The following is a 144,179-nucleotide window of genomic DNA, read 5'->3' on the forward strand; positions in this document are numbered from 1 at the left end:
ACTAAACAGATGCAAGGTCATTTCCTGTACCACGAATTAGCACCTTTTGCTGGCGTGATTTCCTCTCTCTCTCTCTCTTGCAGTTTACTTTGTTTTTGTTAGGGTTGTGTTTTTATTGGAATGTAATATTTATTATTTGGTGATGGGAAAGATGCTGGGCGAGGTTTTCCGTGCAGCCTGCTGCATGTTTTGTAGTGGGTGGTCTGCCAGTGGCCGGCTGCGGGATCTTCTGGTCCCGCCCGCTGTCAACAGGGTGTCCCCTGCACCCCTTGCCGCAGGTAAACCCGAGAAAGTTCCGGCCAGCGTACTCATGCGCAGGAGAGCTGCAACCGCCTTGGAGAGTCAGCAGATGGTGGAGCAGAGTTCAGATCTTGCTGCGAAAGTTGAGACTCAGCAGTGTGTGGGGCAGTGGTTGGTTGGTGGACAGGACTGGCCTGGGGAATTGCTTCAGACTAGGCGAACTGCACTCACCCGAGGGACTTCAGTGGGGAAGAACGCCACTATAACTTCATTCAGTTGGAGAGGTCCCGCTTTGAAATTGATGGAGTGGAACTGAGTAGATTATGTTAGCTCAGGGCAACAGGAATGGCGTCTCTCACGAAAAGGGGAACCAGACAGCCGAAAGCTGGTAGCCTTACTGCTGAGCTTTAAAAGGTATTCCTCTGGCAGTGAAGGAGCAGACAGGGCAAGGTTCATGCCTGAAGCGTTCCCATCACCTTGACATCACTTCGACGTAAGCACCGGAGTCATTGAAGCTCCCCTTTGTCAATGAGTTGGGTTGGCCCTGACACTCATTCTCAGACTGGGGTTTTCGTCCATTCCTGGACTGCTGTGACTTTGGCTGTGGCACATAGCCTGCTGCAAAGTTAGCATGGAGACGTTTTTAGCCTCCGATCGTGCTGCTTCAGAGCCTGAGATTCTGCATCAATTCAGAAATTTCACTGCAGTTAATGTTGGTGCCTGACCAATCAAGTATTTTCCAGACTTTTCGAAGGTAGGAATGATGTCTGGCGTGAACTGATGGAAGCTAGAAATGTCTTGGACAGAAGAGTGGCATTTGGTGTCAAATGGTAGGTGACCACTGTTCGAGAAAACTGCCAACATGTCATTTCTAAACTACTCTGATCAAGCCAAGGTCAGCGATGTGAAATTCCTTAAGATGTTTGAGCGCCGTAAATGGACATCTGCAATCTTCAGGATTCTCAAAATGCCTCTGGCCAGTTGCCAAAAGTGGAGCCAATCCCTGCTTGAAGAGTGAGACAGGGAATTTGTGTAAGCCTGCTAATGTGCTGATTTCAGAAAGTTCAGCAGCGGCACAACAGATTTGCAGTTTCTGCTTTCTCTTGTGTGCAAACTGGGCCAGCGCTCCTGGTTCATTCCACGCCATTAGTGACCAGCGTGAAGCAGTTCTTGTTAAAACCTCACGTGATGCAGTTGCCGTCCCTCGATTCCCTTCATGTGCCTCACTGTAGTTCCTCGTCACCCCATGAGGACGGTCTGCTGGACGGAGATTTGCATTATCCACAAATATATTCAGCAGCGTTCTGTCTTTGTACACTGTAAAATTTTTTTGATAGATTTCCTTTTCTGGACTTTTCTTTTGGAGGATTTGCTGTTACAAATCCATGGGCAATACTTTGACAGAAGTTTGGCGTTTAGTGTGAGAAGTGATGGGCCAGCATCAATCTGGCTGCACATTTCTCAACCCTGTTAGAATTTGAACAATTGTTTGAAAAAAGAGACAATCTTGGAAAAATGTTGTTGGAAAAATGGCAATGATGTAAAATCAGTTCCTGAAATAGGTTGTTTTTTTTTGGGAGCTTAAATAAATGACAGAGTTGTTATCGTGTTCAGATTTGGCCCATTGTAAAAGCACTGATGCACATCACAGCTTCCAGAGAAAACTCCCCTTACATGTGAACCTGATTTGATTGAAACAAATGTCATTTCTGGCACTGAAATTGAAGGAGTATCTCCTGTTGGTTGTCTGGTTTATATCTTACCAACTGTTCCAAATATGAACAGCTGCTGTCAAACTGCGCACTGCACATTTAAGCCTTCCGACCCAGTCACATCCTGAAAGCCAGCCTGCGTAGCACTCTTTCGTCCACCCGCCACCAACAAACAAGTGCCCAAGCTGCCTCTTCACACCTGGGCTGTCCTTGTGGGAAGAGTGCTTTCAAGATGATGCCAAAATCCCTCGGGCTGACGGCAACGCAATACTCAAATTTTTTTGTCATAAAAAAATTCTCTGCAGGTTCACACTGTAACTTGGTTGTTGGGAGGAATGCTTGTTCCCCAGTGGCGTAGGGGTATACTCCAATCGCACGCTGGTTCGCAATAATTAAGAGAGGTGATGTGTGCGTCACACCATGGCCACCCGAAACACCTCAGGATCCTCTTCTAGCTGCCTGCGGTACTTGCGGACGAGGCCTTATGCCTTGCAGGAATGTGAGTCTCCCCCCGCCCCACTCACCCCAACCTCCTCGCTCATTCCTGGTGCACTGCTCCTACCCCCAACACATACACTGTGAGAAATGCCTGTGAGAATCGGAGCAGCAATAATGGATGGCTTTCAGAGCTTTTTGAATTCAGTGGGTATTCCTTCAAAATCAAATTCTCTTCGAGGGTGTGGGTACGAGGGATCTTTCAGGGATTGTGTTCATTCAAAGTTTTTGGAATGCAGTGTTCTGTTTTGTGGAAACTCTGTGAGGCGTTTCCAATTCCTAAAGCAAAGTCCATGCACTATTGTCCGACATACATGACATGAAGACTGCAGTAAATGCTGTGCCTGTCTGACCTCGGGGACATTCAACACTGCTCTATTTGCCCCTTCTGATTGAGAATGCTCACTATAATATAATGTAGAACCGCTTAAAATAAATGCATGACACTGGAACGATCACAAATCAAACAGAATAGTAAAAAGCCCCTCTGCTGAAATTGGATTAGTTGTTATCTCTCAGTGATAGGATGTGCAGACAGCAAGCATGGGAAACAATCCTTCACCTGCAGCGCAATATGAAATGCCTTTCCAAGTCTGGGCTTAAGATGCATTTTTGAGAGATATCTTGCTTTGCAACTGAACCATGCCGGCGATGTTGACTCACAATCTTGCATGTAGTTCAAAGTTATTTGTAAGCAAACGGGAATACTTTGGAAGTGGGTTCTGATTATTTTAAGAGTAAGAAGGTTGGTGTGGCTTTTATCTGGTTTCCTTGGATCTATCCGTGACAGCTGGCCACCAGAAGGTCACAAGTACTCTTGTGCTTTGCTCCCTCCTGCGAGGAGAGGCACTACATCCTCTGCTCGAGTGTCTTTTTTGCTGAGCATGATTCCAATTATCAACACAGAGCAGAATTCCACGGTTGTAAACATTTGCAGACAGCAATCCTGGTGCAACTGGTTGCGGTTAGCACTGCCGCCTCACAGCGCCAGGGACCTGGGTTCAATTCCGGCCTCGGATGTGCAGTCTGCACGTCCATCTCCCCCCCGCCCCCGTGTCTTCATGAGTTTCCTCCGGATGCTCCGGTTTCCTCCCACAGTCTAAAGAGGTTAAGGTTAGGTGGATAGGCCACGATAAATCGCCCCTTCGTATCCTAAGATGTGTAGTTGAGAGGGATTAGCCAAGGTAAATGCATGGGGTTATGGGGATGGGGTGGACTTGAGTAAGATGCTCTTTCGGAGAGTCAGTGCAGTCTCGAGGGGCTACATGACTTCTTGCATCGTAGAGATTCTATAAATTCAATGGAACTTGGGCAGAACTGACAAAAGTATGGCATCAAATTGTCTAAATTGCATTTTACTTTGCCAGATTATTCTTTTCGAATTGCCAGTGTGACCAAAAAAAGTCAATTATATTTGTAACAAAATAAACTTAGTGCTGGGGTGCCACAACAGAGTGAATTATGCCTGTTTGAGTATAATGAGTCGTTAAAAACTGTGTCCAGACAGCCGTCTGTCACACTGAGTTAAATGTAGAGACAGGTCAAAGTGCGGGCTTGGGCAAAGTAGAATGTGCCAAGATACCACCCAGGGTACAAAATAAACAGGGCAGAGCAGGGGAATGCACTCCCAATATTGATACCGGAGATCACTCCTTGACTTGCAAAAAAGGTGAGCCAGATTGTGAGTCTGGTTTCTGAGTTCCAGACCAAAAGAAGACACGTACAGAAATTCTGAAGTCCCGCACAGTGAGAACATGTTTAAAATGAAGGAATCTGCAATAATGTTGAAATGTCTCATTGATCAGGGGCACAGCATTACCTTAGAACTAGTCAGGTTACAGAATGGACTCGTACATTCGCTGAAGTAGTTAAGTAAATTGTTTATTTTATTCATGCTTCTTCACGTGTGTCTGTGTGAAGTATGAACTATTCAGTTTCAGTGATACCTGCTGCCTTGTGTTACCGTGTATGTGCTTGTTGAACATGTCAACCTTTGTGTATGTGTGTGCGCGTGCGTATGTGTGTGTGTATATCATATATATATTTGATGGTGTTAAGAGTACACAATATTTATATATGTTGCAAATTAAAGGAATCCTATTAAATGACAAAGCAGCCTTCTATTTCTTCATGAAACTGTAATCCTGCCTTCGAAACACAACAGGTTCACTGTCAAACCTGTCCTCTCCACGCAGCCGGCACAGCAGTGTGGTCGCCTCTTTCAGTGGTCAGTACTGCTGCCTCACAGCGCCAGGGGCCTGGGTTTGATTCCTGGCTGGGCTCACTGCCTGTCCGGAGTCTGCACATTCTCCCTGTGTCTTGTTCCCACATTTAAAAAGACATGCTGGTTAGCTGTATTGGCCGTGCTGTACACTCCCTCCGTGCATCTGAACAGGCGCCAGAGTGTGGCCATTCAGGGATTTTCACAATAGCTTCATTGCAGTGTTAATATGAGCCTACTTGTGACACTGATAAATAAACCGAACTGAACTAAAAACACCACCAACTGCGATGGTCTGATAAGGCCCAATCTCATCTTGGGTTTGCGATCAGACGCCAGACATGCACACTGAGATTTGTTGATTGGAAGTTGGGAGGATGATGTAAAATGGATATTGGGAGAGGATATGAAAAGAGGCTGCAGCAACCAAATGAATTTAATATCAGATTAAAAGAATGTGAAAGAGAAAGTCATGCATTCGGGATCTGGCAGGTCCATACTGCAACTCATTAACTTGTCCATTCACTTTTTCATTTATTTATTCGTTCACAGGATGTGAGTGTCACTGGCCCAGCCAGCATTTACTGTCCATCCTTAACTGCCCATGAGAATAATAAGACCAGAAGATACATGAGCAGAATTAGGCCTTTTGGCCCATTGAGTCGCTGCGCCATTCAATCATGGCTAATAGGTTTCTCCACCCCATCCTCCCGCTTTTTCCCCATTATCTTTAATCCCTTCAATCAAGAACCTCTCTGTCTGAAATACATTCAATGACCTGGCCCCCACAGCCTTCTGTGGCAATGAATTCCACAGATTCACCACCCTCTGGCTGAAGAAATTCCTCCTCATCTCAGTTATAAAGGGTTGTCCCTTTACTCTGAGGCTGTGCCTTTGGATCCGAGTTTCTCCTACTAACACGCCCCATCTACATCAACAGGGACAAAGTAGAAAGGGTCAAGAGTTTCAAGTTTTTAGGCGTCTGGATCACTAACGACCTGTCCTGGTTCCCCCATGCTGACACTATAGTTAAGAAAGCCCACAAGAGCCTCGACTCTCAGAAGACTAAAGAAATTTGGCATATCGACTCCAATTCTCACCAACTTTTACAGATGCATCATCGAAAGCATTCTTTTTGGTTGCACGACAACCAACTTGATATGACTCCTACTCTGCCCAAAATCACAAAACCACAAAAGGTCGTGAATGTCGCACAATACATCACACAAACCAGCCTCCCATCCACTGACTCTGGTGACACTTCCCGCTGCCTCGGCAAAGCAGCCAGCATAACTAAGGACCCCAGACATTCTCTCTTCCAACTTCTTCCATCAGGAAAAAGATACAGAAGACTGAGGTCACGTCCCAACCGACTCAAGAACAGTTTCTTCACTGCTACCATCAAACTTCTGAATGGACCTACCTCACATGAAGTTGATCTTTCTCTATACCCTAGCTATGACTATAACACAACATTCTGCACTTTCTTTTTTCCTTCTCTATGAACAGTATGCTCTGTATTATGGCACTCGAGAAATAATACTTCTCACTTCACGCTAATACACATGACAATAATAAATTCAAATTAAATTAATGGAAACATCTCCACGACCACTTTATCCAGGCTTTTCAGTATTCCGCAAGTTTCAGTGAGATCACCTCTCATCCTTCTGAGTGCAGGCCCAGAGTCCTCAAATGCTCCTCATACATCAAGCTCTTCACTCTGTTGTAAGGTGGCTTCTGGAATCACTACAGTTCCTGAGGTGCAGGTACAACCACGGTGCATTTAGGGAGGGAATTCCAGGATTTTGACCCAGCCACAGTGAAGGAGTTACAAGTCGGGATGGTGAGTGAGTTGGAGAGGAACTTCCAATAAGTTATGGAGAGTATTAAGTTGAAAGAAAAAGCACATAAGGAGGTTAAAAAGTCAGTGACAGCCCTGAAGACTGGGATACATTCAGAATCCAGCAAAGGAGGACAAAAAAAATGAAGAGAGAGAAAAGAAACCACGAGGGCAAACTAATAATAATGACAATAAGTTCTTCTTTAAATATATGAAAAGGAAGAGAGCGGTTAAAGGCAGCATAAACCCCTTAGAAAATGAGTCGGGGAGATAGTTCGGGGAAACAAGAAAATGGCAGAGTAGTTACAGATATTTTCCACCAGTCTTTACAGTGGAAGATACTTTGAATGTTACATTAACTCAAAAGAATACAAGAGAGGAATTAAACACCATCTCTGGAGAAGTAGTATCGGACAAACTCATGGGGCTAATGGCACATAAGTTCACTGGCTCTGATGGCTTATATCCTCGGATCCTAAAAGAAATTGCTATGGAGATAGTGGAGGCATTGATCGGTTCGTAGGATAATCGAACCCCTACAGTGCAGGAGGAGGCCATTTGGCCCATTGAATCAACACCAACCACCTTCCCACCCAGGCCCCATCCCCACAACTCCATGCATCCACCCTAGCTACGCCTCCTGATACTAAGGGACACTTTAGCTTGGCCAATCATCTCACCCGCTCATCTTTGGACTGTGGGAGGAAACTGGAGCACCCGGCGGAAACCCGCGCAAACATGGGGAGAACCTGCCAACTCCACACAGTCGCCCGAGTCCGGGAATTGAATCCAGGTCCCTGGCGCTGTGAGGCAGCAAAGCGAACTACTGTGTCACCTTGCCACCCAGTTGGGTGTTGACTTTAGTGCTGCTCTCTATACTCTCCTCCACGTTCTGGGGGTGACAGCCAGTTCTGCATTTCCCATGTGCAGCAACACACACTCTACTCCTGCCTTCTGTTGCACGTCGACACTAACTCAGAGACTCTCAAGAAATTCGCCACCTTCAGGTCCGAGTTTCGCAAACGTTTCTCTCAGTCAACTGCGATGCACTCAAATGCATCGCCATGGAAGTTCCACCAGATGGTGCTAAACGTTAACTCCGGCGTCGGATATTTAACAACGCAAGTCTGAAGAAAACAGGGGAAGGATGTTCAAAGTGTGTGGGCATTTTCTTCAAACTGATTCTTTCCCAGCGTGATTCTTTCCTTGCTGGTGAGATCAGCATTTGTTAGCCTAATTCCCCTTGAACTGCATGATTTGCTGTGGACCTGGAGTCACGTGTGAGGCCACACCAGGTAAGGACAGCAGATTTTCTGCCCTCAAGAACATCAGTGAAGCAGATGGGTTTCAACAACAATCACCATTCGCTTCACGGTAACTATAATCAGGATTATATTCCAAAGTCTACCAACTGCCTTGATGGGATTTGAACACAGAGCATGAGACTGGGCTCTCTGGATGATTAGTCCCCTGACATGCCCGCCATGCCACCAGACCACCATCTCCCCATTGCCCTGAGAACAAGTTTCCCATTGTTACTGTTCCTGCCGGTGATGTGTTGTTTCCGTTTTTCTGTGGGGTTGTTACGGATGAAGGAACATCACATCATGAACAATGAAGTTGACACCAATCACGGAATGACCACTGCGGTGCTGCCTCCCAACTAGGCTGGGATAGAATTTTTAATCGGCGCAAATCAGAGACAAAACAGATGTAAAACATTTCTCTCCTTTCCCTGAATCACCCCGACATCGTCACTTTGATACCACAGTTGAGCTTCTCAATGTAATTCTTTCGCACCTTCGTATTTACTACCTCAAACTATCAAAGTCAACTGTAGAAATCTATAGGAAATCAATTAACTTCAAACTGCAACACTCAGAATCGACAACTCAAAGACAAGCAAAGGACTGAATCCTATATTCTGTTTACTTATATTGGATTCCAACCTCCTTGCTTCTAGTATCCGTGTGTGTGTCTATGTGTGTGTGTGTGTGTGTGTGTGTGTGTGTGTGTGTGTTATGGTATTTTTAATATTGTTACGAACCCTGAGAAAAAAAGTGTATTATTTCACTTACTCAAGAAAAACTGTGTCGATTGGCCTGTTATCAGCAAGGGGCAACATCGTGGCACAGTGGTTAGCACTGCTGGCTCCCAGCACCAGGGACCTGAGTTCGATTCCCAGCTTGGGTCACTGTGCAGAGTCTGCACGTTCTCCCCATGCCCGTTGAAGTGGTGGAGGCTACCTCGCTAAATATATTTAAGACGCGGGTAGATAGGTTTTTGACAGACATGGGGATCGAGGGTTATGGGGAGAAGGCAGGAAAGTGGAACTGAGCCACTTCAGATCAGCCATGATCTTACTGAATGGCGGGGCAGGCTCGAAGGGCGAGATGGCCTACTCCTGCTCCTATTTCTTATGTTCTTATGTCTGTGTGGGTTTCCTCTGGGTGCCCCAGTTTCTTCCCACAGTCCCAAAAACGTGCTGGTTCGGTGGACTGGCCATGCGCAATTCTCCCTCGGTGTACTCGAACAGGCACCGGAGTGTGGCGACTAGGGGATTTTCACAGTTACGTCATTGCAGTGTTAATGTCAGCCGACTTGTGACAGTAATAAATTTATATATGCATAGATATATATATTTAGATTGGCATTTAAAAATACATTTTTTAAAACCTTTGTCATGACCAACCAAAGGGGCTGAATCAGATGTGAAACAAGTCACTCCTACTCACGTAAATCACACTTAACAGTGGCCACTTGGGTAGAAATCTGCAGGTTAAACAGTACCAGTGTTATTCTATCTACTGCAATCTAATCAAGGGGTTCAGATGGTTTATATATGGAAGAACAGTGATTTGTATACTGGACATTTTTACTCCTGGCACAAGTGGCCATTCACAAAGATTTGGGAGGGAGTGGAGAGAAGTGTGGGAAACAGGGAGAGTACTTCCTAATGCTTTCCATTTCCATAATGGGATATTCACCTCTGGAGAGTCACCTGTACCATGAACAGGCTGCAGACTGACCAGAGCCAGTGCTGACACACAAACGTCTGCACCTGTACCATGAACAGGCTACAGACTGACCAGAGCCAGCGCTGACACACAGGCTTCTGCACCTGTACCATGAACAGGCTACAGACTGACCAGAGCCAGTGCTGACATACAGGCTTCTACACCTGTACCATGAACAGGCAACAGAGTGACCAGAGCCAGCGCTGACACACAGGCTTCTGCACTTGCACCATGAACAGGCTACAGACTGACCAGAGCCAGTGCTGACACACAGGCGTCTGCACCTGTACCATGAACAGGCTACAGACTGACCAGAGCCAGTGCTGACACACAGGCGTCTGCACCTGTACCATGAACAGGCGACAGACTGACCAGAGCCAGTGCTGACATACAGGCTTCTACACCTGTACCATGAACAGGCTACAGACTGACCAGAGCCAGTGCTGACACACAGGCGTCTGCACCTGTACCATGAACAGGCGACAGACTGACCAGAGCCAGCGCTGACACACAGGCTTCTGCACCTATATCATGAACAGACTGACCAGAGCCAGCGCTGACGCACAGGCGTCTGCACCTGTACCATGAACAGGCTACAGACTGACCAGAGCCAGCGCTGACGCACAGGCTTCTGATCTCAGAGGCAAAATCCACACATTCCACTGCTTAAACTTCCAGACCATTTATGGCAAAGCTCCCATTCGGGAGAAGGAAAATCTCTGTTACAGCCTCAAGAACTGATCCATCCACGAGGAACCGCTTAATAAGAAATATCGAGGAAAGCGTTAGAGAGTGCAATTTAATCGAGGGGTTCAGATGGTTTATATATAGATTAACAGATACGCGGGCGTGAGTTATAGACTGGAATCTAATCGAGGGTGTAGGATGGTTTATATATAGAATAACAGATACCCGGGAGTGAGTTACAGACTGGAATCTAATCGAGGGGTTCGGGGTGGTTTATATATAGAATAACAGATACCCGGGAGTGAGTTACAGACTGGAATCTAATCGAGGGGTTCGGGATGGTTTATATATAGAACAACAGATACCCGGAAGTGAGTTACAGACCGGGATCTAATTGAGGAGTTTGGGGTGGTTTATATATAGAATAACAGATACCCGGGAGTGAGTTACAGACTGGAATCTAATCGAGGGGTTCGGGGTGGTTTATATATAGAATAACAGATACCCGGGGGTGAGTTACAGACTGGAATCTAATCGAGGGGTTCGGGATGGTTTATATATAGAATAACAGATACCCGGGAGTGAGTTACAGACTGGAATCTAATCGAGGGGTTCGGGATGGTTTATATATAGAATAACAGATACCTGGGAATGAGTTACAGACCGGGATCTAATTGAGGAGTTTGGGGTGGTTTATATATAGAATAACAGATACCCGGGGGTGAGTTACAGACTGGAATCTAATCGAGGGGTTCAGGATGGTTTATATATAGAATAACAGATACCCGGGGGTGAGTTACAGACTGGAATCTAATCGAGGGGTTCGGGATGGTTTATATATAGAATAACAGATACCCGGGAGTGAGTTACAGACTGGAATCTAATCGAGGGGTTCGGGATAGTTTATATATAGAATAACAGATACCTGGGAGTGAGTTACAGACTGGAATCTAATCGAGGGGTTCGGGGTGGTTTATATATAGAATAACAGATACCCGGGAGTGAGTTACAGACTGGAATCTAATCGAGGGGTTCGGGGTGGTTTATATATAGAATAACAGATACCCGGGAGTGAGTTACAGACTGGAATCTAATCCAGGGGTTCAGAATGGTTTATATACAGAATAACAGATACCCAGGAGTGAGTTACAGACTGGAATCTAATCGAGGGGTTCAGAATGGTTTATATACAGAATAACAGATACCCAGGAGTGCATTACTGACCGGCATCTAACCGAGGGATTCAGGGGGTCTCGCACTTTAAACCTATGACCCATAGTAATTGACTCTTCCACTCTGGGAAAAAAGCTTCTGACTATCTACTCTGTCCATGCCTTTCATAATCTTGTAGACTTCTATCAGGTCGCCCCTCAACCTCTGTCATCCTAGTGAGAAACAAAACAAGTTTCTCCAACCTCTCCTCATAGCTAATGCCCTCCATACCAGGCAACATCATTCTAAATCTTTTCTGTACTCGCTCCAAAGCCTCCACGTCCTTCTGGTAGTGTGGCGACCTGAATTGAACACTATATTCCAAGTGCGGCCAAACTAAGGTTCTATAAAGCTGCAACATGACTTGCCAAGTTTTAAACTCAATGCACCGGCCGATGAAGGCAAGCATGCCATACGCCTTCTTGACTACCTTCTCCACCTGCATTACCACTTTCAGTGACCTGTGTACCTGTGCACCCAGATCCGTTTGCCGAGGTATACTCTTAAGGGTTCTGCCATTTACTGTATATTTCCTATCTGTATTAGACCTTCCAAAATGCATTACCTCACATTGTCTGGATTAAACTCCATCTGCCATCTCTCTGCCCAAGTCTCCAACCGACCTGTATCCTGCTGTATCCTCTGATGGTCCTCATCACTATCCACAAATCCACCAACCTTTGTGTCGTCCACAAACTTACTAATCAAACCTGTTACATTTTCCTCCAAATCATTTATATATATTACCAGAGAGTGAGTTACAGACTGGAATCTAATCAAGGGGTTCAGATGGTTTATGTAGAACCAATCAGTAGTTATTCAAATAAAATCAAAAATAAGAAACTTGTGAAGTGACATGAGGAGGCACAGGAGGTATCAATGTTTAGGGAGTGAATTCCAGAGCTTAGTACCGAGGCAGCTGATGACACGGACAACAGTGATCAAGCAGAGATGTTGCAGAATGGACAACCGTCCAGAACTGGAGGAATTCAGAGTTACTGTTATCTTGGAGAAGTGCAGGGATGTACACAGATAGTGAGGAGTTTGAAAAGGAGGGTATGAATTTGAGAATCGTGTCATTGGTGCACGAGGAGCCAATGTGGATTGGCAAGGCCCAAGGCTGATCGAATGAGTAGCGTTCAATATGAATACAGACATGGCCAATTTTGGGTTGGCTTTAAGGACACAGAGGTGAAGGGAGGGAAACAGGCCAGCCAGGCAGTGGGATTGTGGAGACTGGTGACGATAAAAGAATGGATGAGACTCTCATTAACAGCGGGACAGAGACAAGAAGGAAATAGCTAAGATAGAAACAGGAAGGTTGTTTCCACTGCCGGGTGAAACTAGAACTCGGGGGCATGGCCTCAAAATCAGGGGGAGCAGATTTAGGACTGAGTTGAGGAGGAACTTCTTCACCCAAAGGGTTGTGAATCTGTGGAATTCCCTGCCCAGTGAAGCAGTTGAGGCTACCTCATTGAATGTTTTTAAGGCAAGGATAGATAAATTTTTGAACAGTAAAGGAATTGAGGGTGATGGTGAGTGGGTGGCGAAGTGGAGCTGAGTCTATGAAAAAAATCAGCCATGATCTTATTGAATGGTGGAGCAGGCTCGAAGGGTCAGATGGCCGACTCCTGCTCCGAGTTCTTATTCTCCAATGAGAGGAGCATTAAGCGACATTTGTGATGCCAGGGATAAGAGGATCAGAAGCGTAGTCCAGTTTCAAATAGGAGGGCTTACTGAAGCAGATTTCAGTTTAGTTTTTTCAGTGTCACAAGTCGGTTTACTTTAACACTGCAATGAAGTTACTATGAAAATCCCCGAGTCGCCACATTCTGACATCCGTTCAGGTACACGCTGAGGGAGAATTTAGCATGGCCAAAGCACCTAACCAGCGCATCTTTCAGACGGTGGGAGGAAAGCGGAGCACCTGGAGGAAACCCACGCAGGCACGGGGAGAATGTGCAGATTCCGCCCAGACGATGACTCAGCCGGGGAATCGAACCCGGGTCCCTGGTCCTGTGAGATACCCTGCTGCCCCAGTGATTTTTAAAGAGTACCATCCACCTCCTCTCTCCCTCATTATCATTGAGATTTGATTAAATGTTTGCAATAGCATTCTGAAACTCAAGTAGTCAGACTGAGAGTCAGCACAGAGACCTGAGAGTATGAAGGAAGTGTATGTATAGCACACTCTGCCTCAGACTCGGAGCAGCTCAGATATGATCATGTCGTCTTCCCAGAACAACGTGAAACAAACACCCACTTAGCTGCATTTGCAAAGAAACTTGATCTGCTTTGCAACTTCCTGAAGGCATTGCAACAGGTCCATCTGTCCCTGTGGAACCCATAGCTCCATGGTCGGGGAAGAGAAATCTGGGCCACAGCACCCTTCGACCATCTATTTCCTCAGATAAAGAACCATGAAGTGAAACACAAGGCGGGCCAGACACCTTCCTTTGGCTGTGCACATGTTGGCCCTGTGTTTGGTTACAGGCAGCTTACACAGGAACAAGGATGTGGGCTGGCAGACGTCTGCAAAGACTGCACCGGGGAGTTGCCTTCACAGAGGGGAGCTGCTTACAACCTGAAGACAAGGCAGCGCCCGTTCAGAAGAGAGAGACCATGTCACTGAAACTACCTCGCAACGTCTGGGATTTCAACCTGAGGGTGGACACAGGGCGTATAGGTACTGTACTGCTGGGCTGATCCTTCAATCCGTTGCTCCCCTGTCCCTGCCTTCTTGTCTATCTCCAACCCTCAGCTTGCTTTCCAGCCTGCCTGGCTCCGTGTGGGTTAGAAAACGAGTTGAAAAGACAAGTCAGCATGTTGCCAAGGCTGGGGTTCCCCTCCCTCTCTCCCCACTAAATTTCTGTGCAAATTGGTACAGACTTGACAGTCAGAGGGAAAAGGGGGAGGAATATGTAATTCGCGAGCTTAATGAATTCCAGGGCTGCTAACACTGTGGGTCAGAGGTGTTACATTTTTTATCTGTATTTTGTTCACCGGATGTGCGTGTCGCTGACTGGGTTGGCATTTATTGCCCATTCCTAGTTGCCCTTCCTTGAACGGGCAGTTAAGAGGACTTGCCGCGGGTCTGGAGTCACATGTCGACCAGACCGGGTAAGGACAGCAGATTTCCTTCCCTCAAGGACATTAGTGGACTGGATAGCTTTTGATGACAATGGTTTCATGGTCGTCGATGGACTTTTTAAAAAAATTGAATTTGAACGTCACCATCGGCCGTGGTGGGATCCGAACTTGGGTCCCCAGAACGTTACGCTGGGTCTCCGCATTATTGGTCGAGGGGCAATTATCTGGAATGTGTGTGTTAACAGGATTGGGGATTGGGTAGCTGTGCTGCTGTTTTGCCCCCTCCCCCTTATCCCCCCCATCGCCTCTGGCACGGAACCTAGAGTAGAGACGTGTGCGAATGATTTGGAACGATTGAGTGGAAAGGGACTTTTGGCATTCCATTTGTAAGGTGTACTGTCCACCTGCCGGTGCATGGTGAGAGAAGCGAGGGAATAAGAAATGGAATGGAAGAGAGACTGAACACTGAGCCCACAGCTGCTGCATCATTTGTTGTTTCAGTTTCTCAACCATTCAGATGTTGCTGTGTTTGGCGTTTTGCGTACACAGCCCTTGTGGGTGAATACAGGAACGGTATACTTGTATATACTGCTGTTACGTGCATCTGAACTGTACATCCGATGGTTCACTTCCAACCCCAGCGTTCAGTAGCACAGAGAACATGTTGCATTTCTTTGAGCTCTTGTGGAGATCCACACCTTCACATCCTTTGGTCCGATCTTGGTGACTGCCACTTAATTCAGGCAACCCTTCCATGCACTCTCCCCATTTTGAAACAGCCTTGAAGCTCACTTCTTTGACTAATGTGCTGGTTAGGGTGCATTGACCCGAACAGCGGCCAGAGTGTGGCGACGACAGGAATTTCACAGTCACTTCATTGTCGTGTTAATGTAAGCCTTTCTTGAGATCTATAAATAAACTTTAACTTTTACCTCAGCTGAACTTACCCTTTCCTTCTTCTGGCGGCATGGTCTGGCACAGTAGTTAGCACTGCTGCCTCACAGCTCTGGGGACCTGGGTTCAATTCCCGGCTTGGGTCATTATCTGTGTGGAGTTTGCACATTCTCCTCGTGTCTGCGTGGGTTTCCTCTGGGTGCCCCGATTTCCTCCCACAGTCCAAAGATGTGCGGGTTAGGTGGATTGGCCATGTTAAATTGCCCCTTCATGTCCCAAGATGCATAGGTTAAAGGAATGAGCGGGGTAAATATGTGGGGCAATGGGGTTGGGCCTGGGTGGGATTGTTGTCAGTGCAGACTTGATGGGGCAAATGGCCTCATTCTGCACTGCAGAGATTCTATGATGATCTCTAGTTCATGGCACAGTGACCTTCTGTGCTCTTTCGACATGTATAAGCCCATGATGCCAACATCAATGCAGTTGATTATTACAAAGTATTCACAATGCAGGAACTGTCTGCTCTGCCTTGGTGTCAATGCCCTGCTTTGAGGCTCCTCCCTGCCCCCCTCGTCATGCCAACCCAACACCCTAGCCTTCTATTCCTCTCTCCCTCATATGTCTCTCCAGCTTCCCCTGAAATCCATCTCGATATTCACCATAACCACTAGCTGTGGTCATAAGTTCCACATTCTCAGTACTGGGTGAAGAAGTTTCCCCTGAATTAATTCTAAAACCTTCTTCTCTGCTCATTCTGTTAAGTTCCCTCTTCTAATTTTGACAGACTGACTCATAGAGTCATCGAGGTTTACAGCATGGAAACAGGCTCTTCAGCCCAACTTGTCCACACCGCCCTTTATCTGAAAACCTTCAGCTCGTCCCAATTGCCATCATTTGGCCCATATCCCTCTCTACCCATCTTACCCATGTTACTGTCTAAAACGCTTTTTAAAAGACAGAATTGTGACTTTTAAGAGGTGTCTTGACAAATACATGAAGAGGATGGGAATGGAGGGTTATGATCCCGGAAGGATCGGGGGTTTTAGTTTAAATTGGGCAGTATGGTTGGTGCAGGCTTGGAGGGCTGAAGGGCCTGTTACTGTGTTATAATTTTCTTTGTTCTTTGTTCCTCATCACCATGAGTAAGACGGACAGAATGGCCTGAAATCAGAACCCAGCACCACCTCTGAAACTCCTGTTTGTCAGCCTTTCACATCTTGGGTCCACAGACTTCTCTGGAGCTCACCCTTTCAACCTTCCACTTGATCATTTTTCACTTCCATCAACCTGAACGCATCCACAACTTTGCTTGCTGCCTGTATGTTAACTCACTCCAAACCCTGTTCCCTATCGTCCTCCTGCTCACCACCTCACTCTGTCTCTTAATCTAAGCAACGCTTTGATTTTGAAATTCTCATGCTTGTTTTCAAATTCCTACATGGCCTCAGCCCTCCCGATCTCTGCAAGCTCTCAGTGTTACACCTTGCTTTTGTTTTATTCATTTGCAGGACATGTGTGTCGCTGGCTGGGCCAGCATTTATTGCCCATCGCTAGTTGCTCTTGGAGGGCAGTTGAGAATCAATCCCATTGCTGTGGCTCTGGAGTCACATGTAGGCCAGACCGGGTAAGGACGGCAGATTTCCTTCCCGAAAGGACATGAGTGAAACAGATGGGTTTTTCCAACAATGGTTTCATGGTCATCAGTGGATTTTTAATTCCAGATTTTTTTTGTATTGAATTCAAATTCCACCATCTGCCATGGCGGGATTCGAACCCAGGTCCCCAGAACATTAGCTGTGTTTCTGGATTAATAGTCCAGTGATAATACCACTCGGCCATCAACTCGCGCGTGCTCCAGTTTGTATCACTTCACATTGACAGACACACTCTCATCCGTGTGGATCCTAAACTCTGGAATTCCCTGTCTTAATCACCCCCCCAACCTCTCTCCCTCTAAGCCTGACCTTTAGACCAAGTCATGATCATCCGCTGTTATATACTCTGACGTGACTCAACAGCCGGTCTTGTTGGATAAGGCTGTGGTGAACCTTGGCACATTTCACAGTGACCGGGGGCACAACAGTAATTTTGTTGCTTTGACGAAATGCAATTCGGAGAATTAAAATCATTGTTTTTACAAGTTATCATGACCCAGCATGTTCCTTGTCTGTGGATCACTCTCTTTTTCCAGTAAGAAGTCTCACAACACCAGGTTAAAGTCCAGTGGGTTTATTTGGAATCACAAGCTTTTGGAGCACTGCTCCTTCATCAGGTGAGTGGAGGTTCGAGCTAAATCGATGAAGGAGTGGCGCTCTGAAAGCTTGTGATTCTAAATAAACCTGTTGGACTTCAACCTGGTGCTGTGAGAACTATGACTGTGCCCTGCCCAGTCCAAAGCCAGCTTTCTCCACATCATCTTTTTTCCAGTGATTTAATGCGTTTTGCCCAGATGAATGGGCTTGGTGCCTGTCATAACTCCATGGAGGGGTAAGTCCCATCACCAAGTTACTTCATTTACACCATACATCTGGACACAGCCAGCTCTCCAGTTGCTCCCTGCTGAATGCAGGCTGAGAGTCTGACACACCTGCTTTAAATAGGGAGCATGAGACTCCCTGATTTAACCATCAATTAGGACCATTCAGGTACTTCATACTCTCGCAAGCCAACCTCATTAGCCTGGCTGAAGTCATCACAGTGCCCTTCTGTGAAGGATCTGAGAAGAAGAACTTTCTTATTCAGAGCTGCTTGTGTGATTTTTAAACTTGTGTGACCCATATAGCGCAGAGCACAACAAGGAAGTGTTTCCAATGGCCAGAGGCTCAGGAATCTCTCAGGACACAAACTGAGAATTCCTGAAAGAAGAATTGGAGAGCGCCCTGAAATGAGTTAGTTATAGAGCGGGGAACGCCATCAATTTGATTACAGCCGCAATGGGCAAATGGTCTCCCTCTGCACTGTTTCGTACTTTGCTTCTCTTCAGTGTGGGCAGGAAGGTGTAAGTAGGCAACCTCCAGCTCTGCGTACAGGGAGAAAGTTGAGTCAGAGAGAGACAGAGGCAAGTTGAGGCAGACTTACAGACTTGTCTTGAAACTGAAATTCTGAAGAAGGTCTGATGCAATTTCTCTTCAGATGTTGGTACATCTGCATTGGAACCAGAGCGTCCATGTCAACATTGCAGACACAATGGTTATGTAATGAAAAGAAACAGTGTGTGATGTAAATGAAAATAAGAGTTGCTCATTTAAGAGTTGAGAAAGTTTTTCTTATCAGAGAGTTCCGAGCCTTTGGAACGCTCTTCCTCAAACACACACATGAGGATGGCCTCAACCAGGATCTTGGGTTCATAACACACTCTGTGTAACACCCAACCATTTGGCCTGGGCTTGTAAAAACTGTCCTGGCTTGAGACAATGCACATCTCTTTAACCTGTGATTATCCCTCTCTCCACTCGCACCATCTGTACCTGGAAAGACTTGATTACCTGTTCAGACTCGCAATCCAACCATTATCTTGCAATTGAGTCTTTGTCTATGTTTGCCCTGTTTGTGAACCCACCTCTCCACTCACCTGATGCAGAAGCAGTGCTCCAAAAGCTCGTGCCACCAGTTAAACCTACTGGACTTTAACCTGGTGTTGTGAGACTTCTTACTGTGCCCACCCCAGTCCAACGCCAGCATCACCATATCTTACTCAAAAGACAGTGGAAGCAGAATCTTTGATTATTTTCTAAAGCAGAGCTAGATAGATTCTTGTTAACAAGAGTTTGAACGTGGGTTGGCAGGAATGTTAGAGGTGAACTCACAACCAGATCAGATGTAATGATTTCAGAAGCCCGGCTGGAAAGGAAAATGGTTCATTTGCCAAACACAATGTAAAGCCACTATCGTGGTGTATGCACACTAGTCCCTGCCTGGGACTGGAGTTCAGCAGGCCCAGTCCTGGGCCTGCCCTATAAATGGCTCAGGAAGGTAGTTCCGGTTGGGCAGGCCACTGTCTGTTACAAGGGGAACTCATACACAATGAGACCCACAGGGAGATCAACGAGAGATTGCCCCTGGATCTCATGGGGGCTATTAGGCATGGTCTTACTGAATGGCTGTGGAGCAGGCTCGAGGGGCCGAATGGCCTATTTGTGCTCCAAATTCAACGTGTGTTAAATATTTCAGACAGAATAGTTTGTGATTTGTGAATGTTCTGGACTGAATAGTGTGCAATAAGTACAATTTTTTTTGAATGCGAGATGAGCACCATTGCCTAGGCCAACACTTTTAGCCATCCCTCCCCATCATAACCCCATCCATTTACCCCACTGATCCCACTAACCAGCGCATCTTTGGACTGTGGGAGGAAACCGGAGCACCAGAGGAAAGCCACGCAGACGTGGGGAGAATTTGCAAAGGACCCAAGGACCCGAATGCTGTGAGGCAGCAGTGCTAAACACTGTGCCACTGTGTCACCTACATCCTTTGCGGTATCCAATGAATTTAACCATTTCTTGACATTACATGGAGTGAATCGAATTGGCTGAAGACTGGCACTGGAGATGCTGGGATCCACTGGAGAGGCTGAGATGTATCGGCATTTCTGGCTGAAGATTGTTGCGATTATTTCAGCCTGATCTTTTGCATTGATGTGCTGGACCCCCCATCATTGAGGATGGAGATATCTGTGGAGCCTCCTCCTCCTCCTCCTCCAGTGAGTTGGTTAACTGTCCACCACCATTCTCGGCTGGATGTGGCAGGACTGCGGAGCTTAGATTTGACCCGTTGGTTGTGGGATTCCGGAGTTCTGTCCATTATTTGCCGCTTACGCTGTTTGGCACGCAAGTAGTCCTGTGTCATAGCCTCACCAGCTTGACACCTCATTCTCAGGTACGCCTGGTATTGCTCCTTAGCATGCCCCCCTGTACTCTCCACTGCACCAGGGTTGAGCCCCTGACTTGGTGGGGCGGCACGATGGCACAGTGGTCAGCACTGCTGCCTCACAATGCTGGGGACCCGGTTCGATTCCCAGCTTGTCTCTCTGGGTGGAGGGTGCATGTTCTCCCCGTGTCTGTGTGGGTTTCCTCCCGCACTCCAAGGGTGTGTGGGTTAGTTGGATTGGCCATGCTTAATTGCCTCTGACTGTCAGGGGGACTAGCTAGGGTAAATACATGGGTTATGGGGATAGGGCCCTGGGTGGAATTGTGGCTGGTGCAGACTCGATGGGCCGAATGGCCTCCTTCTGCACTGTAGGATTGTATGTTTCTACGAAGATCCCTGTGTTTGAGCTGAAACTCTTCTGCAGCCCATCTCAGAAATCACTTCATCCAACGCAGCTCTTTCAGTTTGATAAGGTTGATCATACTGCACAGAAATGCAACGCTCAGTGTCATTTCGATGGCACTTGAGGGTTGGAGCCGCAACACTCCTCCTACGCTCGATCACCACCTGACTGAGAAAACCGAGGTGGTTGGACGGGTGAGTAAAGTGGTCAAGAGGGCGCCTGCACTTTTAATAGCTGAGAAATTGAATACAAGAGCAGGGAGGTATGCAGGGTCTGTCAGGAACGCACACTAGCCAGGTCACAGCTGGAGTACTGCCTGCAGTTCCGATCACCCCACTTACGAAATGATGCGACTGTCCAGAAGAGGGTAGAGAGGTGATTTACTGGGATGTTGTCCTTTAGTTATCGGGGAAGAGTGGATGGATTGGGAGAGTGTGTGTCCCAAAACCTTCCAGAGAAGTGGTCAGCTTTACAGTATCAGCCATCAGGTGACTTGTGGCATCCATTTTCTCATCTGTGTCTTTTCATAGAATCGTCGACTCCCTGCAATGCAGAAGGAGTTCGTTTGGCCCATTGAGTCTGCACCGACCACAATCTCACCCAGGCCCTAATCCCACAGCCCCTCATATTTACCCTGCTAATCCCCCGGACACGAGGGTTAATTTAGCACGGCCAATCAACCGAACCGACATATCTTTGGAGTGTGGGAGGAAATCGGAGCAGCTGGAGGAAACCCACGCAGACACAGGGAGAATGTGCAGATGACACGCAGTGACCTGAGGCCGGAATTAAAACCAGGTCCCTGGCACTGTGAGGCAGGAATGCTGACCACTGTGCCATTCCTATCTTGTACATATTCTTAAAACAGGTTTTCTCTGAACAATATGTCTGCGACCAGCTGATCAAATTGGAGGTAGCTCTGACTCAATCCCAGTTTTTTATCACCATGGCAGCAGATGAGATAAGTAGGGCATATTTCCTTTTATTTGAGACATGCCCAGCTGCGGGGGCGGGGGAGGGGGGTAGGGGGGTTAAGATTTGGGGGAGAGCTGAGAGGTTGAGAGAGTATTCAATGGGATGGTTTGCTCGGTGGGGATCAGGAACTCACTGCTTGAAAAGATAGTTGAAGCAGAAATCCCAATAACATTTCCAGAGCACTTGCATATAACTGGAAGAAGTGCGGTAACCTCCCTCCAAAATGTCTGTGTGGAGTTTGCACATTCTCCCCGTGTCTGCGTGGGTTTCCTCCGGGTGCTCCGGTTTCCTCCCACAGTCCAAAGATGTGCGGGTTAGGTTGAAGGGCCATTGTCCCTTAATGTCCTGAGATGCGTTGGTTAGACGGAGGAGTGGGTAAAATATGCAGGTATATGGGGGTAGGGCCTGGGTGGGATTGTGGTCGGTGCAGACTCGATGGGCTGAATGGCCTCTTTCTGTGCTGTAGGGTTGCTATGGTTTCTATGATTCTACATACCAAGAGCTGGGAAGTGAGGTGAGGTTGGACAGTTACTTGTTAACCAGTGCAGACATGCTGCTGTGCTGTGAATGTCTGTTACTTATACTTCAGTCAACATTCTTTGATTTGATTTTGTTATTGTCACATGTATTAATGTACAGTGAAAAGTATTATTTCTTGCATGCTGTACAGACAAAGCATACCGTTAATAGAGAAGGAAACAAGAGAGTGCAGAATGTAGTGTTACAGTCACAGCTAGGGTATAGTGCAAAAATCAACTTAATGCGAGGTAAGTCCATTCAAAAGTCTGACAGCAGCAGGGAAGAAGCTATTCTTGAGTCAGTTGGTACATGACCTCGGACTTTTGTATCTTTTTCCCGTCGGGAGAAGGCGGAAGAGAGAGTGTCCGGGGTGCGTTGGGTCCTGAATTATGCTGGCTGCTTTGCTGAGGCAGCAGGAAGTGTAGACAGAGTCAATGGATGGGAGGCTATTTTACAGCTTCTTTCAGCAAGAGGTTAGAACTGAAATATAGAAGCAGGAGGAGGCCATTTGGCCCTTCAAGCCTGCTCTACCATTCATTATGATCATGGTTGATTATCAAATCCAGTGTCCTGATCTCCTGCCTTCTCCCTCATGTCCCTTGATCCTTTTGGCCTGAAGAGCGATATCTAATTCCTTCTCGAAATCAATAGAAGCATAAAAAAAACAGAATCTTTCTTGCTCTGTTGGGTGAAGTTCCACAGGGACACCTCAGAGAGAAACTGAACTGGCACAGAAGCATGGAGGGATTGAATCCAATGATACTTCATCCAATCTTGGGCCTTGGAGGCGTTTCTGCATCGCACGCAGGATGATGAGGTTTAATGTTGCTTTGCATGGATAACATAGCCCACCGAGAGAGCCAGGGACAGAGTATACACCCAGGAGTAACACAGCCAGGTGCAGGGTGAAACTGGGTGTTCCCAACCTCTTCCTCACAAAGAGGGAGATTTAGCCTGTTGGCCAGGGGTCGCTGATTTTTCTCTATGCCCGAACAGCATGGTGGCGTAGTGGTTAGGCTCACAGTGCCAGGGACCCAATTTCGACTTTGGACTTGGGTGACTGTATGGAGTTTGCATGTTCTCTCCACGTCTGCTTGGGTTTCCTCCATGTGCTCCTGTTTCTTCCCACAGTCCAAAAGATGTGCTGATTAGGTGCGTTGGCCATTGCTAAATTCTCCCTCACAGTACCTGAACAGGCACCAGAGTGTGGCAAGTAGGGAATTTTCACACCAACATTACATTAACATTGCAGTGTTAATGTAAGCGTACTGGTGACACTAATAAAGAAACTTAAACTTTTCATTTTGACTGTAATGTTACATTGTGCACACTGGCTTTGTGTAACATGGCGGTCACATTGCAACTGACTGTGCCAAGGGGATTTTCACAGTAACTTCATTGTAGCGTTAATGTAAACCTACTTGTGGCTAATAAATAAATGCAACAGCCAGAGTTAGCTGCAGAAACACAGTGCCCAGAGATAACTGCAGAAACGCAGCAACCAGATAGAGCTGCAGAAACGCAGCACCTAGAGTTAGCTGCAGTACATTTTCAGTGAGGAATGTTCATCCATGTGAGTTTAGTAGAATTGTCCATGTATTACTTAAATGTGTGAAAGTTCACTGCCCTGTTCGCGACATTCCAACAATGTCTCCATGCTGTAAAAATGCATAAGGACTAGGAGCAGGAGTCGGCCATCTGGCCCCTCGAGCCTGCTCTGCCATTCAATAAGATCATGGCTGATCTTTTCATGGACTCAGCTCCACTTACCCGCCCGCTCACCATAACCCTTAATTCCTTTCGTATTCAAAAATCTATCTATCCTTGCCTTAAAAACATTCAATGAGGGAGCCTCAACTGCTTCACTGGGCAGGGAATTCCACAGATTCACAACCCTTTGGGTGAAGAAGTTCCTCTTCAACTCAGTCCTAAATCTGCTTCCCCTAATTTTGAGGCTGTGCCCCGTAGTTCTAGTTTCTTCTGCCAATGGAAATAACTTCCCTGCTTCTATCTTAACTCTTCACTTCATAATCTTATATGTTTCTATCAGATCTCCCCTCATTTTTCTGAATTCCAGTGAGTATAGTCCCAGTCTACTCAGTCTCTCCTCATAAGCCAACCCTCTCAACTCCGGAATCAACCTAGTGAATCTCCTCTGCACCCCCTCCAGTGCCAGGATATCCTTTCTCAAGCACTCCCCTGGTGTTGGGATGTGCGGACCTCCTGATAGGTGCAGTATAGCTCTTTCAATCGGTGTGGGGAATCAAGTGCTCTCCACAGTGTATTACAGCATTGAGATCCTGTCCTAATCCGAAAGGACATGGGTGGGAACTTTACTGCCCACCTGCCACGGAATCAGAGTGGGCGGGGGGACGGACAGTGGGAAGGTCTGTTGACCCTGGGCGGTTTCGGGATAGCTTTGACCCTGAGCACCTGGTCCAATATTAAATGGAGCTGCTCTGGCCCTGCTTGGATAAAGTATCACACTCAGTATCAATAATGAAACACTGCTATTACTGTCGAGCTCCCCCTGAACCACACACCTGTGTCATCCAGAATCGTTGAATCCCGACAGTGCAGAAGGAGGCAATTTGGCCCATCGAGTCTGCACCCACCACAATCCCACCCAGTCCCGATCCCCGTAACCCCATGTATTTACTCTGCGAGCTCCCCTGACACGAAGGGCCAATTTGATACGGCCAATGCACCTCACCCACACATCATTCAATCTCATTCGGACCGTGGGAGGAAACCGGAGCACCCGGAGGAAACCCACGCAGACACGGGGAGAGCGTGCGGACTCCACACAGACGGTGACCCAAGCTGACAATCGAACCTGGATCCCTGGCACTGTGAGGCAGCAGTGCGAACCCACTGTGCCGGCATGCTGCCCAACGCGTGCATGCACTCGCGAACATACAGTGAATGTGTTCATCTGCTCTGTGCTGCATTGTGTAACAAACATGCAGAATGCAACACTGAGAGGGATCCCGCGAATGAGTCTCACATTGTTGTGTGAGAAAGAATTGTGGATTGTCTCGATGTCTCAAAGTGCTTCATATTGCTGTGAATACGGGTCGGAATTTTTCCGTCCCGCCCGCCACTGGAATTCCAGCGGGGGGGGAGCGGGGGAAACCATGTGATGGTCCATTGAAGTCAGGTGGGGATCTCCGGTTGTCAGGTGAACACAGCCGGGGAATCTCGCCTGGAATGTATCTCCTGTAAATAAAGCAGTGTGATCTTCCCTTTCTGCTCAGTGAGCTGTCTCTGCTGACCTCCATTCCATTGAATGTCTTCAAGAGGCAGCTGGATATCGCACTTGGGGCGAAAGGGATCAAAGGTTTGGGGGTGAAAGCAGGATGAGGCTATTGAGTTGGACGATCGGCCATGATCGCGATGAATGGCAGAGCAGGCTTGAAGGGCCGAATGGCCTCTTCCTGCTCCTATCTCCTGTGTTTCCTGAACCAATAAAGGTGGTGTGAGGAAGAGGGTTAAAAATCAGGTGCTTTTTAGTGTCATGATTTTTACCCTGGGGCTGAGACAGTAAGAAGTCTCACAACACCAGGTTAAAGTCCAACAGGTCTTATTTGGTAGCAAACGCCACGTTTGCGACCAAACCAGGCGCTTGCGACCAAATAAACCTGTTGGACTTTAACCTGGTGTTGTGAGACTTCTTCCTGTATTTACCCCAGTCCAACGCCGGCATCTCCACATCTGGGGCCGAGACGCAGTTGGAAACAATTGATCAGGCATCTTTTATTTGCAGAGGCTGCTTTGAGCGTTTCGACCTCTGAATCAAGAATTGCAGCCGTTTTTGTAACAGGATGTGGCTTTGTGATAATACTGTGATGTAGAGAAGCAACTGCAAAGCTTCAGTGAGGAGCCGTGTCCAGGCAGTGTCTCATGTTCAGGCAGCAAGCGGGTCAATGCCCCTTCATGTGATCCCCCTCGGGCACTTTCTAAAACAACTGGCAAATCAATCCCTTATCCGCAGTTAAGGTGCAGCCCCGAGCCAAGCTTAATTGCGTGTTCCTGTTGGTGTCTAAGTCTAGATTGCGAGCAGTCTGCTTGAAAGTTAATGGGTTCATCACAGTCCAATCCACACAGCAAGGAGAGCAGACAAGTCCCATTGTAAGAAATTCTGCCCGTTCAACTCAGTGCAGACAAGACACTGAATTTCACATCCCCCAGGGAAGCAATGGCCCAAATGGTATTATCACTAGACTATTAATGCAGAAACGTTCTGGGGGACCCAGGTTCGAATCCTGTCACGGCCGATGGTGGAGTTTGAATTCAATAAAAGAAAAAAAAATCTGGATTCCAGAATTGACTGATGACCATGTTGGGGTGGCACGGTGGCACGGTGATTAGCACTGCTGCCCCACAGCACCAGGGACCCGGGTTCAATTCCAGCCTCAGGTCACTGTCTGTGTGGAGTTTGCACATTCTCCCCATGTCTGCGTGGGTTTCCTCCGGGTGCTCCAGTCTCCTCCCACAGTCCAAAGATGTGTGGGATTCGGTTGCCCCTGAGTGTCAGGGGCACTGACAGGGGTTACGGGGATAGGGCTTGGGTGGTAGTATTGTTTGTGCAGACTCATTGGGCCAAATGGTCTCCTTCTGCACAGTCAGGTCACTATGATTGTTGGAAAAACCCATCACTAATGTCCTTTGGGGAAGGAAATCTGCCTTCCTTACCTTGTCTCGTCTACATGTGACTCCAGGGCCACAGCAATGAGGTTGACTCTCAACTGCCCTCTGAAATGGCCAAGACACTCAGTTCAAGGGGAACTAGGGATGGGCAATAAATGCTGGCCCAGCCAGCAACGCCCAACTCCCACGAATGATTTAAACATAGAAGTTTGCACAGCTGAATGCTCTGCTGTGCTGCATTCACACGTTCTGCAACTCCTTTCAACAGATGCCCTCAGAGTTTTGGGGTGTTTGAGAATGGGAGCTTTGCAAACGTAGAGATGTCTTGGTAAGTTTATCAGCTTAAGCCAACATTGCAGAGAAAGAGAGTGGGAAGAATCAGCTCAGTGTTTAGTGTCCCAAGGGCCACGTTAAATTTACCTCTAGGTTGACTGGAAACTCCATCTGACTCATGAGTATCAAACAGAAATTCTCCAAGTTGCTTGCTGATGGAGAACACAAAGAGATGGGGAAGTAGGGATCCTCAGGGGAGTGGAACTCACAAAACAAGAGCAAGGATATGGGCACGCATGTTGTATCTGTCATTCAGTGCCTCTCATTCCACCCTGATTCAATACAAAACAGACAGATCATGTCACAGAGCAATCAAGTTAAATTACTCTCCTAACTGTGTGAGCACATGTGTGCACGTACACACAAACACGTACACACATGCATACATACACACACACACTCACCAAACACAAAGTCACACACACAAACAAGAGAATGTGCAAACTCCACACAGACAGTCACCCAAGTCCAGAATTGAACCTGGGACCTTGACAACTGTGCTAACCATTGTGCCTCCATGCCACCCTTCCTGCACCGAAGTCCACCAATTGCCTCAGTTGCCACAATTGCCACAAAACCTACTGCTGACCAACACAGCTTCTCCCTGTTTCCCCGTAATGTAACAGGAAGGAGGGTGGCCCAATGCTGATTATAATTTCCTACCAAGTCTGATTGGGTGGCGCGGTGGCGCAGTGCTTAGCACCGCTGTCTCACAGCGTCAGGGACCTTGGTTCAATTCTGTGTCACTATCTGTGTGGAGTTTGCATGGTCTCCGGACGTGACCTTTTCTAATTCCACCTTCCTTCCCCAGGGTCCATAGCCATGTAATTTACCATGCTTAAGGTGCAGATCCAGATGCTTTTTGAAAGAGTTTCATGTCTCTGCCTCCACCACCAACTTGGGCAGTTAATTCTAAACACCCACCACCCTCTCGGTGCTCCATTTCCCTCCCACACTCCAAAGGGTATGGGTTAGGTGGATTGACCATGCTAAATTGCCATTTAGTATGCAGATTAGGGGAATATTTTTCTAAAAATTCATTGGTGGGACATGGGAGTCACTGGCTGGCCAGCATTTATTGCCCATCCCGAGTTGCCCGAGGGCAGTTGAGAGTCAACCACATTGCTCTGGCTCTGGAGTCAGCTAAGGACAGCAGATTTCCTTCCCTAAAGGACATGAGTGAACCAGATGGGTTTTTACGACAATCGACAATGGTTTCGTGGTCATCAGTAGATTCTTAATTCCAGATTTTTTTTCATTGAACTCAAATTCCACCATCTGCCGTGGCGGGATTCGAACCCGGGTCCCCCAGAACACTAACTGAGTTTCTGGATTTATGGTCCGGTGATAGTACCATGAGGCCATTGCAGGGTAAGTCTGTGGGGTTACAGGGTCTACTCTGTCAGAGAGTCAGTGCAGACTTGTTCTGCGATGTAATGGGTTGTATGATTCTGTGGTGCCCCGTTTCTTTAGCAAGTCTTTGGTGGGGTTTATGTGTGGGTTGGGTTGAAGGTAACATGACGAATATGATTGTGGGAGGGTGGAACACACAAGCGTACACTCCCAGTTGAGGAGCACATACTGGCAGCTCTTGTGTCGGACGTAGGGGAGACAGCAGCTGCGTGACACCTGCAGAAAAAGCCCCAGCCTACAATTGGTGATTCAACAGAATACGTCAGCGTGGGCTGGGGCTGGGGAGGGGGGGATTGAAGACAGCAGTGGCGGAGGAAGGTGGGGGGGAGAAACACAGCAAACATGATGTTATCTTAGCAGCAAAAATGAGAAGGAAATGCATTTTCAGCCTCTTCTCACAACTTTGCGATGTCCTAAAACACTTTTCATGTATTAATAGCTTTTCAGGAGTAGTCACAATGAAGGAAATGGAACCACCGTTAAACATGCAGCTCTCTCCCACAAACACATGACCAGATGTTCTATTTTAGTCCTGATGAAAAGTTCATGACGTGAAACCATAGAAAAGTGTTTTCGAGCTTTTCACATGCAACACACAAGTTTCTCTGCTGTAACAGAGAAAAGTTACCGCACAAAATGAGGCCATTCGGTCCATCTTGTCCAATGCCAGCCCAATGACACCCAGGTGCCCTTTCTAACCTCCAACTTCCTGCACCCAGCCCATAGCCCTGTACCTTACAGTACTTCAGGTACAGATACAGACATTTGTTCAAACAGTTCAGGGTCTCAATTCGGCCACACTTGGAAGATAGACCTCAGTTAGGCTGCTTTTAGAATGTCGAGTTCACTTCTGGTCACCACACCACCAGAAAGATGTGGAAGCTTTAGGGAGGGTTCAGAAAAGATTTGCCTGGTCTGGAGGGCATTGGCTATGAGGAGAGATTGGAGAAACTTGGTTTGTTCTCACTGGAACGATGAAGGTTGCGGGGCCGGGGGATGGTGGTGGGGGGGGGGGGGGGGGGGGAGCAGCGACCTGATAGAAGTCTACAAGATTATGAGAGGCATGGACAGAGTGTGGAAGCGGACACAGTTGTGACTTTTAAGGGGCGTCTGGACAAATACGTGAATAGGATGGAAATAGAGGTCATTAGGTCCAAGAAGGGGAGGGGGTTTTAGTTCAGTCGGGCAGCATGGTCTGCGCATGTTCCCGTGCTGTAATTTTCTTTGTCTCTGCCTCCATCAGGCAGTGAATTCCATTCACCCACCGCCCTCTGCGTGGAAAAGTTCTTCCCCATGTCCCCTCTGCACCGACTGCCACTTATCCCAATCTGCGTTCCCTGGTTCTAGAATTCTCTGCCACTCTGCCTCCTCCCCTGTACACCTCCATCAAGTCAACCCTCAGCCTTCTGTGTTCCAAGGAAAATGACCCCAACCTCTTCTCGTAGCTACACTTTTCTCGGCCTGGCAACATTCTTGTCTCCCTCCACTGCCCTCTCTCCAGAGTAATTACATCCTTCCTGCAACACGGTGGCCAGTTGTCGCCTCACCAACGTTTAATACAATTCCAGCGTGAAACCCTGACTTTAACATTCTAGAACATTTGCTCTGTTTTTCTCTCTCTTTTCCTGGACATTGTTTGACCTGCCGAGCTTCTGCAATATTCTGCTTTTGTGAGGGGAATATTGGGGAAGTTCTATTTCAGTTATACAGGGGATTGGTGAGAACACATCCGGAGCACCGAGCGCAGTGTTGGTTTTCTTGTTTAAGGAAGGATGCAAAATGTGTTGGAAGGAGTTCAGAGAAGGTTTGCTCGACTAATACCAGGAACGGTGTCTCATGAGGAAAGGTTAGACAGGCTAGACTTGTATCCACTGGAGTTTAGAGAGTAAGAGGCAACACAATAGATCCTGAAGGGTCTGGCCAGGATGGGTGTGGAGAAGATGTTTCCCCTTGTGGGAGAATCTAGAACTTGGGGTCACTGTTTGAAATAAGGAGACACCCATTCATAGAATCATAGAATCCCTACAGTGTAGAAAGAGGCCATTAGGTCCATCAAGTCTGCACCGATCGCAATCCCACCCAGGCCCTACTCCATAACTCCATGCATTTACCTTAGCTAGTCCCTCTTATGCTCAGGGGCAATTTAGCATGGCCAATCCACCTAACCAGCATGTCTTTCGGACTGTGGGAAGAAACTCACGCAGACACGGGGAGAACGTGCAAACTCCACACAGGCAGTGACCCAAGGCCGGGAATCAAACTCGGATCCCTGGCGCTGTGAGGCAAGTGCTAACCACGTTGCCACCCACCAAGCCACCTATTTAGGAACAGAGATGAGGAGAACTGTTTTCTCTGAGGGTCGTGAGTAAATCTTTGGAATTTCCTTCCTCAGAGTCTATGACTGTCCTCATGCCAGATCCAATGGCTTCTTGATTAACAGGGGATGGGCGGGGGGTGGGGGGAGGTGAAAGGTTATGGGTGGGTGGGGGAGGGGCAAGAATGTGGTTACAATCAGGTCAGCCGTGATCTTATTGAATGATGGAGCAGGATTGAGGGGCCCAGTGGCCTACTCCTGGTCCTTGCTTGTAAGTTGGTATGTTTTAGCTGTTGGTTGAGGGGTGAGGATAAGATGTGTAGGTGGACCATGTCAGTGCTCTCTTTCAGGTTATTTTCCATTGGTGTGAGATAGCGGACAGGACCCTGCATTCTGACAGTGCAGCACTCCCACAGTACTGCACTGCGAGAGTGTCAGCCAAGATTGTACTCTCCGGTCTCTGCAGTGGAACATGAACCCAGAACCTCACAATTCAAGAGGCTCCTCCCAGTTGTGTCTCAAAACTCTCATGTGTGCAGCGTTTTGTGTATTAGATTGCTTTCATACTACCCAGATCGTGTTTTGTGAGGCTAGTGCAGGTTCACTTCCTCTGTAAAGGTGACCACAGATCAGAGAAGCTGAGTCGTTCTTTGCAAAGCCCTGGCCTTCTCTCAGGTCAGCTGAGACTTCATGCCACACACACTCATCGCTGCATTAGCCCTAATCTCAGTCAAACCCTGGCAATCCCATTCACTAGTCTCGAAGTGAGAAGCCCTATTTGCCAGCTTTTGTACCCTGGTGCCCATTCAGAATCCACTTGGACTGAGCGCAGAGGTACCTCTGGGTTCATGGATTTTCAAAGGAATGTTGACTTTGAATGCAATTCTTCCAAAAGACTGGTCTTTATTTTCTCAAGCCCCATTCTGTTTCAGAGTGGGCTCATAGCACAGAAACGGAATGAGACCATTCATTCCACACAAGTTGGTTCAACCATTCAACAGGAAGACGACTGATCCATCTGTCTATTCTATTTCTCTGTATGTAGCATTGTTCCACAGCCTTCATATATAATTCCACTTCAGGTGACCATGAGGGACAAAGGGAAAGAAGGATACATTGTTGGTGAGCAACTGAGCTCATACAATCATGGAATAGAATCCCTACAGTGCAGAAGCAGGCCATTCGACCCATCAGGTCTGCACAGACCACAAACCCAGGCCCTATTCCCCTAACCCCACATATTTATCCCGCTGATCCCTCTGACACTCGGGTCAATTTAGCATACCTCACCGATAAATTCTTGGAGTGTGGGAGGAAATCAGATCACCCAAACAAAACTCATGCAGACACAGGGAGACTGTGCACAGACAGTCACCCGAGGCTCAAATTGAACCCAGATCCCTGGCACTGTGTGGTAGCAGTGCAAACCACTGTGCCACCCAATCTGGAAGATAAAACAGCAGTGCAGAACTGTTGGGCTGAATGGCCTGTCTCTGTACTGTAAATTGTGATGGTCTTGGATTTTGTGATTTAATTTATTATTGTCACATGTATTGCTATACAGTGAGAAGTATTGTTTCTTGCATGCTATACAGCCAAAGCATACCGTTCACAGGGAAGGAAACAAGAGAGTTTAGAATGTAGTGTTACAGTCATAGGTAAAGAGTAGAGAAAGATCAACTCAGTGCAAGGTGGGCTCATTCAAAAGTCCGACAGCAGCAGGGAAGAAGCTGCTCTTGAGTTGGTTGGTGTATGACCTCAGATTTTTGTGCCTTTCTCCCGATGGAAGAAGGTGGAACAGAGAATGTCCGGGGTGTGTGGGATCATTGATTTTGCTGGCTGTTTTGATGAGTCAGCGGGAAGTGTAGACAGAGTCAATGGATGGGAGGCTGGTTTGCGTGATGGATTGGGCTATATTGACAACCTTTTATAGTTCCTTGGACAGAGCAGGAGCCATACCAAGCTGTGATTCAACTAGAAAGAATGCTTTCTATGGTGCACCTGTAAAGTTGGTAACAGTCATAGCTGACATGCCAAATTTCCTTAGTCTTCTGAGAAAGTAGAGGCATTGATGGGCTTATTTAACTATAGCGTTGGCATGGGGGGACCAAGACAGATTGTTGGTGATCTGGACACCTAAAACCTTGAAGCTCTCGACCATTTCTACTTTGTCCCCATTGATGTAGACAGGGGCACGTTCTCCTTTACGCCCTGGAAGTCAATGACAATCTCCTTCGTTCTGTTGACATTGAAGGGAGATTATCGTCATTGCACGAGTTCACTAGATTATCTATCTCTTTCCTGTACTCTGCCTTGTCATTGTTTGAGATCCGACCCACTACGGTGATGTCATCAGCAAACTTGAGAATTGAATTGGAGAGGAATTTGTACCTTTACCTACCAGAATTCCAATCATCCCCAAGTTGAAATCTCTGTAGCAATCTGGAAGAGAGAGAGAGAGAGAGAGTATACCAGATTAAAACAAATATCTGGTTCCTGACAGTACCCCCTGTGCAGCCCAGCTAAAATTTAAAAGGACAAGGGTCAAACAAGATAAGACACACACACACATGACGGCCAAGAAGGAAACATAAAAGAGGAAGGAAAGAACGGAAGGCTTTTTTTGTGTTCTTTGTTTGTGTTTTATTTTCAGAATTTTGAGTTTTCGATAGAATTGTTACTTCGCTTTGATGTCCTGGAGACTGCAGTTTACAATAACTCCCTGGGTTGAGTTTGCTATGACACCATTAAAAGACTTGGTATCAAAAACAATGGACCAGATCTTGAAACATATTGGATGTAGTCCTTATATAGAAACATAGAAAATAGGAAAAGGAGTAGACCATTCGGCCCTTCGAGCCTGCTCTGTCATTCAATGTGATCATGGCTAATCCTGCATCTCAGCACCACAATTCATCATTCTCCCCTCACCCCTTGATGTCTTTACTGTCTGGACACCTAACGCCTTCAGAGACTAGTAATCTATCCATTTCCTTCTTAAATACGTTCAATGACTTGGTCTCCACCGCTTTCTATGATTCACCACTCTCCGGGTGAAGAAAGTTCTCCTCATCTCAGTCCCAGATGGCTTGTCCCCTATCCTGAGACTGTGACCCTTCCTGTCCAGTCTGTCCAGCCCTGTCAGAATTTTGCACATTTCAGTGAGATGCCCTCTCATTCTTCTCAGCTCCAGCGAAATCAGACCCAGTCGCTCCTCAGATAACAATCCTGCCACCCCAGGAGTCACTCTGGTGCACTCCCTCGATGATATTTCCTTTCTTAGGTAAGGGGACCAAAGCTGCACCCAATGCTCCAGGTGTGGTCTCACCAAGCTGACCACAGCTGCAGTCAGACATCCTTGTTCCTGCACTCAAGTTCTCTTGCGATGAAGGTCAACATTCCATTTATAGTATCATAGAATCCCTCCAGTGCAGAAGGAGGCCCTTTGGCCCATCAAGCCTGCACCGACAACAATTCCACCCAAGTATCATCCTCGTAACCTCACATATTTACACTTCTAATCCCCCTGACACTAAGGGGCAATTTATCATGGCCAATCCACGGAACCCGCACATCTTTGGACTGTGGGAGGAAACAAGAGCACCCGGAAGAAACCCAAGCAGACATGGGGAGAATGTGCAAACTCCACACAGACAGTCACCTGAGGCCAGAATTGAACCCGGGTCCCTGGCACTGTGAGGCAGCAGTGCTAACCAGTGTGCCACCATGCTGCCCCATTTACCTTCCCATCTGCTTGCTCCACCTGCATGCTTGCTCTCTTGTTGGGGTGTACTCAGACACCCAGGCTCCTGTGCATCAACATTTCCTGATCTATCATCTATCCTGTTTTAACAATACTCTGGCATTTCCGACCAAAGTGAATAACTTCACACGTATCACACATCGTACTGCACCTGCCATGTCGTTGCCCACTCACTCAACTTGTCAAAATTACGTAAAACCTCTTTACCTCCTCCTCACCACTCACAGTTCCACCGAGTTTTGTGTCATCAGCAAATTTGGAACAGTTACATTTGAGTCCCTTATTCAAATCATCGATGTGTATTGTGAATAGCTGGGGTGCAAGTGCTGATCCCTGTGATACCCCACTGCTCACTGCCTGCCATTTCGGAAAAGACCCATTTATTCCCACTCTCTGCTTCCTGTCGTTGCGTTCTGTCAACTCCCTGGAACAAAGCTGATAGCCAAGGGAATGAAGGATGGCTCGCTAAACATTGACTCTTGTTCATACCTCGGGAGGTTATGGAGTTACGTAGCATCTGGAAAAGAATAGATAATGTCATGCTGCAATAATACTTCCCGAAACTCCAGGGAACGACAATCAGTAAATCAGGAGAGAATCCATCGAATTGAAAGGAGTTGGGTGGCAGGATTGGGGGGGGTGCAGAAAGAGAGGGAACTCAGAGCTTGGGGCAGTTGAAGGCATGTCCACCAACAGTGTAACAGTGGAAATCAGGGGTGCTAAATATCGTGTTAGGATTCACTCCACGATGCTGCCAGACCTGCTGAGTTTATCCAGCATTTTCTGCTTTAATGCCAAAATTGTGAAGTCTGACATGGTGCAAGAGTTCCAAATTTAGAAACAGAAGACGGAGTGACAGTTTGTTTGGAATGTAAAGGAAAGGGGTGAGAAAGTTTCTGTGCCATTCTCATTTTGAAACACATTTGCTTCCTGTCACTGCAGTGATAGTGTAGGCATCTGGAAAGCTAGTTTCTATTTTAAGCAGCAATTTCCTGAGTTTCGACCAGCTGTGTTTTTCTCTCTCTCTCACACACGCACACACACACAGCCCACTTACACATTCAAAAACAGAACACATCTTTCTCTTTCTGAAGGGTGATTCAGTCGTGTGGCATTTGCAAATTAAAAGCTCATGATTAGTGGAGAGGTCGGGTGAAACTGTAATTGGTTTCCTGTCAAGGAGGGACAATCTCTGTGCACAGAAGCCGAACTCACGCAGTGCTCGAGGCATCCAGTAAACACGACTTCATTCATTCAGAGATATACGTTTGCTCGGATTCTCTCCTTCTTGATTTGTGGGACATGGGTGTTGCTGGCTGGGCCAGCAATTATTGCCCATCCCTAGTTATCCTTGGAGGGCAGTTGAGAGCTGTGGCTCTGGAGTCACACGTAGGCCAGACCAGGGTGAAGACGGCAGATTTCCTTCCCTAAAGAGACATTAGTGAACCAGATGGGTTTTTCCGACAATCATTTTATGGTCATCAGTAGATTCTTAACTCCAGATATTTTTAATTGAATTCAAATTTCACCATCTGCCGTGGTGGGATTCGAACCCAGGTCCCCAGAACATCAGCTGAGTCTCTGGATTCCTAGCCCAGTGACAATAGCACTAGGCCATCACCTCCCCTGCAGTACGTCATCCACTCTTATCTTGGTACAGTAGTTTTCACTTTGAAAGGGAGGATGTGGGAGAAATCTGTGTCCAGACTCATTTTAGACTGCGGTTTATTCAGATGATGTGTGTTCCAGAAGCAAAATGTGCTGAATCCCACTGGTTGACTTGCCTTGGAGGTTTCCTTTCCATTGCTTCCTCCTCCATCCAGTATCTCGCCCAACAGTGTGAATTGGAGATGTCTAACTGCACCAATTTATATTTTTATAGCCTCACTCAGTAAAATGACCCCAGCTGTGATTCATTATTTCATTATTTTGATGAAATAATGACAGTGAGGCATTGGAGGAGGTACAGTGAGGTTTATTGGAGTGGTCCCTCAGTCAGCGGGCTGAGTAAGTGGGGATCAGTGTTCTTTGGAAGAGTGAGAGTTGATATTATTGAAGCATTCGACACTGAGAAAGGGTTTTGTCAGGACAGGTACGGAGAGATTGTTTCGCCTTGCTGGGAAATCCAAAACAGAATGGAGAGGGCACATTGATCACTGAGGAATCGCTACATTCAGACGGCTGTGAATCTTTGGAGTTCTCTACTGCCCAGAGCCCTGGGTGCTCAGTTATTGAAATGGACAGATTTCTGCTCTCGCAGGGAAGCCAGGTGGGAAAATTGGGTTGAAACCCAAGATCAGTGAAGTTTGGTGAGTGGCCAGACGAGGCTCAAGAACGCTGTATTCCTGCTCCTGGAATCCTGCATTGGAGAAGGAGGCCATTCGGCTCAGCAAATCTGCACCGAACACAATCCCACCCAGACCCTACCCCCATAACCCCGTGAATTTACCCTAGCTAGTCCCCCTAGCACGGCCAATCCACCTAACCAGCATGTCTTTTGAACCGCAACACCCAGAAGAAACCCACACAGAGAATGTGCAGACTCTGCACAGACAGTGAGCCAAGCTGGGATTCGAATTTGGGTCCCTGCCGCTGTGAAGCAGCACTGTGCCACCGGCTCTTATTTTTGAATCTTTCCATGTTCATCATAGAGAGAACTAACTAGGTGAGATATAACATCACAAAGTGCATGAATGAAGACCTGTGTTTACACAGCATCTTTAGACGAGAGACGAATAAAATTCTAACAGGACGAGACAGGCTAGATGCAGGGAGGCTCCTCCTGATCGTGGGGGTTCCAGAACGAGGGGTCATAGTCTCAGGATTCGGGTTAGATCATTTGGGACAATGTCAAGGGGATTTTCTTCACCCAAAGAGTGGTGAGCCTGTGGAATTCATTACCACAGGAAATAGTTGATGCCAAAACTTTGAAGGTATTCAAGAGGCGGCTGGATATAGCACTTGGGGAAAATAGATCAAAGGTTATGGGGACAAAGCAGGATTAGGCTATTGAGTTGGATGATCAGCCATGATGATAATGAATGGCGGAGCAGGCTCGAAGGGGCGAATGGCCTCTTCCTGCTCCTATCTTCGATGTTTCTATGTTACCATGTTACCTTTCACAATTTTGGCATGTCCTAAGGTACTGTTGAATCTTTATCAAGGGTGGCACTGTGGTAATGTAGGAAACATGTGTCCAGCCTGTGCACAATAAGCTCCCACAAGGGCAAGGTAACGACCAGATAAAAAGCAAAATACTGCAGATTCTGCAATCTGAAACACAAACAGAAAATGCTGGAAAATCTCAGCAGGTCTGACAGCATCTGTGGAGAGAGAATAGAGCCAACGTTTCGAGTCTGGATAACCCTTTGTCAGACTTGGACTAACTAGATATTAGTGACACTCATTGAGGAATCAATATTCCATCAATCTCATAACTCAAAATAAAGTTTATTAGTGACAGGTAAGGCTTACATTAACACTGCAATGAAGTTCCTGTGAATTTCCCCTAGTCGCCACACTCTGGCACTTGATTGGATCAATGCACCCTTACCAGCACGTCTTTCAGGTTGTGGGAGGAAACCCACACAGATACGGGGAAAGCGTGCAGACTCCACACAGACAGTGACCCAAGCCGGGAATCGAACCCAGGTCCCTGGCATTGTGAGGCAGTAGTGCTAACCACTGAGCCACCGCGCTGCCCCCAGGCGTTCAGTACTGACTATCAAACATACAGAGGTCTTGCTGGGCAGCGGTCCTGATGGAAACTGCGAGCAAGTTAGAGTTCGTAAAGACTTATACTTGGCGTCATCAATCTCAGACTCATTTTGATCCTTCAACTTTCCCATGATTTGATTTGATTAATTATTGTCACATGTATTAGCACAGAGTGAAAAGTATTGTTTCTTGCGCGCTATACAGACAAAACATACCGTTCATAGAGAAGGAAAGGAGAGAGTGCAGAATGCAGTGCTACAGTCGTAGCTACAGTCCAGAGAAAGATCAACTTAGCGTGAGATAGGTCCATTCAAAAGTCTGATGACAGCAGGGAAGAAGCTGTTCTTGAGTCGGTTGGTACGTGACCTCACATTTTGTATCTTTTTCCCGACGGAAGAAGGTGGAAGAGAAAATGTCCAGGATGCATGGGGTCCTTACTTACACTGGCTGCTTCTCCGAGGCACGGGAAGTATAGACAGCGTCAGTGGTTGGAAGGCTGGTTTGCATGATGGATTTTCATGATGGGTTTCATTCACGACCCTTTGTAGTTTCTTGAGGTCTTGGACAGAGCAGGAGCCCATACCAAGCTCTGATACAACCAGAAGGAATGCTTTCTATGGTGTATCTGTAAAAGTCGCTGACATTCCAACTTTTCTTAGTCTTCTGTGAGTCAATTAGAAGCCTGTAGCCTTTGAAAGGGAGGGGAGGGTGGGGGGAGATGACAGAAAGGACCTGTAGTTACCCAGTGAAGAATACATTCACTCGAAAGCCTGTCCATCTCCGAGCCTCAGCTTTCGGACAATTATGTTGAGATAGTTCGAAAGACGTGCTGGTTCAGTGCATCGGCCATGCTAAATTCTCCCCCGGTGTACCCGAACAGGCGGCAGAGTGTGGCGACTCGGGGATTTTTACGGTAACTGCATCGCAAGCCTACTTCTGACACAAATAAATAAATAAAACACACAAATACAAGACTGTAAAAGCGCACACAAGATCTGCACGGGGCAGAACTTCCCTTGGTGAAGAATGTAAAAAGGGGCGCGCTGCTCAAGTTTGAACTGAATGTCTTTGTTGACTATTTCTAGGTCGTTCGAAGAGCGTGATGCCAGGTGACCACAGCACAACATCCAATCGAGCTTCATCTCCCAACACACTGGAACGTCCTGTGAAGTCAGGCTGGTTAAAGAGGAAGAGATCTCTGGTCAAACAGTGGCAGTCCCGTTGGTTCGTGCTCCGAGGGGATACCCTATATTATCACAAGGAGGAAGATGATGGGAGGCCACAGGTAGTGAGCGGATCAGATACATTTCTTTTCAATTCACTCCTCGGACATGGCTTGGCCAGCATTTATTGCCCATCCCTAAGTTGCCCTTGAGAAGGTGGCGGTGAGCTGCCTTCTCGAGCAACTGATCGTCAACCCCATTGCTGTGGCTCTGAGGTCACAAGTCGGCCAGACCAGATAAGAACAGCAGATTTCCTTCCCCAAAGGAGATTAGTGAACCAGATGGGTTTTTCTGACAACCGACAACAGTTTCATGGTTGTCAGTAGATTCTTAATTCGATTTTTTTTAATTGAATTCAAATTCCACCGTCTGCCATGGTGGGATTCGAACCCGGGTCCCCAGGACGCTGGCTGACTTTCTGGATAAAACCACTCGGCCTTTGCCTCCCCATTGCTGACCATGAGGCCTAAGGTAGAACAAAGAAAATGGATTTGTCTCTGATCACCCCACTGCAGTTAGGAGCTGGTTAACCTGTGGAATTTGCGACCCCAAAGTGTGGTGGATGCTGAGGCAGTGAGTGAATTTAAGGAGGAGTTAGACAGATTTTTAATTGGCAATGGGTTGAAGGATAATGGGGAGAAGGCAGGAAAATGGGGATGAGGAGCATATCAGCAATGATATGATGATGTATGTCAAGTGTCTGCTCACTGCGGAGCAGATGGGGGAACTCATTTGATGGACCAAATGGCCTAACTCTGCTCCTATATCTTATGAACTTATGAACAGCGGTGATAGTATCCAAAGAGAGAGATGGTAAATATTTGCTGGTTGTATTTCAAAAGTTTTGATCTTTTATGACCATCATCTTGTGTGTCCTCAGTCTTGTTTACGATGAGGTGCCAAACAGGATGAGGCAGGAGATTTTGATGAAATCAAGATGGTTTGATGGTCCACAACATGTGAAAGCCATAGCAGGGCTCGATGGACCAACCCACCATTGAGTATTCGATCATTATGAGGTATCTCCAAACCCACACTTGGCTGAGACCTGCAAGTTGAAAGAAGCTCTTGGGGCAGCAGGGCAGCACAGTGGATAGCACTGCTGCCTCACAGAGCCAGGAACATGGGTTTGATTCCAGCCTTGGATCACTGTCGGTGCAGACTCTGCACATTCTCCCCATGTCTGCATGGGTTGCCTCCGGGTGCTCCGGTTTCCTCCCACAGTCCAATGATGTGCTCGTTCGGTGGATTGGCCATGCTAAAAGTGCCCCTGAGTGTTCGGGGGACTAGCTAGGGTATATGCAGGGATGGGGCCTGGGTGGAATTGTGGTCAGTGCAGATTCGATGGGCTGAATGGCCTTTTTCTGGACTGTAGGGATTCTATGATCCTTGCTTGTGGTCAGGGCTCAGAACAAACTTGAGTCTGATTCTTGTGTTTAAAGCCTCGAAGATGTGCAGAGATCTCCCATGCGTGCAAAAGTTGTTTGTCTTTGGTGCTCATAAATATTGGCCCTCAGGTTTACAGCTGCGTTCTCTGGCTTAGTGTCCTCTTTGTCATGTCACTGCAGCCAGTGGGTGCTCGCAGTGTGCAGATACTTGACACATATAATCAAAACACTAGACAGTAAAGGTTACCATTCTGAAATGGAAATGCAGCATTTTAACTTGCTTCCACTGGCACCTGGGGCCCGATGGACAAATTCCTCCCAGATTGAATGCGAAATCAACTTGATCCTTCATGATGTCAATCCCACTCACTCCCACCGGCCATCAGTATCGGAGTTGGATGGCTGGTGTTAACTCCAACAAAATTGTATATTGAGGAGGAATGAGGCTGGCGCTACTCTGTCTCTTCAAACAGATCAAGTCACAGCCTGGAGTTTTACCACCTTGCCCCTTACAGTAATCGGAGTGGGCGAGGGACAGAGCACGGGAAGGTCCATTAACCTCAGGCGGGATTTTCCGATTTCGGGACGAGCGGGGCCCTAAATTCCCGCCCGCAAACTCTCCCAGTTCCTCTCAGAGTGAACTGGTTTATCCACTCTTGCAATGATTCCCTCATCCTTTCCGGAATTGGGGAGAAATGGGTTTACTTCCCAACTGTAATCCCATGCAGCACAATTTCCAGATTAACCCTTGGGAGGGGAACAGTCATGTTCAGGGGGAAAAAGAAACACGTGCCTTGGTCATCCATCACAGCTGCACAACCCCGTGATTCTTGGAGAACAACCACGGAAACATGGGCATTTTCCACGAGACATTTTGGAAAGATGCCTCTCAATGTGAGAAAGTAGTAATGTTCTTGGGATGAAAGCAAATTTCTGCGGATGGTGGAAACCAGAAGAGAAAATGTTGGAAAATCTCAGCAGATCTGGCAGCATCTGTAAGGGGAGAAAAGAGCTGACGTTTCGAGTCCAGATGACCCTTTGTCAAAATGTACTTGGGAACGTCTTCACATTTTAATTATGTGGAAATCGGAAGTTGTTCAGTCGATGAATGTGATGCAATGTGTTGGTCACTGACCAGCGTAGTTTACCCTCCCCCCCCATCTGCGAACATGATTGATGAGTTAGTGACACACTCACCACCCTCCTGAGACATTTTTCTGTTGGAGGAACTTCAGTCATGCCAGCTGCTGTTATTTTTAACCATATACATTGTGTAACCCCTTCCTCTGTGATGCATTGGTTACTTCTGTCTCTTCTCCAGGGCTGCATTCTCCTCAAGGATTGCAAGGTCAATGAGGTACCATCAAACCCTGAGGATCCAGGAAAGTTCCTCTTTGAAATCACCCCAGGTAACACCCTCTCTGTTCTGTTCAAACCTCAAAGTGTTTCAGGGCTTTGTCCAGCGACTGAGTCTGGAGGTGAATGACCAAGTTTCCCCACTCAACGGCCATACTCTCAGAGTTCAACACCTTTCCCATCTGTCCTGGATGGTGTTGGTGAAGACACTTAGTGAGGGCTATGATGGTTTCCCAGTGAGCAATGTGGTTAAGTGTGCATGTGTTGTTGTTGAATGAGAACATCATGAGCTTTGTTTATAGTCACAGAGTGAAAGAGTTTTCCAGCATGGAAACAGGGCCATCGGTCCAATTTATCCATGCCGCCTTTTCATTTTAATCACTAAGCTAATCCCAGTTTCCTGCATTTGGCCCCATATCCTTCTTTACCTCACGGAACTATCAAAATGCTTTTTGAAAGATAAAATTCTACCCGCCTCTACTACGACCACTGGCAGCTCGTTCCAGACATTCACCATCCTCTGTGAAAAAATTGCCTCTCTGGACCCTTTTGTGTCTCTCCCCTCTCGCCTTAAACTTCTGCGCTCCAGTTTTAGACTCCCCTACTTTTGGGAGAAGACATTGACTATCCAGCTGATCTGTGCCCCTCATTATTTTATAGACCTCTGTAAGATCACCCCTCAGCCTCCTACGCTCCATGGAAAAAAGTACCAGTCTGTCCAGCCTCTCCTTGGAACTCAAAACATCAAGTCCTGGGAGCATCCTAGTAAATCTTTTCTACACTCTTTCTTGTTTATTAATATCCTTTCTATGATAGGGTGACCAGAATTGCACACAGTATTCTAAGTGCAGCCTTACCAATGTCTTGTACAACTTCAACAAGACGTCCCACCTCCTGTATGCAATCTTTTGACCAATGTTCTGTTATGTTAAGTGTCCTTATTGTTTTCCAATCTCACTGAGGTCCTGCCCCCTCCCTCTCTCGATAACCTCCTTTATTTTTAATCACTCCACAGATAACAACAAAATACTGCGGATGCTGGAATCTGAAACAAAAACAGAAAAATGCTGGTAAGTCTCAACAGGTCTGACAGCATCCATGGGGAGTGAACAGAGCCAACACTGAGTCTGGATAACCCTTCATCAGATCTTCGTCCCAACTCTAATGAAGGGTCATCTAGACTCGAAACGTTGGCTCTATTCTCTCTCGCAGATGCTGTCCGACCTGCTGAGGTTTTCCAGCATTTTCTGTTCATCACTCCACTATTGGCGTCTCTGTCCTCAGTTGCCCAAGCTCAGGAATCATCTCCTGAAATTTCTCCACCTCTCTGTCTTCCTTTCCTCCCAGTGGAAACAAAGAACAAAGAACACTATAGCACAGGAAACAGGCCCTTCGGCCCTCCAAGCTTGCACCACTCATGGTTCCAACGAGACTATTCGTTTGTATCCCTCCATTCCCGGTATGTCCATGAAACCAGACAGACACCCAGAAAATCAGTGGGACTTGGATTCTGGGCTTCCAGGGCAGTATCTGGATCCTCTGAAGCAAAGCAGGGTTGGGGAAAGCCACGGGGTTGTAGTGGAATTAGCCAGGACACTGAGCGAGTGAAGTTGTGGCATATGTGGGCTCCAACAATGGATTCCAAGAGAGTCAAGTGCCATTAACCCATCCATTAGCATCCGAGAAAAACTGAAACTCCTGTTTGAGTAGTATCAGAGCATCACTTAAACCAGTCTGACATTGGATCGATTTTAGGCTTCCTTCCACTGCAGGGGCAGTACGGCGGCACAGTGGTTAGTACAGCTGCAAGGGACCCAGGTTCGATTCTGGCCTTGGGTGATTGTCTCTGTGGAGTCTGCACCTTCTCCCCGTGTCTGCATGGGTTTCCCCTGGGTGCTCCAGTTTCCTCCCACTGTCTGAAAGATGTGCTGGTTCGGGTGCATTGGTCATGCTAAATTCTCCCTCAGTGTAACCGGAACAGACACTGGACAGAGGCGACTGGGGGAATTTCACAGTCACTTCATTGCAGTGTTAATGTCAGCCGACTTGTGACTAATAAATAAACTTCTCTCTGGGTCTTCGTGGGTTTCCTCCCACAGCCCAAAGATGTGGAAGTCAGGTGGATTGGTCATGTTAAATTGACCCTTAAATGTCAGGAAGATTAGCAGGGTAACATGTGGGATTACAGGGGATAGAACCTGAATGGGATTGTTATCAATGCAGTCTCGATGGGTCACATTACCTCCTTCTGCACTGTATGGATTCATAGAATCCTCGAATCCCGATGGTGCAGCAGGAGGCCATTCGGCCCATTTTTCAGCCCATGATTTTATGACGGAACAACCCAACATGGGCCACTTCTGCACAAAAAAAAATTGGGTGAAGTGGATTCTAATTTCTCCTGCACACTGAATTAAATTGCTGCTTTATCTCCCAACATCCTGAGGAAGGATACTTGTTCTGTTTTTTTTTGATAAGCGAGCTACTTTCTTGTACATTCATCTGGGTTAAAAAAAATCACTCGTGTTGAACTGCACGGGTTTAACTGTGAAGAAGATACTGAGAGTCCATTCGGATGGGAGTTTTTCACCACTTTGCCTGGGTGGGTAGCTCATCGGATCAGGCGCCCTGCGCGACCCCTCCGCTGCGTGAAGGAGTCCCAGAAAACCATGCGCAGGCTGGTAGGGCAAGCTGAAAGCTGGCTTGTCAAGCAGCAGAGGATGTGGTGTCTGTGAGGAAAGTTCATTCGAACTGGCAGGTTCTGTTCAATGCAAAGTGGCGGAAAAACCACCCCCCCTGAACTCCACCTCTTGTGTCTTTGATGCTGCAACTGTGAGCTGAAGAGGAAGGGCGTTGTCATATATTTGTGTGCAGCCGGCGTCTGGCATTATGAATACAGGCTTCAGACCTCATTCGGGTGGCACAGTGGTTCGCACTGCTGCTTCACAGCGCCAGGGACCCAGGTTCATTTCTGGCCTTGGGTCACAGTCTGTGCAGAGTTTACACATTCTCCCCGTGTCTGGGTGGGTTTCTTCTGGGCGCTTTGGTTTCCTCCCTCAGTCCAAATGGGAAGCTAGTTAGGTGCTAAATTCTCCCTCAATGTACCCGAACAGGTGCCAGAGTGTGACTACTAGCGGATTTTCACAATAACTTCATTGCAGTGTTAATGTAAGCATACTTGTGCAAATAAACAAACAAACAAACAAACTTTTGGAAGGCAGGGACTGAATAGAGAAACTTAGATGCAGGAGGTTTAAGCAGCATGAAGGCTACCCTGGGGCACAGCCCCAGTTCTCATGTTTACGACATGCTTCTGTAAGATTCTGCTGAGAGAGGACTCCACCCTTTGGTGTGAACACCTACACTCTGTTTCCACTGATCTCTCGGATCAGATGAACCTTGATTGCTGCACTGCCTTAAAGAGACAGACATCTTTTCCCAAAGGTAGGGGAGTCTAAAACTTGAGGGCATCGATTTAAGGTGAGAGGGGAGAGATACAAAAGGGTCCAGAGGGGCAATTATTTTCACAGAGGGTGGTGAGTGTGTGGAACAAGCTGCAACGTGGCTATGACTGTGACATTGCATTCTGCAGTCTCTCCTTTCCTCCTCCATGATCGGCATGCTTTGTCTGTCGAGTGTAAGAAACAATACTTTTCACTGTATACTAATACATGTGACAATAATAAATCAAATCTAAGAGGTAGTTGTAGAGCCGGGTACAATTTTGTCTTTTAAAAAGCATTTAGACAGTTCCATGGGCAAGATGGATACAGAGGATCTGGGTCAAATGCGGGCAATTGGGACTGGCTCCGTGGTTGAAATAAAAGGGCAGCATGGACAAGCTGGGCCGAAGAGTCTGTTTCCATGCTGTAAACCTCTATGGTTCTATGAAACATACACAACAGCTGTGTTCTCACTCAAAGCAAAGATACAGTTCCAAAGTCAGCGTGATTTTAATGTGAATTTGTTCGCTTTGTTCTTTGAGACTCACAAGCTGAAACTGAGCTAATCCTGAAGACATGTCCCCTGCCCAAAGGCAAGCATTTTACTGGGGAGTAAGTGGTCAGGGCAAAGGTTTTCCAGTCCCTCCCACTGGCAGGATTTTCCAGGCTCCCGAAGTCAATGGTCCTTCTGAACACCTCTGCGTTTTGCAATCCCATTCCCACCATGACAAGGCTGTGAAATCCCAGCCCAGGAAATGGCCTTCCTGGCTCAATTGAACAGGAGCTCTCCAATAGCCGAGCTGCAGGTAAAGCCTGAACTTGCTTGTCTGAAATTCCCCTAGGATAAAAGGAGCAGTGCTTTCATGAACCAAAGCTTCTTGGTGGATTCTGACGAGACGTTTGAGTTCCTTTGGCCATCAGGACAAATGAGCAAGTCATTATGCCGATGTATTTCATGATTGCAAATAACTGCAAACATCTCTTGGCAATCCCACTCTGCTATTGCCTCTGTATTCCAACCATGCAGGAATTGAAAATTTCCTCATCTGCGGCTAATCTCTACACAGCCCTTATCACCCCGAACTACGCTCATTCAGTGTTGCCTCGGTACTAAGTCCCTTCGCTAAAATCCTTTTATTTACAAACTCTAACAGCAGTAAACCGAGTGCCATCTGTCAGCAGCCTATCTTGGGGAGTTCCAGAGGAACTGACATTCCCAGTTAAATACAAGGAAAAGACTCCCTAATTGGCCCATCAATTGACTCCTTCATCAGGGAGTTCATATTCCAATCGGCCAACCTCAACGGCCTGATTGAAGTCATTTCAGCCTCCAACTCTACATTCATATCATCTTCTTTGTTCTGGCCATCATCTCCCTGAATCCGAACCATCAGCTCACCTCAGCCCTGCCTGCACTCCTTCCCTCAACACTCTCCAACATGTAACTTTTCCACCCTCCCATCCGCTGTCATGGTTTCCTCCTCCTTTAGGAAAGACAGATCAAGGCACCCACTGCCCGGATAATGGTGCTGAACAACGCTGAGGTTCATTCAGTCAGGATTTAAGAAGTCGATAGCAGTGTTACACAGCCGCTGAACCTTTGCAAGTGTCACAGCTGGTAGCTTCCTCAGAAATAACTGAGTCAAAATCACATGATGCTTTACATCATTTCCTCTCTGGTGACAGATGTAGAAAACATCCCACAGTCACTTTCAAAGGCCATCTCGCTTGGTCACCTCCTTTCATTCTTATTGTTCCTGATCTTGCCGGAAAAGATTGAGGTCATTTGTTGTTCAAATCTACATTCATCTGAGAATCATAGAGTCCTTACAGTCCCATTCCGCCCATCAAGCCGACGCCAACTCCTACACAGGTTTACCCCATAACTCCTCGTACTTACCCTGCAAATCTTTCCCTATCCCCGTAACCCCATACATTTAGCATGGCTCATTTCCCCTAACCTACACTAAGGGGCAACTTGTCATGGCCAATCCACCTAACCTGCATGTCTTTCGGACTGCAGGAGGAAACTCAGGCAGACATGGGGAGAACGTGCAGACTCTGCACAGTCACCCCAGGCTGGAACTGAACCCGGGTCCCTGGTGCTATGAGGTAGCGGTGCTAACCGCTGTGCCACTGCGCCATCCACCTGAGAGAGCAATCCAAATAGTTGTGGAAGCATGACACCCGAGGAGATGTATTCTGACTGTACGCAGAACTCTAGGTTGGCTGAGGGTTCAGTGCGTGTGGATTTGAACGTGTGAACTTGCTGAATCATTTGCTGTTCTGCTGTTTTACAGTGGGCTACAATGATCAAGACTGGATAGGAAGTGTTTATGAGACACACCTGCTGATGGCCAACTCCCAGAATGAAATGAAAGACTGGGTCAAGGCAATCCGTCGGACAATGGGAACGTCCAGTGGAGGTACCAGATTACATTCAGACACTCCTCTCAAATTCACTAACAAAATAAAATCTCTGGGTGCTGGCAAGCCTACCCGATTTTTTAAAAAATTAATTCGAGGGACGTGGGCATCACTGGCTGGGCCAGCTTTTATTGCCCATCCCTAGTTGCCTTGCTCAGAGGGCAACTGAGAGTCAACCATCTTGCTGTGGCTCTGGAGTCATATGCAGGCCAGACGGGGTAAAGACGGCAGATTTCCTTCCCCAAAGGACATGAGTGAAGCAGATGGGTTTTTCCAACCATTGGCAATGGTTTCATGGTCATCAGTAGATTCTTAATTCCTGATTTTTTTTTTATTGAATTCAGATTTCACCAGCTACTGAGGCAGGATTCGAACCCAGATCATTAGCTGAGTTTCTGGATTAATAGTCCAGCGATAATACCACGAGGCCATCACCACCGGCAATGTGGCACCAAGCCAGGGTTGCTCAAGTTGCTGGGACACATCTTGACCCCAGGTAACCCTGTGACCCCATGACGTGAATGCTGTCACTTCACCATGGCAGATGTCTTTATCACAGAGTCCCTGCAGTGCAGAAGGAGGCCATTCGGCCCATTGAGTCTGCACTGACCCCAATGCCTCCCAGGCCTGATCCCCACATACCCTGCTCATCCCCTGACACTAGGGGCAATTTATCATGGCCGATCAACTTAACCAAACGTCTTGGGATTTTTGAAGGAAACCGGAGCACTTGGAAGAAACCCATGCAGAAATGGGGAGAATGTGCAAACTCCACACAGGGAGTGACCTGAAGCCAGAATCGAACCCAGGTCCCTGGCGCCGTGAGACAGCAGTGCTAACCACTGTGCCACCGTGCCACCCCTGTACTGCCCTTCCAACAGACAAATGGCAGTGTGTACATTCTGTTCATATGAGGGGTTGAGTTTCCTTGGAGTTGCTGTTTAGTGTAAAAGGTGCTTGCATTACACTTCTGCTGAAGTGATGACCATGGAGTGGGAGGGCCAATTCCTCAGGAGAACATTCCTCGGATGTACGTCACTCAACTATCCGTTTTAACAGTGCTCAACCATGATGCAGGCAGCCAAGGAAATACAAGAAATAGATGTACCACAAGATGTGAGAATAGAGGTAGGCCACTCGGCCCATGGACAATTCGAAGAAACCATTGTATATAACTCAGATTTTATCTTGAAGAGGATAATGCTCGTGAGGTGAAGATTGACTGATTGGAGCCTTCATGTTCTCCATGCGAGCAGTGGGCTCAAAGCAGTGTCAAATCTTCACCTATGGTGATTACACAAAGGTCACCCAAGGTCAACAGACCTCTGCGTGGTCCATGTCCTGCCCACTACAATTCCCATGGCGGATGGCATGTTAAAATTTCACCCAAGCCCCGGGGAACTTAGATTCAAATCAGGGGTGAAGATGCAGATGGAGATGAGACAAATCTATCTTCATAGAATCATAGAAACCCCACGGTAGAAGGAGGCCACTTGGACCACTAAGCCTGCAGTGACAACAATCCTACCCAGGCCCTATTCCCATAACCCCACATGTTTACCCTGCTAATCCCCCTGACACCAGGGTCAATTGAGCACAGCCAATCCACCTAACCCGCACATCTTTGGATTGTGGGATCAAACCGGAGCAAACCCACGCAGACATGGGAAGAATGTGCAGATTCCACACAGTGACTCAAGCCGGGAATCGAACCTGGGTCCCCGGAGCTGTGAGGCAGCAGTGCTAACCACTGTGCCATCGTGCTGCCCTTCAACTCTTCCTCAGAGTTATCAGGATTTGCAATATTATATCTGAAAAGTTGGTGTAAAATGATTCCATTCATAGTTTAAGGGAATTGAAGGTCAGGAATTTACAGGGCTATGGACAAAAGAATCGCAGGTGTAGGACTAAGACTGAGTGCTCTTTCAAAGAGCTAGTACAGCTATTACGGGCTGAAAGGCCTCTTGCCATGCTCCCAAGTTTCCATCATTGGATGGAAGTGAACAGCCCAAACAGGCCAATGTGTTTTGTGACACATTCTGTTCCTCAAGCTCCAAGAGACATGACGCGTTGCTGACCAGCCTGAACTCTTTCTCTCTGTCTCTCCAGCTGTCTTCGGTCAACCTTTAGCAGACACCATGGTTTACGAGCAGAAGTTCGGGAAACACTTAGTGCCAATGATCGTGGAGCAGTGTGCAGACTTCATTCGAGAGCATGGTCTGAATGAGGAAGGAGTCTTTCGCTTGCCAGGGCAAGACAACCAAGTCAAAGAACTGAGAGATGCCTTTGATTCTGGAGAGAGACCATCTTTCGACAGGTACGCAGATCGCAACTTTGAAATAATTGACCATAACCAAACCCTGAATTCCTGGGGCACTACACTGCTCAAGCTATGACTGAATTTTTTTTGTTCCTTCATGGGATGTGGGCATCATTGGCTGGACCAGCATTTATTACAGAGTCAATCACAGCGCTGTGGCTCTGGAGTCACATGTCGGTCAGACCAGGTTAGGATGGCAGATTTCCATCCCTAAAGGACATGAATGAACCAAATGGGCTTTTCCAACAATTGACAATGATGGTCAACATGAGAGAGACTTTTAATTCCAAATTTTTTGTTGAATTCAAATTTCACCATCTGATGGGGCAGGAATTTAATCCTGAAAAGTATGAGGTGATGCACTTTGGAAGGAGTAATTTGATAGGGAAGTGTACTGTGAAAGATCTGACATTGGGAAGTTCCAAAGAACAAAGGGACCTTGGCGTGTTTGTCCATAGATCTCTGAAGGTGGAAAGGCAGGTTCATAGGGTGGTGGAAAAGGCATGTGGCACAATTGCTTTAATCAAATCAGAATAGACATTACAGAAGCAGACAAGTCATGATGGAGTTGTATAGAACTTTGGTGAGGCCACAGCTGGAGTACTGTGTGCAGTTCCGGTCACCATATAATAGGAAGGACATGAATGCACTGGAGGGGGTGCAGAGGAGATTCACCAGGATGTTGCCTGGGATGGGATATTTAAGTTACGAAGAAAGGTTGGATAGGCTTGGGTTGTTTTCTCTGGAGCAGAAAAGACCTGATCGAGGTGTACAAGATTATGAGGGACATGGATAGGGTGGATAGGGAGCAGCTGTTCCCCTTAGTTGAAGGATCAGTTATGAGGGAACACAAGTTAAAAGTGAGATGTGGGAGGTTTAGATGGGATGTGAGGAAAAACTTTTTTTTACTCAGGGTGTGGTGGCGGTCTGGAAGGTACTGCCTGGAAGGGTGGTGGAGGTGAGATGCCTCGCATCCTTTAAAAAGTACCTAGATGAGCATGCCATATCATTCAAGGCTACGGGCCAAGTGCTGGCAAGTAGGGTTAGGTGGGCTAGTCAGGGCCTACCAAGCAGCCAAAGGGCCTCTTCTGCACTGTCGTATTCTGTGATTCAAACCCGGGACCCCAGTGCATTATTCTGGATTGGGGGGCTAACATATCAAACAGGAGTTGATTTCAGCCTGAGATCATGGGGACCTTTGTGTAAAGCGAGAAATATTATTGGGGCCATCAATGGCTCTTCCAATTTCATTAGACAGCTTTGGTAATCTAAAATAAATGTGGCAGCAAATAACAACAGGGATTCCTTATCTCCGATCTTACACAGCTCAAAGTTACCTCCAGTGTAGTGGCAGGCACACTATGAAGTTAAAATTGCCCACAACACTCACGTCACACCCCTGCGTTTCACTATTTTCATAGAATCCCTACAGTGCGGAAGGAAGCCATTTGGCCCATCAAGTCTGCACCGACAACAATCCCAACCAGGTCCCATCCCGTAACCCCGCATACTTACACAGCTAATCCATATATCCTGGGACACGAAGGGGTAATTTAGCATGGCCAATCAACCAAACCCACACATCTTTGGACTGTGTAAAAACTGACTATCCGTGTTGCTGGTTCAGACAACATCAAATGTTCTCAATTGCCTTGGATAATGCAACTATAATCATGTAAAACAATGTCACGACAACAGCGCCCCTATTCTGTGTTGTGGTTTCTATGGATTGCAGAGTCAGTTTTTTAGTTAATTTGATTGGATTTGTTATTGTCACATGAAGTGATACAGTGAAAAGTATTGTTTCCTGCACGCTATACAGATGAAATGTATCATTCAGAAAATACATTGGAGAGGAGGAAAGGAGAGGGTGCAGAATGTAGTGTTACAGTCACAGCTAGGCTGTGGAGAAAGATTGGCTTAATATGAGGTAGGTCCATTGAAAAGTCTGACAGCAGCAGGGAAGAAGCTGTTCTTGAGTCGGTTGATACATGACCTCAGACTTTTGTATCATTCCCTGATGGAAGAAGGTGGAAGAGGGGATGTCCAGGTTGCATGGAATCCTTAATTATGCTGGCTGCTTTACCGAGGCAGTGGAAAGTGCAGATAACTGACTAAGTTCTTTCTAATATGTCCAATGTAATCCATCGTACAGTCACTCTCAGTCTTGATATACTGCAACCTGTCTTTCTTCCCAGGGATACAGACGTACACACTGTTGCCTCTCTGTTTAAGTTATACCTCAGGGAGCTTCCGGAACCAGTCATTCCTTGGTCTCAGTATGATGATTTCCTTGCCTGTAGCCAGCTAATGAACAGTAATGAGCAGGAGGTAAGTGTCGTTATTCTCCGTGTCCCGCAGTGCAGTGTGAGATGTACACCGTGTTGATTTGAGGAACTAAACTGAACATCTGAGACTAGATGTGCAGCACACCATGGATGAACAGTCCATGAGAGGAGAAAGATTGGATGGCTTGCAGAGCCAGAGGGTAATCATGTGAATTTCCACTAAATAAAGTGTGGACCTGCCTGTAATAACTCAAGGCGACTCAATGTGCTAACTAAAGGATTTATTGCTAAGAAGAACCATAACAGCACAACTATACAAGTCTACTCCTTCCAACACCCCAACTCCAAATGCAGACTCACAGCCCTGGGGATACATGCCCTCACTCCCAATTGGCCCAGGTTTACAAGTTTGCACTCCATTGGCTCTGCCTGGTCACATGGCAGGTAAAGGCACACCTCTTAAAGGGACCATGCCACCACACTTCCCCCTGTTGATCATTCTTCGTAGTAGAGCTGTGGCAATAGGTGTCACCAGGAAACTGGGTTTGTATGTGAATTCCTCACTCAAGCTCATCGATAGTAGGATTTGCCCAGCTCAGGTCAGTGAGCCAGTGTAGAACGTGTGCAGATAACTCAAACTTGCTGGTCCATTGAGCCAAATCAGTCTGTGTGTGTGTGGGCCTCAACGAGCCTTTCATTGTCGGGGAAGTGGGATGGTTGGCGGGGTGGTTGGTAAGAGGGGCTGGGGGGTGAGGGGGCGGTGGGGGGGGGGGGGTGGTGCTCATCAGGGGACTGCCTCATCTCGTGGCTCGAGCAAAATCCAAAGTCGGAGATGGATGAAGTTCTTTATAGTTAGTTGAACGCAGCAAAGTTCAAATGACAGCCAAGGCAACACTCAGAGGAATAACATGGACATCTGACTGTACACCTCAGGAACTCATTCTGGAACAGCAGACAGAGACCAAAAATGTTTTCACAAAGAGAGGCAGAAGAAATCCACTCCAGCAATAATAGAAAATGTGTGACATGTTGCCAGAGCTTCAGTGCCTGGACTCATTTTGCTACACATCACAAATTGAATAGATTCTTAGAGCGAGCAGAAGCGTCACTAATGTCAACCACACCAACTCAGTTAGACACACAACACCTGTACTGGGATGAATCCCTGAAGTGCTGATTAGAAACTGGAATATCTTGTTGATTGTTGTATCTTGTCTCCCAGTTAGTGGGTGCATTCAGTCAGACTTTCATTCGTAACCATCGTCAAGTTATTCCTGGAACAAGTCACTAATCTGTCACCAGAGTGAGGGGCACCACTCCACACCTGACGTGGCTGACCAGGGTTCTCTCCCTCTCTTACCGCTTGCCATTGACCCGTGTTAGAAAGATTGTCCGATTGATGCCCACCTTGTTTGACCAGGTTATTAAAGCACCTTCCTTGGCCATCAGATCCTGGGGTGGGACTCGAAGTAAGAAGTCTCACAACACCAGGTTAAAGTCCAACAGGTTTATTTGGTAGTGAACACCATTAGCTTTCGGAGCGCTACTCCTTTGTCAGGTGAGTGGGGAGTTCTGATCATAAACAGGGCATATAAAGGCACACACAGTTTACAGAATACTGATTGGAATGCAAATCTTTACACCGTGTGCGACTCAAACCCAGGACTTCTGGCTCAGCGGCAGAGACACTAGCCCACTGCGCCACATGACCTCTTGGAACATCCAACTTGTTGAAGATCATCACTTTTTTAACAACTTTGAATGTGGTGATGATATTTCTATTTCCATTCAGGTGTCAATTCCAACAAGTCATTCCAATGACTGTTGTCTGAAGGTTGCTTCTTTGTAAGGATTCGAGCATGGCGTTGAATTGTTACGTGGGTAAGATGGGTAGAGAGAGATATGGGTCAAATACAGACAATTGGGACGAGCCTGATGGTAAAAACTGGATGGTGTGGGCATGTTGGGCTGAAGAGCCTGTTTCCATGCTGTAAACCTCAATGACTCTCAGACTTTATGTCCATTTTTCAAGTGAGCCTGCAGCTTCAGGTGAAATTGTTAACACCATGTACGCATAATACAATGCATAACAAGCTTCCTGTTTCCCTCACACCGACACTGGAGCTAAGAAAGCCCACCAACTCCTCTGCTTTCTCAGAAGACAAAGGAACTTTGCATTTCTGCTTTGACTCTCACCAACTTTTACAGATACACCATAGAAAGCATTATTTCTGGTTGTGTCACAGCTTGGTATGGCTCCTGCTCTGCCTAAGAGTGCAAGATGTTTCTTCAGAATGCAGACAATAAAAATATGACAACACTTAGTCCAGATTATAAATCAAAGGAAGGGTTTAATAAAGAAACTTCATTATTCCAATCTTGGGGCCTTGCTTTCGGCCAATCCAAGATTCCCACAATTCCCAACAGGTTCTTATTCATCATGAGTCAGCTGGTCAGCTGACCATCACATCATTCATGGTTCCATTGTTTACTGGGTCAGCTGACCCTTACAGCTTATTATCATTGGTCAAATTACATGCAATACAAGGTTGTCATCTGTTACATTCTAACACAAGAAACTACAAAGTGTTGTGAATGAAGCCCAGTCCATCACACAAACCAACCCTGTATTCATTGACTCTGTCTCCTGCCTTGGAAATACAGCCAGCGTAATCAAGGACCCCACACACCCCGGACATTCTCTCTTCCACCTTCTTCCTTCGGGAAAAAGATACAAAATTCTGAGGTCACATACCAACTGATTCAAGAACAGCTTCTTCCCTGCTGCCATCAGACTTTTGAATGGATCTACCTTACATTAAGTTAATCTTTCTCTGCACACTAGCTATGACTGTAACACTACATTCTGCACTCTCTCCTTTCCTTCTCCAAGAAGAGTATGTTTTGGCTGTAGAGCTTGCAAGAAACAATACTTTTCACTGTATACTAATACATGTGACAATAAGAAATCAAATCAAGTCAAATCAAATAATTCCATCCTCCCCCAATACTGCCGTCTAATGTTAATCGTGCAAAATTCCATATGCAATTGGGATGTGCTATACTTCAAAATCTATCTTCTTGTATGCGAGGGTGACACACACAGTTAAAAAAATACCCTCTGTTGCTGTATTCAGGAACATGCAATGTACTGCCTGGAAGTTCAGAATGTTCCACTGTCTATCTCAAAAGACAGAACACCAGGCAATACACAAACTTATCTCAAAGTGTTCATACTTACATCCGCTGCACATCACACAACAACTCCATGTTGCTGTTCATGTCCAGATGTGTCTCCGTCCGCCCTACTTCATTTAACCCCACCAGAATATCCGTTTCCTTTCTCTCTCAGGTACTGGGCTAGCTTCCCTGTAAATGCATTTGAAGTATTGACCTTTAATTTTGTGTCCCATACTCTGGCGCACCTTGGCACTCCCCTCTGTGAATAAGGAAGCTTTAGCTGATTTGCACTGTGCCTTATTTAAAAGTATTTGTAATTAATATGAAAAGGGGTGTAATGACTTCAATCAGACTATTAAGGTTGGCCAATTGGAGTATGTACTAAGGTGAAGGAGCCAACTGATGGGCCAATGAGAAGCTTTTGCTTTGGAATTAACTGGGAGTATCAGTTCCTCTGACACTATTGATAACTATGAGCACTCTGTGGACAGCTGTAAGAGTTTGTAAATAAAGGGATTTTGGTGAAGGGGTTTCTGCTTCTGAAGACTTATTACAGGGGGTAGTCTGAATGATAAAATTCGGGGCGATATTGCAAAGTTAATACCATGAGAAACTATTGCCAATGATGAGTGAGTCAGCAACTTGAGATCATGAATTATAGCTCAAACACTGAACAAGGGAGAGGTTCAAAGTTCTACGCAGAAAGATGCTTCGACATGGAGAACTGAACAATGAGGAGCTGATTACATCAACAATATTGATACTGCTATTTTGAAGTTTCTAGATTGTTATATTTTGGGACCTTGTCTTTAGGTTCAGAGAAAATGAAGTGGGTCATATGACTCTTAAATCTGTCTGACAGCACATGTGAATTGTTTTAAAGTCATTGATGGGAGCTTTGATTGCTTCACTGGGAATAGGGGACAAGGTGCTGACACTTGGAGACAATGGCAGCAACCCATGTGCTCACAGCTAATAGACTGGGAGTCTCCAAAGTCCCAGAAAAGTGAGAATGTCAGGTTGGAAATATTGTGCTTGAAACTGTCCATTTTGTTCCAAGATGAAACAGAGTTCATTGAGGATAGCTGATCAACATCTCTGCCTGGATACAAAGCCCGTGTGATTCACATTGCCATGGCAATCAGATTTGAAATGGGAAGCATTGTGAAATCAGGTTATCGGCTTTCCTGTATGTACATGTATATCATAGGTTATTTTACCAGGATCTGGGCGTGAGAGAAAGAGCAGATAGTCGCTAAAACTTCTCCTGTTCACGTTGCATGGGAATGTGGGTGGAAGGTCATGCTCGAATTGGAAAGAACATACTTGTGAGGAGTTAAAACGAAGGTGGAAAGTTCGAACAGCTGGGGAAGGTCTCCAGTAATACCCTCACCGTGAAGGACAATTCTGAGACTATAAGTTACCAGGGTGAGAAATTTAAAAAAATATAAATTAAAAAGTCAGAATCTAAAAATCATTTTAGACTATGTCTGGGAGAACTGAATACCTGCTTAAAGATTGTTCAGTAAGTAGTCTCACAACACCAGGTCAACCGCCTCAATCCCTTCATAACCCCCTGCCTGTTCATGTGTCTATCCAGATAAGTTTTAAATGGTGCTAATATATCTGCCTCAACCACCACATTTGGCAGTGCATTCCAGGCCTCCACCACCCTCTGTGTAGAAAAAAAACTTTCCCCCGCACATCTCCACTGAACCCTTTCCCCCCTGACCTTGAACTTGTGCCCTCTTGTCATTGTCATTTCTGCCCTGGGGAAAAAGCTTCCAACTGTTCACCCTGTCCATACCCCTTTGTTTTATAAACTTCTATCAGGTGACCCCCTCAGCTCCCGTCTTTCCAGGGAGAACAATCCCAGTTTATCCAATCTTTCTGCTCAATGACAATCTGGTTTGGCGTGTGACAGAATGTGTTTTCTTTTCTCTTGACAGGGACAGCAGGAACTGGTGATGCAGTTGGAATTACTGCCCCAGGTAAACTGCAACCTTCTCAGCTACATCTGCAGGTGAGACACCCTGAATCTTTTGGAAAATCAGAATGGGAAGTCCAGGATTCTTGGCCAAAAGCCTATATCACTGGAGGAACACGTCACTGTAAACATTGCTGGTTGGGAGATAGGGATACAACAATGGGAATGGACAGACATAGGACTGGGAAATGAAGGATATGAGGATATTTTATGAATTCATTCTTGGGATGTGGGTATTGCTGGCTAGACCTGCATTTATGGCCCATCGCTACTTCCCCCCCCCCCAACTCCTCAAGAAGGTGCTGATGAGCTGCCTTCTTGAACCACTGCAGTCCCTGAGATGTAGGCACACCTACAGTGCTGTTAGGGAGGAAGGTCCAGGGTTTTGACCCAGTGACAGTGAAGGAATGGCTGATATATTTCCAAATTAGGGTGGTAGGTAGCTTGGAGGGGAACTAGCAGGCAGGTAGCTGCACTTGTCCTTCTCGGTGGTAGGGAGCTTTGGTTTGGAAGATGCTGTCGAAGGAGCTCTGTTGAGTTCCTGCAGTGTAATGGGAAGAGGAGCAGAGGAATCTCAGATTGGGATCAAGTTTATGGATTTGAGGATGGGGGTAAAGGGAAATGGGATTGGAAACATTGACAAGAAGTTGGGAAGAGAGAAATGCTGCATTGGAAGTAGAGCAATATTGGATTGCGCGCAATCGTAACTCTGTTCGGGGTTGTGGGTTTTAAACAAAAAGAAAAAGACACGGTTTTGCACACGTAGATTCAAAGTAACAAACAACGGGTTTATTGAGTGAGATGTTCCCTACACAGAAAAGGAAATGAAACTAAACAACAGCCTCTTTCTGTCGTATTCTATGACTCTATAATCTTCAGATTGTATACGATTGGCCCTGGTGCGGTTATTCTCCACAAAATGGCTTTGCTCATTGTTCTCAGAAGGTGCAGGGTGAATGTTTCTTCTCTGTTCTCTGGACAGGTTTCTCCACGAAGTGCAGCAAAATGCCAGCGTCAACAAGATGAGCGTGGACAATCTGGCAACTGTCATCGGAGTGAATCTCCTCAGACCCAAAATCGAAGATCCGGTGGCCATCATGAGAGGCAAGTTCGAAAGCTCTGTCTGAATTCTCCACCATGGAGAGCTCCCATCTCCATACAAAACATCTCCTGGGCAAGGTGCTGGAACTCAACCCCTGGCATGGCAGAGGGGCAGGAGGTGGCCAATTGGCACACCCATATTCTGACCTCAGCTGTGTTTTCTTAATGGGGCAAATGTAGAGACAGGCGGAAGTTGTGATATCAACTTAGCATTAAAACAGCTCAGAGGCTTGGAATTCTGCAGCCAGCAATCCCCATCTAACTCCTCAGATTCCACCATCTACAAGGCACAAGTCAGGAGTGTGATGGAATACTCTCCACTTGCCTGGATGGGTGCAGCTCCAACAACACTAAAGAAGCTCGACACCATCCAGGACACAGCAGCCCCTCTTGGTTGGCACCACGTTCACTCCCTCCACCAAAAAAGCACAGTGCCAGCAGTGTGTGTCATCTACAAGATGCACTGCAGCAACTCGCCAAGGCCCCCTCAAAAGCACTTTCCAAACCCACAACCAATACTACCTACAAGGACGAAGGCAGTAGATATTTGGGAACACCACCTGCAAGTTCTCCTCCAAGTCACTCACCACCCTGACCTTCAGTCACTGGGTCAAAATCCTGGAATTCCCTCCCTAACAGCACTGTGGATGTACCTACATCAAATGGACTGCAGCGGTTCAAGAAGGCAGCTCACCATCACCTTCTCAAGGGGCAATTAGGGATGGGCAATAAATGTTGGGCCTATCCAGTCACCCCCACATCCTGGGAATGATTAAGAACCATTCCGAGTACTGTTTGGGGTGATGCCATGTGGTGCCTGGAAAGAGTTTAGCTGCCTTTCTATCTTCAGGTCACATTGAAGGAAGGGGAGATTGAGAAGAGAAAGAAAATGACTCACCATTTCATGGTATCACACTGGCCCTCGACCAACACACTTCACATGGCATCAATCACTTCCAAGTACGGTGCTTGATTTGATGTGGCAGCCATTTCTCTTCTCCTTCTCCAACGTATCCTTCAATGCAATCATTTGAATTTAGAACATTTAGACATCGTTCACCAACAACTGAAACAACTGTAACATAATGTCCCAATTCTGATACTCAGTACTCTGACTGATGAAGGCCGGTGCGCTAAATGCCTTCTTCACCACTCTGTCTACCTGTGACATTGCTTTCAACAAACTCTGCACTTGTACTCCTCGGTCCATCTGTTCCTCAATTCTCCCCAGAGCCCTCCCATTCGGCACAGGGTGACACAGTGTGGAGGTTGCACATTCTCCCTGTGTCTGCGTGGGTTTCCTCTGGGTGCTCCGGTTTTCTCCCACCCTCCAAAGATCTGTGGGTTAGCTTGATTAGCCAAGCTAAATTGACCCTAGTGTCAGGGGGATGAGCAGCGTCAATGTGTGGGTTTACGGGAATAAAGCCTTGGTGGGATTGTGGTTGGTACAGACCTGATGTGCTGTACTGTAGGGATTGTACCGTCGGGATTCTATGATTCATCCAATTAAAAAAACTGGACAAGAAAAGATGTCAATATTCCGTCTTTTGTTTTGAGACAGGCACACCACAGATTCAGAAGTTGATGACTGTTATGATCAGCAAATATGATGAGCTGTTTCCGAAATACGAGCGCAAGCCTCCTTCCCCATTGCGAATCTCCACACAACGAAGTATGGTTGGCTGGGGTTCCACCGACTTGACAACAGAAACAGCCTTCACAATGGTAAGATCAGGCGCACCCAATTATCACCATCACACCACACTGAGTCAACAGTGAGTTGTGTTCAGTCTCTCCCCTTCAATCAATCAATCAGTGTACATTGCTGTTGCCAAACTAACCTGATGAGTGCAAGGCACTATGCTTTGATAGCATGTCTCTTTTTTCAACAAGACTCAAGTTCTGGATGACCGAAAGGTGACTTCATCCTTGGAAAACATCCCAAGATTTTTTTTTTTGTTTATATATCCAATTTTAATCCAATCCAAGTCCAATTGAAAGTCTCAACAAGTGAGACATTCCCGATCCAAGCTGACAAGACAGGCTCAGCACTTCCTGTCTGGGGCTTGATCTACATGATCCAAGCTGATTGGAGCAGGCATTGCACCTCCTCCAAGGCTTGATCTCATTTGCATCTGAGCCAAAAAGCTTAGATGCCACTTTCAAAATTGCTTCAAATGAAGCCTCAGTATAACCTCATGACTTTGACCAAGTGCAGGCCAACAAAACTACATTTGATCTTAGCCAAAAGGCTGAGAAGCGATGCTACAGCTGATAAGATTTGGCACTGATCCACCGAAGGAGATGTGATGACAGGTGGCCAAAAGTCTGGGCAAAGTCAGCTGGGAGGAGCATTTTACAGGGAGCTGAGATTCAGGGAGGTCACTCCAGAGCTTGGGGCCTTAGGGAGCTGAAAACACAGCCAGCAACTTCCAGTAAAGGAGATGGGAGAGAGGGACAGAACAAGGAAGCTCTCTGTTGGGCTGGAGATGGTTACTGCCGCTGTCCCAGACATTAAGTGTTCAATCTACTCATTCCCAGCTCAAGTTACCCAACAGGGCTCAGGATCAAACCTGAGGCGTGAATGCCTTGTGATACAGAAGTTGATGATGATTGTCAGCCACAGGGGTCAACTTTCATCAGACCAGACTGTTTTCACCAATTCGTCATTCTGGTATCTGTACTCCCTCTCAATGGCCAGTGGCTTGCAATTTCACAGTGACATCCAGCAAGGGAAAGATTGAGGTGTGTGGGTGTCTGTGAATCTCATAAGAGATAGGAGCAAAATTAGGCCTTCAGCCCATCGAGTCTACTCCGCCAATCAATCATGGCTACGATGATTCTCAACCCCATTCTCCTGTCTTATCCCTGTAACCCTTGATCCCCTTATTGATCGAGAACCGATCTATCTGTGTCTATGTCTCTCGCCACCTGTGAGGCCATAGTTCCTACACGACAAAAAGCATGCCACTGTGGAAGTTAAATGCTCAGATTGAAGTTTTATATCTTGGGAGCTAACTTGTGCAGAAGCTAAACTGTCCAAATTAAGTTTTCATGCCTTATCTAAACAGTAGCGGAGAATGTTTACAGACCTTCAAAGGAGTCAGTGTCTGCTATCTAGCATGAACAGGCTAATCTTCATCTGTGTAAGCCCCATTACATTCTGCTTTTCCACCTTCACCAGCGGGTGAGCGAGACCAGGTGTTTTCCATAACAAATACCAAAGACGAGATATGGGGATACGCTATGCAAATAAAGGATTAGCAGAAGTCAATTTTTCATCGAATGAGAAGGGGCCAGGATTTAATTGGTGAATACATATGCAAATGGAGGATTAGAAAAATTACTCATTTCTGATTTGCTGTAATTGACCATAATTGCGAAGTTGTTTGTCCGTTAACATTGGAAACACTTGCAGGACAGCTGTAAGCTGGTTTTCCTTGTGCACAAGTCATTCAAGACCTTGTATCGGATTATGCATGGTGTCTCGTGCTGTTTGGACTCAAATTGACTAATTGGAGAATAGCCAGTGTTGTTCCTTTGTTTAAGAAGGGTAGCAAGAATAATCCAGGTAATGACAGGCCAGTGAGCCTTACATCAGTGGTCGGGAAATTACTGAAGAGGATTCTTCGAGACAGGATTTATTGCCACTTGGAACTAAGTGTATGTATTAGTGAGAGGCAATGCGGTTTTGTGAAGGGGAGATCGTGTCTCACGAACTTGATGGAGTTTTTCGAGGAAGTGACAAAGATGATTGAGGGTGGAGCAGTGGTTGTTATCAACATGGATTTCAGTAAGGCATTTGACAAGGTCTCTCATGGCAGACTGGTGCAGAAGGTGAAGTCACATGGGATCAGAGGTGAGCCGGCAAGGTGAATACAAAACTGGCTCGGTCAAAGAAGTCATGATGTGGGTATGCCGGCGTTGGACTGGCGTAAACACAGTAAAAAGTCTGACAACACCAGGTTTTAGTCCAACCTATTTATTTGATAATATTCTCACAAGCTTTCGAGGGGTTACCCTCTTCGTCAGGTGAATGGAGAGTCTCCATTCACTCTCCATTCACCTGACGAAGAGGGTAACCCCTCGAAAGCTTGTGAGAATATTATCAAATAAATAGGTTGGACTAAAACCTGGTGTTGTCAGACTTTTTACTCGGTCAAAGAAGACAGAGGGTAACAGTGGAAGGGTACATTACTGAATGGGGGGCTGTGACAAGTGATGTTCCTCAGGCATCAGTGCTGGAACTTTTGCTATTGTAATATATATAAATGATTTGGAGGAAAGTGTAACTGGATTGATTAATAAGTTTATGGACGACACAAAGGTTGGTGGATTTGCTGAGAGAAACAAGGACCATCAGAGGATACAGTAGGATATAGATCAGTTGGAGACTTGGGCGGAGAGATGGCAGATGGAGTTCAATCCGGATGTATGTCAGGTAATGCATTTTGGAAGGTCTAATACAGTTAGGAAATATACAGTAAAGGGCAGAACCCTTAAGCATATTGATAGGCAAAGGAATCTGGGTGAACAGGTACACAGGTCACTGAAAGTGGCAATGCAGGTGGAGAAGTAATCAAGAAGGCATATGGCATGCTGGCCTTTATTGGCTCGGGTATTGAGTTTAAAAATTAGCAAGTCATGTTGCAGTTTTATAGAACCTTAGTTAGGCTGCACTTTGAATATAGTGTTCAGTTCTGTCTGCCACCCTACCAGAAGGATGTGGAGGCTTTGGAGAGGGTACAGAAAAGATTTACCAGGATGTTGCCTGGAATGGAGGGCATTAGCTATGAGGAGAGGTTGGAGAAACTTGGTTTGTTCTCACTGGAGTGACAGAGGTTGAGGGGAGACCTGATAGAAGTCTACAAGATTGAAAGGCACGGACAGAGTGGAGGGTCAGAAGCTTTTTCCCAAGGTGGAAGAGTCAATTACGAGGAGACACAAGTTTAAGGTGCGAGGGGCAAGGTTTGAAGGAGATGTACGAGGCACCTTTTTTACAGAGTAATGGGTGCCTGGAACTCATTGCTAGGGGAGGTGGTGGAAGCTGATGCGATCTATTTTAAGGGGCGTCTTGACAAGGACATGAATAGGGTGGGAATAGAAGGATATGGTTCCCGGAAGGGTAGGGAATTTTAGTTATGTCAGGCAACATGGTCGGTGCAGCCTTGAAGGGCTGAATGGCCTGTTCCTGTGCTGTAATTTTCTTTGTTCTTTGGGTTGCTGGTATCCAGGATCTCTGGCGACATGAGTTGTGAAGTGCCAAGTGGCTTCCTGCGGAAATGCAACGCAGCTGAGAAACGTAATCCCTGTTTTAATGGGAAGTACTGGGAATTTTGACGGGAACTTTTTCTCCCCGACAGCCCTGCCGACATGATGGGAATGACAACGGCGCGTCAAAGAATGAATTGGAAAACTGCAACGTCAGCCCCCGTCAAAGGACTCAAACACTCCCAGCCTGGAGATGCGCAGAGCTGGCTGACAGTCTGAAGAAAGACTCAGACACTCAACCCCGGAATGCAGAGAGTTCCCAAGTCAGGAACTGCAAGGAAACCCTGACTGAGGGACACAGGAGATGTCTTTCCCAGGACATTCACAAGTTCTCCGATTCCTCCCAGCTGCTCTCCACCTCTGACCACTCTCCAACATCGACCTGCCAGGAGGACAGGACTGCTGCGTCCAGCCTGTTCAGTTTTCTGGACATGGACAACTCCCTCTCTCTGACAAGTACCAGCCTCCCAGTAAAAGCCCAACAGGAAGGCCAATTGGATAGTGAAGCAGAAGGCGGTGAGCTGAATTTGGGAGAAATGAGTAAGGAACAGCTCCAAAGACATATCACTGAACTGAGGAGCAAGTTTAATTTGGAGAAGGAAAGTTACGAGGAGAAAATTGAAAGGTGAGTGGCAAACACAAATCAACTCTTCTTGAAGAAACTTTTAGTTTCTCACCTTGTTCAAAGTACATTGACAATCTGACCCCCGGCAAGTCAGTTACAGGGAAGTGGACAGAAAGTGAGAGGGGTACAAAATCCCAGACTGTTTCTTCACTTACAGGATGTGGCATGGTGGCACAGTGCTTAGCACTGCTATGTCACAGTGCCAGGGACCTGGGTTCAATTCCGATGACTGTGTGGAGTTTGCACGTTCTCCCTGTGTCTGTATGGGTTTCCTCCGGGTGTTCCAGTTTCCTCCCACAAAGATGTACGCATTCGGTGGATTGGCCATGGGAAGTTGCAGGAGTGCATAGCGGCAGGAGGACTAGTAGGGTAAATGCTTAGGGAGGTTTGGGAGGGATTGTGGTCGGTGCAGACTCGATGGACTGAATGGCCTCCTTCAGCACTGCAGGGATTCCATGTGGGTATTGCTAATTAGGCCAACATTTAATATCCATCCCTATTTGCCCCTTGAGAAGGTACTGGTGAACCTCCGTCTTGAACTGCTGCAGTCCATATGGTGTAGGTACACCCACAGTGCTGTTAGGGAGGGAACGCCAGGATTTTGACCCAGGCACAGTGAAGGAACAGCCAACATCTGCCAACCTTCAGTTCCTCGGTATGCTTGCCTTTTGATGATAATGGAAAAGAATCTTGAATAGTTGAGGTGATTAATGTAACGGTAGATATGGAGAGAATGTTGCCTCTTGTGGGAAAATCCAGAATCTCAAATCACTGTTTGAAAATAAGGCGTTGCCTAGCTAAGACATAGTTGAGAAGAAATCATTCAGAGAGTGGTGAGTTTTTGGAATTCTCTTCAAGAGGCAGTTGAGGCATAGCCTTGGAATATTGTTAAGACAGAGTGAGATAGATTCTTGATAAAAGGTTATTGGGCTGCAGGCAGGAATGTGAGGATTGAGGTTACAATAAGATCTGCCACGATGTTACTGAATGGTGGAGCAGGCTCGAGGGGCTGAGGGGCCCATTCCTGTTTCTAACTTGTGGGTTTGTGTGTAACTAACAGAAAGCTGGCCTTTAAAATTATTCTGCGTCCTCAGCTTTGCTCAATTCCTATTGAAAGAAATTGGACTGGATGAAACCTGTGTGTAAATGTAGATTAAAACTGTAAGTGGCTTGTGTTATTCAAGGGCAAGAGAAGACACTTGCTGTTTCTCAGCTGCTTTTCTTCTCCCCATCCCTTTTGCCTTTAGCCCTGGAAAAGTAACACCTCATTCATTCAAGATCTCCCTGTCCTTCAGCCTATCAGTGACCTCCCTTTAGTCCTTGCCCCACCCACTCCTTACTCTAAACCCATTATCTTTCAAATTGTTCCCAGCTCATCGCTCCGAAATGGTACCCTTATTACTCCCTCCAGTGACCCTGCTGAGTATTTCCAGCATCTTCTGTCCTCCTTTCTTTCTTCTGAGGGAACGAAAGATGCTGTGTAAAACCCCAGCTACCCCTTTGAAACAACTCAGGAGCCAGCAGTAAAGGAACGGTGCTTTATTGCAAAATTGCCACCTGGGGCAGCACGATGGTGCAATGGTTAGCACTGCTGCCTCACAGCACCAGGAGCCCAAGTTCAATCCTGGCCTTGGGTAACTGTCTGTGTGGAGTTTGCATGTTCTCCTTGTGTCTGCATGGGTTTCCTCTGGGTGCTCCAGTTTCCTCCCACAGTCCAAAAATGTGCCGGTTAGGTTGATTGGCGATGATAAATTACTCCTAGTGTTGTGGTGAGGGTGAGGGGGTGGTGGTTAGCAGGGTAAATGTGTGGTGTTGCAGGAATAGAGCTGGGTGGGATTCTGGTCGGGACATACTTGATGGGCTGAATGGCCTTTTTCTGTATTGTAGGGATTCTATGATTCTAAAATGAAGTAAAGCAAAAACCACAAGCCTGCAGTGATCACAAACTGGTCCCAACCGGGACAATGCAATGATCGACCCACTCAGGAGTCTGCTTGATACAGGGCTTGGAATATGAGTTCCACCTGGTATTTACTCATCTCCAGGGAGCTCATATTCTATGAGTCCTACAGGGAGTTCAGTCAGAATTCTCCATGCAGGTTATCCAGGGGTTATCATATTCCCTCTCCCCCAAGTCTGGTAGCTGTATGTTCTGGGGAGAGCAGTGGAAAACAGGATTGAATAGGGCTCAGTGGGTTAGCACTGCTGCCTCACAGTGCCAGGGACTCGGGTTCAATTCCCAGCTTGGGGGGGGGGGGGGTCACTGTTTGCACGTTCTCCCCGTGTCTGTGTGGGTTTCCTCCTGCTGCTCCGGTTTCCTCCCACAGTCTGAAAGACATGCTGGTTAGGTGCATTGAGCAAAGAAAATTACAGCACAGGAACAGGCCCTTCAAGGCTGTACCGACCATGTTGCCCAACTTAACTAAAACCCCCTACCCTTCCGGGGAAAAGAACAAAGAAAATTACAAATTATACAGGCCATGCTAAGTTCTTCCTCCTGTGTACCCGAACAGGCGCTGGAGCGTGGCGACTGGGGGATTCTCACCGTAACTTCATTGCAGTGTCAATGTAAACCCACTTGTGACACTAATAACTAGTTTGTTTAACTTTACTTTGTATTGGATCACACACAGTTCATCTCAGTGTCAAAGAACAAAGAAAAGTACAGCACAGGAACAGGCCCTTCGGCCCTCCAAGCCTGTACCGATGATAGTAACCTAACTAAACTAAAAAAAACCTTCCTGCCCTTACTCGGTCCATATCTCTCTCTTCCCTTCCATTCATGTACCCATCCAAATGCCTCTTTAATGTTGCTAATGTGCTTGCTTCCACCACCTCCTCTGGCAGCACATTCCAGGCACCCACCACTCTGTGTGTGCCCTGCACATCTCCCTTAAACTTTCCCCCTTTCACCTTGAATCTGTACCCTCTTGGAATTGACACTTGCACCATGGGGAAAAGCCTATGGCTAACCGTCCTGTCAATGTTTCTCATCATTTTGCAGACGTCTATCGAGTCTTCCCTCATCCTCCATGTTTGCAGTGAAATCAATCCTAGTTTATTCAACTTCTCCTCGTAGCCAACACTCCCGAGACCAGGCAACATCCTGGTGAACCACCTTTGCACTCTCTCCAAAGCTTCCACATCCTTTTGGGTAGCGTGGTGACCGGAACTGCATGCAATATTCCAAATGTGGCCTAACCAAGGTTTTGTATAGCTGCTGGTTAGGTTCATTGGCTGTGCTAAATTCTTCCTCAGTCCCGAACAAGTGCCAGAGTGTGGCAGCTCGGGGATTTTCACAGTAATTTCATTGCAGTGTTAATGCAAGCCCGCTTGTGACACTAATAAATAAACTATAAACTTAAACTTCAAACAAGATTTCCCAACTCTTGTACTGAATGCCCTGGCCGATGAAGGCAAGCATACCATGTGCTTTCTTAATCACCTTGGCCTCCTGTTTTGCCACTTTTAGGGAACTGTGAACCAGCTCGCCCAGATTCCTGTGTGTGTGAATGTTCCTAAGGGCTCTGCTGTTTAGAGTATAATCAATCCACTTACTGGCCATTCACACTGACCAAATCCATCCACGTTTGTTTGCAGTCTGGAAAAGGAGAACTACCGAGTCTTGTCCAAAGTTGTTCGACTCAACGAGAAGTTGGAGAAAGATAAAAAGATGTTTGAAGCCATGGAGATCAGGGTCCAGAATGCAGTCCGGGCACAGGTGGATGCTGAGAAACGTAACAAGATTTTGGAGAAGGAGCTGAAGGACTTCTTTCAGACATCAAAACGTGATGTCTCACCTTGAATCTCCAAGGAGCACTTACCACAGCGCAGAGGGTTTCAGAACTGACAGTAAAAAAGAAATCAATATCTTTTACATTCTCCTTTAACAGAGGCAGAGGTACATCCGAACTCGGAGCAGGAAGTAGACCACTCGCCCCCTTGATCCTGCTCCACCCTTCAACATCATCATGGCTGAACTGGTTTTAACCTCAACCCCACCTACCCCCTCGATATCCTTTCACTAGGCCTTCTTAACAAGAATCCATCTGGCTCTGCCTTATAAATATTCAAAGACTCCTGCTTCCATCACTTTTTGAGGAAGAGAATTCCAAAGACTCAGTAACGCTCAGAGAAAAATGGGCAACTCCTTATTTTTAAGCAGTAGCCCCTCAAGTTCGAAATTCCCCCACACGAGGAAACATCCTTTCCACATCCACCCTGTCCATATCCCCCAGGATCTGATGTTTCAATGAAGTCAACTCTTACTCTTCCAAATTCCAGCGGATACAAGCCTCGCCTCTCCAACCTTTCCTCGTAAGACAAACCACCCATTCCAAGATATTAATTGGTAAACCTCCTCTGAACTGCTTCCAATGCATTTACGTCTTTCCTTAAATCAGGAGACCATACTGTACGTGATATCCAGATGTGGTCTCACCAATGCTTTGTATAACTGAAGCATAACTTTGATATTCAATTCTCCTTGCAATAAACAATAGTGTTCTATTAGCTTTCTAGATGACTTTACTGTACCGGTATTCTAACCTTGTGTTATTCATGCACTTGGGCACTCAGATCCCTCTGCATTTCTGAGCTCCACAATCTTTCGCCATTTTGATATTTTGGTTCTTGTAATTCTTCAGTATTTTCTATGTTTCTTACAATGAAAAATTTCACCTTTTCCCATATTTGCCACATATTTGCCCATTTACTTAATCCATATCCTTTTGTTGACTCCCTTATGTCCTCTTCACCATTTACTTATCTTTGTGTCATCAGCAAAAATCTCTTCATCCAAATCAGTTATCTGAATTGTAAAGAGTTCAGGCTCCAACACCAATCCCTCTGCTACACTACTTGCCACATCTTGCCAAGTTGAAAATAACTCTTCGTCATCAGCTCGCCAATCTTTTATCCATGCTAACATGTTACACCGTGTACCTTGAGCTTTTATGTTTGCAATAACCTTTGATGTGGCACCTTGTCAAATGTCTTCTGGGATTCTAGGTACAGTACATCCACTCGTTCCCCTCTATCCACTGCACATGTGACTCCTTCAAAGTATTCCAGTAAATTAGTTCAGTATGAATTCCCACTCACCAGCCACATGCAGCTACCATGTCCCTTTAAATTAACTAATCGCATGTGGGAGACTTGCTTTAGTCAGGACATGGTTGGCTAGAATCCAATAATCACTCTGTATGTGATCCAAAGTTTACAAAGAAACATAGAAGATAGGAGCAGAAGGAGGCCATTCAGCCCTTCGAGCCTGCTCCACCATTCATGGCTGATCATCCAACTCAAGAGCCTAATTCTGTTTTTTCCTCATAATCTTTGATCCCATTCGCCCCAAGTGCTATATCTAGCTGCCTTTTGAATACATTCAGCTACTTCCTGCGCGAATGAATTCCACAGGCTCACCACTCTTTGGGTGAAGAAATGTCTCTCACTTCTATTCTGAATGGTCTACCCTGAATCCTCAGACTGCGACCCTGGTTCTGGACTCCCCCAACCATCGGGAACATCCTCCCTCCATCCACCCTGTCTCGTCGTGTTAGAATTTTATAAGTGTCGATGAGATTCCCCCCTCATTCGTCTGAACTCCAGCAAAAACAGTTGTAACCTAGTCAATCTCTCCTCGTACATCAGTCCCCGGAGTCAGTCTGGAAAACCTTTGCTGCAGTCCCTCGAGAGCAAGAACATCCTTCCTCAGGAAAGGAGACCAAAACCGCACACAATACTCTAGGTGTTGCCTCACCAAGGCCCTGTATAATTGCAACAACGCATCCCTGCTCCTGTACTCCAAACCCCTCGCAATGAAGGCCAACATACCATTTGCCTTCTTGACTGCCTGCTGCACCTTAATTTCAGTGACTGGTGCACAAGGACACCCAGGTCTTGTTGCACACTCCCCTCTCCTAATTTATGGGGATAGAGGGTGGGATATTACAGCCCCAAAGCCAGAAAATCCCGCCCAAGGTCAATGGACCTTCGAATGGTCCTATCCTACCCACTCCGATTCCCATGCGGGCGGGATGGCAAAATTCCGCCCTGAGTTTTTATCAGTGGTACACAGTAGAAGAATTGCTGTTAATAGAGGGTGAAAATTTATGGTATAATTTCTGTGAGATATCTTGGAAATTAAGTCAGATTGAGGGTCTTTTCCCTCAGGTCATTTTTGGGGTCTGTTCCAGGCTGAGCCATGGGGGTTCGTTGCTCAGCTCCATCCTTCGTGGTATCACACAACCACCAGGAACAAGCAGTTAGCTGTTGCCATGTTCTTGTGAAAGAGATGAGCATTCCTTCAGTGCTGCCATCTGCTGTTCCTGCAGGCCATGGGGGCTAATTCCCAGTTGTGGTGTTGAGACAGATGCGTGGGATCCTGTGAGGAAGATTTCAGAGCCGCAGCGGTCTGGTATTAAGATCCCCAAGTCAACCTGAAACATGAATCTCTCCCTCCATCCGATTGAGGATTTTTTTTTGTCATACTCTGCCCTCAGTCCTTTACTCCATTGAGGGTGCCTCTGCTGATGACGAGACTGTGTTTAGTACTGGAGTGTGTCCTGCAGTGAGTCCTCTGTGAGGAGTTGGACATTGAGCAGACTGGGTGAAAAGCTCACGACTTTTTAGCAAGGTCCAATATATCCTTTCTCTCGTGAATTCAGCCCATTTTCCCTCGCTGTTGAGACAGTTACTATCACGTAAAGAGGACATGCAATGTCTCACTTTGGATTATGATCTTAGTTGAACCATACAAAATTCAGAAATTTCACTGTTGTCGCTGTGGAGAGAACCAGGGGCGTTACGTTCCAGTCCAAAAATGTGTGAATTGACAACAGTCGGATAATCTCCAGGACAATTCCGTTTCCTCACCTCAAGTCCAGAAAACCAAGGAGTAGAAGTAGTCCATCTGGCCCAGTGATCATGACAAAGCAGCAGGGTAGCACAGTGGTGAGCACTGCTGTTTCACAGCTCTAGGAACCTGAGTTTGGGACCCGGGTTCGATTCCCGGCTTGGGTCACCATCTGTGTGGAGTTTGCACATTCTCCTTGTGTCCGCGTGGGTTTCCTCCGGGTGCTCCAGTTTTCTCCCACAGTCCAAAGATGTGTGGGTTAGGTTGATCGGCCATTCTAAAATTATCTTTAAGTGTCCTGAGGTGCGTAGGTTAGAGGGATTAGCGGGTAAAATATGTAGGGATATGGGGGTAGAGCCTGGGTGGGATTGTGGTCAGTGTGCACTCGATGGGTGAATGGTCTCTTTCTGCACTGTAGAGATTCTGTGATTTCCATGACTGATCTGATGTAATATCCTCAACTCCACGTTCCTGCCTTATCCCCATAACTGTTGATTCCCTTACTCATTAAAAATCTGTCTCCCTCAGCCTTGAACATAGTTAATGACCCAGCCTCTACAGCCCTCACTAACCTCCATGAGAAGAAATTCCTCCTCATCTCTGCCTTAAATGGGTGACCCCTTTACTCTGAGGTTAAGCCCCTCTGGTCCTCGGCTGTCCCACAAGAGGAACCAACCTCTCAGCATCCACCCTATGAAATCCCCCTGAAAATCCGATATGTCTCAATAAGGTCACCTCTCAATCTACTAAACTCCAATGAGTACAGAGAGTATCAATTACGTATTTACTACATAGAACCTATAACTCAGAAACAAGCCATTGGGCCTGACTAGTCCATGCGTGTCAACGCCCTACCATGAGCTCCTTCGATTGGTGTCAGTAAATCTTGCAATTCCTTTCTCCATCATATCTTTATCTCGCTTCATTTGAAATGCATCTACGCTACAGGACTCAATGACTATGTTTAGTATTGAGTTCCATGTTCTAATAAAGAAGGCTCCTCCTGTTGATTTTTATTTGGTGACTGTCTTACACTCGGTCTTCCCCACAAGGGGAAACAATTTTTCCACATTTCCACCCCCCTCGCCTTCTCCAAAGTTATCATCGTCTCCATCCTCATCATGGTGAAGCCTTCTCTTTTCTAGCCAGCCGCTGTGGACCAGCCTTCCATTTCTGGGATTCTTGAGTGTAAATTGCATTTGCATCTATATATATATATATACATCCTTGTGTTGTTTGTGTGGCTTACGTCCTGGTTGCTGCTAAAGATCAGAGTGTAAAGAGTGTATCCCAGGACAGGATTTCAACAGATTGGGATTGTGTGTCTGTTTGAGCTGATGTAAACTTCCATTGTATCGTCAGATGTGGTTATTTGATGTGTCCTGTGTTGCTGATGATGCCTGTATAAGTGATTACAACTCCTGCATCACGTCTAGTCTTTATATTGTCTCGGTTCCTATTTCAACCTTTTGAAACTACCGCGGGGCTGGCAGTTTCCTAACTGTGATCGCAAGCGTCACTGTATATTGCAAAAGCAACCACTGCTAATTCTGTAACCAAAGAACGATGACTGTGTTTGATGACATCGAACATGGAACATTACAGCACAGTACAGGCCCTTTGGCCCTCAATGTTGGGCCGAGCTATGTCCAATCCCAAGATCCAGCTATCCCCTCCCGATCATTCTGCTGTGCTCCATGTGCCTATCCAATAACCACTTGAAAGTTCCTGAAGTGTCCAACTCCACTATCACAGCAGGCAGTCTATTCCACACCCCAACCACTCTCTGAGTAAAGAATCTACCTCAGACATCCCTCCTATATCTCCCACCATGAACCTTATAGTTATGCCTCCTAGTAACAGCTACATCCACCCGAGGAAATAGACTGTGTACGTCCACTCTATCAATCCCTCTCATCATCCTATAAACCTCTACTAAGTCGCCTCTCATCCCCTCTGCTCCAAAGAGAAAAGCCCCAGCTCCCTCAACCTTTCCTCATAAGACCTACCCTCCAAACCAGGCAGCATCCTGGTAAATCTCCTCTGCACTCGCTCCGATGTTTCCACATCCTTCTTATAGTGAGGTGACCGGAGCTGAACACAATGTTTCAAATGTGGTCGCACCAAAGTCCGTATAGTTGCAGCATAACCCCATGGCTCTTAAACGCAAACCCCCTGTTAATAAACGCGAGCACACGATAAGCCTTCTTCACAGCTCTAACCACTTGAGTGGCAATCTACAGAGATCTGTGGATATGAATCCCAAGATCTCTCCGTTCCTCCACATTCCTCAGAACCCTACCGTTGACCCTGTAATCTGCATTCAAGTTTGTCCTACCAAAATGAATCACCTCACACTTTTCAGGGTTAAACTCCATCTGCCACTTTTTAGCCCAGCTCTGTATCCTACCAATGTCTCTTTGCAGCCTGCAAGAGCCCTCCACCTCATCCACTGCTCCACCAATCTTGGTGTCGTCAGCAAATTTACTAACCTCCCCTTCAGCCCCTTCCTCCCAAGTCATTGATAAAAATTACAAAAAGCAGAGGAACCAGCACTGACCCCTGTGGTACACTGCTGGTAACTGGCCTTCAGCCTGAAAATTTTCCTTCCACCACCACCCTCTGTCCTCTGTGATACAGCCAGTGACTTATCCAATTGCTTTTGGAAATCCGGATCTGTTGATTCCTGGCACATGGGTGGCAAGGACAAACAGCTGGATTCTGAAACAGCTCGCAGGATATTCCCCACCTGCCGTAGGATCTGTGATTGGATGAAGAGGTCAAAGTGAATCCTGCTATGGGGGAGGGTGGGCTTTTACGCGCAATCCTGCGTTATGCATGTGTGTGTCTCCACACTGAGTCTCATCGCAGGCACCCCCACTGACATTCTCAAAGGTGGGCGAGCCTAAAACTGGAGGACGTAGGTTTAAGGTGAGAGGGGAGAAATACAAAAGGGTCCAGAGGGGCAATTTTTTCACTCAGAGGGTGGTGAGTGTCTGGAACAGGCTGCCAGAGGTAGTAGTAGGAGCAGGTACAATTTTGTCTTTTAAAAAACATTCAGAGAGTTACATGGGTATAGAGGGATATGGGCCAAATGTGGGCAATTGGAACTAGCTCAATGGTAGAAATTGGGTGGCATAGACAAGTTATGCTGAAGGGCCTGTTTCCATGCTTTAAACCTCTCGATGACTCTGTCTGGGCACCATATTTCAAAGCTACCCACACTGTCCTTCCCCGGTGATTTGATTTAATTTATTATTGCCACATGTAATGGGATGCGGTGAAAAGTACTGTTTCTTGCGTGCTACAGAGACAAAGCATGCCGTTCATAGAGTACGTCGGAGAAAGGGAAGGACAAGAGTGCGGAATATAGTGTCACAGTCATAGTGAGGGGGGAAGAGAAAGATCAGCTCAACATAAAGTAGATTCATTCAAAAGTTTGATGGCAGCAGGGAAGAAGTTGTTCTTGAGTTGGTTGGTCCATTCACATTCTCCCTGTGTCTGCAGGCAGTTTCCTCCCACAGTCTGAAAGACGTGCTGGTTCGGGTGCGTTGGCCATGCCAAATTCTCCCTCAGTGTACCCGAACAGGCACCAGCGTGTGGCGACTCGGGGATTTTCACAGTAACCTCACTGCAATGTTAATGTAAGCCTACTTGTTACATGAATAAATAAACTTTAAACTTATCCTCAAAATATGACGCCTCGTTCTGGACTCCCCCACTATTGGGAGCATTCTTTCTGAATCTAACCTGTCTAATTCTGTTAGAATTTTATAAGTTTCTATGAGATCCCCTCTCACTCTTCTGAACTCCAGTTAATATAATCCTAAACGAGTTTGTCCCACCTCATACAACAGATCTGCCATCCCAAGAATCAGCCTGGCAAACCTTCACTGCATTCCCTCTGTCGCAAGGACATCCTTCCTCAGACAAGAACATCAAAACTGCACTCAATACTCTTGGTGTGGCCTCACCAGGGCCCTATACAATTGCAGCAAAACAACAGGTGAAGGACATTGGGAAAACAATCCCACCTTGGATCGGGTGTCTTTATCAAAGCGCGTTTGCCGGAGGCTGAGAAGACCACTCCTCGAGGCAGGTTCTACCGCCACTGACACGCGTGGAAGTGTTGTTGTGGGTCTACGTTTGCGATATTAACACCTGTTGCCAAGTGGAGGTTGCCACCGGTTGTTGTGGTGGTGCACCCTTGGCCAGAGAGTGACTGCCAGGTAGGACAGGTCGATGGTTCAAAGCCTCAGGTCATGCTTGGACTTTGGAAAGGGAGCTTCCAATGGACACACTTTCACGGTGTTTCCAGCAGATGGCAGTGCCATGCAGTTGAACCTGACTCCTGGGCACTTGTGTTAACGGGTCACAACATTGGCACCAGTTCCACATCATCGAAGGAGCAAGATTAGGTGGGGGGGGCGGGGAGGTGTGGTGGTGCGGGTGGAGAGGTGGGGGACGGTGGTGCGAAGGTGAAAGGTCTTGAGAAATCCCGTCTCCTTCAGGAGCCCTGCTGCAGTTGGAACATCCGCAGGGACACGGCAAGGCTGGGGTTGGTCACAATGCGTGTCACCCCGGAACACCAACCGATGCCTCTTGGGAAAGACCCCTTGCCGGGTGACTGGAATGCTCACTGCCTCTCTCTGCATTATCCTGCTTCACGCAACCCAGATCCACAAGGATGACGCCAGCAACGCGTGAGGACACCCATCCGGAAAGGCTGATCCTCTTCAGTGGAGGGAAAATAGAAATCTCATCGCAGAGTCCGACAGTGCAGAAGGGGGCCATTCGGCCCATCGAACCTGCACCGACCACAATCCCACCCAGGCTCTGTTCCCACGACCCCATGCATTTAACCTAGCTAGTCTACCTGACACTCAGGGGCAATTTAGCATGGCCAATCCACCTAACTTGCACATCTTTGGAGTGTGGGAGGAAACTGGAGCACCCGGAGGGAACCCACGCAGACACGGGGAGAATGTGCAGACTCTGCACAGACAGTGACCCAAGCCAGACATTGAACCCAGGTCCTGGCGAAAAGTGATGAAAAAAATGACCGGGGCCAGGGACAGTGGGGTGGGGGGGCGGGGGGATGTGGGGTGTGGAGGAGGAGAGAGAGAGGAGGAGGAGGAGGAGGAGGAGGGCAGGGCAGGGGGAGAGTCTAAAGTAAAATTGAAGACTGTGGGGCGGCACGGTGGCACAGTGGGTTAGCACTGCTGCTCCACAGCTCCAGGATCCTGGGTTCGATTCCCGGCTCGGGTCACTGTCTGTGTGGAGTTTGCACATTCTCCTCGTGTCTGCGTGGGTTTCCTCCAGGTACTCCCACAGTCCAAAGATGTGCGGGTTAGGTTGATTGGCCGTGCTAAGAAATTGCCCCTTAGTGTCCAGGGCTGCGTAGGTTAGAGGGATTAGTGGGTATAATATGGGGGTAGGGCCTGGGTGAGATTGTGTTCGGTACAGACTCGATGGGCCGAAGGGCCTCTTTCTGCACTGTAGGGTTCTATGATTCTGTGATAGGTTGATGACCAAGACAGACAAACTGCTCGCGCTCCCATTGCTGTTGGTTGGAGGTTCTTCTGCAGAAATTAGTTGCTGTGGGCTTCAGAAAACAGTGAGCCTGTTTGAACAGTGCTTGTTTCGCTGGAGAGCAGTTCCAGCTCAGCCTGAGGCTGTGGAGAGTCTGACGTAAAGACAAGATCTTCCTCCTTTCAGACCACCGGACCCCTGAACGAATTAGCCCTTTTGCACAAAGAATCAGTCCCCTCCCCCGGCAGTGCGGTAGCTCGGCACACAGGCACACTGTCCGTTCAAAGCTAAGGCGGCGCAGTGGTCAGCACTGCATCCTCATCGTGCCAGGGACCCGGGTTCGATTCCCGCCTCGGGTCACCGTCTGTGTGGAGTCTACACGTTCTCCCCATGTCTGCGTGGGTTTCCTCCGGGTGCTCCGGTTTCCTCCCACAGTCCAAGGATGTGCGGATTAGACGGATTGGCCCTCCAGATTGCCCCTTGGTGTCAGGGTAAATGTGTGGGGTTACAGGGATAGGGCCTGGGTGGGATTGTTGCTAGTGCAGGCTCAATGGGCTGAGTGGCCTCCTCCTGCACTGCAGGGATTCTCTGATTCTCAGGTGACTGCTTTCCTGAAACGGACGCAGCATTTAGACAAGGCAGGTTCCCAGCACGAAATGTTCGTCTTGCACAGTGTACTTTGTCACCGAAGGCTGCAATGTTTCCCAGTCTAATCTCCAGACCCCATTTCTTCCGTAAACAAAACCTCCTTGCTGAAAATACACAGCTTTCTCTGATCCAGCGCGCTTTATTCCAGGGCATTTTGTGCTAAAAATACGTGGCCAGGGAGCACTGTAAAACTTGCTGCTGAGTTTAATGTTCTGTCTGTATAATCAGGACGGCAGAACTATTCCTCAGTGTGGAGTCTTCCATCTGAACATGGAGACATCGAAAATGGGAGCAGGAGTAGGCCATTCAGCCCTTCGAGATTGCTCCATCTTTCATTATGACCATGGCTGATCACCCAACTCAATAACCTGATTCCCCCCTTCCCGTCATATCCTTTGATCCCTTTGCCTCAAATGCTACATCCAACTGCCTCCTGAAAACATACAATTATGTCCTGCTGAATCCTCTGATGGTTCTCATCACCATCCGCAAATCCACCAATCCTTGCGTCATTCGCAAACTTACTAATCAAACCAGTTACATTTTCCTCTAAATCATTGATATATATTACAAACTGCAAAGGTCTCAGCACTGATCCCTGAGGAACGCCACTTGTCACAGCCCTCCATTCAGAAACGCACCCTTCCACTGCTACCCTCTGTCTTCTTTGACCGAGCCAGTTTTGTATCCACCTTGCCAGCTCACCTCTAATCCCATGCAACTTCACCTTCTGCACCAGTCTGCCATGAGGGACCTTGTCAAAGGCCTTACTGAAGTCCATGTAGACAATATCCACTGCCCTACCCTGATCAATCATCTTCGTCACTTCCTCGAAAAACTCGATCAAGTTAATGGGACATGACCTCCCCCTCACAAAACCATGTTGCCTTCCACTCATGCAGCAGGATGACGGACTGATGGCAAGCATGGTGAACGAGAGCTGATCTCAACAAAACTTGTCACGAATCAGTCACTTGAAGTTACGGTGCTTGTTCCCAAAAGTTATCTTCATACCAGTGCAGAAGGAGGTCATTCGGCCCATCGAGTCTGCACTGACCACAATCCATCCAGGCCCTATTCTCGTAACCCCACACACTGACCCTAGCTAGTCCCCCTGACACTGACGGTCAATTTTAGCATGGCCAATCTGCGCATCTTTGGACAGCAAGAGGAAACCGCAGTATTCAGCAGAAACCCATGCAAATACGGGGAGAATGTGCAAGCTCCACACAGATGGGGACCCGAGGCGCGAATTGAACCTGGGTTCCTGGCACTGTGAGGCAGGAGTGCTAACCAGTGTGTCCCACATAATGCAAGGGGAGGACATCCATTTAAGAATTTTGAAACTTGGTACACCACAGGAACAGTGTCAAGTTTTCCTTCTCACCAAAATGAGTCTCCAAAGAGTCACTGTGCAGCCAGTCACATTTTCTGAACGATTTTTTTATGTTTTGAAATGCATTTTTATAAAATTTGAGAAGATTGCCACAAATTACGCTTGACGTGCAGTTATTTCATTATGTGAAAAAATTCGGGTCAATATTCTGAACTGTGCCCGCCCAGCGAACAATCAGGTTGGTCCTCAGGCTCAGATTGATTTTTATTCCATGTGTGTTTTAGGAGTCAGCTGGAAACTGCTTTCCCAATGGGGTTACCAATTCTGTACAAAGGAAGACACCCTCTCAGCCACCCTGGGAGCAGAGTTTGTGAACAGCTTCCAGCCGGCTGATATTTACTGGTGAGATTCAAACACCTTGATAAACCAGTACAGGGATGCTGGTTATCTGTTATTCCCATTGCAATGTCCCCTGTTATAAGGGGTGCCAGAGGCTGTTCCCCATTGCCCACATGTTGCAACTGCAGGAGCACAACCTGCTCCAGGTGAGGTTTGAACTCCCAACCTCGGCACAGACCGCTGGCTGCACAGCCTGTGTAACTAACCACGCGTTAACCGATAGCACCACTGGAGGACGCAATTGTCAAGTTGCCCTTGAGTGTCCAGAGGCGTCCGGAGGTTAGGGTAAATACATAGGGTTCCGGGGATTGGGCCTGGGTAAGATGCTCTTTGGTGGGTCGGTGAAACCTTGATGGACCGAATGGCCTCCTTCTGCACTGTGGAGATTCCATGCCGTGTTAATGCAAGCCTACTCATGACAGTAATAAATAAATAAATGAACCAAACACACATTCAGTACTCCTCCAGTAACTTTTTTAAGACTGCCTTCAAGGATCAGGCAGCAATGTTATCCCGTTGAAAATGTTATATCAATCAACCTCGAAGGAGGAACATGAGCTGCAGTGGCCCCTTCACAAATCTTTGAATCCCCAAATCTTCTATCCATTTGGGATGAAGACACAGAATCTTCCTCACATATCCTTCCCGTCATAAGTTTTGATGCCCAAGTTAAATTTACCCTCGTTCCTTGTCTTAATTTAAAACTTTGACATTTTGTAACTTGAGCCATGTCCTTCACTGTGGACTTTGACCCTTCACCAAACATCCCCAGTTGAAAACAGATGCGGGGAATGTATTCTCCCACACAAAGGATCATCCGACCTGTCCACTCGTAGCAAATATAACACTGCATCGTTCCTATCTTCTCCTTCAAGTGTCTACTCGTGATGTGTGAATGCAACACTGTCACAAGACACTTCTCCACTTAACAGGAGTACACTGCCGAAGATGTGAGGAGACTGTAACATTCTTCACCCCCCGCCGATAGCTTTCGGTCGGAGAATTCAGCATTCCCCAGCTCCCCTCAGCCGAAAGCGCTGAACGCAGGAATTGGAGCAGAGCTGTGTTACACGAGGACTTAGTCTGTCACACCATGAGCGAGCGGCAAAGTCGTTCTGATGCAGTGATCCAATTCATTCGTGCAGCTCTGGTCACCACACGACCAGAAGGACGCGGAAGCTTTGGAGAGAGTGTAAAGAAGGTTCACCAGGATGTTGCCTGGTCTCTGAGGGTGTTGGCTCTGAATAGAGGTTGAATAAACTAGGATTGTTTTCACTGGAAAGACGGACGCTGATGGGGGAGAGACCCTGATAGAGGTCGACACGATGATGAGAAGCATAATTCTGTATAAAGGTGATCAGAGGCTTTCTCCCCAGGGTGGAAGTGTCAATTACAAGGGGGTCACAGGTTCAAGATGAGAGGGGGAGAGTTTGAGGGAGATGTGGGGGGGGAACGTTTTTCACGCAGAGAGTGGTGGGTGTCTGGACCGCGCTGCCAGAGGGAGGTGGTGGAAGCAGACACGTTCGCAACATGTAAGAGGCATTTGGATGGGTACATGGATAGGGAGGAATAGAGGGATGCGGACTGAGTAAGGGCAGAAGTTTTTTTATAGTTTAGTTTGGGCATCATTGTCGACACAAGCTTGGAGGGCCGAAGAGTTTGCTCCTGTGCCGTACTTTTCTCCGTTCTGTTCTCAGTCAGGTCACCTCGGCCCTGTTTCGGCAGTGAGGTTATTTCAGAATGTGGGCTTGACAGAATTACCAATCACTTTGGGCTGAATTTTCCAGAGCCTGATTATCGTTCACTGAACATTTCAATTTGGTACAACCGTGGCTGATGGAAATTGTCACTGAGTTTAACTTGTTTTGTGCTTGTACAGGAATTGCTTTCAAGTTGCAACACTCAGACCACTCAGTCCATCCGTTCAATGCTGGGCTTGAGTGCTTCAGATGAGCCTCCTTACAGCACTCTTGAACTGACATTCATATCATAGAACCATAATGCAGGAGAAGGCCATTCAGCCCATTGAGTCTGCCCAGAAACTTACTGTGATAACCCCCCCATGAACTTCATGGGAAATTACTACTGACCCCCCCGTTGGGCTTGTTGAATACGAGCTCCCTGGGGATCGGTAATTAGCCAACTTGTAATTAACCAAGCCCTATATAAAGCAACACCCTGAGTGGGTCCATTAACCTTTTAGTGCCAGTTGGGCCCTGTTGTGTTCACCACAGGCTTGTGGTTATTATTCAATTTTATTTTGTGCAATAAAAGCCCGTTCCTTCACCGCCGGCTCCTGGAGTTATTATACTTATTAAGGTTTACCACCTATTTACCTCACTAATCCCCCTAATTTATATATCTTGGGACGCTCAGAGGCAATGTCAGCAAGGCTAATCCACCTAAGGTGCACTATTCCTTGTGAGTGTGGGAGGAAACCAGAGAGACACGGGGAGAATGTGCAAACAGTGACCCAAGGCTGGAATTGAACCCAGGTCCCTCGCACTCTGAGGCAGCAGCACTAACCACTGTGCCACCCTTTCCTGAGAGATAACAAAGCTCTGGCATTTTGGTCTGGACTCACCAAAGGACTTTGCAATGAATGAAGTATCTTCATGGTGGAGTCACCTTCCTACAGTTCAATTGTGCCAGACCAGTTGTGCATAAAGGATGGTGCAGTGGGAATGTTGCTGTAATCCTAATCCAGAGGACCAGCCTAATGATCTGGACACAGGGGTTCAAATCGCACCAAGGCAATCGGAGAATGTATATCATAAATCTGGAATGCAGTTGACCGTTCAACTACAATCAATTGTTGTAAAACCACATCCGGTTCACTCGTGTCCTTTAGGGAAGGAAATCTGCTGTCCTTACCCGGCCTGACCTACATGTGACTCCAGACACACGGCAATGTGGTTGACTCTGAAATTGACCCTTAGTCCAGGGTGTGGATAGCAAATGCTGGTGTCCGCATTCCATTAAAGATGAAAGGAAAACAGCCACAACATGAACATGAAAGCGAATCTGTTCTTCAAGATGTTGATTGATGAATGAATTTCATCCAGCCCCCACCTCCCCCACCCCCCTACCACACCCAACCTTCTCCCCAATCCCCCACCCTCCCGCTCCCCCAGGGAACAATTTCCCTCAATCTCCTTTGTAGTACTCTCCTCACATCTTCAGCTCTGAGACATGTTGGAATCTGGCCTACATCAGACATCGCATGTGTGCGCTGTGTATGAGACAGACATAGAATCATAGAATCGCTATAGTTCAGAATGAGGCCATTTGGCCCATCGATTCAGCACTGACGACAATCCCACCCAGGCTCTATTCCCATAACCCCAGATATTTACCCTGCTAATCCCCCAAACATGAGGATCAAATTAGCATGGCCAATCAACCTAACCTGGACATCTTTTGGACTGTGGGAGGAAACCGGAGCGCCCGGAGGAAGCCCATGCAGGCATGGGGAGAACGTGCAGACTCCAAACAGACAGTGACCTGAAGCTGGAATTGAACCCCGGTCCCTGGTGCTGTGAGGCAGCAGTGCTAACCACTGTGCCATCACATTGACAGAGGGTGAAATTTTCCTGTCCTAACTGCCACGGGAATCGTAGCGAGTGGGACACGAGCCAGGCAAAAGTCCATTGACCTCAGGTGGGATTTTCCAGCTTTGGGGGTGAGCGGGGCCAAAAAATCCCGCCCACAGTGTGAGTGCATCCTTCTGAATACATTCACATTTATCAATCAATTAATTAAAAGTCCATTGCGATGAGAATTCAATACCCAACAGGATTGGAAGATCTCCGCTTTCGTCTTTCTTGTGTTGAAAGCTTGTATCTTTCTGCTCCTTTCTCCATCGTCTGGTTAGCTGGTCTTCCCCTCGATGGATCAGTTGGGAAGGTAGAAACCCTGCTTGTGGCCTGCGTTGAGATGAAGTGGTGGAGTACAGAGTGGAAAGCCTCATCCAACAATACCTGTGAGTGAGACACAGAAGGATGGAGATGTTGGGGTGATGGAGGAAGTGATGGCTTCAGTGAGGAAGCTGAGAACCGTTATTTGGGTTGCTACTGAAAGGTGGGAAGGTCTTTTGAAAAAACTGGAAAGGATCATAGAATCCCTACAGCGCAGAGGGAGGTCCATTCAGCCCCTTGAGTCTGCACCAACTCTCCGAAAGAGCATCATACCCAGGCCCACTTCACACCCTTGCTTGTAACCACACATATTTGCCCCACTAATTCCCCCAATCTCCTGCAACACTAAGGGGCAATTTAGAACAGCCAATCAATCTAACCCGCACGCCTTTGGAGTGTGGGAGGAAACCGAGCACCCAGAGGAAACCCACGCAGACACGGGGAGAATGTGCAAACTCCACACGGTCACCCAAGGTTGGAATCGAACCTGAGTCTCTGGCACTGTGAGGCAGCAGTGCTAACCACGGTGGCATCATTCAACCAAAGTAAAGCATGACCTTGGTGAATGGTTCTCCTTGGGTACCTGATACTCAGTGATGGAACTGGAGCACTCTCCCAGTGTGGAAGAATCAAGGGTTCAGACTGTGGTCAGAAATGGCCATTTCCCATCCTAATTGCTCTTGTGTCCCCCTTCAACATGAGACTGCAAATGTCATACCAAATTGTCCAGGTGGGTGGCACTGTCGCACAGTGGGTTAGCACTGCCGCCTCACAGCGCCAGGGACCTGGATTCGATTCCCAGTTTGGGTCACTCTCTGTACGGAGTCTGCATGCTTTCCCTGTGTCTGCGTGCGTTTCCTCCGGGTGCTCCAGTTTCCTCCCGCAGTCCAAAGATATGCTGGTTAGGTTGATTGGTCATGCGTAATTGATCTTTAGAGTCAGTGGATTAGAAGGGTAAATATGTGGGGTTACAGGAATAGGGCCTGGGAGGGATTGTGGTCAGTGCAGACTCAATGGGCCGAATAGCCTCTTTCTGCACTGTAGGGATTCTATGATTCTATGAACACTGCAGTTGATCCACACAAACAAGACGCATCTGGACACCATCCCTCAATAACTTCCTTTGACCAAGTTGCAAATAGCTCACAAACTTGAGTTAGACTTAGATCCTAACCACTTAGGGTGGCATGGTGGCACAGTGGTTTGCACTGCTGCCTCACAGCGCCAGGGATCCGGGTTCGATTCCAGCTTCGGTCACTGTCTGTGTGGAGTTTGCACATTCTCCCCGTGTCTGCATGGGTTTTCTCCAGGTGCTCCGGTTTCCTCCCACAGACCGAAAGACGTGCTGGTTAGGAACATTGGCCATGCTACATTCTCCCTCCATGTACCCAAACAGGCGCCAGAGTGTGGCGACCAGGGAATTTTCACAGTAACTTCATTGCAGTGTTAACATAAGCTGACTTGTGGCACTAATAAATAAATTTTAAACCTTCTTCCCCAGAGGGGTGGCATGGTTGTACTGTGCTTAGCGCTGCTGCCTCGTAGCACCAGGGACCCGGGTTTGATTTCTGGCTTGGGTCACTGTCTGTGTGGAGTTCGCACCTTCTCCCCGTGTCTACGTGGGTTTCCTCCAGGTGCTCCAGTTTCCTCCCACCATCCAAAGATGTGTGGGTTAGCTGGATTGGCCATGCTAAATTGCCCCTTAGTGTCAGGGGGGCTAGCTGGGGTTATGGGGATCGGGCCCGGGTGGGATTGTGGTCAGTGCAGACTCGATGGAGTGAATAGCCTCCTTGTGCACTGTAGGGATTCCCCTAGAGCCACACAAATAGTCTTTTCTTTGACCCAAGTGTTGTGGTGTGTGCAGTGAGGGATTGGTGAGGCAATGGTGTTGAGTGGCGAGCGTCACAAATGGAGCACTTTCGGTGCGTGCGTTAGTGTCTCCCAAACACAGAGCAACATTCACTGGCCTCACAAAACCAAACATGTGGCCTCGGGAGTGAGGCTTTGAATCAGTAGAGACTCTCTGAGGGTGGGCCCGACGTTTTTGCCCAGGCAAATGGTTGCAGCTTGTGAGCAATCCAGATATTTGTCTGGCTTCTCACTTGAGTCTGGGCAAAAAAAAATGCTGCATCACGCTGATGTCAGCTGGGTTCGATGGGGGTGAACGACTCGGCAGATGCCATTCTCCTATACTCTTATTAGGATACATCCTGCCTCTCCTCTTGATAGCGCATAGCTTCGCCTCCAGTTATCTGCCGGGAAAATGGACTGGAGAATTCCAACCCCGTCCCATCGTGCCGCTGCGATCCAAATCCCACACAACATTCCGGACATCAGCGACACACAGTCAAGTGTGAAATGACAGCAGAGAGATAACGTCCATCATCACCCCCCCACCCGCCAAGCCCCCCTACCCCTCCGCGAGCTCATCTCCGAGGCATCGCCAATTCTTAATCCGTCATCAGCACCAGCAAGGCTCACAAGACATCCTTGTCACGGAACGCTATCAGCGTTCTGAGGTGACAAGAATCTCACTGAGCCCTGTATTCGTAACATCTGTTGAGGCATGTGTTTTCCAGCAGAAAGGAAAGGGGGTGTTTAAAATAAATTCCATCTGTTGATGCTACACTTGGTCAATTCTAAGGTGGCGAGAGTTTGCTGGGGGCAGGGGTGAGGTTGCACATGGTGGGGCGAGGTGGGGGGAGGTGGAGGCAGGGGTCAGGCCGACAAATAATTTGTCACAGACTGGCTGTGAGTTTGGGATCACAGAATCCCTACGGTGCAGAAGGAGGCCATTCGGCCCATTGAGTTACGCACCACAGTCCCACCCGCACCCTATTCCCAGAACCCCACATACTTACCCTGCCGCCCTACACCCTAGTGGAAGGAACACCACTTTCAATAAACACTGTCACTTATTCTGGAAGTTCATGGAATTCCCAACAGTGCAGAAGGAGGCCATTCATCCCATCGAGTGTGCAGCGACCGCAGTCCCACCCAGGCCCTGCTCCCCCAACCCCACATATTTACCCTGCTGATTCCCTCTGTCACTAAGGGGCAATTTAGCATGGCCAATCAACCTCACCCACACATCTTTGTGCTGCAGGAGGCAACTGGAGCACCCGGAGGAAACCCACGCAGACACGGGGAGAACGTGCAAACTCCACACAGACAGTGACCTGAGCCTGGGTCCCTGGCGCTGTGAGACAAAAGTACTAACCGCTGTACTGCCCATTGAAAATGGTTTCGTTCGATTCTTAAATCCAAATATTTTGTTCTTTGAATTCAAATACCACCACGTACCATGGTGGGATTAGAACCCGACTCCCAGATACAGTAACGGAGTTTCTCGATTGATATTCTAGCGATAATACCATTGAGCCATTGCTTCCCCTCAATCTGAATTGGAAGGTGTAACTCAGGTCAGCACTGTTTTTGATTTGATTTGATTTATTATTGTCGCGTGTAGACAGTGAAAAGTATTGCTTCCTGCATGTTGCGCAGACAAGCATGCCATTCATGGAGTACATTGGGGAGAAGGAAAGGAGAGTAGAAACATAGAAACAGGAGCAGGAGGAGGCCATTTGGCCCCCTTGAGCCTGCTCCGTCATTCATTAAGATTGTGGCTGATTGTCTAACTCAATAGCCTGATCCTGCTTTCCCCCCATAACCTTTGATCCCATTCACCCCCAGTGCTACAGCTAACCGCCTTGATAATACAATGTGGTGTTACAGACATAGCTGGGATGTAGAGAATGATCAACTGGATAGATGGCAGATCCATTCAAAAGTTTGATGGCAGCAGGTTGCGGTGAACAGATTATTGGAACCAGGAATAAACCAGGCTGAGTTGCAGAGTGCCGACATTCACTTTCGTAAGGCACCATGTAACACAGCTAATCCGAGCTTGTGACTGGGTCCTCACGCCTTTCCCCATTCCCAGCAGGAATAGCAGAAGCCAGTCACAAGGACATGCACAACAAACGGTTCCCGGTCTCTCCATGCCCGAGGCCTCCTCCATGCTGGAGACGCAGAGTCACTCCAGGAGGCACAGCCATGCCCCCCCCCCCACCCCCCCCCCCCCCCCCCCCCAAGGCTGCTCGGGAGTTGGGGTTGCACCCTTGTACCGACTGGATGGCACGCGGGGGGGACAGGTTCGCCTGTACAATACAACCCAGCGAGAGTTGCACAGCTCACCGTGAAAGAATCGCCTTTATCCCCAGGGAGTTGGAGGTCTCACTGTGGGAGGTGAGCCAAGTTAAAGTCACAGATTTGATCTGGTTTATTATTGTCACTTGTATTAACATACAGTGAAAAGTATTGTTCCTTGCGCGCGATACAGAGAACGCATACCATTCATAGAGTACAAAGGGGATAAGGAAAGGAGAGGGTGCTGGAATTCTACCACCCTGCCTGCCATGATTCCTCTCGTTTCCTCCTGAAATCTCACAATATTGTGGCCACAGCTATTTTCTGTGGGAGTGAATTCCACACATTCACCACCCTCTGGGTGAAGAAATTTCTCCTCATCTCAGTTCTGAAAGGTTTATCCCTTATCCTCAAACTCTGACCCCTAATTCTGGACTCCCCCGCCTGGACGGGACAGGACGGGAATATTGTCCCAGGGTATTTTGCACTGTCTCCTCAGGACAGATTCAACCTTGGTTTAAAAGCTCCTGAGAAAAGCAGTACCTCTGGCGGTGCAGCACCCAACTTGGAATTGGACTCAAAATGCCAAAGCTTTGAGTTGATGTTGAAGCCTCAGGAATGAGGTGTGAACACAGAACCCTGTGACTCAGAGATACCCACTGAACCATGACCGACACTTTCCTGAGAGGCCGCACTCCATCGCGACTGAATGAGCTAGACACCGGGGTGTGTCACACACAGGCTGAGCTCTGTACTCCACAGAGAGCACTTGTATCAACCGTGCGATCCATTACACATCACAACCGACAAAGGGTGACACCACCACAACAACCAGTGGCGACATCCCCTTGACAACAGGTACTAATGTTGCAAACACGGACCCACAACAACACCTTCACGTGTGTCACGGTTGGTGGAACCTGCCTCGAGGAGTGGTCTCCTCAGGCTGTGGCAAAACATGCACCATATGAAGACACCCTGTCTGAAACAGGGTTGTTTTCTGAATGCCCTTTACCCGTTTCTTTTCCTGCAATTGTACAGGGCCTTGGTGAGGCCACACCTGGAATATTATGTGCAGTTTTGGTCTCCTCATCTGAGGAAGGATGTCCTTGTTGCAATGACTGCACGATGTGGAGATGCTGGCGTTGGACTGGGGGAAACACAGTAACAAGTCTCACAACACCAGGTTAAAGTCCAACAGGTTTGTTTGGTAGTAAATGCCACAAGCTTTTGGAACGCTGTTCCTTCGTCAGTTCAAAACTTTCCACTCATCTGACGAAGGAACAGTGTTCCGAAAGCTTGTGGTGTTTACTATCAAATAAACCTGTTGGACTTTATCCTGGTGTTGTGAGACTTCTTACTGTAATGGCTTCAGTCAGGCCATTGAGGTTGGCCCATTGGAATATGAACTTCCTGATTTTGGAGTTAATTAATGGGTCAATCAGGGGGTCTTTTCCTTGTATTTAACTGGGAGTGTCAGTTCCTCTGGCACTTCTGAAGGTAGACTGCTGACTGCGAGCACTCTGTGTACTGCTGTTGGAATTGTAAATAAAGGGATTTTGGTGAAGGGACTTTGGCCTCCAAAGGCTTATTACACTTGCTACATTGAAGGTTTACCAGGCAGATTCCTGGGGTGGCAGGTCTGTCATAGGAGCAGAGACTAAGTCAGTTAGGATTATATTCACTGGAGTTTAGAAGAGTGAGAGGGGATCTTGTTGAAATTTACAAAATTCTAATAGGATTAGATTCAAAAGAATGTTCTCAGTGATGGGGGAAGTCTATAACGAGGGATCATAGTTTGAGGAAAAGGACTAAACCTTTTAGGACTGAGGAGAAATTTTTTTCACCCAGAGGGTGGTGAATGTATGGAGTTCACTCCCACAGAAAGTAGATGAGGCCAAGACGTTGTGTGATTTCAGGAAGAAATTTGAGAGAGGTCTTGGGGCTAACGAGATCAAAGGATATCGGGGGGTGGGGGGGAGGAGGGGGGGAAATCAGGATATTGAATTCAATGATCAGCCATGATAAAATGAACGGTGCAGCAGGTTCGAAGGGCCAAATGGCCTCGCGGCACAGTGGTTCGCACTGCTACTTCGCAGAGTCAGAATCCTGGGTTCGATTCCTGGCTTGGGTCGCTGTCTGTGTGGAGTTTGCACGTTCTCCCCGTGTCTGCGTGGGTTTCCTCCGGTTTCCTCCCACATTCTGAAAGACGTGCTGGTTAGGTGCATTGACCTGTGGCGATGAGGAGATTTTCATAGCAACTTCAATGCAACGTTAATGTAATCCTGACTTGTGACGAATGAATAAACTTTCAACTTTTCGGTTTCTCTGTCACGAGCTCGAAGGCTATCACTGTATATTGTACGCTTGTCTCCAGTGGAACGGAATGTAACATGGTTGATTCCAGTCAGTGCCTCATGGTAGAGGTCACCTGATGGCAGCAAGCCAAAGGGGGCCTCTGGTGCGTGATTGCATTTCAATCCAAACACCGACTTCTTGTGTTTCTGAAGGGCTGACCTCGATGCCCAACGACACTTCATGATAACACCTTCACAACTGGCCTTGGACTTTCCTGTCCGCAAGGCATTCAATCTCAGCACGGTGCTCAAAAGGTCAACGCTGACCTGTGTGACAGGGCGGGACATGTCAGGGTGGGAGAGGGGAGAGGTGAAAGGAGGCAGGAAGAGGCCTCAAAGTTCAGCGAACAAGAAATTGAACAGACAAAAGGTTCGCTGCAAACAAACAGAGCAGTGCATCACCTGCTATTTCAGGGGAGACAGTGACACTGTCACTGGGCTAGTAATCCAGAGACCCAGGGTAGTCCTCTGGGAATCTGGGTTTGAACCCCACCACTGCAGATGTGACTGACATCTGAATTCAATTAAAAAAAGATCTGGAATTAAGAATCTGCAGATGACCATGAAATCATTGCCGATGGTTGGAAAAACCCGTCTGGTTCACTAATGTCCTGTTCACCAATGCTCACTAATCTGCCGTCCTTACCCAGTCTGGCTGATGTGTGACTCCAGAACCACAAGAATCTTAAATATCCTCAGGGATGGCCAGTAAATTTTGGGCCCAGCCAGCAACGCCCACATCCCATCAATAAATATGAAAAAATCCAGGGGCTCTGGATTTCAACACTTTCCTTTCGCTCCCCGTGCCCCCCAACAACCTCTCGACAACAACTAACTGCACAACAACGAAAAGTGTGGCGACTGGGGGATTTTCACAGTGACTTCATTACAGCGTTAATGTAAGCCTACCTGTGACACGAATAAATAAATTTAAAACTTTATGAACTTTAATTGTTCCGTGTTTGACTGTGTGGGTCTGTTCATGATTTATCGATACTCCCGTTGGTTAAACCTGGGTGCTGACTCTGAGGAAAGTAAACAGACGTTGCGAGGGGCGTGACGGCGGTGACGTTACGAAACATCGGAGAAAACTTTAGACACCAGGCTTGGGAGCCCAGGCTGGTCATTTGGATTCCGAGGTGGCAAATGGTCCAAATGTACTTTAAAGTTCCATTCAATGGCTCACTCATCCGGAGGGAAATGGGAATAGAACTCAGTGCCCAGGAAGAACCGCCCAGGAAGAGACTTCCGAAACATTCTGGGAACTCAAAAATCCCTGAAGTTTCTGTCAATTCTTGGAAATGAACAAGTTAAAAATGCCTACACCGACATTCTCACGTATATGGACAAGGAGTGACGTGGAGGGCAACTAAAGGAAGTTTGAATGACTTCAAGGAAATCCTTTCTCCAGTATAATTTCCCTAATTCCATTATCTTTGGCTGTAAACAGTACATTAACACTCATGCCAAGATCACTGCACTCTGAGTGAGATTGGAAGATGCTACGATAGGCTTGATTGCAAGAGACACCACCCATTTCAGTGACAGTATCTCTCTCCTCTCGTGACCATCTGCTTTTAGGTCAGTTCATTGCACCTCTGGGAGAAGCATTCCATATTCACTTTCCAAGGGAGGACACACAATAAATTTGAATGCCATTTGAATCCTCAAACACTTTGTGAAAGCAATCAGCTGTGTATCTGAGATGTGGATTGGATCACCACCTGTATTTATCTCCCCTTTGTTTCCTTGCTTCACACCTGAGGCCACAGTAAGGCATTGAAAGACAGAAACAGTGGCCATACGGCCAACTCTTTCTCCTAATGTTCATCACCAAGATCAACCACATTTCTGTTCCGCAACTCTCACCAATCTTTACCGAAGCACCATAGAAAGTATCCTTTCCAGATGTATCACAGTTTGGTATGTTTCCTGCTCTGACCAAGACCACAAGAACCCCCCCCCATGCCACCCTCCCCCCCTCCCTACCCATGCCGACACCCTAGATATGAAAGCCCACCAACACCTCTACTTTCTCAGAAGACAAAGGAAATTTGGCATGTCCACTACGATTCTCACCAACTTTTACAGATGCACCATAGAAAGCATTCTTTCTGGTTGTATCACAGCTTGGTATGGGCTCCTGCTCTGCCCAAGACTGCAAGAAACTACAAAAGGTCCTGAATAAAGCCCAATCTATCATGCAAACCAGCTTCCCATCTATTGACTCAATCTGCACTTCCTGCTGCCTCGGATAAGCAACCAGCATAATCAAGGACCCCACACACCCAGGACATGCTCTCTTCCACCTCCTTGCAACGGGAAAAAGATACAAAAGTTTGAGATCACGTGCCAACTGACTCAGGAACAGCTCAAGAACAGCTTCTTCGCTTCTGCCATCAGATTTTTGAATGGAGCGAGCTCGCATTAAGTTGGCCTTTCTCGACACCCGAGCTACGACTATAACACTACATTCTGCACCCTCTCCTTTCCATCTTCCCTATGTACTCTATGAATGGCATGCTTTGTCTGTATAGCACGCAAGAAACAATACTTCTCATTTTCACTGTACCCCAATACATGTGACAATAATAAATCAAATCAAATCATCAGGATACCAAGCAATCTGGAGTGAAGGAGACGAGGACGGATAAACTATGATCTCAATTGATGGCAAAACTGGAGTCAGTGACAGCAAGGTCTGATGGTACATTGCAAAAGGGAAAAAAAACCTTCCTTTTTCAGAAAGAAAGTCTACAATCTTTAAAATAGCCCGACCCTCCTGTAAGATGGGCAAGTTGTAAAGTCACAGATATTTGACTGAGGGGGCATGATGGTTCATCGAGTTTCGATATGTGGGACAAAAACAGAAAATGCTGGAAAATCTCAGCGGGTTTGACAGTATCTGTGGAGAAGGAATTGAGCCAGCGTTTCAAGTCTGGATGACCCTTTGTCAGAGCTCTGTTAGAAGCTCAAAACATTGGCCCTACTTTCTATTGTCTCTCCACAGATGCTGTCAGACCTGCTGAGATTTTCCAGCATTTTCTGTTTTTGCTTCAGATTCCAGCATCCGTAGTTTTTTTTTGCTTCTATGGTGGCTATGCAGGAACTGACACACTGAAATCTCAAAATACTTTTCCAAATATTTTGTACACTTCCTTCACGCTAACTGAAATTTATAATGTCAATAATATCTGAAAAAATTAAATATTATTGAACAACAATGCAACTAAAACTGCCTTTTGTGTCCTCCATTGAGCTTTATGTTGAATTCACTGCAATGTAAGAGTTTCATTTGAATTACAGTCAAAATCTTCAAATGAATGACCAGGCTGATTCCTGCGATTGCAGGTCTGTCATACGAGCAGAGACTAAATTTGTTAGGATTATATTCACTGGAGTTTAGAAGAGTGAGAGGGGAATCTCAAAGAAAGTTACAAAATCCTAACAAGGTTAGGCAGGGTAGATTCAGAAAGAATGTTCCCAATGGTGGGGGAAGTCCAGAACTAGGGGGTCACAGTTTGAGGATAAAGGGATAAACCTTTTAGGACTGAGGTGAGGAGAAATTTCTTCACCCAGAGGGTGGTGAATGTGTGGAATTCACTCCCACAGAAAGTAGTTGGGGCCAAAACGTTGCGTGATTTCAAGAAGAAATTAGAGACAGCTCTTGGGGCTAAAGGGATCGAGGGATGTGGGGGCGAAGGGGAGATCAGGATATTGAATTCGATGATCAACCATGATCAACATGTATGTCGGAGCAGGTTTGAAGGACTGAATGGCCTCCTCCTGCTTTTAGTTTCTGTGTTCCTATGAATAATAACCAAATATTCCGACAATGTGAACCCCTGCTAATAATATCCCAAAAGGTCAATTTCAGACTTGAGGCATTTGACTGGTTTCTAGAATTTTCCAATAGATCATTTTCACAATTGAAAAGTTCAAACAGTTTGTAGAATTTTCCAGTCAATGATGTCCACACCAGCTGAAGGGTGTGAAAAGGTGCTCCCTCTCATGGTGGTACCTTCTGATTTTGTCATGCCAATACTTTTGTGAGAATTTGACATTTTGAGAAATATCTCTTTTTTATTGGTATCACAAGTTGGCTTACATTAACAATGCAATGAAGTTATTGTGAAAATGTCCTAATCGCCACACTCCGGCGCCTGTTTGGGGACACTGTGAGAGGATTCAGCACAGCCAATGCAACTAACCAGCACATATGGGAGGAAACTGGAGCACCCGGAGGAAACCCACGCAGACACAGGGAGAACGTGCAGACTCTGCATAGACAGTGATCCAAGCTGGGTATCGAACCCGGGTCCCTGGCGCTGTGAGACAGCAGTGCTAACCACTGTGCCACTGTCTCGGGTGGTTTCATTTCGATGTGTACATCCTGGTGACTACATATTGTTCAGTCAGTGATCCCATGCTGGAATCTCCTGTGTCATTAGCGGGAAGCTGGTTTGCTCTGAATCGCAGCATTGTTACAGTGCCGAAGGAGGCCATTCGGCCCATCGTGTCTGCACCGGCTCTCCAAACGAGCGTCATGACTTCGTGCCATTCCCCTGCCTTTCCCCGGTACCCCCTACATATTTCTTCTATTCCAGTGACTCTTCTCACGTACTCGGGAACACCTCGGTGGAATCTGCCTCCACCACACTTCCAAGCAGTGCACTCCTGAGCCCAACAGCTTGAACAAAGGATAAAGAAACTCCAGCACAGGAACAGGCCCTTCAGCCCGCCAAGCCTGCACCGACCATGCTGCCCAACTTAACTAAAACCCCCTACCCTTCTGGGGACCATATCCCTCTATTCCCATCCTGTTCATGTATTTGTCAAGACACCCCTTAAAAGTCACTACCATATCTGCTTCCACTACCCCCCCCTGGTGGCAAGTTCCAGGCACCCACAACCGTCTGTGTAAAAAATCTACCTCGTACATCTCCTTTAAGCCTTGCCCCTCGCACCTTAAACCTGTGCCCCCTAGTAATTGACTCTTCCACCCTGGGAAAAAGCTTCTGACTATCCGCTCTGTCCATGCCTCTCATAATCTTGCAGACTTCTATCAGTTCGCCCCTCAACCTCCGTCACTCCAGTGAGAACAAACCAAGTTTCTCCAACCTCTCCTCATAGCTAATGCCCTCCATACCAGGCAACCTCCAGGTAAAAGCATGCATAACTTGCTGTGTGAACAAGATCTTTCTCAGATCACATCTATTCCTTTTGCAAATCATGTGAAGTGTGCGTTTTTGTTCTTGATCCTTTTGCAAGTGGAAACAGTTTCTCCCTGTCTACTCTGTCCAGCCCCCAGAACATCTCAGTCAAACCTCCTCTCAACCTCCTTCCCTCCAAGGAGAAATCCCAACCTCTCCAATCTATTCTAACATACTTTCTAATTCATCAATATTATTTGATTCCATTTGATTTGATTGATTATTGTCACATGTATGAATATACACTGAAAAGTATTGTTCCTTGCATGTTATACAAAGTATACCGTTCATAGAGAAGGAAAGGAGAGAGTGCAGAATGTAGTGTTACAATAATAGCTAGGGTGTAGAGAATGCTTTCTATGGTGCATCTGCAAAAGTTGGTGAGCTGGATTGTCCCTCTGTGAATAGATTTATAATTCTCGCTGTTTTAGGGTTTTGGTTTGCATACTGGAATGCTGTTTCATTCACATTCCTTTGAATATTTGATAGGTTCAGTGTATTTGTGCAGGTAACTCAGAGTCATAGGATCATAGAGATGTACAGCATGGAAACAGGCCCTTCGGCCCAACTTAACACTACCCAGTTATTACCACAAAGCGAGTCCCAATTGGCTGGATCCCTCTATACCAATCATGTCCCTGTCTAAATCCTTTTTAAAAGACAAAATTGTACCCGCCTCTATTACTGCCTCTGGCAGCTCGTTTCAGACACTCACCACTCATTTTTTTACACAGTTTTTTACACAGAGCGTGGTGGGAACTCGCTGTTGGGGGAAGTAGTGGAAGCAGATACGATTGCGAGTTTTAAAAAGGTCCGGACAAATAAATGAATAGAATGGGAATTAAGGGATATGATCCTGAGAAGGGAAGGAGATTTTACTTCAGTCGGGCAGCATGGTCAGTGCAGGCTTGGAGGCTGAAGAGTCTGTTCCTGTGCTGTAATTTTCTTTGCTCTTTGTTCTCTGAGTGAAAAAGTTGCCCCTCTGGACCCTTTTGTATCTCTCCCCTCTTACCTTAAACCTATACCCTCAAGTTTTAGACTTCCCTACCTTTGGGAAAAGATATTGACTGCCTAGCTGACCTATGCCCCTCATTATTTTATAGACCTTGATAGCATCACCCCTCAGCCTCCTACGCTCCAGAGAAACAAGTCCCAGTCTATCCAGCCTCTCCTTAAAACTCAAACCGTCAAGACCCGGTAGCATCCTAGTCAATCTTTTCCACACTCTTTCTAGTTTAATAATGTGTACAGTATTCCAAGTGTGGCCTTACCAATGTCTTGTACAACTTCAACAAGACGTCCCAACTCCTATATTCAAAGTTCTGACCAATGATTGGTTCACTGGTTGTTTCAGGAAGTCATTATTTTTTGATGGGGGAATGTTGCGTTTTATCTCCATCTACCTGTTTTTCTTACACATCCTTCAGTACCTGCTCTTGGTAAATGTTGAAATGTTCAGTTTTGCAATTTACAATGAACTGTTCAATATTTCAGTGGACAGAGTTCCAACATTTCCCTTGCCTCTGTGTGAAGAAAATCTTCTTGATCTCATCCCTGAATGGCCCAGTTCATAACTTGACCTCCTGGACTTTGCTACCACCCTGGACGAAATGGTCTCTCCACTTATCAAGTCATCAGTTCAATCAGCTTTTCATCTGCTAGTCTGCAGCCCGCAGTCATAGAATTCTGCAGTGCAGAAGGAGGCCATTTGGCCCATTGAGTCTGCACTGACTGCCCAAAAGAGCATTTTACCCAGGCTCACGAACTCCACCCGATCCCCATAGCCCCACGCATGTACCATGACTACTCCTTGGACACTAAGGGTCAATTTAGCATGGCCAATCTGCCTAACCCGCACATCTTTGGAGTGTGGGAGGAAACCGGGGCACCCGGAGGAAACCCACGCAGACACGGGGAGAACATGCAAACTCCACACAGACAGTGACCCCGAGCTGGGAATTGAAACGGGATCCCTGGCGCTGTGAGGTAGCTGTGCTGACCACTGTGCCGCCCCTAGGTTGAAGGTGACTAGATGGAGTTTTGGGCACAGATCACGCTGAAATGCAAGCAGCCTCAAGGATATATGCCTCCTCACTGTACTCACTAAGCCTCTCTTGTTCCGGTGACCACGTATCCTTTCCAGAACTAGTGTATTCTCCCTGAACCAAATAAGGAGTTTCGAATGCTTGAAGAGTGATCTGTATGATTGTATACTGTAAAGCCACCCACTGTGACGTTATCTCCTGCTGTTGGGGAGGTATAAATAAAGCTAGTTTAGTCATGGGTGCTTGCAGTTTTTGAACATATGTGAGTCTTGCAAAGTATATAAATACACCACCAGTTACAACTGAGAGGTCACTTAAACCCCTTTACCCACTGACAGGAAATGGTCATGTTCTGGCAGCCTTTTGAGGCTGTATTTGGAGACGTCCATCAGCACTCACAAGGCTTCTCAGTAGTTTCCGTACAGAGTAATTTCACAGAATGAATAATAGCCCCACCCACCCTCTCCAGCGCTTGGTTTGGTGTTCCAGTTTCCTCCCACACCCCAAAGATGTGCGGGTTAGGTGGATTGGTCATGCTGAAGTTGCCCCTTCGTGTCAGGGGGATTAGCAGGGTAAATACATGGAGTTAGGGGTAAAGGACCTGGGTGGGATTGTTGTCGGTGCAGACTCAATGGGCCAAATGGCCTCAAGAACCAAAGGACGGTACAGCACAGGAACAGGCCCTTCAGCCCACCAAGCCTGCGCCAATCAGGGTGCCTGCCTAAACTAAAACACTTCCAGAGTCCATATCCTTCCATTCCTATCCTATACATGTACACATGTAGATGCTCCTTAAATCATACCTGGACCCACCACCATCCTGCGCAATGCATTCCAGTCATTCACCAGCCTCTGTGAAAAAAATCCTGCCTCGCACGTCTCCTCTCAACTTTTCCCCTCGCACCTTAAACCTATGTTCCCTAGTACCTCTCTACTCCTTCCGCACTGTCGGGATTCTATGATTCTCCGATTACCACGCGGCACTGTCCACGTAACGAGGCACATTCAGCACACTCTGGGCCCCGGCCACATGGCAGCTGCTGAACAGGGACAAGGGCATCATTGAGAAACAGGCTCCACACACCCGAGAGGAAGAACCTTCCTGTCCGCTGGGAATGTCCACAAACAAAGTGATAACTGCGGGAACATGTCCCCTGTCTGGGGGAATGGGTAAGGTGACATCTCATGATGAAAACAAAATGCTGACCTTAATCAAACCTCAAATGATATTGGGAGCTTGGAGTGGAGGGAAAAAAACCAACCACTGGTTTGCTCAGTTTACATCCAATTATAGAACTTTTATTTACTCTGATGTTTATGTCAACTCCAAACACCTTCTTCATCCAAACACATTCTGAGCAAGTCTGTGAAATGACTGGATCTTGTTCTTTCGTGTTGTATCATATGAACTTTAACCCCACTGCAAAATATTTACTTCATGTAGTTTCCACCCCCCCGATAGGGGCTCACACATCTCAAGAGATCTTTTTTTTTGACCGAAGCTAAAGTTTATTTATTAGTGTCACAAGTTGGCTTACATTAACACTGCAACGTAGTTATTGCGAAAATCCCCCGAGTCGCCACACTCCGGCGTCTGTTTGGGGACACCGAGGGAGAATTTAGCACGGCCAACGCACCGAACCAGCGCGCCTTTCGGGCCGTGGGAGGAAACCAGAGCAAACCCATGCAGATAGGGGGAGAAGGTGCAAGCTCCACACAGACAGTGACTGGGAATCGAACCCGGGTCCCTGGCGCTGTGAGGCAGCAGTACTAACCCAGTGTGCCACCATGCCGCCCATTCATTCCAAATCTGGTGAACGTCCCTTTCACTTCAGTCTAAACCAGACGTCAGAGCTCCATTCTAAATTTGAACAAAGAGCTTGTTTCATCAGATTGATCCCGGGGATGAAAGGGTTGATGTATGAGGTCGGAGAGATTGAACAGTTTGGTCTGGTACTCGCTGGAGTTTATAAGGATGAGAGGGGATCTGATCGGGGTATGTAAAATTTTAAAAGATATTGATAAAGTAAATGTGGACCAAATGTTTCCCCCTGGGGGGTGATCTTGAACAAGAGGTCACAGGTAGAGGTTGAGAAGCGGTGGATTTAAAACTGAGATGAGGAGGGGGGGAGTTTGCATTGTGCTAAGAATCTATTCGTGATAACTAATTCTACCACCCTCTCACTGGAGTGTGATGACTTCTTGTGAGCTGTCTCCAGCACACCCTCTCATTCTGTATTTTACTCTCATTCTATGCTTTTAAAACTCGAATTCTTAAAAACTCTCTGTGCCTGAGCTATGACTGCAACACTATATTCTGCACCCTCTCCTTTCCTTCTCCCCTATGAATGGTATGCGTTGTCTGTGCAAGAAACGATATTTTTCACTGTATCCCAACACACGTGACAATAGTAAATCAGAACAGTAGAATCATAGAAACCCCACAGTGAGAAGGAGGCCATTCGGCCCATCGAGTCTGCACTGACCACAATCTCACCCAGGCCCCTATCCCCATAACCCCATGTATTTCCCTTAGCTAGTCTTCCTGACACTAAGGGGCAATTTAGCATGGCCAATGCACCTAACCTGCACATCTTTCAGGCTGTGGGAGGAAACCGGAGCACCCGGAGGAAACCCACGCAGGCACGGGGAGAACGTACAAACTCTACGCAGGCAGTGACCCAAGCCAGGAATTGAACCCAGGTCCCTGGAGCTGTGAAGCAGCAGTGCTAATCACTGTGCCACCCCATATTTGACTGTGGGGTGGGGAGAGGCAGGAGAGTTTGATTTACATGACAGTACTACACCCATGTGAAGTCTCTCCAAGAAGACACACTGTCAAATGTTTATTACTCAGTTCCTCCAACTTTTCCTTGCACTTGCTGCTTCTGATGTCAAGCATTCATTCAGAAGGACCACGAAAGGTTCGAGTTAAAAATAAATCACCACAAATGTGCAATTGCATTTCCCAAGTTAACAGACAAATAACTGGTGGCTTTCTCAGCCGGCCGCTGTTCTCTTGCCAACACGAGTGAGCAAACGAGATCTCTTGGCCAATGTCAACATGGGAAGAGCGTTGGCCAGACTGTTGGGAAAGCTTCCAGACAAACTGGTGAGCGCTCACAGTTCAACTCAGACACGGGGTCGGGGAGAGGAGCACCACAGCACTGGAGGGACAATGGTTTGGGTTTCACTTTGCCATGTGTTGGGGAATGCAGAGTACACAGGAAGCCCAGAGCTTTTGATTCTACTGCTTAAGTCAACCCAATACAACTCAACATGTTCACCCAGCCATCGTCCTGCCACCTTTCCAGGTCTCTTCATCAATTCACATGAGCAGGAGCGATGATGACCCACCCATGTGAGTCCAATTCAGCTCCAAGACTGAACAGAGATCAATGCATATCTGAAATTCAGGACACTTGGAGTTGGGAGATATACGGAACAAGTGGACAATTTCATTTGATTTTGATATCATGTATTATTGACACATGTATCAGTACACAGTGAAAAATATTGTTTCTTGCACACTAAACAGACAAAGCATACCATTCATAGAGAAGGAACAGAGAGTGCAGAATGTTTTGTTATATTCATAGCTCGGGTGTCGAGAAAAATCAACTTTATACGAAGTAGATCCATTCAAAAGTCTGATGGCAGCAGGAAAGAAGCTGTTCTTGAGTCGGTTGCTCAGTGATCTCAGACTTTTATATTTTTTCCCTGATGTAAGAAGGTGGGAGAGGGTATGTCCAGGGTGTGTCAGGTTCTTGATAATGCTCGCTGTTTTTCCAATGCAGCAGGAAGTGTCGACGGAGTCAATGGATGGGAGGCTGGGCTGACAGACTGGGCTTCATTCACGATCCTTTGTGGTTTCTTGCGGTCTTGGGCAGAGCAGGAGCCATACCGAGCTATGAGACAACCAGAAAGAATGTTTCTTTGGTGCATCTGTAGAAGTTGATGGGAGTTGCAGCGGACGTGCTAAATTTCCTTCCTCTCTGAAAAAGTCGTGGACACCTCCTTCTACTGAGACCTCTCTTTGTGTAATACTGCAGTCTGCAAAGGCATCCAAAGAGATGCCAGAAATTGGTAATGCATAGTTTGGGACTGAGGAGTTTGACCCCACAACCTGGCAGAGGATAATCAACTTGGCAATGTTTTACAGGAAAATAGACCTGTTCATAGCTCCTTGAAAGTGGAGTCACAGGTGGACAGAGTGGTGAAGCCGGCATGCAGCATGCTTGGTTTCATCAGTCAGAACATTGAATACAGGAGTTGGGACGTCTTGTTGAAGTCGTACAAGACATTGGTAAGGCCACACTTGGAACACTGTGTGCAATTCTGGTCACCCTATTACAGAAAGGATATTATTAAACTGGAAAGAGTGCAGAAAAGATTTACTAGGATGTTACCGGGACTTGATGGATTGATTATAAAGAGAGGCTGGATAGACTGGGACTTTTTTCTCTGGAGCGTAGGAGGCTGAGGGGTGATCTGATAGAGGTCTATAAAATAATGAGGGTCACAGAGCAGCGTGATAGTCAATATCTTTTCCCAAAGGCAGGGGAGTCTAAAACTATAGAGGGCATTGGTTTAAGGTGAGAGGGGAGAGACACACAAGTGTCCAGAGGGGCAATTTTTTCACACAGAGGATGGTGAGTGTCTGGAACAAGCTGCCAGAGGTAGTAGTTGACATGGATACAATTTTGTCTTTTAAAAAGCGTTTAGACAGTTATATGGGGATGATGGGTATTGAGGGATATGGGCCAAACATGGGCAACTGAGACAAGCTTTGGGGTTTTAACAAAAAAGGTGGAATGTACAAGTTGGGCTGAAGGGCCTGTTTCGATGCTGTAAAGATCTATGACTCGAAGTGGACACTGGATGCTAAGTTCAAAAAAAATGGACACAGCAAGCATTTAATTTTCTTTCCAACAGATTTTATATGAAAACAGTATGTATCATACAGAGAATGCTGTTATTTATATACAGAATAAAGATCTCTCATCATACATCTTTGATACAATCATCCCAAATAAATCAATTTACATTAAATAACTTACAGCGGATATTTAACAAGTCTCAAAAATAAAAAAAAACTCAATAAATATGTGATGTTTTACAAACAGGCCTTTTTGTCACACGAGTCTGCTGTCTAACCATCTGTAGCAGACAGATTAAAGAAACTATTGTCAGCCTTAACCCATCCATGTGATATTCTTTGGTACACTAACCCAAGCAGGAACAGGGTCGGACTGGTTTATTATTTGCCTGATGATTGGCTATACCACCCCCCCCCAAGATCAGTTTCATTGGCTGGAACAATCGCCCCCTCCCCCACCATGGTAATATTGCCTCCACGAGTCCCACCCGGTTTCAGAATTGACCCCACGAATTTCACCCCCCACGGCAGCACTGAGCAGCACGAGGTCCTTTCCCAAGCCGAAATTCCAGAGATCTATTTAACTGCTAATTGCGCATTCTATCTGTATTAAAGTCTGCCGTGGGCTTCACCATTCCTTGCGGCTGCAGAACTCACAAGGGAATGCATCAGTCAAACAAGTGTACCGTCAACACACAGTAAATGGGGCGGCACAGTGGTGAGCACTGCTGTCTCACAGCGCCAGGGACCCGGGTTCCATTCCTGGCTAGGGTCACCGTCTGTGTGGAGTTTGCACGTTCTCCCCCTGTGTCTGCGTGGGTTGCCTCCGGGTGTTCCGGTTTCCCTCAGCTATTTACCATTTATATAGATGATCTGGAGGAGGGAACCGAGTGTACGGTGTCGAAATTTGCTGATGATGCCAAGATTGGTGGAATGGCAAATTGTGCGGAGGGTGTGGAGAGTCTGCAGAAGGATCTAGATAGGCTGGGTGAATGGGCCAGGAACTGGCAAATGAAATTTAATGTTGCCAAGTGCAAGGTGGTCCACTTTGGTAGGAATAATGGTAGGAAGGATTATTACTTACGTGGCGAAAAACAGCAGCAGGTGACAGTGCAGAGGGACCTCGGGGTCCTTGTGCATGAGTCGCAAAAACCCAGCCTGCAGGTGCAGCAGGTGGTCAGGAAGGCGAATGGGATTCTGGCCTTCATAGCGAGGGGGATTGAATGTAAAAGTAGGGAGGTCTTGCTGCGGCTGTATAGGGTATTGGTGAGACCGCAGCTGGAGTAGTGTGTGCAGTTTTGGGCGCCGTACTTACGCAAGGATATTTTGGCCTTGGAGGGAGTGCAGAGGAGGTTTACTAGGCTGATGCCGGAGTTGAGGGGGTTGAGCTATGAGGAGAGTCTGAATAAATTAGGCTTGTACTCGTTAGAGTTTAGAAGAATGAGGGGAGATCTCATTGAGACGTATAAGATGATGAATGGGACGGATAGGATAGAGGTGGAGAGACTCTTCGAGCTCAGAAAGGATAGTAGGACGAGGGGGCACAGCCTCAAGATAAAGGGGGTGCGGTTTAGAACGGAGTTGAGGAGGAACTTCTTCACTCAAAGGGTGGTGAATCTCTGGAATTCTCTGCCCGTTGAAGTGGTGGAGGCTACCTCGCTAAATATTTTTAAGACGCGGGTTGATGGGTTTTTGATAAGAGAGGGGATTAAGGGTTATGGGGAGAGGGCGGGAAAGTGGAACTGAGCCACGACAGATCAGCCATGATCTTATTGAATGGCGGGGCAGGCTCGAAGGGCTAGATGGCCTACTCCTGCTCCTATTTCTTATGTTCTTATGTTCTTCCGCAGTCCAAAGATGTGGGGGTTAGGTGGAATGACCACGCTAAACTGCCCCTTATTGTCAGGGGGAGTAGCAAGGGTAAATCCGTGGGGTTATGGGGATAGGACCTGGGTGGGATTGTGGTCGGTGCAGACACTATGGGCCGAATGGCTAACTTCTGCACTGTCAGATTCTATGATTCTGTGATTCTAAATAACCTTTCCCCCCCCACCCCCCCCCCCTCCCCCCCCCCCCCCCCCCCCCATCACTCCTTCCCCCAACCAAATCTGTATCATTGTCCAAACAGATTTTGTGGCATTCTGAACTGGAAATTGGAAACTTCCATTTGAACGGTCCAGGATTCACCAGGGATGGATGTTATCAATTCAAGGAACACCAATGTTCTATTTTTCAAGATGTGGAGACGCCAGTGTTGGACTGGGGTAAACACAGTCAGAAGCCTCACAACACCAGATTAAAGTCCAACAGGTTTATTTGGTAGCAAAAGCCACTAATTTTCAGAGCACTGCTCCTTCGTCAGGTGAGTGGGATTTCAGTTCACAAACAGGGCATATAAAGACATAAACTCAATTTACAAAATAATGGTTGGAATGCGAGTCTTTACAGGTAAACAAGTCGTAAAGGTACAAACAACGTGAGTTGAGAGAAGGTTAAAGAGATGTGTATTGTCTCCAGACAGGACAGTTAGTGAGATTTTGCAAGCCCAGGCAAGTCATGGGGGTTACAAATAGTGTGACATGAACCCAACATTCTGGTTGAGACAGTCCACATGTGTGCGGAACTTGGCTATCAGTCTCTGCTTAGCGACTCTGCGTTATCGTGTGTTGTGAAGGCTGCCTTGGAGAATGCTTACCCAAAGATCAGAGGTTGAATGCCCATGACTGCTGAGGTGTTCACCCACAGGAAGAAATGTGCCGGATCATCGACACGGATGCCACCTGAGAACACCACCCACCAGGTACACGGTACATATTCTTGCAACTTGGCCAACGTTGTCTACCTGATATGCTGCAGGAAAGGATGTCCCGAAGCATGGTACATTGGGGAGACCATGCAGGTGCTATGACAATGGATGAATGAGCATCACTCGACAATCACCAGGCAAAAGTGTTCTCTTCCTGTTGGCTAACACTTCAGCGGTCACGGGCATTCAGCCTCTGATCTTCGGGTGAGCGTTCTCCAAGGCGGCCTTCACAACACACGATAGCACAGAGTCGCTGAGCAGAGACTGATAGCCAAGCTCCATACACATGAGGACGGCCTCAACGGGGATCATGGGTTCATGTCACACTATCTGTAACCCCCACGACTTGCCTGGGCTTGCAAAATCTCACTAACTGTCCTGGCTGGAGACAATACACATCTCTTTACCCTGTGCTTAACCCACTCTCCGTTCACGTTGTCTGCCCCTTGAAGACTTGATTACCTGGAAAGACTCGCATTCCAATGATTATTTTGTAAATTGAGTTTGTGTCTTCATACGCCCTGTTTGTGAACAGTACTTCCACTTAGCTGACAAAGCAGCAGTGAGCGCTCCGAAAGCGAGTGGCCTTTGCTACCAAGTAAACCTCTTGGACTTTAACCTGGTGTTGAGGGATTTCTCACTCTGTTTTTCAACCCAGCATTGGATGGAAATGCATCTTGCTTGGAGTGTTTTAGAGCAATATTCTCCTGGCGGCCTGCCAGATCCAATTACAAGGAGTGCAGGATGCCAAGGTTTCCGATACACATAGCTGAAATTGCTTTGGGCCGATACTCAACCAAGCGGTTTGGGTCATTTCAGACAAACTGCGCAGCCAAGTTGCTCGCAAGCTGTTTCCTTATCGCCCGCAGGAGATAGCTCTACCCTACATGTGTGAGCCAGTACGGCGGGGAAACAGCAGCATTCGCGTCACTCACACTTCTCCAAGAATCTGACAGCTTTGCAGCTCAGTATAAATAAAGTGACAGCGCTCAATGTTTTTCAGCTCTCACATCTTCTTATCTTGGGTTTTTTCTTGTTGCCACACTGGCAGCATTCAGGCAGAACATGTGACAGGGCAGGAAGGTATTTAAAACTGCTCAGGGGCCAGGCAGACAAGCAAGATCCACCAGTAAGACAGAATCATAGAATCCCTACAGTGACAGAAGGAGGCCATTTGGCCCATCGAGCCTCCTCCAATTCAAGAACAGCCCATTCAACCCGATTTTCAAACGAGATTATAATCTAGGTTCAAGTTTGGAGACACACAGTGATCATAGCGTCATTCAGCAAATTTGATTAGGAAGCAAATAGCAAACACCTTGATAACAATGCCTGGGGTGGGATGTTGTTTGGATGAAGCCCAACATCAGGTTCTGATTTTACAGACAGTTTTCTACGGACAAATTCAATGCAATGGACCTTTCAGGTAAACAAGGGACTTCAACATTATTCTCGCTGGAGATATGACATTCATGCATCGAATGGACAATTACTTAGAAATCATAGAATCATAGAAACCCCACAGTACAGAAAGAGGCCATTCAGCCCATCGAGTCTGCACCGACCACAATCCCACCCAGGCCCTACCCCCATATCCCGACATATTTTACGCACTGATCCCTCTAACCTCCGCATCTCAGGACACTAAGGGGCAATTTTAGCACGGCCAATCAACCTAACGCGCACATCTTTGGACTGTGGGAGGAAACCCGCGCAGACATGAGGGGAATGTGCAAACTCCACACAGACAGTAACCCAAGCCGTGAATTGAATCCAGATCCCGAGAGCTGTGAAGCAGCAGTGCTAACCATGTTGGTGGGGGATAGAGACAAGTGAAGTAAAACTTTATTTATTAGTCACAAATAGGCTTCCATTAACACTGCAATGAAGTTCCTGTGAAAATCCCCCAGTTGCTACACTCCGGTGCCTGTTCGGGTACACTGAGGGAGAATTTAGCATGGCCCATCCACCTAACCAGCACGTCTTTTGGACTGCGGGAGGAAACTGGAGCATCCAGAGGAAACACACGCAGACACTGGGAGAACGTGCAGACTCCGCACAGACAGTGACCCAAGCCGGGAATCGAACCCGGATCCCTGGTGCTGTGAGGCAGCAGTGCTAACCCACTGTGCCACCGTGCCGCCCCCAAGGGATGGATTCCAAAGGAATCCAATAGGCTACTTTCTTAACGTGACTCTCGAGGTCATGAGGTTTGGAGTGAATGGGCAACTTTAAATTCACTTATTTTTCCTCAAATAAGAGAACAGTCTTCAGCGTGGATAATAATGGTAAAGCCATCCTTCACCACTCAAAATATTTTTTTTTTGTTCAGCAAGACTGATCTATGCATGGATATACATTCAAAGGCATCTTATCTTTCCAGATATATATACAAAAAACATTATTAAGGTCACCACAACCCTTGCAGAGTCACATTCATGCACATGTACGTGCTGGAGTTTAAAATAAAAGGGAAGAGGTGATAATGTCTTCATAAACAGGATGCAGCACAGATTACACTTTGACATACTTTCAAACAAGCAATAATTTCAATAACTTGGAACATATGATCATTATTCTGACACATGTGCTCTGATGAAGAGTCGTATTAAAGTGGAAACATGAACATGTTTCTCTCTCTCTCCACCCATCTGCTGAGGTTTTCCAGCACTTACTCTTTTTAGTTTATGTCTGATCATTATTGTTTTTAGATTGTCGGTGGTTTATTGTCAGGAAGGGATGCCATTGCATTCTTTCAAGGATTTACTTTGGCCCATGCCAACCTAGAATCCTGACAGTACAGAAGGCAACCATTTGGCCCATCGAGCCTGCACTGACTCTCCAGAGCACCTTACCCAGGGCCACCCATCCCGTCCCATTTCCATAACCCCATGCATTTACCCTGTTCATCTAACCCCTAGCCCACACGTCTTTGCAGACTAAGAGGTAATTTTGCATGGCGAATCCGCCTAACCTGCACATCTTTGGAGCCTGGGAGCAAACTGGAGCACCTGGTCGACACCCACGCAAATATGGGGAGAACATGCAAACTCCACACAGACAGCGACCCAAGCCAGGAATTGAATCCGGGCCCCGAATGCTGTGAAACAGCAGAGCTAACCACTGCGCTGCTGCGATGCCCTTCAGTCACATCACAAGGTCAGTTCCACACGCAAGGTGACTTACAGCAACACTCCCTCATCAGCACTTCCCTCAATTGCTTCCAGTCTTGTCATACTCTGAAACTAACCTCCAGACCGCGATGAGACCAAGACTTCCTTCAATTAAACGTCCACTTTCTGGGCACTGTCCCATGATGTACTATTGACGCGCTACTTGATCTTGGGCTGATCTTCTCATCCATCATAAAGACTGCCTGCTGGGCTCCACTTTTGCACCCTCTCATACTCCTCTCACCTTCCAACTCTCTGTGAACCTGAACTCTTTGAGAACTCATGCTCAATCCTGTTCACCCTTGCTGACTGTCCCCTCAGCAGCTCAATTTGAAAAGTCTCCTCCATGTGTTCAATTCCCTCTGTGGCTTCATCATCAGTCTCGCCTTTTCGCACCCTGTGATTGTACTCTGCATTTCTCTGACTTTTGTAGGTCCTTTCACTCAGCTATCTCAGCCCCTGTCTCCCCCTCCTCTGCATCTCTCAATCCTCCTTTTGGATGCCATTTAAACCTAAACCACAAATCCTGATGTCTTCATCAAGTTTGCGACCAATTTCTATCCAGTTACACTTTGGTGAAGCGTATAGAACATAGAACACAGAACAGTACAACATGGCACAGGCCCTTTGGCCCTCAATGTTGTGCCGAGCTATGTCCAATCCCAAGATCAAGCTATCCCCACTCCCCATCATTCTGGTGAGCTCCATGTGCCTATCCAATAACCGCTTGAAAGTTCCTAAAGTGTCCGACTCCACTATCACAGCAGGCAGTCTACTCCACACCCCAACCACTCTCTGAGTGAAGAATCTTAACTATGTTAAACAAAATAGGGACTGCATAAATACAAAGCTTTAGTGAAGTGCACTTCATTATGCCTTTGGTCATACATTGAGTGCTTTGTACATTTGGGAAGAGTTGGCCAGAAAGGATGCATGTTTGCAGGCTTTTGATGTGTTTGCACTGACTGAATGTTGTCGAGAGCGACACTGTTAGGTTGTAGGCTTAAAAGACGAATGGGGAACAGTTCCAATTTGTTTCCCCCATTCTGAGAGCCTCCTCGAAGCAACCCAACAGTCACACTGGATTAGACAGCGATTCAATCTGTCAGCTTTACATTCCCTTTGGATGAATAAACTGGAGGGAGTGTTGCCAGGACTAAGGTGCTGAGTTATAGGGAGAGATTGGACAAGCTAGGACTGTTTTCTTTGGAGCATAGGAGACTGAGGTGTGATCTTATCGAGCTGTATAAGATCATGAGAGGCATGGATAGGGTGAATGCACTCAAACTTTTTCCCAGGGTTGGGGAACCGAGAACAAGAGGGGCGAAGGTTTAAGTTAGGAGGGGAAAGAATTAATGGGATAAAAGCAAATACCATGGATGCTGGAATCCGAGTCCAAAAGAAAAAATGCTGGAAAATCTCAGCAGGTGTGGCAGCACCTGTAAGGAGAGAAAAGAGCGGACGTTTCGAGGCCAAATGACCCTTTGTCAAAGCTAAGGATTAATGGGAACCTGAGGAGCAACTTTTTTCGAATGAACTGCTGGAGGAAGTGGTTGAGGCAGGGACATGGACAACATTGAACAGGCATTTGGACAGGTCAATGGATAGGAAAGGTTCAGAGGGATATGGACCAAATGCGGGCAAATGGGGTTAGCTTAAATGGACTTTATGATCGGCATGGACCAGTTTGGGCCAAAGGGCCTGTCTCCATGCCATTGATTCAATGATTCGATAAATACAGGTTCCAGCAGGTAGTGATGGCCAGGTAACTTGCCTCGAACCCTTCATTCAGTTTGAAGCCTGGGACAAGAACAAAGCAAGTGCAACAATTGACTTGCTGAGGAATGGGAGGTCAGACAATTTGTTTTTTTGCATGCAAGAGTGTGATTAAAACGCTCGTAAACGTGGGGACTCGTAGTGTTTGATTTAACCTATTCAGGGATGTTGCAGAAAGTGCAGACACTCAAACTTTGAGCGTATAACTCCAATGTGGAGCACAGTCACCTTCTGCAATGCTGCAATTCCTATGAATGTAAGAAAGGGAATATTCCTCCTGTTTCTTTGTAACTTATCACACCACATTGAGAATTCCTATTGGAGCTGGTTTCTGTGACCCGAGTGTTCCTCCAGCAACCAAAACAACCAACGCACGGTTAGAAATCTAGAATTCAGCTGTACACAGATCCTTAAATAAGCACGTTAAATAGGCAGATATTTACAACCATCCCCATTAAATACTTTGACATGAATATATATTAGAGTTATTTTCTAGTTGTACTTGCGTACTATCTGCAGCCGCATTCGGCCACCACCATACCTTCATATTTGAACTTGTATGTGACCACACCTGCATCGTCCAAATAGAGGATGGAGATGGGGTCCAGCTTGGTGGGGACACAGCAAGCTTTGGCTGCCATGTTGGGGTTGTGGAGGTTGACCAGGGTTTGAACAATGGCATGCTTGGTGGGGGTAACTTGCTCAGTCAGGGGGTAGTTACAGGAGCCTTTGCACTCGTACGCTTCATATCCGCTTGGGGCTATGATCCAGGAATCCCACTTGATCTCCTTAAATTCGACGTAAAGAGGACTCCTTTTGCAGGAATTCATCTTGGCATTCCTTCTGATCCTGGATGAGGTGTCATAGAGCATATTCGACCGCCTTTGCAGCAAGGTTTCTTCACTCAAGTTAATGTCACCATTTCCAGCATCTATGCTATTCACGTTTATATCTTGCTCATGCTCAATCATCTGCTCTAACTCTTCAATAGCTTCTTTCTTCATGCTTTTGCGATCATCGGAGAAGACTATGAGCAAAGGCACATGTTTCGTCTCTGGCTTCATGTCTATGTCAAGATCTCCATCTTCATAATTCTTCTCCTCCATGTTTTCGATGTGGACTTGAAGCCTGTGAGTGGTGCCCTCTGATTTTGACCATCTCAGGATGGCTTCCGTCACATCAAAAGTCTCCCAACCGCTGTCCTTGCCATAAATGTGTCTCTTGGCTAACTTGACCAGGCCAGAGTGTTCCCCTTTCTCCTCAGCCTGCTGCTCGTCCACCTCGTAGATGGAGACTTTTCTGTCCACGCCCTTGTACAGTCTTCTGTCCGTGTCCACCAGAGTGTAGAGTCGAAGCTCAGCCATGGTGATTTCTTCATGGCGAGGCACTGACACATTGAAGAGGAGTGAATGGACCCTCACACCATTCGTCTGATTGGCAACCGAGATGTCTGCAAAACACAAAAGTAATCAACCAACAATCGAAACCTTCGCACGTGCCACAAGGCTGGGGTCTGAACTTCACCAAAAACCTGACCCAGGATGTGACTGATTCCTTCAGTAAGCTGAGTATGTGTCTATCTGATCCTTGTGCCCAGTTTGATGTTTCCAGGAAGATCTGACAAATTGCCATGTGTAATTAGTGCTATTGCTGCAACGTGATGGCACATTATGGTTGGACTACTTAGACTTGGGATTCAGGAAACATTCCCAATACAAAGACTCGTGGTAAGAGGAGGGCAAGATTTAAGAAAAAGTTGAATGCTGCAATTACTGTTTACTGAGATGGGCTAAATAGACATAGTCTTCAGCATGTATCTATATTGGTTAGCATCATTTAACATGATGCTTCACAGAGACTTTAGAAAACTGAAGCAATGACAACCAATTTGGCATATTTAAAAGAGATTTTAAGTGCCCTGGACAAAAGAGAGACGGACAGAAGTAGTTGCAGAGCTGAAGACTGATCTGATAAGAAGTCTCACAGCAAAGACCAACAGGTTTATTTGGTCTTGTTGGACTTGAACCTGGTGTTGTGAGACTTCTTACTGTGCCCTCTCCAGTCCAACGCCGGCATCTCCACATCATGATTAGAATATGGGCGGCATGCAGAGGGGGGAGTGGTTGCAGAGCTGAAGACTGATTACAATTTGGGCGGCGCGGTGGCACAGTGGTTAGGACTGCTGCTTCACAGCTCCAGGGTCCTGGGTTTGATTCCCAGCTTGGGTCACTGTCTGTGCGGAATCTGCACCTTCTCCCCGTGTCTGAGTGGGTTTCCTCCCACAGTCCCAAAGGTGTGCCGGTTAGGTGCACTGACCATGCTAAATTCTCCCTCAGTGTACCCGAACAGGTACTGGAGTATAGTGACTAGGGGATTTTCACAGTAACTTCATTGCAGTGTAAATGTAAGCCTACTTGACACTAATAAAAAACTTTAAACAATAAGGGACCTTTTTTTTTTAACCAGTGGAGAGATCTGGGATGGTAACAAAGAGGAATGGAAATGGAGGAGGGATTTTGAAATGGATTTGGGTTCAAACCAAATGGCATTGCATTGAAATGGGGAAGGGGACTTTGTTACTGCAGTGTGTCAGAATGGGACAGCACTTATCTCAACTCAATCTGATTATTTGATTCACTGATAGCTGTGGACATGGCTTGGATTAGGAACTGTGAATCAACATCCCACCCCCCACCCCATTAATGTGCCACCCACGCCCAACATGCTCTCTGAACACTGTGACATGACATTTACCGTTGTTGACTACAAGGTCGTCTGTGCTTGCCTTTTTTTTATTCATTCATGGGACACGGGCGTCGCTGGCTGGGTCAGCATTTACTGCCCATCCCTAGTTGCCTAAGGGCAGTTGAGAGTCAACCACATTGATGTGGCTCTGGAGTCACATGTAGACCAGACCAGGTAAGGGAGGCAGATTTCCCTTCCCTAAAGGACATCAGTGAACCAGATGTCTTCTTCCGATAATCGACAATGGTTTCATTGTCATCAGGAGATTCTTAATTCCAGATATTTTTTATTGAATTCAAATTCCACCATCTGCCGTGGTGGGATTCGAACCCGGGTTCCCAGAACATTAGCCGAGTTTTTGGATTAATAGTCTAGCGATAATACCGCAATGCCATCGCTCACACCCTCTTTCTACTGACTCATCAATCATACAAGGGCAACATTGACTCCACACAAATCTCTGATATTACTCAGCACACCAGACCTCTCAGAGTTGTGTCAGATGGCTGGCAATCCCACGAAAGGATGAAGGCACAGATAAATCTTTCTAAAGGAATAGGGAGATGGCTGGAGGGGAAGGCAGGGTGGGGGGGGGGGGGGGGGTGAGGGGATTTCCAGCTGGAAACATCAATATTGACTTGGCCAAGGTGAGAAGCTCTGGTTGTTCTCTCAATCCGTTAATGTGTCCAGCTGGGAGAGTGAGATACTCCAACTGCAAGTCTTACTTGCTCAACTTAACATCTGAAACAGAAGCAGACTGGGTTGGAAACCTTAACTCTGCTTCTCTCTCCACAGATGCTGCCAGATCTGCTTGAGTTTTTATTCCACATTTCCAGCATCCAGGGGTATTTTGTTTTTATTTACTTGCCAGCTGTTTGCCTCATTTCAATGGCTGTTTGCTGCTGGTGTTCAGATTTGGAAAGGGAGTGTCTTTTTCCCCCATGCAAGGGGCGCAGGATTGCTCCAAGCCCATCTCATCCTCTTTCTCAAGCAAGCCCATCTCATTCCCTATTGGAAAAAGTCCCAGTCTCAGGGCTGCATCAGACCTTCTCTACACACTCCTGAAATTTGGGGTGTTGGAGTCCACCACGGAAGACTCGGGTTGAGCGATGCCTCAACCTGTCGCATGCATTTCCCTCTGCAATTACAAGGGACAGGTTGGTGGACTGGGCCTTTTTTTGTTTTGCCACAATGCAATGGGAATAACCTCCCAGGCGAGGGTAAAGGGAGCAAGTGAAAAGTTCTGGTGAACCCTGGGCTTCCTGTGAAAAAAAAAAGCGGGAGCTCCAAAGCATCAAGGGGACATTTCAACTCAACATTGCGTTTGGATTGGAAAGGTAGCGTGACGGTCAAAGGGTGGGATCCGCAGATTGCAGCCACCGCTCCTCTCCCTCTCTCAACCCCATAGACCCCCACCCCCCCTCCCCACTGGGGTTGAATAAATGGGAAAGGGAGTGAGGTCTTCAGCAATGCCCCGTCCCATCCTCGGGACCAGTTGGTTTGGCAGAGAGGTTGCGCCCTCAGAACCTACCTTCGTTCTGGAAGCTCCGGACCACGTTGGCCGAGGGCATGGAGGTTCTGTCGTTGGCGAACCTGTTGTAGAGCTCAAGCATGTACTCGGGTGGCTCGACCCTGGAGGCGTTCGCGGGGGTTCTCGCCAGCTCTGCCCCTCTCGTGTTGACCAGCAGGGTGCTGCTGAGCTCGTCCTGCTGAACTCCATCATCCACGTCTCCCAGCAGATGCCTGCTCTCGCCCTGGGCCAGGTCTGCCCTGTTGTCGATGGGGCTGCTGGCTGCTGGAGGCAGCACAACACAGAGGCAAGCCAGAAGCAGCAGAGAGCAGCAATCCATCCTCCCTCACTCACTCACCACTGCTATCTTGTCTGCCCTGATCTCTCTCTCTCACACACACACCACACACTTGTCCTGGCCAGTGGCTGAAGCGCTGATGTTTTATCCTGTGCAGGGGGGGGACTTGCTGGTAGTGTCATTCACATGCAATGCTGGCAAGTTTTTTTTTGGAAGAAAACGTCTCCTTGAGCCTGTGGTCTCTCACTGTCCACAGAAGCCCGCTCCCAGTAATTGGACAGCGTTATGTGACATGGCATTTTCCTCTTATCTATGGGTATATGCACAGCAACCAGATTTTCTTATCATCAGAACTCTTCCTTAATGAGCATTCTATAAACATTCTCTCATTCATATCCTGGCTCATAGGGGAGACGTTCCCACTCTTCAGGGAGATAGAGACCCCCACCCCCCACCCCCACTTCAATAAACCTTCTTCCTCAGGTTTGAAACCAGGGCTGGATTAATTTGCTGCACAATTGTCTTCTTCTGAAAAGGATAACTCTGAACTCACTGGCAAACGTTCCCCTAATTGTGTGTGTTTTTTTTAATATACTTTACTTTTTCGAAAAGAAAACACGGAAGCAATTATTGGAGTTTGTTGACACAAAGTGATCAGGAACTGACAGGGATGTGATAAGGAAATTGCTGCCTGCTCAAAACTTGTGCCCCCCCTCCCTCAAAACTCCAGTCAACAACAGTTTGAGACTTGTTCCTAATGAGTGCTCCCTGAGCCCAGATATTGGGAAACTGTATCTGTTCCCATTTAACCATGGGGAAAAAAACCCCAAGTGAGGCTCTCAAGAGGTGAGATTTCTTGGAGAACTATCGATCGACAGTGGGATTCAAAGAAAATAATGAACTCCAACTCAACAAGAATGTCCCCCAGTCCCCACACCAATTGCACCTTTTTTTACCGTGTACAATGTTTTATGAATTAGGTGCAACACAAACAGGATCACGAACCAATGTTGGACAGCAGGTGGATTCCTTGGGGCAAAACAACATTGAACTTCATTGCTGAAATGATCCATTATTGATAGCCAACCAAAGTTTATTTTCTTCGTGGCACATTGCTTACACTGCAATGAAGTTACTGTGAAAATCCCCTAATTGCCACACTCAGGCACCTGTTCAGGTACACTGAGGATGAAATTTAACATGGTCAATGCATCAGATGTTATTCTGGGTATAAGCCATCTGAACCCTCGATTAGATTCCAGTCTGTAGTTCACTCCCGGGTATCTGTTATTCTGTATATAAACCACCCCGAACCCCTCGATTACATTCCAGTCTGTAACTCACTCCCGGGTATCTATTATTCTACATATAAACCATCTGAACTCCTCGATTAGATTCCAGTCTGTAACTCACTCCCGGGTATCTGTTATTCTTTCTATAAACCATCTGAACTCCTCGATTAGATTCCAGTCTGTAACTCACTCCCGGGTATCTATTATTCTACATATAAACCATCTGAACTCCTCGATTAGATTCCAGTCTGTAACTCACTCCCAGGTATCTGTTATTCTATATATATATCTATAAACCACTCCAAATCTCTCAATTAGATTCCAGTCTCTAACTTACTCCCAGATATCTGTTCATCTATATATCAATCATCTGAACTCGATTAGATTCCAGCCTCTAATTCACTCCTGGGCATCTATTATTCTATCGATACAAACCACTCCGAACCCCTTGATCAGATTCTAGTCTGTAACTCACTCCTGGGTATCTGTTATTCTATATATAAACCACCCCGAACCCCTCGATTAGATTCCAGTCTGTAACTCACTTACAGGTGTCTGTTATTCTATATATAAACCACTCAAACCCCTCGATTAGATCCCAGTCTTAACTCACTCCCAGATTCTGTTATTCTCTATAGCAACCATCTGAACTCCTCAATTAGATTCCAGTCTGTAACTCATTCCCAGGTATCTGTTATTCTATATATAAACCACCCTGAACCCCTCGATTAGATTCCAGTCTGTAACTCACTCCCGGGTATCTGTTATTCTATATATAAACACCTCCTCGATTAGATTCCAGTCTGTAACTCACTCCCGGGTATCTGTTATTCTGTACATAAACCACCCTGAACCCCTCAATTAAATTCCAATCTGTCTCACTCCCAGGTACCTGTTATTCTGTATATAAACCACCCGAACCCCTCGATTAGATTCCAGTCTGTAATTCACTCCCGGGTATCTGCTATTCTATATACAAACCACCCCGAACCCCTCAAGAAAATTCCAATCTGTCTCACTCCCAGGTACCTGTTATTCTATATATAAACCACTCAAACTTCTCGATTAGATTTCAGTCTGCAAGTCACTCCTGGGTATCTGTTATTCTATATATGTCATCTGAACCCCTCGATTAGATTCCAGTGTGCAACTCACTCCTGGGTATCTGTTACTCTATGTATTAACCATCCCGAACCCCTCGATTAGATTCCAGTCTGTAACTCAGTCCTGTGTATCTGTTATTCTATATATAGACCATCTGAATCCCTCGATTAGATTCCAGTCTGTAACTCAGTCCTGGGTATCTGTTATTCTACACAGAAACCATCCAAGTCCTTCAATTAGATTCCAGTCTGTAACTCACTTCCAGGTACCTGTTATTCCATTTATAAACCATTTGAACCCCTCAGTTGGGTTCCAGTCTGTAACTCACTCCCGGGTATCTGTTATTCTCTTTATAAACCACCTGAACCCCTTGATTAGATTCCAGTCTGTAATTCACTCCAGGGCGTTTTGAACTGTGGGAGGAAACCAGAGCACTCGGAGGAAACCTACGCAGACACGGGGGAACGTGCAGACTCCATGCAGACAGTGACCCAATCCGGGAATTGAACCCAGGTCCCTAGCACTGTGAGGTAGCAATGCTAACCACTGTGTCACCATGCTGCCCTGCTCAGATATTGGAAGTTCTTCAGGGTTTGGACACATTCTCAGCTTTGGATCGTAGCTGAGGTGGAATATTTAATGAAACTGATTCTGGTTGCAACTTGAGTTTTGGGCAATTGTTCTGTTCACTCTTGTTTTGAGATTAAGTCATGAAAGCATCAAAACAAGTGAGCGTTGGAACAGAGCCAATGTTGTTCTGCCTTGAGGTCTTTGAAAGCAAATATTTAGATGGACGAGCAACAGTGTGACCGAAATGTGCACGTCAGATTTTACAACCGTAGAGCTGACATACAAACAGTTCACAAACTCCGTACAGTCTGTTGTACATTTTAAAGACAATACTATACACGAGGGAAATCTCACAATGGGGAATTTGCATAGTTAACACAAGGCAATGGCCACTGGATATTCTCTGATGCAGCATCACATTGCACAACAAGCAATGACTCAGACCCGAATGTGAGAAAAGAGTTCAGATGGCACCCTTCAGATACCTGGGAGTGAGTTACAGACTGGAATCTCACCGAGGGGTTCAGATAGTTTATATATAGAACAACAGATACCCGGGAGTGAGTTACAGACTGGAATCTAATCGAGGGGTTCGGGGTGGTTTATATATAGAATAACAGATACCCGGGAGTGAGTTACAGACTGGAATCTAATCGAGGGGTTCGGGGTGGTTTATATATAGAATAACAGATACCCGGGAGTGAGTTACAGACTGGAATCTAATCGAGGGGTTCGGGGTGGTTTATATATAGAATAACAGATACCCGGGAGTGAGTTACAGACTGGAATCTAATCGAGGGGTTCGGGGTGGTTTATATATAGAATAACAGATACCCGGGAGTGAGTTACAGACTGCAATCTAATCGAGGGTGTAGGATGGTTTATATATAGAATAACAGATACCCGGGAGTGAGTTACAGACTGGAACCTAATCGAAAGGTTCAGATGGTTTATATATAGAATAACAGATACCTGGGAGTGAGTTACAGACTGGAATCTAATCGAGGGGTTCAGGGTGGTTTATATATAGAATAACAGATACCCGGGAGTGAGTTACAGACTGGAATCTAATCAAGGGGTTCGGGGTGGTTTATATATAGAACAACAGATACCCGGGAGTGAGTTACAGACTGCAATCTAATCGAGGGTGTAGGATGGTTTATATATAGAATAACAGATACCCAGGAGTGAGTTACAGACTGGAATCTAATCGAGGGGTTCGGGGTGGTATATATATAGAATAACAGTTACCCGGGAGTGAGTTACAGACTGGAATCTAATCGAGGGGTTTGGGGAGGTTTATATATAGAATAACAGATACCCGGGAGTGAGTTACAGACTGGAATCTAACCGAGGGGTTCAGATGGTTTATATATAGAATAACAGATACCCAGGAGTGAGTTATAGACTGGAATTTAATCAAGGGGTTCGGGGTGGTTTTATATATAGAATAACAGATCCCAGGAGTGAGTTATAGACTGGAATCTAATCGAGGGGTTCAGATGGTTAATATATAGAATAACAGATACCCGGGAGTGAGTTACAGACTGGAATCTAATGGAGGGATTCAGATGGTTTATATATAGAATAACAGATACCCGGGAGTGAGTTACAGACTGGCAACTAATTGAGGGGTTCAGATGGTTTATATATAGAATAACAAGATAACAGGAATTAATCCAATTGAGGGTGCAACAAACTACGAATAAAATAATGACCACTTTAGCATTAGCCAAGACTGTGATCCTCTGTTTACTTGACAACGCACATTTATTTGATGAGGTTGTGTGATTTTAATTGCAGAGTGTTCCTTCATTCAATGAACATTGCTTCAATTGTTGGAATTCTTTTTTTTTTACAGCAATTGGTTCAGATATAGTACACTCAGTATATCTTATGTATACAGCCAAGCTTTTATTCATCCAGTGTTTCAATTGTTTTTTAAACTCAGCTGTTTTAAGTGAGGGTATCAGTGAGTTTCTTTTTAAGGGAAGTGATTTTTGAGGCAGGGAAGGTGTTAGGAGGAGGATGCAGTCACCCTGGGCAATTAACTTGCTGCTTGCTGGCTCACAGCACTCTAACAACTAATTGGGGGGTGGCATAGTGGTCAGCACTGCTGCCCCACAGCGTCAGGGACCCGGGTTTAATTCCAGCCTTCGGTCTCTGTCTGTGTGGAGTTTGCACATTCTCACTGTGCCTGCGCGGGTTTCCTGAGGTGCTCCGGTATCCTCCCACAGTCAGAAAGACGTGCTAGATAGGCGCATTTTCCGTGCTAAATTGTCCCTCGGTGTACATGAAGAGGGTGCCTGAGTGTGGCGACTCGGGGATTTTCACAGTAACTTCATTGCAGTGTTAAGGTAAGCCTATTTGTGACGAATAGATAAACTTCAAACTTTTGTAACACCCTATTATAGATGTTTACAGCATGGAAACAGGCCCTTTGGCCTAAATTGTTCATGTCGCCCCTTTTTTTAAGCCCCTAAGCTAGTCCCAATTCCATGCGTTTGGCCCATATTCTTCTATAGCCATCTTATCCATGTAAGTATCTGAATGCTTTTTAAAAGACAACATTGTACCTGCCTCTACTACTGCCTCTGGCAGCTTGTTCCAGACACTCACCACCCTCTATTGTAAAAAAAAATTGCCCCTCTGGACCTATTTGTATCTCTCCCCTCTCGTCTTAAACCTGTGCCCTCTACTTTTAGACTCCCCTACCTTTGGGAAAAGATGTTGACTATCTAGCTGATCTGTGCCCCTCATTATTTGATAGACCTCTGTAAGATCACTGTCCATAAGATCAATGTACAGCTGCAAATGGTCAGTGAGAATGAGCACACTCGATAAAGGTTGGGCATGGTGGGTGACTGCGAATGGGAGATGGAAGGACGGAATGATAAGTGCTACAGGAAAGGACACTGAAAATGACAAAGTATTGCTGGATAGGAGGGGTAAAGGATAAGCCACATTCTTGGAAGGGAGGAAGTAATGACGTGCTTGAGAATAAGAGGTGCAGGGATAAATAATATCAGAATAAACACAATGACTGATCAGAGCTGGAAGGGTAAACACACTGAGGTGACTGGTGTTTTGATGAGTTGTCATGTTTTCTTGTCCCACCCAACCCGGCCGGTTGACAAACGGAAGTTTCCATCCCTGTGCTGAGTAATTGGCTCAGTGATCCGAGATGATCTGTCTGGGTAAATTCTTCTTGCTCTGCTCAACTCCTCACGTGTGGAGGAAAATCACAACAACCGCACTGTGCACACCCAAGCCAGGTACATGACCCGAATCCCATCTCACCTGCTGGCATCACGTACTCTCTCTGCTTCTGCCCTTCCCTCAGAGTTTTAGCCTCTTGGGGAAATCGAGAATATTGGGAGCTGACAGGAAGTGGGATCGCGTTGACTGGCCAAATGGTCTGTTCCTGCTCCAGTTTCCTTCTTGTCCCCAGTGGCTCTTCAAGATGAGAAGATCAGTCATTTTGCTTGGAGCACATTTCCCCCACTTTTTCCTATCCTTGTCGGTATTATTGGGTGATCCCTCCTCCAGGACCATGCCCACAAATGGCCAATTCTCCATGTCGGAGATGTTGATGTGGAATAGACTGTGTTACTGTGGTAGGTGTGAGTGCCACATCAAATCTTGCCCTCTCCTGAGGTCCACAGACATTGGTAGTCAGCAGGGTTACAACACAGCAATGAGGAAATGTTTAGCTCAGTGAATCATAGAATCCCTACAGTGCAGAAGGAGGCTATTCAGCCCATCGAGTCTGCACCAACTCTCTGACAGAATATCTTACCCAGGCCCATCCTGCTGCCCTATCCCCATAACTCCAAAAACATTCACCCCACTAATGTCCCTCTGCTCCCTGAACCTATACATCCTGGGACACGAAAGGGCAATTTAGCATGGCCAATCCACCTAACCTCTACATCTTTGGACTGTGGGAGGCAACCGGAGCACCCGGAGGAAACCCACGCAGAACTGGAAGAATGTGCAAACTCCGCACAGTCATCCAAAGTTGGAATTGAACCCAGGTTTCTGATGCTGTGAAGCAGCAGTGCAAACAACTGTGCCACCCAGCCTCTGAGAGACAACTAACATCTGTAGCCAGTTGTATTCCACAGGGATCAGTGCTGAGACCTCTGTTGTTTGTAGTATATATAAATGATCTGGAGGAAAATGTGGGTGGTCTGATAAGTAAGTTTGCAGATGACACCAAGATTGCTGGAGTTGCTGGTAGTGGATTATACTGTAAATGGCAGAACCCTTAGGAACATTAACATACAGAGGGATCTGGCCATGCAGGTTCACAGTTCCCTAAAATTGGCAAAACAGGAGGCCAAGTTGATTAAGAAAGCATATGGCATGCTTGCCTTCATCAGCCGGGGCATTGAGTACAAGGGTTGGCAAATCATATAGCAGCTATATCAAACCTTGATTAGGCCACATTTGGAGTATTGTGTACAGTTCTGGTCACCACTCTACCAGAAGAATGTGGAAGCTTTGGAAAGAGTGCAAAGAAAGTTCACCACGATGTTGTCTGGTCTCAAGGATGTTGGCGACAAGGAGAGGTGGAATAAACTAGGATTGTTTTCACTGGAAAGGTGGAGACTGAGGGGAGAACGGATAGAGGTCTACAAAATTACGAGGGGCATAGACAGGGTGGATAGTCAGAGGCTTTTTCCCAGGGTGGAAGCGTCAATTACAAAAGGGGCACAAGGTCAAGGTGAGAGGGGGAAAGTGTTTTTTTTGCGGGGGTAGCTTTTTATGCAGAGAATGGTGCGTGCCTGGAACGTGCTGCCAGAGGAGGTGGTGGAAGTAGGCACATTAGCAACAGTTAAGAGGCACCTGGATGGGTACGTAAATGTTGAGGGAGTAGAGGGATGTGGACCGAGTAAGGGCAGAAAGATTTTTTTGCTTTAGTTAGGGCATCATGACCGGCACGGGCTTGGAGGGCCGAAGGGCCTGTTCCTGCGCTGTACTGCTATTTATTCTCTTTGTTCATTCCCCCATGGTGTTATCAGACAACTTGCTCTTTGATCTTGATCTTTGTCTAACAGTCTGTCCATGAGCTACTTCTTGCGCTGGCAAGCCTGAAGCCAATATCTCTGGAGGTGCGATAAATTCTCTCCCATCCCTGCAAGTGCCTGAAGCTGGATTTGATTGATCACAACCTTGATATCCAATTTGGCCCAATTCTCTCCTTCATACTGGTGGTTTCCAACTCCATGATTGTGGATTTGTCTTGGAATTCCTTGCTTCCTTATTCTGGAAGCCACCTGGCTGGAGGAAATGCTCTTTCTTCTCAAAGTACCTTGATTGAAATCACTAGCTATCTGCAAGTTCCCATCATATCACAACATAGCTGCGGTCCTCTCTGAGGTCCTTCTCTTCTCTCGATGAGTGACCTCAGTGTGACTTTGGAATTGAGAGTAATTCAACCCTTCGAGCCTGCTTTGCCATTCAATCAGGTCATGTCTGATCTCTCCTTGGTCTCTCATCCACCTTTCTACCCGCTCTCCATACCTCTTAAACCTGTTTTTTTAAAAATCAGCAATATATCTATCTCCTTCTTGAAACCATTCAATGATTCAGACTCCACCGCGCTCTGGGGCAGCGAGTTCCACAAATTCACCCACCCTCTGCGAGAAGTAGTTCCTCCTCATCTCAGTTTTAAACCTACCACCTCTCAACCTGTACCTGGGACCTCTTGATCGAGATTGCCCCATCAGAGAAAACATTAAGTCAACACTTACTTCATCATTCCCTTTTAAAATTTTCCATGCCTCGATCAGATCCCTTCTGATCCTTCTGAACTCCAGCCAGTACAAGCTCAATCTCGCCTCTTACGCCGGCCCTTCCATCCCTGGAATCAATCTGGTGAACCTCCTCTGAGCTGCCTCCAGTGCTGCCACATCCTTCCTCAAACGAGGAGACCAAAACTGGAAATGTGCAGCTCGCTCCTTGTCCACGCATTCGGGAGCGATGGTTAGCGTTAACTCTGTACTCTGCAACAGTTCTGGTGGTGGTGAGCTGCCTTCTGGAATCGCTGCAGTCCACGTGCTGTGGGCTGAGCCACAGCGCCGTTAGGGAGGGAGCTTCAGGATTTTGACCCAGCGACTGCGAAGGAACGGCCGATATATTTCCAAGTCAGGATGGTGAGTGGCTTGGAGGGGAACTTGCAACTGATGGTGTTCCCATGTATCTGCTGCCCTTGTCCTTTTAGGTAGAAGGGATCATGGATTTGGAAGGTGCTGTCTAAGGATCTTTGGTGAATTGCTGCAGTGTGTCTTGTAGATGGTACACACTGCTGCTTCTGAGCATCGGTGGTGGAGGGAGCGGATGCTGTGCCTATCAAGTGGGTTGCTCTGTCCCAAATGGTGTCGACTGCTTGTCTTGTTGTTGGAGCTTCACCCATCCAGCCAGCTGGGAAGTATTCCATCACACTCCTGACCTGCTATGATATTTATAAAGACAATGGCAAACCATGGAATCCCTGCAGTGCAGAAGGAGGCCATTCACCTCATTGAACCTGCACTAACCACAAACCCATCCCAGGCCCTGTCCCCAAAAATCCATGCATTGACCTTGCTAACCCCCACCCCCATCCCCTGGCACTAAGGGGCAATTTAGCATGGCCAGTCAACCTCACCCGCAGATCTTTGGACGGTGGGAGGAAACTGGAGCGCGCATAGAAAACCCACGCAGACACGGGGAGAATGTGCCTGGTGCTGGGAGGCAGCGGTGCTAAGCACTGTGCCACCATGCCGTGTGGTAAATAAAAACACACCGATTGGAGAGTTAAAAACAGAAACAGGCTGTAGAAGGTCACATTAGACTCAAAACGTTAACCGTGTTTCTCTCTCCCCAGACCTACTGGAGCTTTTCCAGCATTTCCTGGTTTTATTTCAGGTTTCCGGCATCTGCAATATTTTGCTCTTGGACTGAACCTTTTACTGTACATATGTACAAACTTCTGGCAGTTAATAAAAGCCTACTTTTGACTACAAAGACTTGTTAAGAACTAGTGAGCAGTATTCAACACTCTACAACACTTTCCACTTGTTGGTGAGACCAAACTAGGGGCTTTGGAATCCCTGCAGTACAGAAGGAGGCCATTTGGCCCATCCGGTCTGTCCCAACCACAATCCCATCCAGGCTCTATTCCCATAAGCCTCATTTACTCTGCTAATCCTCCTGACACCGAGGTGCAGTTTTAGCATGACCAATCAACCTCACCCGCAGATCTTTGGACTGCGGGAGGAAACCGGAGCACCCGGAGGAAACCCACGGGGAGAGAGTGGAAATTCCCGACAGACAGTCACCCAAGACTGGAATTGAACATGGACCCCTGGCACTGTGAGGCAGCAGTGCTGACCACTGTGCCACCGTGCCACCCTGAAGTGAGTCATAGGTAGAGTCATAGAGTCATAGAGGTTTACAGCATGGAAACAGGCCATTGTCCAAAATTGTCCATGTCGCCCTAGTTTTTTTTTAAACCATTAAGCTAGCATCAATTCTTCATGTTTGGCTCATATTCCTCTGTACCCATCTTGCCCATGCAACCATCTAAATATATTAAGACAGTCACTCAGAAATCCCATGAGGAATTTCGGAGAAACATCTTCAATCAGACAGTGGTGGGAATGTGGAACAGGGCGTGGTGAGGTGGACGGTTCAGATATATTTAAAATGAAGCTGTGTAAACAGACGAGGGGAGGTGGCGGGTGGGGGATGGAATAGAAAGTTATTTGAACGGAATGAGGTGACATTAGCTGGGTGGAGGCTTGGGTGGTACCTGAACACTGGGACTGACCTGTTCGTCCTCTGCGCTGTGGATGCCTTGTGAAGAGGAAGAGATGAACGTTCGCTGACGAGCAAAGTAAACACCAGGACTCAAGCCACAATAGCCACTCTCTGCCACACCTCGATCTGACCACCCTGGCTGTCCTCTGGGTTGGTCCTCGAAGGAAACCCAAGCTGAGTCACTCTCTTCCAGCCGCTGGGTGCTGCCACCTCAAACTAACCCACCTGTGGTATCAGACCCAAGAGGGGTAGACTCTGAGAAAGGTGACACAGCAAGGAGCAGACAAACATGCATCACCTCTCCCCTTCTTTTTTTTTTTTAGCTCTTGCGGGCCGCGATTCTGACCAGTCAAGGTTTGGCGTTTGTACTTGGCAACCAGAACTGTGGCATCGCCCCCTCATTGACTTCCTCTCTCGGCCAGACGAGGCTGTGCCAGTCACCGATCGCGAAAAGCTGCTGAATTGTTGACTCCACCTGCACAGAGTTTACTGAGCTGGTCAGGACTTCCAAACCAGGCAGGTACTTAGACTTGGAGTAAACACCCAGTATCATTACTGGGTCACACCACAAACTCCTCGAAACCTCAGGGCTCTGCCTGGTAAACTCAGTAAGAGCAGAAATATATCAAACGGCTGCCTGTGAACCTTCTGATTCACAGTCTGTGTGTGTAACAGCTTTCTCGCTTCCAATCTCGTGGCTCGCTCTCCTTTATCAGCACCATGCCAGTTGAGTCTTTCCTTTTATTCATTCGTGGGACCATGGGTGTTGCTGGTTGGGCCCCACATTTATTACCCATCTCTAGTTGTTGCCCGGGGGTAGCTGAGAGTCAACCACATAGCTGTGGCTCCGGAGTCACATGTAGACCAGACCAGCTGAGGACGGCAGATTGCTTTTCCTGAAGGACACAGTGGCTGGCACTGCTGCCTCATAGTGCCAGGGAACCGGGTTCTACACCCGGCTTGAGTGGCTGTCCGTGTGGGGTTTGCACACTCTCCCCATGTCTGGGCGAGTTTCCTCAGACAGAGCATACGCTCTGTCTGAGGCCAGAACTCTCCATTCACCTGACGAAGGGACTAACCCCGAAAGCTTGTGAGTATATTATCAAATAAATAGGTTGGACTAAAACCTGGTGTTGTCAGACTTTTAACTGTGTTTACGCCAGTCCAACGCCGGCATACCCACATCACGAGTTTCCTCACGCAGGGGATGACATGAGCCAAGTAATGGGGCCTGACCTGGCTGGACCCTCATCTGCAGTGCGCCCTCACGTGGAAGGCCAGTGAAGATGGTGGGCAGGGCTGGGGGGGGGGGGTGGAATTTCACTTGAAAGGAGGGAGTGGCCAGCACCTCTGCAGAATCCCCTCACACAGGAAGGAATGGAATAAAAACAATATCCCCTCCAAAATCTGTCCAAACCGCCTTGTTGCTGTGCCTGTCAGACAGCATTCATCTAAGAAAGTCTTCGGTATAAGAGATCAAGGCAGAATCGTTTGTAAAGAGTAGAAAGTTGCACATTTTTTTCTGGAAAGTGCAGGATGATAAAGGAAATTTGCTGTTATACGACACCTTTCATCACTGCTGGTTGTCTTGGAATATTTTACCGCCACTGAAATTGAAGAGCAGTCACGGTTGTAAGGTAGGAAATGCAGCAGCCAGTACAGACACAGCAAGATCCCACAGTCAGCGACAGGGGAACGACCAGGACAAAACGTTTCCATTTTTCTGATGTTGATGGAGGGACGAATGTTGGCCAGGACAGCAGGGCCCCTCGCCCAAGATCGTACAGTGGGATCTTCTGCAGGTTGATGGAGCCTCCCTTTCACGTTTCATCCAAATGACAACCCCCACCTCCCTGCCAAACACCATTCCCCCCAACCCCCCCACATCCCCCACCCCCACCTCCCCCTGCCATTCAGGAACGACACCCAAGTGCCAGTCTGTGTTTTGGTGCTCCAGTCCTGGAGATGTGCCTCCAACTGAGTCACAGCAGACACCACAGTTCATGTGAAGGCTTTACAATGAGTTAATAAGTCATTTCTCTGGCTTCAAACATTCACGTGCCCGACGTTCTGAATGGCCACATTTTTTAACTTCTCCACAGCACGACTCTGTGCGGTGTGGAGGCACCCCATCATGTGGCTGGATCCTCTCGCTGTTGCAATGGTGGTGGCCATTCATTGACATTCAAGACTGCTCAATCCAGGTCCTGTTGTTGCATCCACTGGCCTTGGTCACTAGGTGGCCCTGTTGGACCATCTCCTCATTCGCATGGACTTCAAGCTGGTTTGCAGCTCAACCCAGGCCACTCAGGCTCACCTGTCCCACAGGTGGGTCCCACACAGTACGCCCTCCGCAGAAATAATGACGTGCAGCACCCTAATGATGTGGAGATGCCAGTGTTGGGCTGGGCTGGGCTGGGCACAGTTACTCGTCTCACAACACCAGGTTAAAGTCCAACAGGTTTATTTGGTGGCACGTGCTTTCAGAGCACCGCTCCTTCAGCAGGTGAGCATTCCGGAGAATGTCTGGAATGAGCGCTCACCTGATAAAGGAGCGGCGCTCTGAAAGTTTGTGCCACCAAACCAACCCGTTGGACTTTAACCTGGTGTTGTGAGACTTCTTACTGTGCAGGGAGGAAAGGAAAGACGTTTTGAACAGCAATTTTCAACCCCCAACCCTCCATCCCCCACCACCCCCTCCACACCCACCCCATTCCCCCCGCCCCAACCCACCCCCTCCCCAGGGATGGGTTGTAATGCATGGATGTGGCACGGTGGCACAGTGGTTAGTATTGCTGCCTCACAGCGCCAGGGGACCCAGGTTCTGTTCCCGGCTTGGGTCACTGTCTGTGCGGAGTCTGCACGTTCTCCCCATGTCTGCGTGGGTTTCACCTGGGTGCTCCTGTTTCCTCCCACAGTCTGAAAGACAACCTGGTTAGGGTACACTGGCTGTGCTAAATTCTCCCTCAGTGCACCCAAACAGGGGCAGGACTGTGGTGACTGGGGGATTTTTCACAGTAACCTCATTGCAGTGTCAATGTCAGCCTACTTGTAGCACTAACATATAAACTTTAAACTTAAAACTGGGTGATACCTGGAGGGGACAGGGCAGTCAGAGTCAATCTGAGCACACAGAGGGGTTTCGGAATGTCAGTCACTAAGATTAGGGTGGCGCGGCAGCACAGTGGTTAGCAATGCTGCCTCAAGCGCTCCGGGTTCGATTCCGGCCTCGGGTGAATGTGCGTAGAGTTTGCACGTTCTCCCTGTGTCTGCGTGGGTTTCCTCTGAGTGCTCCGGTTTCCTCTCCCGGTCCAAGTGTGTGTGGGTTAGGTTGATTGGCCATGATAAATTGACTCGAGTGTCAGGGGGATTAGCAGGGTAAATATGCGGGTTCACGGGGACAGGGCACGGGTGGGATTGTGGTCAGTGCAGACTCGATGGGCTGAATGGCCACCTTCTGCACTGCAGGATTCTATGATTAAACTGTGCAAAAATTGAAAAATCTTCTTTGAAAGCGGAGTTATCGGTGGGCAGAGTAGTCAAGAAGACATTCAGCATGCTTGGTTTCATTATTCAGAACATTGAATACAGGAGTTGGGACGTCTTGTTGAAGTTGTACAAGACATTGGTGAGGCCACACTTGGAATATTGTGTACAGTTCTGGTCCCGATTATAGAAAGGATATTATTAAACTGGAAAGAGTGCAGACAAGATTTGCTGGGATGTTACCAAGACTTGATGGTTTGAGTAATAAGGAGAGGCTGGATCGACTGGGACTTTTTTCCTTGGAGTGTCGGAGGCAAAGGTTGACCTTAAGGAAGTCGATAAATTATGAGGGGCACAGATCAGCTAGGTCGTCAATATTTTTTCCCAAAGGTAGGGGAATCTAAAACTAGAGAGTATAGGTTTAGGGTGAGAGGGGAGAGATATAAATGTGTCCAGAGGGGCATTTTTTCCCCACACAGAGGGAGGTGAGTGTCTGGAACAAGCTGCCAGAGGCAGTAGTAGTGGCAGGTAATATTTTGTCTTTTAAAAGGCGTTTCCTCAGCTACATAGGTAAGATAACTACAGAAGAATATGGGCCAAACATAGGCAATTGGGACGAGCTTAGCAGTTAAAAAAAAGGGTGGCGTGGACAAGTTGGGCCGAAGGGCCAACCTCTATGACCGATCAAACAATGGCCAAAACGCGGGAGAGTTGGAAAAGTGTTCAACAAGGCATTGAGTTCTGGGATGAAGAAATCTTCTTCTGCCTCTGCACAGCAACACCTTCCCAACCCACAGCCCCCACCCCCACCCCCACCCCCAACTCGCTGGAGCAAGAACGCCAGATACATGGGAACACCAGCACCACGCACCCAGGATGTACTCCAGATGTCACACAGCTCTGCAGAGCTCTCTCAGCCACCGAATTGGAACGCTAGAACTCACTGACCTAACAGCACTGGGGCCAGGTAATATTCTTGTTTATTCATTTGTGGGACGTGGGCGTCGCTGGCTGGGCCAGCATTTCTTGCCCATCCCTAGTTGCCCTTGGAGGGCAGTTGAGAGTCACCCACATTGCTGTGGCTCTGGACTCACGTGTCGGCCAGACCAGGTCAGGACGGCAGATTTCCTTCCCTGAAGGATATGAAAGTTTTTTTTACACAAAGGGTAGTGGGTGCCTGGAACTTGCTGCTGGGGGAGATCGTGGAAGTAGATACGATAATGACTTTTCAGGGGTGTCTCGACAAGTATGTGAATAGGATGGGAATAGAGGGATATGGTCCCCGGAAGGGTAGGGGGTTTAGTTCAGTCGGGCAGCATGGTCGGTGCCGGCTTGAAGGGCCGAAGGGCCTGTTCCTGTGCTGTAACTTTTTTTATTCTTTATTTGTTAGTGTCACAACTAGGCTTACATTAACACTGCAGTGAAGTTACTGTGAAAATCCCCGAGTTGCCACACTCCGGCGCCTGTTTGATTACGCTGAGGGAGAATTTAGCATGGCCGGTGCACCTGACCCGCACATCTTTGGGCCGTGGGAGGAAACTGGAGCGCCCGGAGGAAACCCGCGCAGACATGGGGAGAACGCGCAACTCCAAACAGACAGTGACCCAAATTGGGAATCGAACCGGGGTCCCTGGCGCTGCGAGGCTGCAGTGCTAATCACTGTGCCACCCTGAACCAGGTGGGTCTTTTTCGACAATCGACACGGATTGGTTGTGACTGACAAATAAACTTTACTTTTGATACTTAATTTTATTGAAATTTAAAAAAAGGGAAGAAAGTTTATTTGTTAATAATTGAGACAAATATGGAGAGAAAGGGTGAGCAGTGCTTAGTGGATTCTTCATTCCAGATTTTTTTACTGAATTCAAATTCCACCATCTGCTGTGGTGGGATTCGAACCCGGGTCCACAGAACATTAGCTGAGTTTCTGGATTCATAGTCGAGCGATAATACCACAAGACCATTGTCTCCCCTTCACGTTCTCTTGGAATCTTGTATTGATGTGTATCAATCTGCTGAATGGATTGTATCAAGTTCTTCTACCAAGTTTAATAACTCAAAAGCACTCGTTAGGTTGTAGATGTGCCCAGGCTGTGAAAGGCATTCCTGTTTCTTTCTATCACTTACAGCTGGATGTGCGGTATGAAGGGCCATGTGGTCCACCTGACCACCAAGACAAACATGAGTTCACATGAGTCAGAGTCTGGGGAACACAGATGAACGCCTCAAATTTGGCATGTCAGCTCCGACTCTCACCAACTTTTACTAACGCATCATAGAAAGCATCCTTTCTGGTTGTATCACAGCTTGGTATGGGCTCCTGCTCTGCCCAAGGGTCACGAACCTAGCCCAATCCATCACGCAAACCAGCCTCCCATCCAGTGACTCTGTCGACACTTCCCACTGCCTCGGCAAAGCAGGCAACATAATTAAGGACCCCACGCGCCCCCCGGACATTCTCTCTTCCACCTTCTTCCATCAGGAAAAAGATACAGAAGTCTGAGGTCACCGACTCAAGAACAGCTTCTTCCCTGCTGCCATCAGACTTTTGAATGGACCTACCTCACATTAAGTTGACCTTTCTCTACACCCGATCTATGACTATAACACGACATTCTGCACTCTCTCCTTTCCTTCTCGATGAACAGTATGCTTTGTCTGTATAGCACGCAAGTAACAATACTTATTGTATACCAATACACGTGACGATAACAAGTCAAATCAAACATACATGTGGGCACCACTGAAATCCATGACAACCATTCTTCAGCAGCTAATTGTCAACTCACTTCACTGCATTTCCATTTCAGGTTTGGACGCTGTATCCTTGAGCAGCCACTAGATGCCGCACATGACTGCTAAGACAGTGTCATGGCTCCTTTGTTCTGAGAATAGGAACAAGATGCTGAGGGAACGTCACAGACGTGTGTGTTTTGATTGAAGTGGTCAGGAACTCGCTGACTTCCCTCCTTCATCCTTCAGTAACTGTTGCTGAAGCAGTCATTTCTCTTTTACCATATGTAGCTGTTCACAAGAACTGAAGGAATCGAATAATTCCATGGTTTTCTCAATCAGCAGAGCAGTCCCTCGGGGAAATGAGGAGCGAAAGAAACTTTGGCAAAAGAAAACATCAAACCTAAGAGTTTGAACACAATCGTGCAGGGATGAAGCGAAGGTGACAGGGTTGATCCCACTGGACTCTCCACTTCATAGAACCCCTGTAGTGCATAAGGAGGACCTCTGGCCCATCCAGCCGACACCAACTCTCCGACAGACCATCTTACCCTGGGTCACCCCTTGCCTTACTCCCGTAACCTCACACATTTACCCCGCCAACTACCCCTCCCTCCACCCCCCCGCCCCGCCCCAATCTACACATCCTCGGACATTCAGGGGCAATTTTGGCATGCCCCATCCATCCATTCTGGAACGTGGGAGGACACCAGAGCGCTCGGAGGCAATCCCAAGGGAAGAGCTTGCAAACTCCTCCCACACAGTGACCCAAGCCGGGCCCTTGGCGCTGTGAGGCAACAGTGCGAACCATGATGCCACAGTGCCACGCGATGCAAGCTTTGCTGTTTATTTCGCAGTCTTTCCATTTCCATCTTCTTCGGCTTTCCAACTGATTGAAATCTCTTTTTACTCCAGGAGTCAGTCCGGGAACGGTTCACTCCCCAAGTTTTCAACTGCCAAGCCGAATGAGATGTCCCTGCAGCTGAGACCTCAAGCTCATTCTGCCAGACATTTGTATCTGGCCTCCATGTGACTCCAGAGCCACAGCAATGTGGTTGACTCTCAACTGCCCTCGGGCAACAAGGGATGGGCAATAAATGCTGGCCAGCCAGCGACGCCCATGTCCCACAGGGGGATATGGTTCAAATTAAAGAACTCTTCAATCAGGTTTCTGCAGATTGAAGGTCACAACAAGACAACCACTCACCAAATAATGATGTCCAAACTAGAAATGAGATACATTCTGATGGATACCAAAGTCACATGTCCTACTCTTCTTAACTTTGATTTTTCTCCTATTCTCACATTTTACATCAACGCCTGATACATTTATTATATTTTCTGAACAGAGTTCATTCTTTCGTCTGCTTCATATTTTAACTTCTTAAATTCGAATACTTAGTAAATTGTAAATATAATTGATATATATGTGTTGCATACGGACTTCATTTCATTTAATATGCAGCAAGAAATGTCATTTATTCTAATAAATGTGATGAAATATTGAAAGGATATGCTAACATTATGGAATCAGAGGGTAAATTGCCTCACATCTCCAAGGTGTCTTCACGCTGTTGAATTTCAGTGTCTTGGAATCATACAATCCCTGCACTGCAGAAGGAGGCCATTTGGCCCATCGAATCTGCACTGACCACAATCCCACCCAGGCCCTACCCCAACCTGTTGACTCTGCTAATCCCCCTCACACAAGGGTCAACTTAGGCACGCAGACACGGGGAGAACGTGCAAACTTCACACAGGCGTTGACCCGAAGCCGGAATCAAACCCGGATCCCTGGCATTGTGAGGCAGCCATGCTAACCACTGTGCCACCCTGCTGCCCCTCCGTGTCTTCAATGACACATTCCCCTTTTCACCCTACCCCCGCCTTTTTGGTTATGTTATATTTCAGCAAAACTGCACCATTGAAGAGCCTTGGAGAAACTTGAAATGTACATCTTTTAATTTATTTTAAGAGCCTCTCTCCTCGCCAGACACAGACACAATGGGCCGAATGGCCTCATTCTGTGCTGTAACCATTCTATGATTCCGCAATATCACTTTCTTTGCGATGAATCAGTTCAGGATTTTTTTGTTTCTGAACTTCTGATACTAATTTGAAGTGTTCAAACGTTCTCCTTTTCCTTCAAATCCCATTTCCAAACGCAACTTGACACCAATCGCAAATTGACAAATTTGATTTTGATGACCTTTGTCTCTTTGATTGATGGATATTGCAAACAGACCTGGTCTCTTATTAGTTACAGTTGTTCACTGAGAATGACCATTATTGAATTGTAAGCTTTTGTTTCTTGTTGCTTGGCCAGACTACTTACTCCTACATTCAGAGTGCTTTCATTTCAACCACAAGCCTCCTTATCGAATGTGTTCCAGATATCCAAAACCCACTGCTCTTTTCTACTCTGAAAGAATTTATAGTCTGCCATTCAGAAAGGTGCTGGGCAGAAGTGACTACCTCTCCTCTTGTTCAAGAGGCAGCACAGCGGCTCACACTGCTAACCTCCCAGCGCCAGGGATCCGGGTTCGATTCCCAGCTTGGCTCACTGTTGGGCGGAGTTTGCACGTTCTACCCATGTCTGGGTGGGTTTCCTCCAGGTGCTCCCATATTCCAAAGATGTGCAGGTTAGGTTGATTGGCTGTAGTAAATTGCCCCTTAATGTCAGGGGGATTTGGAGGGTACATATGTAGGGGTTACAGGGATAGGACAGAATCTGGGTCGGATTGTTGTTGGACTTGGTGGGCCGAATGGCCTCCTTCTGCACTGCAGATTCTATGATTCTATGAATGATTTTTTTCTCACCTTCGTTCGGACAAGCTGCTATTTGGCACAGTCATTCTCACAGTTTTTTTTTCTTTCCTGGGTTTTGGGCGTCGCCGGCTAGAAGAACATTTACTGCCCATCCCCAACTGCGTCTTGAGAAGGTGGTGCTGAGCCTCCTTCTTGAACCATTGCAGTCGGTCTGATGTAGGTACATCTGCAGTGCTGTTAGGGAGGGTGTTCCCGCACCTTGAACCAGTAGTTGTGAAGGAACAGCGATATGTTTCCAAGTCAGGCTGCTGTGTGGCTTGTAGGGGAACTTCCAGGGAGTGGTGTTCCTATGTATCTGCTGCCCAAGTCCTTTGAGGTGGCAGAGGCCGTGATATTGGAAGGTGTTGCCTAAGGAACTTGGGTGAATCCCTGCAGGGTATTCTATAGATGATACACACGGCTGCCAATGTGTGTTGGTGGTGGAGGGAGCGAATGTTTGTGGTTGGGGTGCCAATCAGGTGAATTGCTTTGTCTTGAATAGTGTCAAACTTCTTGAGTGTTGTTGGAGCTGCAATCGTCCAGGCAAGTGGAGAGAATTCCATCACACTCTTGACTTGGTATGATATTTATAATGATTTGCGCCTTGTAGATGGTTGACAGACATTGCGGGGGCAGGAGGTCAGTTACTCACCCGCAAGACTTCCAGCCTCTGGAACTGACCAAGCATTTCATAAGCTGTGCAAAATAACTTCAGTGCCTTTGTCGTAAATCGTATCCTTACTTTTTTCAAATGTTCTTGGATGCATTCCATCTGTTCCTGTTGTTTCTCAAATACTCTTAAACAGTATTTCATCAGTAATTCCTGCCCTCCCCGTAAACACATCCCACTCCTTCAATCACTGGCAATGGTAAATCCAATTACTGAGCTTCTTGCAAAACTCAAATTCATTCACTATTAAATCCGCAGTAAACCAACAACATGTGAGAAGGCATGTGCCTTACTTTTGGCTGTTCCCCTGAGCTGTGTTCCATTCTTTCCATTCTTGACTCTGGACATTTTCTTTTCTCTTTGTTTCCCCATTTTGCATTTGCTCCAGGAAAACTCACAGTCCCACGGATCAAGACAGTGATCACTGGCACTGCTCACCCTTTCTCTCCATATTTGTCTCAATTATTAACAAATAAACTTTCTTCCCGTTTTTTCAAATTTCAATAAAATTAAGCATCAAAAGTAAAGTTTATTTATTCGGCACAAGTCGGCTTACATCCACACTGCAATGACAACATTCACCCTTTATACACCAGACCCCACTACTACTGGTTAGGTGGATTGGCCATGCTAAATTCTCCCTCAGTGTACCCGAACAGGCACCGGAGTGTGGCAACTTGGGGAATTTCACAGTAACTTCATTGTGGTGTTAATGTGTGCCTACTTGTGACATTGATAAATAAACTTAAAACTGAGGCGTCTTTCCTGAGTGTTTGTCAGCTCTTTGATGGTTTTGACCACATTGAGAATTCTTGTTAAATTGTTGAGCAATGAATACGACAATTATTTGTGTAGATATCTTGCAAAATAAGTCTATTTGTTTGTCCAGCAGTGAAATAAGAACAGATTTAGACACACAGATCTGATGCAAAGGAGATAGATTCAGCAGAATTGTGCAATAGCTTCCAGTGTTTTCCATGTTTTTTGTTTCTTGTGACTCATACAGACTGGAACAGTCCTGTCATCCAAATATCCATAATAAATATCATGGAATCTTTCCTGAAAAGAAGGGATGGTGCCAGAGGATTGAAGAATGACACTTTTACTAAGGAGTGCAAACTTATTCCGACGAACAACACATCAGTTTAACTTCACCAGTTGAAAAAAGTCAAATGAAAACAAAAATGAGGCTGGGGTACATTTGGTGGCGGATGGAAGGGGAGGGGCGGTGGGTGGTGAAAGAATTAAAAGACATACAGATGGAGAGGCTTGACTGAATTAGCGTGGCTGCCTCACAGCTCCGGGAACCCAGGTTCAATTCCAGTCTTGGGTGGAATTGGTACGCTCCCCCGTCCCATGTCTGCCTGGGTTTCCTCCGGCTGATCCGGTTTCTTCCCACACTTCAAAGGTGTGCAGGTTCGGTGGATTGGCCATGGTCATCGCGGGGGGTGGGCCTATTGTTGAGTGCTCTTTCAGAGGGTCGGTGCAGACTTGGTGGGCTAAATGGCCCCCTTTTGCGACTGAAGGGATTCTATGGAGAGAAAGCCTTTCTCAATTTGAAAAAGGCAAAATGTGCTCAACTCGTAAAAGTGAATCTTTGGATGAAGGGGAAGTAATGGATGTTGCCTGGATGGATTTGAAGGCAGTTTCACACAGAAGTTATTATGCTCATTCTCACGAAGGAAGTGAGTGAGTGTCAGTTCGGAGAAAACAGATTGGATTAGTAGTGAATGTCTTTTCTTCAGACAGTAAACAACAATGTCTCCCAAGGTTCGTGCTAGAACCACTTAAATATGTACATAGTTGTAAATGATTTCTCAAGTAAAGCGTCAAGTTTGGCCAATGAAACTGAACTTGGGGGTGTGAGGATGACACCGAGTGATGGCAACGAGACACAGGTGAGCAGAATGCGCAGACACGGAGGCAGAATTTAACACAGATAATGTCGGGTTAGCACTGCTGCCTCACAGTGTCAGGGAGCCAGGTTCAGTCCCGGCCTCAGGGGTCACTGTCTGTGTGGAGTTTGCACGTTCTCCCCGTGTCTGCGTGGGTTTCCTCTGCGTGCTCCGGTTTCCTCCAACACTTCTGTGGGAGGAAAGTCGTGCTGGTTCGGCACATTGGCTGTGCTAAATTCCCCCTCAGTGTACCAAGACAGGCGCTGGAGATTTTCACAGTAACTTCATTGCAGTGTTAATGTGAATCCACTTGTCACACTAATAAATAAACTTTATCGTGGGGGATTTTGATTGGGTGGCCGGATTTCTTTAGAGAGTCTAAAGAATAACTGAAAATGCAAACTTTGCAGAGCTAAAATGACTCAGTTTAAAAACATAATAAAATATATTGAAAACATAAAAAAAAACATTATGCACAAAGGACAAAACAGTAACTTTGGCCAAAGGAAGACCTCAGATATGCTTGATAGCACAACAGTACCACTCTCTCAGAAGATCTTGTCCTTTGTGCCAAAATGTTAATCATTTTACACTTTGGTTATTAAAAGTTCAGCCCAATAATTAGCTAAGTATGATTTCATTTATCATTCAACATGTCAATCTAATCATGAGAGTATTTTAAATCAATTACAATCTGCCACCTTCAATAATGTTGTTTCATTGGTTCTTTCTGATTGGCGGAAGACCACCTCTTGGCATAAATCGCTTTCTCGTTGCCATAATATCCAAGGAACCTTATTAAGTCAGCACTAGCTGAACACCAAGACTTGGTCTAACACCAAATGAGGGCCCATCACTTCACATCTTTCCAGGCCTGGGCAACTTGAACCAGAGGAAATGTATCTTAAAACGTTTCTTCATATCAATATATTTTGAAGAGGTTTGCCTACATTCACTGTTTCCGAAGTGCAAGTTACACAATTTTATGTTGCCAAATATTGCATACTACCGTTAAAGTTATTGCTATCTTCATTGCTAACAAACTGTATGTATCTGATTTTACAATCTTAATTAAACCAGCCTCCCATCCATTGGCTCTGTCTACACTTCCCCCTGCCTCGGCAATATAGCCAGCATAATTAAGGACCCCACATTCTCTCTTCCAACCTTCTTTCGTCGGGAAAAAGATACAAAAGTCTGAGGTCATGTACCAACCGACTCAAGAACAGCTTCTTCCTGCTACTGTCAGATTTTGCATTACCTCGCATTAAGTTGATCTTACTCTACACCTTAGCTATGACTGTAACACTGCATTCTGACTTTTTTGTTTCCTTCTCTATGAATGGTATGTTTTGTCCATCTAGCGCGCAAGAAACAATACTTTTCACTGTATACTAATGCATGTGGCAATAATCAAATCAAATTAACACATTTCAATTTTAAACACGTCAAATGTTAGTCACTCATTCACACAAAACATATCAAGCATGAATTCATTTCATTTTAAATCCTTTTAGTATATAATCAACTGTTTGTTTTTCTCATGTTGGCTAAAATTGATTCCGTCTCTCTATCTCTTATCTGTTAACTGCTAACGTCTTAACTTTAAACTTTAGAATTAAAATCTGTTTCAGAATTGCCAGAAATGTAATATCATTCCACTGACCAGTGCTGAGATGTAGAAACATGTCCTCTGTGTATGGATGGTCTTCACTCATTCCTAATGTCTTCACTTAGATGAATAAGGAAATCTCACCTACACACAGAAAGGCTTCGGGTTAGGAACTGCACTGCTTGATTAAATGGGGTGCCTTGCATCAATTTTCTAAAGTCATAATCTTAAAACTGTAACCCTTGTTGAGTCTTCAATTAAGAAAGAGACATGATACCAATTACAGACAGTTAAATCTTTTATGAGCCAATATGGCAGAGTGAGAAATTAACCATCTTGTCGTGTTTGGTGCCATGGTGGTTAGCACGTCTGCCTCACAGCGCTAGGGGCCCAGGTTCAATTCCCACTTTGGGGGTCTCTGTCTGTGTGGAGTCTGCACATCCTCCCCGTGTCAGCGTGGGTTTCCTCTGGGTGCTCCAGTTTCCTCCCACAGTCCAATGATGTGTGTGTTAAGTTGACTGGCCATGCTGAATTGTCCCTCGTGTTGTGGGACGGAGGATTAGCAGAGTAAATGAGGGTTTGCGGGAATGGGGCCTGGGTGGGATGCAGGTCAGCACAGACTTGATGGGCTGAATGGCCTCCTTCTGCACTGTAGGGATTCTATGAACTCACAGAATAAGCTGCAATTTTCATCGCGAGTGGTGTTTCTTTCACATTTGTACAAAGAATAAGCCAGGGACAGGGTGATGTGACGCCATATACATTGTGTTGTCAGTCTGAGACCAAGTTGGGATGAACATTTCCTCTCTGTGGCCTACCAGGGCTTGTTCTTGAATTGGGTTTCACCCATTTCAACCCTGCGACTTATATTCAGAGCATCGTACAGACAGAAGGTGACCATTTCACCCACTGAGGAGGGGGAATTTAACACCTCAGTGCACCGAACCAGCAAGTCTTTCAGACGGTGGGAGGAAATCAGAGCATCCGGAGGAAACTCACACAGACACAGGGAGAACGTGCAGACTCCACTCAGACGGTGACCCAAGCCAGGAATCGAACCTGGGTCCCTGGCGCTGTGAGGCAGCAGCGCGAACCGTGCCACCTGTCTTTGCATGGATTAAGTCTTTGCATAGACTGAAACAAACAGGCTAAGCATCCATAGTATACCCTCACTGTGCAATTTCTTCTCCCCTTCAATATTTACCCAATTCCCTTTTTGAAGGTTGGTGTTGAAAGTGTATCCATCACCCCTTTAGGCAATGCATTCCAGATCCTGGCCACTTGTTCAAGAAAAACAAAGATTTTCCTCATGTTGCCCCTGGTTCTTCTGCCTTCAACCTGTGGCCTCCATCCATAGAGAGGGAGGGTATCTCCTTGTTTACTCCATCTAGAACCTTCATGATTTCAAACACTTCAGAGAGTCATGGAATCCCTACAGTGCAGAAGGAGGCCATTTGGCCCATCAAATCTGCACCAAACACAATTTCACCCAGGACCTATTCCCGCGATCCCTCATATTTATCCTGCTGGTCCCCCTGACGCGAGGGTCAATTTGGCATGGCCAACCCACCTCACCCGCACATCTTTGGACTGCGTGAGGAAACCGGAGCACCCGGAAGAAACCCATGTAGGCATGGGGAGAATGTGCAAACTCCACACAGACAGCTACCCGAGGCCAGAATCGAACCCGGGTCCCTGGCACTGTGAGGCAGCTGTGCTAACCCACTGTGCCACCCACTTCTACCCAATCTTCACTTTGCCTTAAATAAAAGCAGAAAGTGCTGGAAGAAACTCAGCAGGTCCCATGAAGTAGCTTTTTTTTTTAACAGTCGAACATTAATGGTTTATTGGTAACACGTAACTATGAACACACATACAGGATAGAGCCCAAACTAAGAGTTCACTCCATGCTTGCTCCTACACAGATCTCTGTCCAGTCCAGAACTGACCCTGCTCTCAGACCATTTGTTTCTTCATTTGTACAGTTTCCCAGACCCACATTCAGCTCTGACGAAGGGTCACCCTGATCGAAATGTTGGCTCTATTCTCTCTCCGCAGATGGGCGGCACGGTGACACAGTGATTAGCACTGCTGCCTCACAGCGTCAGGGACCCGGGTTCGATTCCCAGCTTGGGTCACTGTCTGTGTGCAGTTTGCAAATCCTCCCCGTGTCTGCGTGGGTTTCCTCCGGGTGACCCGGTTTCCTCCCACAGTCCAAAGGTGTGCAGGTTAGGTGGATTGGCCGTGCTAAATTGCCCCTTATTGTCAGGGGGACTAGCTCGGGTAAATGCATGGGGGTTATGGGAATAGGGCCTGGCTGGGATTGAGTTTGGTGCAGACTCGATGGACCAAAAGGCCTCCCTCTACACTGTAGGATTCTATGAGTCTATGCTGTTAGACCTACTGAGATTTTCCAGGATTTTCTGTTTCAGATTCCAATATCCACAGTATTTTGCTTTTTGCACATTAACCCTTGCTGAGCTCGAGATTCTTTTAACTATTGGTCTGAAGCATGGGTGGAGATGGAAACAGAGTTAGTGTTTTGCGTTCAGTCTGACTCTTCACCACTTCTCTTATCTCAGGAGAACAACTCCAGCTCCTCCAGTCAACCCCACACACCTTTAGAAGTCTCACAACATCAGGTTAAAGTCCAACTTGTTTATCTGGTATCACAAGCTTGGTATCACGGGATCTTGGGTTCATGTCACACGATGTGTAACCCCCACCGTTTGGCCTGGGCTTGCAAAATCCTCCTAACTGTCCTGGCTTGAGACAATTCAACGTGTGATTATCCCTCTCTCCACTCACATTGTCTGTCCCTGTAAAGACTTGATTATCAGTAACGGCTCACATTCCAACCATTATCTTGCACTTGAGTCTCTGCCAATGTATGCCCCGTTTGAGAATCCAATTCTCCACTCACCTGATGAAGGAGCAGCGCTCTGAAAGCTCGCGATTCCAAGTAAACCTGTTGGACTTTAACCAGGTGTTGTGAGACTTCTTACCGTGGCCACTCCAGTCCAACACTGGCATCTGCACACCATGGCTACCACACATCCTCTGGGGTCGCTTGGATGAAAACCAGTTTGTTGGGATGCTTACGCAAGACGGAAAAAGTTCCCAAAGTTTGCCTGTCAGAGATGTGGGAGGCTCTGGTGATGATCAGATATTCAAGGGGCAGGACAGGAATCTTTGTAATGAACAAATTCAGTTTTATTCTTGAGCAAATTATTTCGCACTATGGCTGGGTGGAAAAGCCCTGCAGCAACCAGTCATCAGAACACTGAGAAAAGATTATAAAATGGCTTGTGATCTCTATTCACTCCAATTCCAAAAAATATACCAAACTTCTCAACAAAGTTCTCTCCGTCCACCAGGGCGGCACAGCAGTTAACACTGCCGCCTCACAGCGCCAGGGACCTGGGTTCAGTTCTGGTCCTGGGTACCTGTCTGAAGTTTGTGCATGTTCTCCTCATGTCCGCATGGGTTTACTCCGGGTGCTCCGGTTTCCTTCCACAGTCCAAAATACGCGCGGGTTAGGTTAATTGGCCGTGTTAAATTCTCCGTGAGTGTCAGAGAGACTAGTAGGATCAATCTGTGGGCTTACAGCGGGGAAGAGGGTCTGGGTGAGATTGTTGTCGGCGCAGACTTGATGGGCCAAGTTGCCCGTTTCTGCACTGCAGTGATTCTACGACTCTACTTCACAAGGAGAGACTGAAGAAATTAGCGAAAGATCTTACGATTTATGGGTGAGCAAGTCTTGACTGTTAGCATTCCATCTGTCCAAACTCATCTTCAATGCTTCTCTTGTTGAGTTTTCATTCCTTTTTCCAGAGTTTGCCACGTTGCAGTTTAGCCCCAGGCACACAAAAAGGGATTGCGCATAATTTAAGTGAGCAGCTTTATTACACTGAGTCCTGTTCATCGTGAAAACTAAAAAAAAAAGCAGTCACTTTCTTCGCGTTGCAACTTCAGTTGCAGTTCTTTCTCAGTTTTGCTCCCTGAGGAAGGTTCGCCTCCACCGACCCCGTCTCTCCAGTCTTCCCCGTCACTGTTCCACTCCTGACATCAGGTACCCTCCTCAACATGTGCTGAGTGGGCAGGAACACCATCAGGAATCGGGGGGATTGTTTTTTTTTTACTGTGAGCAACCCTCAGCTGACGAGGCCTGGTCGTGTTCCTCAGCTCAGAGTCAAACCACCGACCTTTGCAGGCTGTAGAGTTCGGAAGCCCGATCAGGCTCGAGCTGGACTTGTCAAAGGAGGGAACTGATGGGGTCGGGAATTAAGAAGTCAGCTGGCTCTGTCCTTGGCCAGCCAAACATTTCACATGTCAAATACTTTGGCTCGAATACCTCTGCTGTGCTGAGATTGGAGGCGTCTTCCAACGCAATTTTGGAAATGGGGACATGTTTGTGTGTGAGCATCAAACCATCGAACATCCAGAATGATGCAATGTGGTCGTCTACACAGGCTGGAACTGATGTAGTCTCCTGGGTGCACATGTATAAACATCCATTTCAATATGTTAAGTTTATTGGTGTCACAAGTCAGCTTACATTAACACTGCAATGAAATTACTGTGAAAATCCCCGAGTTGCCACATTCCGGCACCTGTTCGGGAACCATGATAGAGAATTTAGCACGGCCACCGCACCTAAACCAGCACGTGTTTCGGACCCTGGAAGGAAACCGGAGCACCCAGAGTGAGTGATGCAGAATCCTGGATGTACATGTGTAAATATCCACGTCAATATTTTAAGTTTGTTAAACAAGTAGGCTTACATTAACCGTGCATTGAAGTTACCCCGAGTCGACACTCTCCGGCGCCTGTGCGGGTACACTGAGGGTCAATGCACCCTAACCAGCACGCCTTTCGGACTGTGGGAGGAAACCGGAGCACCCAGAGAAAACACACGCAGACGCGGGGAGAACATGCAAACTCCGCACAGACAGTGACCCAAGGCCGGGAATCGGACCAGGTTCCCTGGTGCTGTGAGGCAGCAGTGCTAACCACTGTGCCACCCTATAGTTCTGAGATGAATTTTCAAGTGTTATAATGATATACACATGACCAGGGCCAGACTGATTCTCTTATTCATTGCGGGATAAATATTGACCAAGAAACCAGGCATAATCCCTTCTCTGATACAGTGCCAGGGGATCTTTTGGGTGCATGGGGCCTCAGGTTCAGTGTCTGATTAGGAAGACAGCACCTCTGACAGTATGGCACAGCCTCGGTACTGCCCTGGAGTATTGTAGAGTAGTGAGTGAAGGGTCAAACACCAGTCAGTGAATTAACAGGGTTGGTTAACAGAATAATTATGCACTTTACAGAGCAAGAGACACAAGATGTGACTTAAGGTCCCCAGGTCCAAATCTCCAACTGCTGGAACAAGCCCAGGCAAGTCTGAATGAGTCTCCAATTCAACTCCCGATCAGCAGGTCATATGGTCCTTGCAGCGAAATGTGCCTTACAGTGCCACTGCGCCACAGTTTTGACAATTCATTGAGACGTATAAGATGATGAATGGGATGGATAGGATAGAGGTGGAGAGACTCTTCCCGCTCAGAAAGGATAGTAGGACT

General features: G+C 46.9%; 2 protein-coding genes across 2 annotated transcripts; one reads left to right on the plus strand and one right to left on the minus strand.

Moving 5' to 3' along the window:
* The first annotated feature begins 13,941 nt into the window (after positions 1-13,941).
* On the plus strand, positions 13,942-69,485 carry arhgap25 (Rho GTPase activating protein 25). The gene is made up of 11 exons (XM_080216818.1): positions 13,942-14,113; positions 39,450-39,649; positions 42,297-42,384; positions 48,075-48,200; positions 50,311-50,518; positions 52,720-52,852; positions 57,939-58,012; positions 58,959-59,080; positions 60,639-60,802; positions 64,441-64,973; positions 68,574-69,485. Exons 1-11 carry the CDS (start codon positions 13,942-13,944, stop codon positions 68,776-68,778), a joined length of 2,025 nt encoding a protein of 674 aa, XP_080072944.1. The 3' UTR covers positions 68,779-69,485.
* Positions 69,486-110,568: 41,083 nt separating this feature from the next.
* LOC145361317 (bone morphogenetic protein 10-like) lies at positions 110,569-114,654 on the minus strand. The gene is made up of 2 exons (XM_080216973.1): positions 114,336-114,654; positions 110,569-111,509 (listed from the first exon to the last, which is right to left on the minus strand). Exons 1-2 carry the CDS (start codon positions 114,652-114,654, stop codon positions 110,569-110,571), a joined length of 1,260 nt encoding a protein of 419 aa, XP_080073099.1.
* Positions 114,655-144,179: the final 29,525 nt, after the last annotated feature.

This window comes from Carcharhinus amblyrhynchos, chromosome 34, assembly GCF_965287045.1.
Source record: "Carcharhinus amblyrhynchos chromosome 34, sCarAmb.v2.hapA, whole genome shotgun sequence".
NCBI lineage: Eukaryota > Metazoa > Chordata > Chondrichthyes > Carcharhiniformes > Carcharhinidae > Carcharhinus > Carcharhinus amblyrhynchos.

What these genes read in the sequence shown, in the direction of transcription:
- arhgap25 (XM_080216818.1), top strand. Translation starts at nt 13,942, where the DNA reads ATGTGGGCTGGCAGACGTCTGCAAAGACTGCACCGGGGAGTTGCCTTC. An exon ending in CCTCTTTGAAATCACCCCAG is followed by an intron (nt 42,385 to 48,074) that starts GTAACACCCTCT and finishes GCTGTTTTACAG; the next exon opens with TGGGCTACAATGATCAAGAC. An exon ending in TACGAGGAGAAAATTGAAAG is followed by an intron (nt 64,974 to 68,573) that starts GTGAGTGGCAAA and finishes GTTTGTTTGCAG; the next exon opens with TCTGGAAAAGGAGAACTACC.
- LOC145361317 (XM_080216973.1), bottom strand. Translation starts at nt 114,654, where the DNA reads ATGGATTGCTGCTCTCTGCTGCTTCTGGCTTGCCTCTGTGTTGTGCTG. An exon ending in CCGGAGCTTCCAGAACGAAG is followed by an intron (nt 111,510 to 114,335) that starts GTAGGTTCTGAG and finishes TGTGTTTTGCAG; the next exon opens with ACATCTCGGTTGCCAATCAG.